The sequence below is a fragment of the Panthera onca genome, chromosome E2 (assembly GCF_046562875.1).
Source record: "Panthera onca isolate mPanOnc1 chromosome E2, mPanOnc1 haplotype 2, whole genome shotgun sequence".
Classification (NCBI taxonomy): Eukaryota; Metazoa; Chordata; class Mammalia; order Carnivora; family Felidae; genus Panthera; species Panthera onca.
In genome coordinates, this window is record NC_138353.1 from 24615088 (window position 1) to 24722902 (window position 107815).

At 39.4% G+C, this 107815-nt stretch overlaps 3 protein-coding genes and 1 non-coding gene across 5 annotated transcripts; 3 read left to right on the forward strand and 1 right to left on the reverse strand.

Annotated features, from left to right (window-relative positions):
• Positions 1-35519: 35519 nt before the first annotated feature.
• On the forward strand, positions 35520-42237 carry LOC132689887 (uncharacterized). Its single transcript, XM_081791379.1, has 3 exons — positions 35520-35537; positions 38011-38605; positions 41649-42237. The coding sequence occupies exons 1-3, from the start codon at positions 35520-35522 to the stop codon at positions 41819-41821; spliced, it is 786 nt and encodes a 261-aa protein (XP_081647505.1). The 3' UTR covers positions 41822-42237.
• Positions 42238-47017: 4780 nt separating this feature from the next.
• Positions 47018-75548, reverse strand: VPS35 (VPS35 retromer complex component). The gene is made up of 17 exons (XM_060650843.3): positions 75427-75548; positions 69498-69596; positions 68166-68262; positions 66725-66848; positions 65284-65466; positions 63432-63645; positions 62168-62251; positions 61656-61765; positions 58055-58151; positions 57808-57956; positions 55859-56066; positions 54951-55106; positions 52207-52329; positions 50175-50354; positions 49439-49678; positions 48197-48340; positions 47018-47551 (listed from the first exon to the last, which is right to left on the reverse strand). The coding sequence occupies exons 1-17, from the start codon at positions 75427-75429 to the stop codon at positions 47372-47374; spliced, it is 2391 nt and encodes a 796-aa protein (XP_060506826.1). The 5' UTR covers positions 75430-75548; the 3' UTR covers positions 47018-47371.
• Positions 64488-64560, forward strand: TRNAK-CUU (transfer RNA lysine (anticodon CUU)). Its single transcript has one exon. It is a non-coding gene; the product is annotated as a tRNA-Lys (tRNA).
• A 70-nt stretch (positions 75549-75618) lies between the features above and the next one.
• ORC6 (origin recognition complex subunit 6) lies at positions 75619-83012 on the forward strand. 2 transcript variants are annotated; one of them, XM_060650844.3, is made up of 7 exons: positions 75619-76058; positions 77867-77996; positions 79201-79364; positions 79584-79673; positions 81189-81301; positions 81767-81835; positions 82446-83012. In XM_060650844.3, the coding sequence occupies exons 1-7, from the start codon at positions 75994-75996 to the stop codon at positions 82571-82573; spliced, it is 759 nt and encodes a 252-aa protein (XP_060506827.3). In that variant the 5' UTR covers positions 75619-75993; the 3' UTR covers positions 82574-83012. The 2 variants fall into 2 exon arrangements, with proteins under 2 accessions (XP_060506827.3, XP_078294669.2); XM_078438543.2 differs by lacking the exon at positions 79584-79673.
• The last annotated feature ends 24803 nt before the right edge of the window (positions 83013-107815 follow it).

Below are 107815 nucleotides of genomic sequence, written 5' to 3' on the forward strand. Positions count from 1 at the left end.
GGTATGGATTTGCCTTCTTTGTATGCAATGCGCTCCTGCCAAAACTACTATCTATGGACTGATACAATGCCTTATCCACCATTATGGTATTCCACACAGCATTTTTTCTGATCAAGGAACTTACTTTATAGCAAAAGAAATGTGGCAATTGGCCATGCTCATGAAATTTTTACCATGTTCTCTACCATCCTAAAGCAACTGGTTTAGAGAGCAGAATGGCCTTTTGAAGACTCTGTTAAGCACCAGCTAGTGGCAATACATTGCAGAGTTGGGGCAAAGCTTTCCAAAAGTCTGTATATACTCTGAACTAGCATCCAATATAGTGTACTGTTTCTTCCATAGCCAGGATTCATAAGTCCAGGAATCAAGAGGTAGAAATGAGAGTGGTACCACTTACTCTTACCCTTAATGACCCATTAGCAAAACTTTTGCTTCCTGTACCAGAACATTATTGTCTGCTAGCCTAGGGGTATTAGTTCCAGTGGGGGGATGCTTCCACCAGGAGACACAACAATGATTCCATTGAACTATAAGTTAAGACTGCTACCAGGCCACCCTGGGTTCCTCATACCTCTGAATCAACAGGCAAAGAAGGGAGTTATTGTGCCATCTGGAGTGATTGATCCTGATCAACAAAGGGAAATTTGACCAGGGAGGTAAAGAAGAGTCTGAAATACTGGAGATCCTTTAGGATATCTCTTATATTACCATGCCCTGTGATTAAAGTCAATGGAAGACTACAATAACTCTCCAGGCAGTACTATTTTTTTTAATTTTATTTTTTTATTTTTTAAAATTTACATCCAAATTAGTTAGTATATAGTGAAACAATGATTTCAGAAGTAGATTCTTTAATGCCCCTTACCCATTTAGCACATCCCCCCTCCCACAACCCCTCCAGCAACCCTCAGTTTGTTCTCCATGTTTGAGTCTCTGCTGTTTTGTCCCCCTCCCTGTTTTTATATTATTTTTGTTTCCTTTCTCTTATGTTCATCTGATTTGTCTCTTAAAGTCCTCATATGAGTGAAGTCATATGATTTTTGTCTTTCTCTGACCAATTTCACTTAGCATAATACCCTCCAGTTCCATCCACATAGTTGCAAATGGCAAGATTTCATTCTTTTTGATTGCCGACTAATGCTCCATTGTGTGTGTGTATATATGTATACATATATGTATATATATGTGTGGTGTATATATATACATATATGTATACATATATGTATATATGTGTGTGTGTGTATATATATATATATACACACCACATTTTCTTTACCATTCATCCATCAATGGACATTTGGGCTCTTTCCATACTTTGGCTATTGTTGATAGTGCTGCTATAAACATTGGGGTGCATATGCCCCTTTGAAACAGTACGCTGTATCCCGTGGATAAATGCCTAGGAGTGCAATTTCTGGGTCATAGGGTAGTTCTATTTTTAGTTTTTTGAGGAACCTCCATACTGTTTTCCAGAGTGGCTGTACCAGCTTGCATTGCCACCAACAATGCAAAAGAGATCCTCTTTCTCTGCATCCTCGCCAACATCTGTTGTTGCCTGAGTTGTTAATGTTAGCCATTCTGACAGGTGTGAGGTGGTATCTCACTGTGGTTTTGGTTTGGATTTCCCTGATAATGAGTGATGTGGAGCATTTTTTCATGTGTCGGTTGGCCATCGGGAGGTCTTCCTTGGAGAAGTATCTATTCATGTCTTTTGCCCATTTCTTCACTGGATTATTTGTTTTTTGGGTGTTGAGTTTGATAAGTTTTTTATAGATTTTGGATACTAACCCTTTATCTGATATGTAGCTTGCAATTATCTTCTCCCATTCCATCGGTTGTCTTTTAGTTTTGTTGATTGTTTCCTTAACTGTGCAGAAGCTTTTTATTTTGATGAGGTCCCAGTAGTTCATTTTTGCTTTTGTTTACCTTGCCTCTGGAGATGTGTTGAGTAAGAAGTTTCTGCAGCCAAGATCAAAGAGGTTTTTGCCTGCTTTCTCCTCGAGGATTTTGATGGCTTCCTGTCTTACATTGAGGTCTTTCATCCATTTTGAGTTTATTTTAGTGTATGGTGTAAGCAAGTGTTCCAGGTTCATTTTTCTGCCTGTCGCTGTCCAGTTTTCCCAGCACCACTTGCTAAAGAGACTGTCTTTATTCCATTGGATATTCCTTCCTGCTTTGTCAAAGATTAGTTGGCCATACGTTTGTGGGTCCATTTCTGGGTTCTCTATTCTGTTCCATTGATCTGAGTGTCTGTTCTTGTGCCAACCAGGCAGGACTATTAATGACCCAGACTCTTCAGGGATGAAGATTTGGATCACCCACCAGGTAAAGAACAATGATGAGCTGAGGTGCTTGCTTAAAACAAAGGGAATCCAGAATGAAGAGTGAAAGAAAGTTGTTATAAATACCAGCCATGATCATGTGACCAGTTACAGAAACAAGAACTGTAATTGGCATGAGTCTTTCCTCCTTATTCTGTTATGAATGTATTGTGTACACTTACACACACACACACACACACACACACACACACACACATGTTTTCTTTCTTCTACCACTCCATATCATGTATTATAAGATATGTTCACTTTAGGGACACCTGGTGGCTCAGTCAGTTGAGCGGCTGACTCTTGATTTCTGCTCAGGTTATGATCCCAGGGTCACGGCACTGAGCATAGATCCTGCTTAAGATTCTCCCTTTTTCTCCCTTTGCCCCTCTCCCCCGCTTGCATGTGCACTCCTTCTCAAATTAAAAAAACAAAAAGCATGTTGATTTTAGGGGCGCCTGGGTGGCTCAGTCACTTAAGCATCTGACTTCGACTCAGGTCATGACCTCACAGCTCATGAGTTCCAGCCCCACATCAGGCTGTGTGCTGACAGCTCAGAGCCTGGAGCCAGCTTCAGATTTCTGTGTGTGTGTGTCTCTCCCCCCTCCCCCACTCATTCTCTGTCACTCTCTCTGTCTCAAAAATAAATAAACATTAAAAAAAAGTATGCTGATTTTAAATCATTGTATTTAAGTTACAGGATATCAAGAAGAGTAAGCATCACTCACAGACTTTACCTCCTCTTCTGGGAAAGGGGCTAGTGTGTTTTTGGTTTTACACAGGATAGTTGTGTCATGGTAGGTGGAACTACGATCTTGTTATTGTCTTAATTTGGTGATTAGGTGTGGTTTAAGGAGATATGTATGGGTGTCATATTAACAAAGAGTGCACTTATGATTAATTTTATGGGTCAATTTTATGTGTTCAGATTTCTGGTTAAACATTATTTTGGGGTTTGTCTGTGAGGATGTTTATAGAATTAGTATTTGAATCACTATACTGAGGAGAGAGGATTGCCTTCCCCATGTGGACAGCTTCATCCAACCCACTGAAGGCCATAAAGGTAAAGGAAGGGAGGATTTAGAGGGAAAAAAGGTGAAGAGGTGGAAGATAATGTGGCACCTTTCTCTGCCTGAGTGCTGGGATGGGACATTGATCTTTTCCTACCCTTCACACCAAGACTAAAATCTATTGAAATCTATACCATCAGCTCTCTGGCTCTCAGGCCTTTATACGTGTGTGTGTGTGTGTGTGTGTGTGTGTGTGTGTGTATGAAGTACATATATATGTGTGTCAAATATATTTGTGTGTGTCAAATACATATATATATGAGTTTCAAATATATATATATATATGCACACACATATATGTGTATACACACACACACACACACACACACACACACACACACAAACATACACAGTATGAATATATATTTCAAATGAAGACCAGTTGCCAGTCCTTGGATTCTCCCACTGACCCAAGACCACAGCATGCCTAGCCTGTATGCTTCTCCCTGCCCCCAAAGGTACCCCAAAGTACCTGGGGAGGAGGGTAATAGAGGTGCTCTCTCACCTTCATTTGGCTCAGCCCCAAGAAATCCCACTGCTCTGGGCCAACCCTAACATGGACAGAACTACCACAGCACCATATGAAATCTGAACACTCCAGAGCAGGGCAGACTCTCATGAATCATCTGATTTGGAGACAGACATATTTTTAACTGAATGTCTCTTCATTACTTCAAATGCTTGTAACTAAGGGGTATTGATAGTAAAATAAAGAAAGTAATTAAATGTTATAATTGACCCATGGCCCCAGTTAAAGTGACTCACATAATCCATATTTCTGTGTCCCATTCTGCAGAGCTCAGGGTCACCTTCTCTCTGACACCAGCCCTATTTCTTCCACTTGGTATTTATGAGCTATTCTCCATGTCTTTGCAAATCTTACCCAACTTTAAGGCACAGGGTGAGCCCACATCCTCCAGGGAGACTTCTTTGCTTGATTTCCTCTGAACTTTTTCTAGTCATTAATCCTACTTCTAAATCTCATTATTCGATGTGTTGAGAAAATAGCACATATATTGCTACATCAAAAATATTTTTAGGGGCGCCTGGGTGGCTCAGTCGGTTAAGCGTCCGACTTCAACTCAGGTCATGATCTCGCGGTTCGTGAGTTCAAGCCCCGCATCGGCCTGGAGCCTGTTTCAGATTCTGTGTCTCCCTCTCTCTCTCTGACCCTCCCCCATTCAAGCTCTGTCTCTCTCTGTCTCAAAAATAAATAAACGTTAAAAAAAATTTATAACAATTTCATAACTGCCTTTCATTATACTTGGTTTCCTTTGTAATCCTATATATTTTATTTTTGCACCTAAAAATATTCTGTAAAGAAGTCCAGAAGCTTCCCTCAGTAGGATCATGGCACAGAAAAGGTTAAGAATTTCTGCTTATGCTTTCATATTTCTGACTCTCCTATCGCCCAACTGAGGGAGGCCTGGGTCCTAGAGCAGCTAGAGGAGCAGCCATCAGGTGGCTCTGGAGAAAGTACCTTCCCCTCCTACCTGCCCACTGGAGAGTACTTCCAAGAAGGCCCCATGCTAATCAGACCAGCAAAGAGTCTTCTTTATGGCAGATGGAGGCTCTAGCACTTGTCAGGGACTGGGAATAGGAGTTGTCAGATGAAAAGAAAACTTTGGGCTTAGCCAGCTTGGGCCCCCCACCAAGACCAAATAGTTCTATCTATACTTAACAATGACACCAGGGCCACCAGGGCCATCACTGCTGCTTATTGGACTACAAGATGGGCTGAGAGAAGCTGCTACAAGACTTGCTTCTTGGTGGAAGCTTTAAGAAGAGACAGTGCAAAATTTGCCACTTTTTCCTTCTTCTCTTGGCTTCCATCAGCCTGATTCCGTCAGTGATGCCAATAAATAGATTAGACTATATTAGATTTTGTAATTTAAAAAGCTACACAACATGGTATGCCCTATCATGTCTTCAACATGTTTTTTCTTGACTGGTAGCCAAGTAACTGCTGTCACAGGGTAAATACCATATCTTTGTTCATTCAACTTGCTCAGCACTGGGGTTCTGTGTCCTTTTTTTTTTAATTTAAATTTAAGTTAGTCAATATACAGTGTAATCTTGGCTGCAGGAGTAGAACCCAGTGATTCATCTCTTACATATGACACCCAGTGATCATCCCAAAAAGTGTCCTCTTGTGGCCATCACCCATTTAACCCATCTTCCCACCCATCCCCCACTCCTGCAATCCTAACTTTGTTCTCTGTATTTAAGAGTCTCTTATGGTTTGCTGGGGCTCTATGTTTCCTTGGGGCCACAAGTATTACCACTCACTGCAACAGAAAACCCTACTAATCACAGTAGCAAGTAGAGGTGTCTAACCAAATTGTGCAGGCCAAACAACTGCCTCAGCACTGGAGACAATAATGTTGACTTGGGTCCCTAGGAGAGGAATCTCAGGTTTAGGATGGATCAGAGAGTGAGGAAGGGCAGGAGTTCTTGCTGAACATGATATCAGTTATATAGTGGCTGTATGTTCTTTCTCTGCATAGCATCTCTTAAGGGAACCACCTCTCACACTCGCTCAGTTCATCCACTTTAGAGATAGGGATAGGCATATCAACCAGGCCAGGCAAGTCAGGGAACCCCATTCCCCTGGCCATAGTGGTTGGCTCAGAGATGGGTGCATGACCAAAGCTGACCAGTCAGAATTCTCCCCAGGATTTTTGCTAGAACCAGAAAGAGGAGTTCCACCTTTCAGTAGGACCACCAGCTATGAGGATAATGTAACCTTAATACTGCCAGAGTCATCTTTGCCTGCCCATGGAAGAGTCTGCCTGAATAATATGTCACAGAATAAACCAGAGAAGAACTATGGAAAAAAGGAAGATTCCTGGGAACAATAATTCATTTTCTGGGTCCACCTGTGCCTAAGCCAGATTCACACAACACATGCACAAGCACACAGTGATCTTTCTAACTTTATGAGTCAGTGAGTTCCATTTTTCTATATTGTTTAAATTAATTGAATTGGCTTTCTGCCACTTGCAAACATAGGGGTCTGTCCTGATTCATGCCATGCTCCATCCTTTTGGAAGCTCCTTTGTAGTCCATGTGGTCCTCACACCATCACTATGGAGTGAATGCAACATAGATTCCTCCACCTATTTTACCAAAAGTGTTAATGAGGCCCAGAAAGAATCAATTTGCCCCAACCTTACAACACTTAGTGTTATTGCCAGGGCTGATGTCAGCATCTTGACTCCCTCATGCAACCACACTGCCCTTGGGTCCCTATTTACATTGTCTGCTGAGAGTCTCTTAGCTGCAGGTTGGTGGTGACAGGCAAGGGAACCACACTCTTCCAAGCTGGAAGTAGGACCAGTGCATCTTCCTCATATTAATCTCTCCATTCCAGAGACTTTGAGTTCACAGATACAATTAGGACAATCCCTCTCCTGGTAATTCAGTCTCTGCTGTTAATCATTAGGTCATTAACCTTCACTCTGATAACAAGCTCATGTTTAATTCAAACAGATCTGTTACCAAGGCAGTCTCCTTGGGAATCTCCATCCCCTTCTGGAAAGGTTTGAGGGTGAGAGTGGTACAAGGAAAGGGAGGGAGGTTCTGGACCTTTCTCTGGCTTTCAGTGAGTTTTGTCTAATCTCAAAAAAATAACACTGCAAGCCTGAGACAAATAATTCTGGTGAATTCCTGGACCTCAATTTCTCCAAATGAAAAATGAAGAGTTTAAACTAAACTCAGCTCCAAAATATCAGAGCAGTTTCAAGAGTGGGCAAGGGGTGCACAGCCCTGAACCCTCCCTGTTCCTCCTCAACCAGGGCAGTTATATTTTTATTTGCCTTTTAAATTTTATTTTTACTATAATTTAATCAGAAACATAATGAATACATTTCTATTGTAAGATATCCAACCAACAAGTGTAAGTTCCCTTGGCTACCTCTCCTAAATCCAGTTCCCTTCTTCCTACCCCCAGAGGTAACTTATTAGTTTGGAAGAGTTTTACCCTTCCAGGCATTAATATATATGGATAATATTCCTTTGTGTATGTGAGTTCTTTTAGTTTTATGAAATAAATATAATTTTGAAAACTTATTTTTTAACTTCTTATTTGAACAATATATCTTGAAGATAGCCCATCTTAGTTTCTACAATTCTTTTTTTTTTTTTTTTTTTTTTTAATTTTTTTTTTTCAACGTTTTTTTATTTATTATTTTTGGGACAGAGAGAGACAGAGCATGAACGGGGGAGGGGCAGAGAGAGAGGGAGACACAGAATCGGAAACAGGCTCCAGGCTCCGAGCCATCAGCCCAGAGCCTGACGCGGGGCTCGAACTCACAGACCGCGAGATCGTGACCTGGCTGAAGTCGGATGCTCAACCGACTGCGCCACCCAGGCGCCCCAGTTTCTACAATTCTACATTATTCTTTTTATAAGTCACTTTGTTGTTAAGGCTCTGAAAAAAATCAATAAAACACTTCCCACTTAGCTGTAGTTGGCCTGTTTTCTTTCATGGTTTTCCAAACCAGAAAACCACATAGAATCACATAATGGATTTAACAGATAATGAAAAGAATCATGTATTCAAGGTAAATGTCATTATTGCATACATTAGTCAGAATTGAAATTTCATCTTTTATGTGTGTCTCTCAAAAATACTGAAAAGAAAAAGGGAGGGTGTTTTAATGATCCCCAGAGGGCAATGTTGCCCTCAGTGGAGCAGACTCATTAGCTTCCCACCAGTTCTGTAAGGTCACTCTTGGGGAGACCTATGCTAATTGGCCCTTCATTTCCCTGGTGATGATACAACTTCTCCCCAGACTGGCAACTGCCTTGCCAGTTTACCTCTTAATATGGCCCTGACTCAAGTTTTCAGATAAAAAGACAGGAGGACAGATTACAGAACAAAGCTACTCACTGGCAATGTTATCACCCAAACTGCAACATTTTCCTAAATCTGGAAACAAGGCTACAGGACCTTTTTTGTTACTGGACATATTTCTGGCTTTCCATGGGTTTTGTCTGGTCTTTTTTTTTTTTTTTTTTTTTTTTTTTTTTTTTTTTTTATTTTGGGGACAGAGAGAGACAGAGCATGAACGGGGGAGGGGCAGAGAGAGAGGGAGACACAGAATCGGAAACAGGCTCCAGGCTCCGAGCCATCAGCCCAGAGCCTGACGCGGGGCTCGAACTCACGGACCGCGAGATCGTGACCTGGCTGAAGTCGGACGCTTAACCGACTGCGCCACCCAGGTGCCCCGGGTTTTGTCTGGTCTTAAGAAAATAACCCTGCAGGGGTGCCGTGGTGGCTTAGTCCGTTAAGCTTCTGACTCTTGATTCTGCTCAGGTCATGGTCTCACCGGTCCATAAGATCCAGCTCCACATCAGCGCAAAGCCCTCTTGGGATTCTATCTCTCCCTTTTTTTCTTTTTTTTTTTTAATTTTAATTTTTTAATTTACATTCAAGTTAGCACATGGTGCAACAATGATTTCAGGAGTAGATTCCTTAATGCCCCTTACCCATTTAGTCCATCCCCCTCCCACAACCCCTCCAGCAACCCTCTGTTCTCCAATTTTAGGAGTCACTTATGTTTTGTCCCCCTCCTTGTTTTTATATTATTTTTGCTTCCCTTCCCTTATGTTCATCTGTTCTGTGTCTTAAAGTCCTCATATGGGTGAAGTCATATGATATTTGCCTTTCTCTGACTGACAAATTTCGCTTGGCAAAATACCCTCTAGTTCCATCCACGTAGTTTCAAATGGCAAGATTTCATTCTTATTGACTGCCGAGTAATATTCCATTGTATATATATACCACATCTTCTTTATCTGTTCATCCATCAATGGACATTTGGGCTCTTTTCATACTTTGGCTATTGTTGATAGTGCGGCTATAAACATTGGGGTGCATATGCCCCTTTGAAACAGCATACCTGTATCCCTTGGATAAATACCTAGTGGCACAATTGCTGGGTCATAGGGTAGTTCTATTTTTAATTTTTTGAGGAACCTCCATACTGTTTTCCACAGTGGCTGCACCAGTTTGCATTCCCACCAGCAGTGCAAAAGACATCCTCTTTCTCCTCATCCTCACCAACATCTGTTGTTGCCTGAGTTGTTAATGTTAGCCATTCTGACAGGTGTGAGGTGGTATCTCATTGTGGTTTTGGTTTGGATTTCCCTGATAATGAGTGATGTGGAGCATTTTTTCACGTGTCGGTTGGCCATCTGGAGGTCTTCTTTGGAGAAGTGTCTATTCATGTCTTTTGCCCATTTCTTCACTGGATTATTTGTTTTTTGGGTGTTGAGTTTGATAAGTTCTTTATAGATCTTGGATACTAACCCTTTATCTGATATGTCGCTTGCAAATATCTTCTCCCATTCCATCGGTTGTCTTTTAGTTTTGCTGATTGTTTCCTTCACTGTGCAGAAGTTTTTATTTTGATGGGGTCCCAGTAGTTCCCTTTTGCTTTTGATTACCTTACCTTCAGAGATGTGTTGAGTAAGAAGTTTCTGCAGCCAAGATCAAAGACGTTTTTGCCTGCTTTCTCCTCGAGGATTTTGATGGCTTCCTGTCTTACATTGAGGTCTTTCATCCATTTTGAGTTTATTTTAGTGTATGGTGTAAGCAAGTGTTCCAGGTTCATTTTTCTGCCTGTCGCTGTCCAGTTTTCCCAGCACCACTTGCTAAAGAGACTGTCTTTATTCCATTGGATATTCCTTCCTGCTTTGTCAAAGATTAGTTGGCCATACGTTTGTGGGTCAATTTCTGGGTTCTCTATTCTGTTCCATTGATCTGAGTGTCTGTTTTTGTGCCAGGTTTTTGTTCTTTAAAAAGGAAATTGGGCACGTGCATTTTGATGTCAGCATTTGAGATGGACATCAAGTTTTTAGCGCCTATTCTTAGGCCATTTAGAGTAGCATTCTGAGCAGCTTCTGCACAATACAGTGAAATGAATGTGACTGCCTGATTGAGGATGCAGAAGAAAAGCAGCACAATACACAGCATAAAAATCAGAGCAGACTGTGGGAGGATGAGAAGATTGCAATTGAATGGGGCTCAATATTTGATTACAATAGACCCCTCAGTTGCCATAGAAACAAAACCACCTTTCTGAAAAATATACCACTGGGGCCAGGCAGGCATACATTAAAAAAAAAAAAAAAGACTAAATTAAAATGATGCACAGAATGGCAAGGAATGCTCCTGAAATTGCTCCAGCTGGATGGATAAATGAGGAAAGCATGAAGATAACAAGCGGGGTACAATGCAGGCACTTTATGCAGGCTGATTGAAACAGCCTCCAAACTGCAAAGAAATAATGGTATTTGAATCTGGGCCTCTTCTTCTGTGACCAGGACCCAGGTGCTGGTTTCCTCTGGGATTTTGGATGAGTGAGCCCCATCCTGAGGGCTAGGGTCAGGGCACCATCAAAACAGGATTCTGGATAACATTGTGGGAAAGAGAGAGAAAGATGGAGAGGGAGACAAGGACAGAGAGAGAAAGAGACAAAGAGAGGAGAGAGGCACACAAAGAGACACAGAGAGACAAACTCAGACCTTGTTGCCAATAATTGAAAGTTGGCTGGGTACTGGCTGACATTCTCAGAGGGCAGTCTGGCAAACTGTACTGAGAACCTAGAAAAAGTGCATTCCCAGGAATTCGAATTCTGGGAATCTGTGCTGAGATTTTCATTATAGAGCTATTTAAATTTGCAAAAATTTAAGGGGAGAAAAATTCCCTAATAATACCATGAAAAAACTAATAATACCAGTGAAAATGCTTACCTGGATATCCCTGTGCCAAGAGCTTTACCTGTGTCCTATTTAATCCTCCTGACAAACCAGGAGGGAGCGGTTATTTATTATCTCCATGTTACAGATGAAACTGACATCCCTGTAGGATGAGCAATATGCCTGGGTCACTAAGTAAATGGCATACCTGGGATTTCAACCCAGGTCTTTCTGAATAGATACTTGAAGATGTTAACCACTCACAATTAAATGAATTATAATGTCATTATAAAGTGCAGTATTTTATTGACACTAAAATTATGTTTATGAACAATTTTGTGACAGGAAAATGTGAGAAATTCAGGCCACAAAACTTGTATATTTTATAATTCCAACAATGTTGTGTGATTTTTATATCTTTGCAAACAAAAAACAAAGGAAGAACATTATGGCTTTTAAAATATTCTACTGCCTGCTTTCTCTATTTTTTAAAAACATGTTTATTTTTTTAGAGAGAGTTAGTGGAAGAAGAGCAGAATGAGGCGGAGACAGAGGCTCTGAAGGGGCCTCTGTGCTGATAGCAGAGAGCCTGATGTGGGGCTTGAACTCACAAAACGTGAGATCATGACCTAAGCTGAAGTTGGAAAGTTAGTTGACTGAGTCACCTGGGTGTTCCTATGTCTGCTTTTCTATACTTTCAAGTTTTTTTTTTAAAAAATAGATTGTCAGCTCTGTGTAGATCTGAGACTGTGGGTATGGGTAATATCAGAACATTTCAGTGTTATTTTTTTTAAGTTTATTTGTTTATTTTGAGAGGGAGAGTACGAGCAGGAGAGGAGCAGAGAGAAAGGGAGAGAGAGACTCTGGAGGCAAGGTAATCAAAAGCAAAAGGGAACTACTGGGACCCCATCAAAATAAAAACTTCTGCACAGTGAAGGAAACAATCAGCAAAACTAAAAGACAACCGATGGAATGGGAGAAGATATTTGCAAGCGACATATCAGATAAAGGGTTAGTATCCAAGATCTATAAAGAACTTATCAAACTCAACACCCAAAAAACAAATAATCCAGTGAAGAAATGGGCAAAAGACATGAATAGACACTTCTCCAAAGAAGACCTCCAGATGGCCAACCGACACGTGAAAAAATGCTCCACATCACTCATTATCAGGGAAATCCAAACCAAAACCACAATGAGATACCACCTCACACCTGTCAGAATGGCTAACATTAACAACTCAGGCAACAACAGATGTTGGTGAGGATGAGGAGAAAGAGGATGTCTTTTGCACTGCTGGTGGGAATGCAAACTGGTGCAGCCACTGTGGAAAACAGTATGGAGGTTCCTCAAAAAATTAAAAATAGAACTACCCTATGACCCAGCAATTGTGCCACTAGGTATTTATCCAAGGGATACAGGTATGCTGTTTCAAAGGGGCATATGCACCCCAATGTTTATAGCCGCACTATCAACAATAGCCAAAGTATGAAAAGAGCCCAAATGTCCATTGATGGATGAACAGATAAAGAAGATGTGGTATATATATACAATGGAATATTACTCGGCAGTCAATAAGAATGAAATCTTGCCATTTGAAACTACGTGGATGGAACTAGAGGGTATTTTGCCAAGCGAAATTTGTCAGTCAGAGAAAGGCAAATATCATATGACTTCACCCATATGAGGACTTTAAGACACAGAACAGATGAACATAAGGGAAGGGAAGCAAAAATAATATAAAAACAAGGAGGGGGACAAAACATAAGTGACTCCTAAAATTGGAGAACAGAGGGTTGCTGGAGGGGTTGTGGGAGGGGGATGGACTAAATGGGTAAGGGGCATTAAGGAATCTACTCCTGAAATCATTGTTGCACCATGTGCTAACTAACTTGGATGTAAATTTTAAAAATAATAATAAAATTTTGAAAAACCGCCAAGAATGTTTCCCTCAACAATGTTCTCATATCATAACTGCCATTGATTTACATATCTGACTCTAAATTGTACTAGGTCTTTTCAACCCAACAAAAACAGCAACAATAATAATAAGCTACCATTTATTGAATTCATACTGTGTGCCAGACACTGTGCTGTCTTTTTTGTTATTATTTATAATTTAATTTTTGAATAAACAATAAACTTGAAGTTTCCAAAATTTGGACGTGTGGTGCATTTTTATCAAAAATATGCCTGCCCCCACTGTTCTCACTCAGTTTCCCTCCCCATAAACAACTAATTTTGCATGCTGCCAGAGATTTACTATCCATGTGCAAGCAGATATATGTGTGTGTAACCTGCATCTGAAATCTCTTAGAAACCATTCCACATTAGTTCATAGAGAGCTTCCTTATTCTTTCCATGGCTATATGGAAATATATGTGATGGCTTCCATTACATGGAAGTACCATAGTTTATTTAAACATGTACATACTACTGAACATTTGGGTGGTTTTTAATCTTTTGAATAATCTTGTCCAGTTTTCATTTCATATGCGTGCAAGTATATACAGAGGAAAATTCTTAGCGATGTAATTCTTGGGTCAAAGGGTGAGTCCATTTTAAATTTAAGTAGATATTGCAAAATTATCCTCAAAGATATTTTACCAATCCATACTAGCACCAGGAACATAGAAGAGTGTGTATTTCCCCATACCTTTTTGTAGAAGACCAAGAGAGAAATTTGTTTTGTTGAGGTGAGGCCGAGAAAAGGGAGAGAAGTTTCCTGTGAGACCAAGGAAGGTGGCAGGTGTCAAAGGAAAAAAGAATTCATTCTAAGTTGTAAAGAAAAAATCATTCAATGACATCTGTTAAAGCACAGTAAGGAAGACTTCATTCAAGGTGGGGATGGACTATCATGTTAGGTGTAGAGACCACTGAGGTGGGAGTTTGCAGCAGTAAAGAGAGGTTGGTCTCAACTCTGATTTCAGCATGGGCATTGGGAATTTATATCCAAGGAGCAGGTGGAAGTCAGTGGACAGAAAAAGGAAACATCAGGGGTTGGGGGGATTCTGGTTAAACCTGTTACCAAAGTCAAACTTGCCCATGAACCTGTTGTGAAGTAAGCCAGTGGCTGGCACACAGGTTTTGAAGCAAAGAAAGCTTTATTTTCAAAAGGGCAGCCAACAAGAAGACAGAGGATTGTTCCTAAAGTTACCTTGCCTTGTTCATCCTAGGGGCAGTTTATACATGATTGGTCAGGGTTTATGGGATTCTTGAAAATTTAGTGGGAAGTCTTGAAACCATTTGAAGATATGCATTCTTCTGGACAGTGAGACACCATCTGGCACCTGGGACCTCTGATAGTTTTAAGACAAATGTCACCTTCTGTTTTCCATCAGATTCTTATAATCAATGTGCAAACAAGAGGTAGAATGAAAAGGGCAAAGCTAATAATTAACCATGCACAGAGCTTAAGGAAACCTAATTAAGTAAAGAACAGAACATGAGGCTAGATTAATAATAAAACTATAACACAGCTTATACCTTCAAAACAGGTCTAAGAACGAAGTGTTTGGCCTTAACCCCACCTAACAGGGTACTTGCTGAAGACAGAGCAAGGTGATCACACCTGATCAGGGATGGTGGGGGTGAGGAACCAGATTTGGAGGGTGATCAGACATTAAGGATGGTGGGGGAGGTGGGTTTCTGGTTAAACTGACTTAGCAGGGCTCTTGCTAAAATTGGACAATGCAGAGATGACTATAGAAATCCAAAATTCAGGCCTGGTTGAGGAAAGAGTTAAGGGAAGCCTGAGTGGATTTGGTCAATGGAAGAATCTTTGTAATAGGTTCCATGATGTGTCCCTACCTTGTGATCTTCAAATCTTCAGTAGAATGTATTAAATTCATAAAGTGCCTGGTGGAGATTATCCTGAAAGTTGATGGAAAGTTTCATTTTGTATCCAGCTGTTATGTGAAGCAGAGGCAGCCCTGGGGATCCAGGCATGAAAGCAGGAAGGACATAAGGACACACACAGAAATTGGACGGAGGGTTCTGGGCTTCCAGATACTGTTGTTTATGGAGCCCGGCAGAGCTGAGCTGCTCTCCAGGGACAGGGGGCTGCAGGGGACATTTAGGACACACACACATACAGCTATAGTTCCTTTGTAAATAAACCTGGCACTATCTGGAAAACATATTTGGGAGTGAAGAGACAGAGAGAAATCTGTCCCTCCCACTCACCCTCCCAAGTCCTCTCTAAAAAGATAACCCTGCCTTCTTCCTCGGAAATGCTCAGGCCAATGGCCTGATTGAGAAGCAGAAGAAAAGCAGCATAGCGCAATGTAAAAAGTCAGGGCAAGGAAAACTGTTGATCACTCCCTTTGGGAATCTTTAGGTCAAACATGACTTCATCTCTTTATTCCTAACAGCTGCCTTTGCTGGAGCTGCCATGCCATGCTAGCTGCTTTGCATGAGTTGTCACATATAATCCCCACAGCCAAACTCTATTACAGTGGTTCCCAAACTTTACTGCATGCCAGAATCACCTGGGGAGCTTTACAAACTCATACTTCATGCCAATTAAATCAGAATGTCTGGGGATGAAAATCAGTATTTTTTAAGACCCCTAGATGATTCATTGTGCAGCCAAATATGGGAACCATTGGTCTATTATTATCCTTCTTTATAGAAAAAGAAACTAAGACTCACTGTGGCTAAGGGCCCACAGCTGGTAGAAGATCCAGAGCTAAGCTTTCTAAACCCACACAGTAGCCACCAAGTGGAACTTCTTCAGAGCTTCTACAGGGTAGCATGAGAGATTCTTGGGCTAGACAAGACTTCTGAGTTCATCTTGCCATTTTACCTGTGACATTGTATTAGGGTTCTCCAGAGAAACAGAATCAATAGGATAATTATTTATTTATTTATTTATTTATTTATTTATTTATTATAAAGAATCAGCTCACGTGGTTATGGAGGCTGAAATGTCCCAAAATATTTAGTCAGCAAGCAGGAGGCCTGAGAACCAGGAGGGCAGATGGTGTGAGATACGGTCCAAGTCTGAGTCTGAAGGTAAGAGAAGACACATGTGCCACCTCAGTCAAGTAGAGAGAGAGAATTCTCTCTTATCTGCACTTTTGTTCTATTCATACCTCCAACAGACTGGATGAGACCCACCCACATAGAGGAGGGAAGTCTGTTTTAAGCAGTCTACAAGTCTAACTGTTAATCTGCTCCAGAAACACCTTCACAGACACACCCAGGATGATGTTTAACCAAATATCTGGGGACCCTGTGGCCCAGACAAGTTGAAACATAAAGTTAACCATAGGAAGACACATCCAGCCTTGGCTTACACACACTTCTATTGGAGACATTTCTGCCTCTAGGGAAGCCCATTCCATCACTGGAAAACACTATCAGAAATCTTATTCTTATATTCAGTGGAAATTTTCTCCCCACTAATCTCTGCTCATCAGTCCTATTTATTGAATTTTCTTCAAATTCAATTTTCTTCAAATTACACAAATGTTTATTATTTCCAGAATCTCCAGCACCAGAGACATGTGTTCCAGAAAATGATGCCTCACCTTAATCCTACAAAGAGCCATCACTCTTTACAAGGCATGGCCAAATTGGAGTTATTGCTAGTAGGTCCTGACATTCCTAATGAAGATCCTACAGAGTGAACACTTAATTTTTGGCTGTGCAGCATCTATTTGCCCCATTTTAACAGTGCCCTGATTTCCTATATGGAAATGATCTCTCCTCCATTATGGGGAGTCTTGGTGAAAGAGTAAATCTAGGGTCCTACCCTCCACTGAGGGAGGCCAGGCCTTTCCCCCTCTCTCCTGGCATAGCTAGGGGGTAGACATGTGGCTTATGCATGGCTTGGCCAACAGGTCCAGAAGTCCTACCAACAAATTACCTTTCATTTAGTTCATCTATATTTGGTTTATGTTGTTTGCAGACAAGAAAACTAAAGTAAGGACCTAGTTCTGGGGTAGAGGGTAAGACAGTTTGGAAGTAGGATATATACCTGTGAAGTAAGAGGGTTTGAAGGCAGATTGTAACAGTCTCCAGGATATGCCAAGGTCCACACTGGGCCTGAAGAAATAGATAGGAACCATTAGCTTCTAGATGTAAAATCCCATCTCCCAAATATTTACAAATCATATATCTGCCTGAAAGACTGAAATCCAGAATATAGAAAGAATACTTGCTACTTAATAAAACAATACAAATTTTTAAATGGGCAAAAGATTTGAATGTAAATTTCACCAGAGAAAGTGTACAATAACTAATAAGCACCTGACAAACTACTCAATATCATTAGTCATTAGAAAAATGCAAATTGGAACTATAGTGAGATAGCACATCACACCCACTAGAATGTCTACAATCAAAAAGACAGAAGGTAACAAGTGTTGGGGAGAATGTGGACAAAATAGAATCCTCATGTAATGTTGGTGCAGCCACTTTGGAAAATAGTTTGGCAGTTTCTTAAAAAGTTAAATATAAAACTTACCATACAGCTCAGAAATTCTCCTTCTAAGTATTCACATAAAAGAAATGAAAACATATGGTTACACAAAGACCTGTATCTAAATGTACTTAGAAGCTTTATTCATAACAACCAAAAAATGAAAGCAATCCGTGTAAATAACTTGTGAAATACTACAACATGGATGAAACTCAAAAACATTAAGTGAAAGAAGCCACAGACAAAAGACCACATACTGTGTTATTCAATTTATATTAAATGCCCAGAAAAAGCAGATCTATAGATAAATAGATTAATGGTTGCCTAGGGTTGAGACAGGGATTGACTGCAAATGAACACAAGAAATATTTTTGGTTTAATGGAAATGTTCTAATAGTAGATTTTACAACTCTAAATGTGCTAAAAATCTTTGAATTGTACACTTAAAATGGGTTACTTTTATGGTATATAAATTATACATCAATAGTTATTTTTTAAATCCCATCTTCCATTTCTGAGAAGGCATTAGAGGAATAGCTGCTTTCTAACCCCTGTATCAGCAGATATTAAATGCAATGTTTCTGGTGTGAAGGACCTGTAAATTCCTAAAACAACAGAACTAAAAATGCTCTTACTGGAAGTATTAGAATTCTCATTGTTTCAAATGACAAAAATACAACTCAAAATGGTGTAGTCAAAAAAAAAAAAAAAAAAGTACCAATCGTCTCATATAACTGAAAAGTTCAGGGGCATGTTGTTTTCAGGCAGAGCTGCATCCAGGGGCTCAGTACTTTCTCCATCTCATTATCTCTTTTTCTCTGAATTTAGCTTTCCTCCTATATCAGCTTTTGTATTCCTTTCAAGGGATGGCTCTAGAAAGTTCTCCCAATGTAATAATCCCGAAGGAAAAGGAGCTCCCCTTTGCCAATAGTTTCCACAAATATCCAAGGTTGACTTTTACTGACCCAACAAATCACATTTTTATCACTTACTCAATTATCCTAGGAGACATATTCACCCCAACTACATGAACTGAGGGTGAGGAAAATGCAGTTCCCAAAATAAAAGTCAAAGTGTGATTATCAGACGAGGACTGGATGTTTGGCACAGAAAAAAGGAGATGTTCAGTATAAAAATCATCCAGTTAGACCTAAGGCCAATAAAAAGAGAACTGCAAAAGGCAGCAGAGAGGCACAAAGTGTGAGGATCACATGCTTCCCAGTATCCAAGAGACAAAAGCCTGCTTCAGCCTCCAGTGGGCAATGTGGGTCAGCACCATGAAGAGCAGGCTCTCCTACTTAACCTTCTCCCTTCTTGGTGCCCTGGCCTGGGCCACACAGAGCTCGTTGCCAGAACAAAGCTAAATCTCATTCCAGATCCCTTTCTGCTACCTTTTGCAGATTCCTATTCACTCTTCATTTTGTTTCTCAACCATCCTCTGTTGTAAAATGAGTGTCCCCTGATGATTCTCAAAAATAAAGCACTAGGAGGCATGTTGCCAGTTTTCAGGCAAAGTACACTGGACTAGAATTGGTAGTGGCCATGAAATCTGAAAGGAAGTTTGGCCCCAGCCCAGAAGGAGCCCAGAGACCCAGAAAGCAAGAATGGAAGTCAGACATTCACTTCCTTTGGTATTGAAATCAGCCAAGGGACCAACTTTAAGCTCCAACACAGGGAGAGAGGCGTGGGAATGTGGTTCTACTCAGTATTACCACTTCCTCACCACCCACTGACTCAATCCACTAAAATATGACATCCTATCTGGTACTCCACCAAAGAAGTCTCACCAAGATTACCAAAGACCCCCATCTTGCTGAACCAATGAATCTGTGGTTTTCACATTACCTTTCACAGCAGCAGCATTTGACCTTTTGCCCCCTCCCATACACTTAGAGGACCCTCTTCACAGACTCCCATGACACCTTGCTCCCCAGACTTCCTTCTCTCAACTTGATGTCTCATGCTCAGTATGCTGGTAAACCTACTGTTCTCTACTGGACCATTAAATGATGGAATTCCTCAAGACTCAGTCCTAAAATCTTTCTTAAAACACAAATTTAGGGGCGTCTGGGTGGCTCAATTGATTAAGTGTCCGACTCTTGATTTTGGCTTAGGTTGTGATCTCAGTTTGTGGGTTTGAGCCCCATGTTAGGCTCTGTGCTGACAGTGCAGAGCCTACTTGGGATTCTCTCTCTCTCAAAATAAATAAGTAAAATTAAAAAAAAAACAAATTTATTAAGACATATAAAATCCATGAAACAAAATTTTACATTTTTTAGTATATGATTCAATAGCATTAATTACATTCACATTGTTTTACCATCATCACCACAATCTATTTCCAAAGCCTTTTCATCACTCCAAACAGGAACTCTGTAACCATTAAACAACACTTCCCCATTTCCTCCTTCCTCCAGCCTTTGGTAACTTCTCTCTTTTCTGTCTCTATGAAATTGCCTATTTCACCTCAGATAAGTGGAATTATACAAAATTTGTCCTTTTGTGTCTGCCTTATTTCACTTAGCATAATGTTTTCAAGGTTCATTCATGTTGTAACATGTATTGGAACATCTTTCCTTTTTATGACTGAAAGATATCCATTGTATATGTATGCCACATTTGGTTTATCCACTCAATCTCTTGATGGATACTTGAGTTGTTTTCACCTTTCAGCTATTGTAAATAGTGCTGCAATGAACTTTGGCATACAAATATCTGTTGGAGTCCCTACTTTCAATTCCTTTGAGCATACAGCTTATCTTTTTTTATTTTTTTAAATTTTTTAACGTTTATTTATTTTTGAGAGACAGAGAGATAGAACATGAGTATGGGAGGGACAGAGAGAGAGGGAGACACAGAATCCAAAGCAGGCTGGAGCCTGTTTCTGAGCTGGTTCTGAGCTGTCAGCACAGAGCCCAATGCGGGGCTCCAACCCACGAACCACGAGATCATGAGCTGAGCCAAAGTCAAACCCTTAACCGACTGAGCCACCCAGGTGCCCCAAGCGTATAGTTTATCTAAGAGCAGAATTGTGTCATACACTAAGTTTATGTTTAGCTTTTTGAGGAACTGCCATACTGTTTTCCACAGGGGCTGCACCATTTTATATTCCCACTAGCAATGCACAAGAGTTCCAACTTCTCACCAACACCTATGTTCCATGTTTTTCATTATAGCTATACCAATAGGTATGAAGTAGTATCTCATTGTGGTTTTGACCTGCATTTCCATAATGACTAATGATGTTGAACATCTTCTCGTGTGGTTATTGTCCATTTGTATTTCTTCTTTAGAGAAATGTCTATTGAAGTCCTTTGCCCTTTTTTGAAACTCCGTTGTTCTTTTTTGTTGTTGTTGAATTGTAGGAGTTCTTTATATCTTCTGGATATTTAACCTTTATCAAATATATTGTTACCAAAAATTTTCTCCCATCTTGTAGGTTGTCTTTTTACTTTGATAATGCCTTTTGATACACAAGTTTTAATTTTGATGAATTCCATTTTATCTATTTTTTCTTCTGTTGCTCATGTTCTTGATATCATATATAAGAATCCATTGCCACGTCCAAGGTCATAAAGATCCTAAAACCTTGTTTTCTCTAATTTTTTTCTCTTGCCCCAAGAAATCTCATTCATGCCTCTATATGTACAAATGGCACCAAAATGTCTATCTCCACCCTAGTCGTCTCCTCTGTTGATTGCTTAGACCTGGGCTCAGTTGCTTACTTATCTCCCTACTTGGCGATCTCAATGGCACCTCAAAATTCAGCATGTCCAAGATCAAACTCATGATCTCCCCACCCAGAAAGTTAATTGTCTTTCAGTGTACAGTACCTCATTAAACAGCACCTACATCCTCCATTCAAGGATATAAGCCAAAGTCGAGGAGTCATTCTTTTCATCCCCCTTTTCCTAAACCCCAGTATCCAATCCACCTCCTAATCTCCACTATCACTGTCACCTTCCTGGTCCAAGCTGCTGCCATTTCTCATCTGGACTATACAAATAGCCTTCTAACTAGTCTCCCTACATCCACTCCACACCCACCCCAAATCTATTCTTCACAATACAACCATATCATCTTTATAATGTGCAAGTGTGATATTATTACCTCTGCCTAAAATTCTTCAAAAAAAATTTTTTTATGATGCTTTTCAGATACAAACCCAAGTCATTTTGTATTTCTCTCCCCTGGTCCTCCTCCACCAACCTGCCCCTCACACATCAGGTCAATGCACAGACTATACTATCCTCTGTGCCTAGAGTACGGTATCAGTCAGAGTTCTGGTGGAAACAAGTTCAAAAGGGGTAAACTGTCTACGTCAGTTCAGGCTGCTATAACAGAGCCAGAGACTGGGTGTCCTAGAGGTAAGATAAATGCATTTCTCACAGTTCTAGAGGCTGGAAAGTCCAAGATCAAGGCACTGGCAGATTCTGTGTCCAGTCAGGCCCTGTCTCCTTGTTCATAGACTGCTGTCTTTTCTCTATTATCTCATTTGGCAAGAAGGATGAGGGATCATTTCTCTGGGGTCTCTTTTACAAAGGCACAAACTGCATTTTTGAGGGCTCTGCCATCATAACCTAATCATCCCAAAGGCTCCTTCTCCAGGTACCATCACATTGAGGATTAGGTTTCAACATATGAATTTTGGTGGGAAACAAACATTCAGTCTATAGCAGTAACTTCATAGAGTTTAATGGTGGGGTTTTTTGAAAAGTTGCAGGCAGGACTAGGGGAAATACCACACAGAGACTAGCAACAGTGAGAATCACAGCCAGGCCTAAAGTAGAAAGAGTAGCTCCTGGGAACCAGTGAGCTTGAGGTTACAGGCAAAGGGCCTCTCAACAAAAGCAAGATGTCCAGAAAGCAGAAGCCAAGTTGAGATTAAGCATGCAAAGATTTTATTAGGGAAAATTTTTATGAGAGAAAATGGGTAGGGAACACAGAAAGGCTGGGAGAGCCATCAGACATGATATAAATCTGACCCCAAATGAAGAATAGAGGGAAAGATGGATGGGTAGGAGCATCCTAAACTGTGCAGACTAAAGGAGTTTTGTAAACATTATCAGGGAGCCCTCAAGACAAAATCAGCCAGCAGAGAAGTCCTGTATCTCCCAGGAATGCTTTAATACCCCACTCCACAGCCACAGACTGGGAACAGCCCATGCAAAACATGGTCTTGGTGCAATGAGGGAGTGGGTTTCAGAGCATAGAAATTAGAGCCCACAGTTAATTATGCATTCTGCAGAGATCTGTCTTGTGGTTGCCACAGAAGCCACAAGTAGAGGAATGCCATCCCAGGCAGGGAGGGAGCCAGAGAAATAAACACCATGACCTCACTCTGCTTCTTCCCACTCATCTCTTCCTCTGGCCCAAACCTGCTGGAAGCAAGAGCCTGGTGAGGCAATCCCTGGAGGTCATCCACCTGAGCACAGAGCAGGATGGACAAAGATAGAAAGTGGATCCTGAGGGGCAAATACGTTACCTAATCATCTCCTACAAATCTCTCTGACTCCAGGTAATATAACACTTCTTCAGGAATTCTTGCCTGGACCCTTGGGCAGGACAAGTTCCACTGTTGATCCAATCTTTTCCTTAATTGCACTTCCTATAACTATAATTTCATATGTGTCCCTGTATGTGTCATATAATCCGATATATGTCCCTGTTTATTCTCTCACCATAAACTGCAAAGGTGCAGGGGCCACTTCTGATATTTCTCACCATTGTATTCTAAACTTTTCCTACTGTGTCTGGCACAAAGTAGATTCCCAATAAATAGTGTTTGAGTGAAATAATAAACAAATAAGGATTCAGAGCCAAAAGTTCCCCAAAACCTCCAAACATGCTCACCATTTATCCACATGTGGAGAAACTGAGATCTGGAAAAGGAAAGTGGTTGCCCAAGATCACCTAGACCAGTGCTTCTCCCACTACATAGGCAGAAGTACCATGGTTCATTTTTATTTCCAATCTGTTGCAGACTGATACTTTTGTAATACACACAAAAAATGAATTTCTATAAAAATGAAATAACAATGCAAAAACCTACAAAGTACAAACCCATTTCTTTATTATTAGACTTAACAGAAATAAAATTGCTATGTCAAATTTATAATGTTTCTGAAGGTTAACTTAAGTTCTATGCTTATCTCTTCTCGGACCAGTAACATCTGACAGACACTGACAGAAACCGTCAATGTGGGACCCTGGGTAACCCTTACCCTAGGCTGCATCCCTGGGCAGTAGTTGACCTCCCAGGCCTTCCATGTAGGTGCAGGAGGGACCATCAGCAAGCCAGTTCTTCTCAGCCCTGGTCTCCCTGGAACTGAGTTTGAAGGAACCCAGCAGTCCCAGATGCAGTGCTCCAGGAGCTGTGAGGCACAGAAATGGAATTACAGAGCTGCCATCTGTGTACTGCTGCCTGCCTCTTTCATGCAAATTGCAACCCTCTTTCCCAGATGCAAGTGAGCAAAGGGGCCTCTTCTTGGTCCTGCAGAGACTCTTCTCCAGCCTCCCTTGCCATAGAAATACTGATCTGTTCCCGAGAAAGCAGATGCAGTGATCCCAAACTGGGGTACGAGAGCCTGAGGTGGCCTGACTATACAGACCAAAGTGCTCCTTTCCAATGGGGAGGCCCAGGTCTAGAGAGGGGAAAGCTGCCCACATTTCATGGGAGAGATAGGAGCCAGTGGACCACTCTTGCTTCTCTCTTCTCAGTGGTCCCTTTAGCATCCCTGCTGCAACTGCCATGTACCTTCACCTCCAGAGGTTCCCATACTTTCTTTCTGGCTCTCTTCCAATCTATTCTCACAATGAAGCCAAAAGCATGGCCCCATCTGCTCAAACCCTTTTAAAGTCTTCTCATTGCTATTAAAATCAGGTACAATTGCCTCACCATAGCCAGCAAAGCTTGCAAACTTAGATTGATCCACTAAACCCACTAACAAAACCCCACTTAGATGTCTCAAATGGACTTCAAGCTCATTATATCATGTTGAACTTGAGCATCTTTATAGGCCTGTCCTCTCCGGAGTTCCTCATCTTACCAAGATCACCACCTTTCACATAGCTACAGAATCCAGAATCAAGGAGTTACTTCTGATACCTCCTTTTCCCTCACCCTCTGTAGCCAAATCAGTGCCAAATGGCTTTTCCTCCTACGTATATTTCAAGCCCATCCACCTCTCTCCATCCCTGCCCCACCAGTCTAGTCTCTGTACTGTCACCTATAGCTAATGACTGTGTTAACCTCCTATTCAGAACCACACATCCACTTGGGCTCTGCTCTATCCTTTTTCCTTGTGGCAGCCAAACTACAGGTCTAGTCATATTCCCTCTGCTCTAAGCCTTTCAGAGTTAGGTCTCACAAGCAGGTTCAGCATCCTCACCATGGCCAACCAGACCCTGTGCATGCTACTTCCTGCCTCCTCCAGCCTATTTCCACTCACTTTTTTCAGGTGCTCAAACATCACACTCTCCCCTATCTCAGAGCCTCTGTGCATGCTATTCCCTCTGCCCGATGTGCTACTTTCCCTGTCCTCTCCCTTCAGCCCCAGTAAATGCCTGCTCCATCTGTAGGTCTGGACTAGAATAAAACTTTGACAAGGTAAAATTCCTAGCATATGCATTCCTAACAAAGACAGATGGCCTTACTCTTGATTTCACTGCAGATAAGGAGCCACCTGCCCACACATTTCCCTCCCCGCCACCTCTCAGACACCCCCCACGCAGAAGCAAAACTCCTCAGTGCAAATACCCACCTCCAGGGGGCTCCTGGCAGGCCATGGCTCTGACCCTTGGCATAGCAGATGAGGGCAGAGCCTACGCCCATGTTATCAGCCTAGGGAGGTGACACAGGGATTGTGCTCCCAGCTGGCACACACTGCAGACCCAAGCTCTGAGAACAGGAGTTTAAAATCCCCACATCTCACTGTTCAGACACTACCTCAGAGATGATATCATCCACCTACCTCATCATGGTCAGATAGTATTTGGAGCCCAGCAGGAAGCACGGGCTCATCCAAGGTCATTTTGTCAATGGCAGAGCCCAAATAGGAAGCAAATCTCTCTGCTCCCACTTCAGTGATCTTCTCATATCAACAAGGAAGCACAACAATGAGAAGATATACCATCAAGAGGCTTCACAAGAAGTGCATACAACAAAGGAGATGAAGCAGAAAAACATGGGACTGGCTCTTGAACTCACTTGAGACAGCCCGTAGACTATGAGAAATAGCTGGATGAGACTTTGTGTTGGATAAAAGGGGGAGGGTGACTACAGAAGGTGCTTCCCCATGCTGGTAGGGACAAGAAATGGTGAAAAACTAATAATTATTACCATTCGTAGGACCTCTCCCAGTCCACAGTTGAGTAAGGCCTAGGAAAACCCAGTTTCCATTTTAATAACAGCAACTTGTATGCAGGACTCTCATAAAAAGAATATGCAGGACTCTGAGACAAAATTGGAAATGTCTTTTAAGATACTTTTGGCTATTTCAGGTTTGGCAAGGAACGCTCAACTACAAATGCCTGAAACAAAAAAGGACATTTATTCACCCATTTTCTGAAAAATCTGGAAGAAGTTCAAGAGTTGGTTCAGTGGCTCAACTAGGTCATTAAGGTCCAGGCTCTCTTCATCTTTTCATCCTGCTGTCCTCACCAAGATGATGATGTTCCCCCTCATGGTTGCAAAGACAGCCAAAATATCTTCAAGGAATCACATCACCACACAGAGAATTTCTCCTCCCTTACACCTCTATTATCTTGGATTGGATTAAGTTCTTTCCTAGGAGCATCCATTCTCCCAAGGAAACTTCCCTTGGGAAGTCATTGCCCAGATCAGGTCACATACCCATGTTGCAAAGGACATCTAGAAAGCAGCCTCTGGATGTTTCCATCTATAATAGTGGAAGTGAGCTCTGGTGAGTAAAAAAGAATGGGGAGTGGGCTCTTTGGATAATCAACTGACAAGTTCTGCACCACTGGACTAAAGCAAGAACAATCTCACTGCTACGTCATGCCTGGATTCAGAAATTTGCTAGAAAGAACTGATTATCCCCTGACAAGGACTTTCCCAAAGATCAGTGAGTTGAAGACAGCCTTGACCTTGTGGGTTGACTCACCCCATGAGCAACCAGACATCTGTTCAAGATTTTCATCCTCCTCTAGCCCTCCTGCTGTTCATGGGGCTGTTTATGTCAAGTTTGTTAAAAGCAGTCTGTCCAAGACTGCGCAAAAGGATGACTAAGCCTCCTTATGTAAAGGACCAACCAATCAGTCATCAGTTTTTCCTTAACACGCACATAGAAAAAAATCCTCACCTTCACCTTAAAGCATAGCATCAAGGAGGCACAATGACCACAGTGAACTGGATGTGATGACATATGAGTTCCAGGTCCACATCCACTAGGGATCAATTCTGTAACTTCAAGCAGATTCCTCCACCTCTCTAAGCCTCCTTTCCTTCACTTAGAAAATGAATTTCATAATCCATTCCCTTATTTTACTGAGATTATACAAATTCATGTATATGTAAAAGCTTTGTGAAGCAAAAAGTATTGATCAGTCATTCAACAAATATTAAGTACCTATTATGTGCCAGGTACAACACAGTGATGAATGTCCTTGTTCTGATGGAGCTCTCATTTTAGGTGGGGAAAACCACAATTAAACAACTGAACCAATAAAGAATGTACATCTGGGAAGATACTTGCAAATTATATGTCCAATAAATGGTTAATATCCAAAATTACAAAGAAATTATACAACTCAACACCCAGAAAACAAGTAATCCATTTAAAAATGGGCAGAAGACATGAAGAGACACTTTTCCAAAGAAGACACCCACATGGCCAACAGACACATGAAAAGATGCTCAACATAATTCATCATTTGCATTCAAAGAAATGCAAATCAAAACTACAATGAGATGTCACCTCACACCTGTCAGAATGGCTAAAATAAAAAAAAAAAAAAAAAAAAAAAAAACAAGAAACAAGTGTTGGGATGTGGAAAAAAAAAGAACCCTCTTGCACCGTTAGTAGGAATGCAAACTGGTGCAGCCACTGTGGAAAACAGGATGGAGGTTCCTCAAAAAATTTAAAATAGAACTACCCTATGATCCATTAATCACACTAGTGGGTATTTACCCAAAGAATACAAAAACACCAATTCAAAGGGGTATACGCACCCTGATGTTTATAGCAGCATTATCTACACTAGCCAAATTATCAAATGAGCCCAAGCATCCATCAACAGATGAATAAAGAAGATGTGAGATGTATAGATGTATATATAATTTGTATATATAATTTCCCATATATATATACATATATATATATAAATATATATATATATAATTTCCCATATATATATGGAAAATTATTTAGCCATAAAAAAGAATAAAATCTTGCCATTTGCAACAACATGGATGGAGCTAAAGAGTATAATGTTAAGTGAAATAAATCAGTCAGAGACAGGCAAATACCATATGATTTCACTCATGTGGAATTTAAGAAACAAAACAAACTAGCAAAGGGGAAAAAAAGAGAGAAATCAAGAAAGAGATCCTTAATTATAGAGAACAAACTGCTGGTTACCAGGAGCAGTTTGGAGAAGCGGGTGAGTGAAAGAGATGATGGGGATTAAGGAAGGCACTTGTCATGATGAGCACCAAGTGATGTATGAAATTATTGAATCACTATATTGTATACCTGAAACTAATATAACACTGTATAACTATATTGGAATTAAAAATTTTTAAATACCCTACTAACAATCAAAAAAAAAAAGAGAAAAGAATGTATATCCAGGTAGTTATAAAGACTATAAAAAATAAGTTCTGTGATGTTAGAAAGTGACTAGGTGACAGAGAAAGAGTTGGGCCTTCAACATTTGACTTAAGACCTAAAAGATTTGAAGAGCCAACCATGAACTGATGGGGCAGGGCAGGACAGTACTCCAGGGAGCAGGACAGCAGTTGTGCAAGTTGAGCAGGAGAGCAGTGAGCACAAGGCATAGAAAGAGGAGGTCAGAGGCAGGCAGGCCCAGGGTCATGCACGTTCTTTAAGGCCTAGCCTTCAAACTTTGGGTCACAATCAGTGGAATCATGAAGGGCTTTTCAGCTTCTTTATAGTTTTCTGTGCTTTCTCTTACTTATAATAAGCATATTTAACTTTTATAGTCATAAAAATAAGTTTAAACACTGGAAACTGATGCCCACAGAAACCTAGAGGAGCTGGGAAGTCATGAAGAAAAAGGAATTGTTCAGGAAAAGCCCTCTGCCTTTCCTCCAGCCTGGCCTGCTTAAGGCTCTGCAGGCACCATCAGCCCCTCCCCACTCCCCTGCCCTTGCTTCTTGCTCATCTCCCTCCCTCTCTCCCTTCCACATCTCCTTCTCTCCCTTCCCTTACTTTTCCTTTCTCTCTTCCCTTCTTTCTTCTGATCTTCCTTCCTTGCTTCCTTCCTTCCTTTCTTCCCTCCCTCCCTTCTTTCCTTTATCCATCAGTAGGATTGTCTTTTCCATCAAATGGAAAGCCGAAAGTCCTTCCTTTACAGATAAGAATTCATGAACCCTACCAACTTTAGCCAGTGGTTAGATGAAGGCATCCAATTCAGTTCCATCTGTGTTTACTAAGTATGGCCCTAATGTGTATCTTCTATCCACCTCCCAAAATAAGAAGTTATCTTTCATATTCCCAGAACCCTCATTTCCCGGTGAGAGAAGGAAAGGAATTGGCTAGAACCAGTGTTCAGGGAACAAGGCAGAGGTTGGACTGACAGCCCCTTTCTTCCTGACTCTAAATCTAATTATGGATCTCAAACTCACAGGCCTAAGTCCCTGGCAAATCTCTTCAGTCAGCAAAGGCCTGCATAAGTGGTGAGGACTGTGGAAATTCTCACTGTTTAGTGAGAATATTTATTAATTCATATCCCTTCTTCTGATAAGAGTCAAAGCAGAAAATGTATGGAAGATGGAAAGAAGTAGATCTTGATAGTGTGTTGGAACCCCTGGATCCATCCCTGCCTAGACCTAAAATCCCCATGGATATTTATGGATATTTCACTTATGCAAATACACAAATTCCTGTTTTGCTTTAGCTGTGTCAGGGTGGGTTTCTGCCTCCTGGAAGTGAGAGGGCCTGGGCTGATACCTACAGATGCAGTGCTCTGTCCTTCACAATACACTTTCACCTCCATTAATATATCTGAGCACTAGAATGCCCCTGTGATAGGGACACTATTACCACCCTCATTTTATGGACAAACTAAACAGCCTGAGGCACAGCCTGGTCCAGTGACTGGTATAACTCCCAACCCAGTGCTCCAAGTCCTTGTACCTCTCTGATAATAACTTCTCTACCAATGCCATGCTAGCCAAGAAGTGACTTACCCCCAAATCCAATTCTTTCACCAAGTTTGTCTAGGGCAGTATGTGAATTGGGTCTATTTTCTAAAACAGATCACCTTGCCCTGATATGTGGTACATTGGATAAATGGGTAATTATGTACCCACATAATGAATAATATTAATGGGGAAAACTAGAGGAATGTTTTTTTAAAGCAGAGACCATTCTCTTTTTACTTTTAATATAATGGGTTCCTGGCAACAAATTTGTAGAAATTGGGACAGCTGACACAGCACCACACACAAATGAGAAAGGCTTCCAGAAAAATGACAGATGGAAATGGTAGAATCCTTAGAGCCATATTCATTTGTCACAAGAACAAATAGGACAGTTTCTCAGAGTGTATCATTAATCTCTTGGGATATTAGGGCAAGGTAAAAAGGATTTTGATATCAAACAACAATGAGACAGCTGCATTCACAACCTCTTTTGAAAGGATTTACTGACAAATCCTGAAGTAAGAAAAATATTTCACATAGTGTTTTCCAAACTTATTTTACCAGGAACATCTATGAATAAAACCATCTGGCTACAAACAACAGAAATAAACAATAGCTAACTTGAGGGGAAAAAAAGGGAATTTATTGGAAGACTATAGGATAGCTTGTAGAATTACAAGGTCTTTGGTTTTTTCTTAATAATTTGTCTCAGCAAGCTTTCCATGTCAGTACACTATGACACATATATTCACCTCATTCTTTCAGATTGCTCCATGGTATTTCATTGTATGGATTAGTATCAGTATCTATTGCTACAAAACAAACCACCCCAAAACCTAGTAGTTTAAAAAGACCAGCTGCACAATTCTTCTGGTTTGATCCAGTTTTATTTCTGGTGAGTTTTCTCATGCATCTGTGGTTAGCAGGCAGATCTTTTACAGGCTGGATGGTCTAGGATGGCCTCATCCATATTCTGGAGGGAGGCAGCCAGTGTGCCTGGGTTCTCCACATGGCCTCTCACCCACCAGAAGTCTGGCTCAGGTTCATTCACACAGCAGTGTCAGGGTCCCAAGTGCAGCAAGAGAACAGGCTACAATATACAAGCACCTATCAAGCCTCTGAGTGCGTCATGTGTACAGTCCCATTGGCCAAGAGAAGTTACATTGCTAAACTAGATTCAAAGAATGGAGAAATAGATTCCCTCTTTTGTCAGGGCCATTGGCAACATTTAAGGGCATAGATGTATTATTTATTCACTTCTTTTTTTAATTTTTTTATGTTTATTTATTTTTGAGAGAGAGAGAGAGAGAGAGAACACGAGTAGGGGAGGAGCAGAGAAAGAGGGAGGGAGACAAAGCAGGCTCCAGGCTCCAGGCTCCAAGCTGTCAGCACAAAGCCCAACGCAGGGGTCAAACTCACAAACGGTGAGATCATGACTTGAGCCAAAGTCGGATACTTAACTGGCTGAGCCACCAGGCACCCCTATTTATTCATTTCTATATCGATGGACATTTAGGTCTCTTCCAACACTTGATCATTACAAGAAGTGTTGCAACAGACATCTTTTTGCATACATCTTTATACATGTGTGATTATTTTTGATAGACTCTAGAAGTGAAATTCCTGGGTTAAAAAGTACAAGAATTTTTCCCTTTGACACTAATTTATACTGCCACCCATAAGTGAGTGCCCATTTTCATGCATATTTGTCAATCACAGTTATTATCAACCATTTTAAATGATTCCAATCATCATGGGCTATAAAAGCTGTCTTGTTCTCATTTGCATTTAATTTGATTGCTAGTGATGGTGACATCATTTTGTATGTTTATAAGTCATGTGTAGGTCTCCTTTAAATAACTTACTCATATTCTTTGGACATTTGTGTTTCTTTCCTATTGATTTGTAAAAGTGCTCTATATATTCTAGATATTAATTCTTTGAAAAATATTTTTATGACTGTGATTAGCATCTGTCATTTTATAGAAGTTTTGAACTATACAGTTTTGACTAAGGTCAAATTTGTCCATTTGTTTCTTTATAGCTTCTGGATAGGTCTTCCCCATCTCAAGATGATTTTTTTTTTAAGTATTTTAAAGTTTTGTTCATTTTTACATTTAGTTTCTTAATTCATCTGGAATATTTTTCTCCCTTGTATAAGATTCAGGATTTCACATTATTTTTCCTAAATTTCAGCCCTTTGTTTAAAACAAATGTGTTGTATGATCCTTTTTCACTAAGAAATGTCATCTTGATCATAAACTACATTCCAGGGGCGCCTGGGTGGCTCAGTCAGTTAAGTGTCCGACTTTGGCTCAGGTCATGATCTCGCGGTCCGTGGGTTCGAGCCCCGCGTTGGGTTCTGTGCTGACAGCTCAGAGCCTGGAGCCTGTTTCAGATTCTGTGTCTCCGTCTCTCTGACCCTCCCCCGTTCATGCTCTGTCTCTCTCTGTCTCAAAAATAAATAAACGTTAAAAAAAAATTTAAAAAAAATAATAATAAATAAATAAACTACATTCCATATATACATGCTTCTGAATTCTGCATTTTTGCATTATATTCTTTTATTCTTGAACCATCTTTTCTTTTTTCTTAAAGTTTATTTATTTGGGGGGGGGAGGGTAGGAGCAGAGAGAGAAAGGGAGAGAGAGAATCCCAAGCAGGCTCCACACTGTCAGCGCAGAGTCCTACAGGGGGCTCAAACCCTCAAACTGTGAAATCATGACCTGAGCCAAAATCAGGTCAGTCGCTTAACTGACTGAGGCACCAAGGTGCCCCATGATTCCTGAACTATCTTAATCACTATAGGGTTATAATATTTTAATATGCACTAGGACAATTTTCTTCTATCTTTTTTTAAAAATGTCTTGGCTATTTTTGTGCATTTTTCTTCCCATGTAAACTTTGCTCAACTAACTTGTTGGGATTTAGTTGGGATTGAAATAAATTTATAGATTAATTGAAGAATATATATTTACACTGTTGGGTCTTAAAAATGAGGAAACATTTGTCTCTACCTTTATTTGGTGGTTTTTCTAAGTCTTTCAATAAAGTTAACATTTTTCTTCACACTATTGCACAATTACTTGTTAGGTTTATTCATAAGTATTTGTGGCTTGTGTTGCCATGGCAAATGGGATTTTTTTTGCAACAAATTTCTAAATGGTTATTGCTAGTGTATAACAGAGCTATTGATTTCCATTCATATAGTTGAATCCATCCACTCTACTGAGCTCATATTACTATTAATAGATTTTTAAATGAATCACTTGGATTTTCTGGGTCTACAAAAAGAATTTTGTGTTTTATCCTGTAATAAAATTTAAATAAGAAACAGTAATAATGCAGGAGAGGGGAGTATAAATTTCAGTTGCCCCTGGGGTAGGGATGGTTTTTGATCCATAAATGGCTTGATAATCTTTTTGAGCAAGAAGTATTGGCAGAAACCTAGAAAGTGGAAAGAGATAGCTAGTCTGATAATCATGAGAAAAGGGAAAATATATTTTGCTCCCAGAAAAGGGAGTATAGAGAGGGGAGCCAGGGAGACAGTGTGATGTTGGGACACTGTGGGAGCAAAGAAGTCCAAAAACATCCTGGTGGAGGTAGCTGACAGACATTTTCAGAACAGGAAGTCCTAATGTTCCATTTGAAGCTGCTAAGATTATATTTATGAGACATAAACTCCTCCTGGGTCTCCTCCCCAAATCTTGAGGGATGGGGCATTGGGGAAATCAAGAAAGGAGGTGAGTTTCATTTTGAGTTGATATGACCCATAAGAGAGATGGCACAGATGTGAGACAACCTCATCAAGAAAAAGGTGAGTTCCAAGCCAGATATGAGTGACCCTTGGAACAAAAGCCTTCTGTGGATTTGCAAGAACATTGGGGAAGTTTTAGACTCCTCCAGGTGTGCTAGGATTCAAGACATCTTATCTCTAACTCAAGAGGCCTAGAGACCTCAGCTAACATCTTGGCTATAAGAGCTACCTTTTTTTTTTTTTTTTTTTTTTTAAATTTTTTTTTTTTTCAACGTTTTTTATTTATTTTTGGGACAGAGAGAGACAGAGCATGAACGGGGGAGGGGCAGAGAGAGAGGGAGACACAGAATCGGAAACAGGCTCCAGGCTCCGAGCCGTCAGCCCAGAGCCTGACGCGGGGCTCGAACTCACGGACCGCGAGATCGTGACCTGGCTGAAGTCGGACGCTTAACCCACTGCGCCACCCAGGCGCCCCAAGAGCTACCTTTTATGTCATACTTGCTGTGTGCCATGCAATATGTGCCCATTGTCCAATAATCTTTATAACAATGCTACCAGTTACTATTATTGCCATTTGACAGCTGATCAAATGAGACTTAGGGGTTCTAAACTTTGCTTGGGGTCTTCTAACAAGTAAGCGGTAGAGCCATGATTTAAACTCAAGTCTGGTTACTAAAGCCATGATTTCACTCCACTCCCAAGAAGGCACATGTAAGTAGGAACTGGTTTGAAGGCTGAGATGGTGGACAGAGCTGTGCGGGAGCCCAGGGAATGAAGACAGCTCTGCCCCCATGTCAGGTTTCCTCCTCTGCTCTGATTCTACATGCAACAGCCCCACACAGCCTGGCAGGCAAGTAAAGTCAGCTCCTTTCACATCGCAAAGCCCAGATACCAAAATAACAATAGCAATAATAAAAATCATTTTACTTCCACTTCAAAAAAGAGCCAATGATTTCCTTTTCTTTTTTGTGCCAGATTTGGTTTCTTAGTTACACCTCTTCGGGGTGTGATTCATCCTGAGACAAAACTCCGGTCCAGTTGTAAGCCTGTGGAACCAGACAAATTAATTTGTGCTTCCAAATTACCATGGTGGGACAGGCATAGAATTGACTTTCCTATTCCAAAAGGGAGACATCAGAAAGAAAGGGGTGACAGATTCCAAGCAAGACCAGAGCCTAGCAAGGCAAATTCGTTGGATCTTAATGTTTGCTATGGACTGAATGTTCATGTGTCCTCCAACCCCCATGCCAAAGTGTATATGTTAAAACACTAATTCCCAGTGTAATAGCATTTAGAAGTGGGGCATTTGGGAGGGAACTATGGTTATATTAGGTCTTAAAGAATTAATGCCCTTATAAAAGAGGAAGAGACACAATATCTTTCTACTCGAAGATATGAGAAGATGGTCATCTGCAAACCAGGAAGTATGTCCTCACCAGATCTGCCAGCAGCTTGATGTTGTTCTTCCCAGCCTCTGGAACTGTCAGAAATATTTGTTGTTGAAGCCACCCAGTCTATGGTATTCTGTTTCGGCAGGCCAAACTGATGAATCCAAGGCTCAAGAACGATTCTCTGCCTGGATACCCTACCTTCCAGGACCACTGGGGCAGCAGTGTCAACCCTAAGGCTCTTTGCATGAGTCCCAGCCCCTGAGGCACTGTGAAGGTATAGCCTGGCCCTCTGAAACAAATGTAGCACACATACACAACAAACAGGGATTAACTCTTTAGCATGGTCCCCTAGCTACCCAATACCTGAAGGAGAGGGAGAAGTATATGCCTGCTAGACCCCATTCTCCTGTCTTCTTACAGACAGACAACAGTAGTACTACCTGCATCTTCTACATGACCTGCCATCACTTTTCCTATTTAAACTGGCCTAGATGGATTCTCAGCCCCTGGTTGGTGGGAGAGGGGCCCATCAATCTGCTCCAAGTGTCATTTCCACCAGGCCCAAAGTATCTTTTCAGCAAATGAAGAGGCAATTAGTAGACAAGAAAGGAGATAAATGCTGGCTTGTTTCTTCCTTCCTCAATCATCAGAGTTGTTTCCTGCCTCAAACATCATTGCCGCCACGAGAGGGACAGTCATCTCTCGGCTGGCCATGTCTGTCAACATCAGTCTGGAACCAGCTCTGCTCAACCATAACTCCCTGGATGGCCCCAACTAAGTATCTTCCCATTCTGGCCCATGGTCCCATGTGTAAAATGAGTGGATTCAACTAGATTAACCAGATGACTGTTTCTCAAATGCAGGCTGACAGCCAGTTGAGGATCACAAAATAAATGTAGTGGGTCAAGACCAGCATTTAAAAACTAATAATAAAACATAGGGTAGAACCAAAAATATCAGAATACATCATACTAAGGGCAGTCACTGTTTTTGTTTTACTTTTTCCTCACCAATATGTGTGTACATGCACATGTGTGCAGTATGTGTATACATTGGGTTATAATGTAAACAGTATATTCTAGGTGGGTTGTGGTTCAAAAAGCTTGAGAGTCATTGCACAAATAATCCCAAGGGCCCATCCCTGCTCTCTGGCCCAAGAATTTGTATCCGTGACATTGGGTCACTTTTCCCACCACCAGAACAAACTGGTCTGCAGGAGGCAAATAACAGGACAGATAAAGCAGCTGCCATCTGCATAATTTATACACATCCCCTCTTTACACATACCCCTCCCCATGCCCACACACCCCAAACCACAGGGAGGAGCTTCCTGACAGATTCTGCCCCAACCCCAGTGATAAAAGTGTTAAGGTACAGTCTTCCAACCTCTTCCCCCTCTCTAAGAGGCCATTACTCCCAGTCCTAGTAGTCCTGACAGGTAGTCCACTCTGAGCCAATTCGCCAGAGGGAAGGACTGTCTATGCTGGAGAAACAAAGGGGCTAAGGTGAGAGGGAGCTCTAGGAAGCCAAACTAAGACCCCACACAATCACTACCTACTGTCAACCTTGAAAATAAAAACAACCAGTTACTTTACCAGCAAAATGGGTTTATTCAGAAATGGCAGAGGAATTGCAATTTGGACATGCAAGCCAAAGCAAAATCATAGGCTAGTCCAGAGAACAAAGGAAAGGAACATTATAGGGGGAAGGGAAGTTGGGAGGGGCATCTTTGGATTAAAGTCCATTAGAGGAAACTGAGAAGGGTGATTACAGTTTCTCATTGGCTAAGTTGTGGCAGTTTCTCATTGGCTGGTCTGCTGTTGAGCAAGGAGCAAAATCTTCCTCCTGCTTGCTAGGGTAATAAAGTAGGTTTCTTCCTGTTGGAAAATGCAAGGTATGGATCTTTCTGTTGGGATCTGCAATTGTCCTAGAGTTGATAAGGGCTGAGATCTCCCCTTCTGGCCTCCTGCCTCAATTTTATTTTTTTAATTAATTAATTAATTAATTAAGAGAGAGACAGAGAGAGAGTGAGCAAGGGAGGGGGAGAGAGAGAGGGAGAGGGAATCCCAAGCAGGTACCACACTGTCAGCACAAAGCCTGATGTGGGGCTCACACAAACCTGAGCTGAAATCAAGATGCTTAACAGGTGTCCCTTGTCCTCCTGCCTCTATTGTAATTGAAGTTTCCTGTATTCAGTGTCACACCACTGTGAAAAAAAATTTTTTAATGGCTTTTTCAATGGTAAATTAGAACAACTTTTCTACCAACCTGGCAACCTGGCAACATGTTGTAAAATAGTATTTTATACTATTGCATTCCTTTTGTCCCAGCAATTCTGTTTCCATTAATTTCCCTTGGGGAAATTATGTAGATAAGTGAACAAAGATACACAAGCAAAATCAAACAAAACAGAAACAATTGATAGTTCTCTATCAACAAATTGAGGAAATATGCTCATCCATATAATGGAAAAATGATATCATTAAAGATAATAATGGTTACCTGTATTCCGTATGGATGTGGGGAAATGTCCAGATTTATTATTTCATGGGGAGAAAAAGCAGATTATAAATCAAAATAGCCAAACCCCATTCCACCCCCCACCCCAAATCTATGCGTTTTGGGTTTTTTGCATGTTTGTTTTGTCTGTCTAGTTCTGTGGAGGAGGGAAGAGTTGGGGGGTAAAAAAAAAGGGGGGGGGCATGAAGCCTGGAAGGATTTAAACCCAAATGTTCAAAGTGGGTATCTCAGGGAGGAGATAACGGTAAAAATTTTACTTCCACTTGATGCCCTTCTGTATTGCTTGTTTTCTAAGTGCACATACTACTTTTACGATAAAACATAATGAAACAAAACTATTCCTGTTCGGGAAAATAGTAGTAACAACTTGCTTGGAAGACTCAACCTCCCTGCATTCGCCGAGGGGAGCTAGAACGCGGCGCAGCGCGAACCCTCCACCTCCCCCCTCCCCCCGCCCCGCAGGGTCCCCTGCCCCCACTGCCAGCGGTCTCCGACTCCTCCCACCCCAGTCCCCTGGCAACTCCCCGCTCTCAGCTGCTCCCCAGCCAGCCGGCTGTCCCCAACCAGGCACCCCGACCCCGGCCCCGCCCCAGGTGTTCCGGACCCAGCCCACTGGTGGTCCCTACCCTACAGGCCAGGGGCCCGGTCCCCAGCGTCCCAGCCCTGTCCTGGCTGCAGGCAGCCGTCTCTCCGCCCCACTTCCTCCCGCTGCGCCCCCTAGATCCCCACCGGCCAGGCGCCGGCTCCAGCCGCGCGCCCCCTGCCCACGGGCTCCCTTCGCCAGCCGCCGGCATCCCTGCCACCTACAGCATGGAGCCGAACGCATCGGGCAACGCGTGCGTTACCGGGCTGGGGCTCCAGTCAGGGCTACACTCCGGACGGCACGCCGGCCACTTCTCGGCGCCGGTGGCCGCGCTGCTGGCGGCGCTCAGGGCGCTGCTGGCGCTGGCCACGGTGCTGGGCAACTCACTGATCGTGGTGGTCTTTGCCGTGGACCGCAGCCTGCGCTCCAGCGGCAACTTCCTCCTCAATTTGGCTGTCGCCGACCTCCTGGTGGGTGAGTGCGGTCTAGGGACCGGCGACATACAAGTAGCCCTGCAGAGGAGAACCCTGCGCTCGGAAGTCTCCCTCGAGAGTTGGGACGCCTTGGGGCACCCCAGACCAGGCTGGAGTTGGCAGCCCGGGGGCCAGGCCACCGCTCCCCTGTGTCCACAGGCGGCTTCTGCATCCCACTGTACATCCCCTACGTCCTGACCGGGGAGTGGAAGTTCGGAAGGAGCTGTGTAAATTGTGACTAGTGATGGATTACCTGGTGAGCACCTCCTCGGCCTTCAATATTGTCCTCATCAGCTATGACAGGTTCACCTCTGTCACCAGGGCGGAAAGAAGGCTAGAGGTTCTACACAAACCCGCTGGCGTGGAGGACTGCCAGGGACACAGTCGGGTTTGGAGTTGCTGGACTAGTGGCAGAGAGAAACCACCATACGATTTCCATATATTTTCAGAACCCCAGATATTCAAAGGGAAAAGAAAAGGAGATGCTAAAAGTAGGTTACAAATATTGATATCAGTTTTAAATACATTTAACAAATTAAAGAGTTAAAATGCAATATAAACTGTGCCTTTCACATGATTTATTTTTATCCTTATAAAGTGTACCCTAGGTGTTACGGTCATGAGTATGGTCAGGAAGGATGCAAACGTAAAGTCCTATTAAGGCATCTTTCTCTTTCCATCCATTGTTCTCACCCTGAGTCCACGCCTCTGCTCAACTGTCACCTCCTCAGAGAGACATCCTTGGTCATCTGTGTCAAGTAACAGCCCTCACCTTCTCCAGTTCTCCTTCCCTGCTATACTCATGCTTATCACGGCTGGACACTGTATTCGAGGTCTGTCTTCTTCACTAGAACCCAAGCTCTAAGGGGGCAGGGGTCTTGCTACCTGATGTTTTCCCAGTGCTTGCTTGTAACAGTGCTAGGCATAGGTACTGATTTAATGAAAGCATAACCTCATCTGGAGGCGTGATCCAAAGTCCACATTCAAGGCCTGATGTAAAGGTAATATGGGTGCCAAGTGGTTTTTTGTCCTCCCTGGTAAGTATTCATGGCTGCCTCCCCAAGAACAGTGCTGGGTGGGAAGGGAAAATACTTCAGTATTTCCAGAGCAGATAGCAAAGGGAAGGGTTTGCATGAGCAATCACAAGTACATTGCACTCACAGTGGTGCTTTTTAGGCTGGTCCAGGAGTCAGGAGGCCTAGGGTCCACTCTTGATTTAAGACACAACACATTGTGTGCCTTTGGCACATCACAGCACCTCTGTGCACTTGTTTTCCATTAGGAAAGTGAGCGGTTAAAAGCCCTTTGGCTCTAACCTCTATGATGGCTAATTCTTTTGGTCCTCACCTCCCTGTAAGGTAGAAACTAAAGATTTTTATCCCTATTTTGCACACAGGGATGATAAGACCCAAAGAAATTAATCATCTGGGGCAAAACTGAACCTTAAATGAGACAGAAGAGAAAAAAAAAAGCATTTTTACTGCATTTAAAGCATTTTCCTTTGGGTCTTTTATGAAAATTCCTTTTATCTTTTGTTCAAGTAATCTATGTTCACTATAGGAAAATTAGCAGCTTTGGCAGATAGAGCCATCCATTGTTAAGTCCACTCTGTGGCACTCAGGCAATTTGCTTTTTCCAGCTGCAATTTCCAACCCATTTGGGAAGCACTTTTTTTTTTTTTTATTACATATTTAGACTTAATGGGCTTAGAGGTGGGGGGCAAGCTTGGCATTTTTAAAAAGGCCATCAGGTGATTATAAGGTATTAGAAGGTACAACCAAGAATGAGACTCATTGCCTTTCGTCACTGCTCTAGTCCAGCTCATCCCTGTCTCTCATCTCTGTTACTGTTTATTACATTTTCACTGTATTTGACCAAAATAATTTCCTAAGTACCAACATCATTTAAAGTGGCGTTTTCTAAATGAGCCCAAAGTAAACATTACTTGGGCTCACTCTCCTGTAATCCATTGGTGATTAGGTTTCCTTTGCTATGAATGAAAGGCTTTGGGGTACACTGAGGGCATACAGAGTAAGATGGCCTAATTAGCAGTATTAAATGTTCTGCATTGAACCATGTAGAGGGCTGGGTCTTCTGCTTCAGTGACACACATTCCCAAAGGGTCTTCAATATGGCAGCCCAGTTGGGGGAAAATGCCCATCTCTCCAATCTTCAAAGAACCTTTCATTTTCACAGTTATCTCTCACCATCTCAGAACTTTTTCTGCACACCAAAGATACAGGGGAGAAAAAGCCAAGAACATTTATTTCATGCTTCTGCCCTTACAGATATTTTTATGCCCAGTAAGAATGATAGGTAATATTTGACAGCCTATTTTAAGTCAGATACTGTTTAAAGAACTTTATGTGGATTATACCCAAGAGCTGATATACATAGGGTCATGACAACCCTGTGGTCCAGGTAAAGGTGTCCCATCTTATACATGAAGAAACTGAGGCACACAGAGGTTAAGTTGCCTAGGACAAACAGCTAGCCAAGTGACAGTGGACATTTAAATTCAAGCCACCTGACTCCAGAGCCTCTACTCTTGGTCACTGAGACCTTGTGCCACCTACAGGAACAGTAGGTGGGACTGGACTGATCAAAAATAAAAATACAGAGTGAGCACATAAAGTTAACAGCAGGATGTACTTAAAGTTGGAAGAAGAAGCACGGTGCAACACAGTGCTATTCGATTTGTGGATGTTGAGCGAATTATGTATATAATGTATACATGTTCTGAGAGGTGTTGAAAATGTATGCTTTCATACGTGGAGGAATACCACTAACATCCAAATGGGCAGACTTTGAGTTGTGTCCGCAAGAGGGAGGCTTTTCACCCATTGCACGGAGGCTCCTTGGAGTGGCAGAGTAGAGCTAGGGAAGAGTTGGCTGATAGGGAAGTAGAACCTCTCCCAGCCCCCAGACACTGGCTAGCTCAACAACTAATATCCGACCTCACCATTGGCACCATGCTGTACCAGGCTGAGTGAGTGAAGGTGCCTCAACTTCCCCTCTTACCGGCCTCTGCTGTTTCCTTTTAGGTGACTTACAGAGCTCAGAAGGGCATGACCAGGAATATTGTTTTCGACTTGGTGGGTGGTGGCATTCCTCGTCTATGGACCTGCCATCATCGGTTGGGCATATGTGGCCAAAAGGAGCATCCTGCCTCGGGGGGAGTGCTATGCTGAGTTCTTCTACAACTGGTACTTCCTGATGACGACCTCCATCATCAAATTCTTCACTCCCTTTATCAGCGTCACTTACTTCAACTTGAGCATCTACATCAACATTCAGAAGCGCACCTCCCTGAGGAGGAACAACATTGCCCAGAGCCAAGACAACTCGGAGATGAACTTCCAGGGGAGAAAAAACAAATTATACTTTTTGTTAAACTAGCTGAGACAAGGAGCAGGAAGAAGAGAGACCAGGTACTCTCCCCCAGACACAAGGGTCTTTCCTTGGATGTCCCTGGGACTCAAGATTTACCACCTCTGCAGGTAGACATCCAAGCCAAAGCAGCACACTGGCAACAGAACAACTACAGGGCCAGCAAGAGTGTCTGCATTGCCCAGAGACAGCCAGACCTCGCCAGCTCACTGGCCAGCCGCCTGTAGCTCTTCTGGATTAACCAAGTGGCCAGGTGGCTAGCCATCATCATGTGTGTTTGGCCTGTTGCTGGGCACCCTACACATTGCTCATGATCATCCGAGCTGCCTGCCATGGGATATGCATCCAGCACTCCCTCCATGAGATGTCTTTCTGGCTCCTCTGGCTGAATTCGGCTATCAACCCTATTCTGTACCCTTTATGCCACATGAGTTTCAGAAGAGTTTCATCAAACTGCTATGCCCTGGAAAAGCCAAGATCCACCCTCATATGTACATAGGACAGAAATGCCTCCTGGAGCAGATTGCCTAAACCCCTTATACTGTCCAAAGGAAAGATGTTTACAAACACTTCCCTAGGCCACTGCCACACATTTCTCCTTAGTCTTTACCACAAGGAAATGTAAGAACCATCTTACATTATAAGAAACAAGTGAAACAATTTACTGCAAGTACTATTAAAAATGTGTCTATGGAATTGTTATCTAGGGCTTCTTACTCAAAAGTATGGTCCCTGGACCAACAGCATTATATGGGGGCATATTAGAAACATGGAATCTTTGGCCCCACCACAGACCTGCTGAATTCCAGAATCTGCATTTTAACAAGATCCCAGGTGATTTGTATGTTTAATAAAGCTTGAGAATCTGGTCCAAGGGATGTGTAAAAGGATAAAAGTAGTTGACAGGCATGGTTTTGTGATAGCCCATATCCTGAGAGACATCCTATTTAAGGCTTAAAATCATTGTCGTTCAAATTTATATTAATTTTACTGAATCTGCACACTATCCTGTCAACCCATTTTATTCTTTGATAAGGATCACCAGTTTAGATTTTAACTTTTCTTTTAGTAGGCTCCATACCCAACATGGAGTTTGAACTCACAACCCTGAGATCAAGAGTTGCATGCTCTACCAGCTGAGCCAGCCAGATGTCCCAATATTAACCCTTTTGATTGGAGTTTTGAGTACTCCATTGCCTTTGTATATAGACAGTAAGCTTGATAAAAAATGGTAGAACCCAGGGGCACATGGGTGGCTCACTTGGTGAAATGCAGGGCTCGATCTCAACAACCATGAGGTCATGACCTGAGCCAAAATCAAGAGTAGAATGCTTTACCAACTGAGCCACCCAGGCACCCCCAAATGTGCTCCTTTCTAACAGTATATCTAATGGTCATGAAGCCATTTGTATTTACACTTAGCTCTGCCTTGTAAAAATAGATTAAAGTCACAGCTTAAGATTTTACTTCGTCTTAGGAAGACATTTCTAACCTAAGGCTAATCACTGTGATGAGTGGTTAAAATATACAGTACATCTCCAGAGATTTTGGAGGCTTGGACCTAGTTTTGTTGGCACACTGCAGTGTGATGCAGAGGAGTGAACAGCAGTATGAGGTCCTTCCCTACCCATTCCCAACTGACTTATTTTGAATTACCACAAGCCAGAAAACCCAAGTCTTTAATCAAACCTAGGGCAGGTCACTCAAGTATACAACAAATGAGTAGATATTGGCTAGCTGACTCAGTGTCTGCTGTCCAACTCCAGGACACCCCCAATCATAGCAAACAGGAAGGCTCCTTGAGAGATTTCCTCACCCCATCACTTTTCATTTATAGTATGTAGTCTGGAATTCCCATCATCAAAGACAATGCCATTGAGAAATCCTTTCAATTCCATTCTGCTTGAACTTTTTTCTTTGAATTCTTATGAAAGCAATGTAATGGAAGAGCCCTCTGAAATCTAGACTTTGTATTTAAATCCCCTCTCAGTGTCTATGGTGGTATACTTATTCCTTGCGGTCTGTCCTATTTCTCAATGGCTCTGAGAGATGTACATGAACTGTACTACAACCATTCTTCCTGTTCTTCAAAGCACTCTATGATGCCTGATCAAGTCCAACACCTCCCTCTTTTTAGCTACACTAACAGATAAAACAGCCTGCAAACCAACCAGGACCCCTAGTGGACAAGGTAAAATCAGAGCTCCTTTATCTGATGGCTCCCAATGTCATGGCTAAAGGACCAGTCAGAAGCATGAGTTTCTAGGTGAAAAAGCAATCATCTGGACTCCAAGAATCACTTCAGACAAGTGGAGATAGGAAAGGGAGGGCAGAAATGTCCTAAAACAGCAAGCTTCTCAGAATGAGAAAGGGTCATTCACTCATATCACCTCTTAGATATGTCCTCCTAACTAACTGTCCCCTAGTCTTGGAATTCTCCATGCAACATTAGGCCTGACCTAGGCTCAGTGCTTCTCTCCACCTACGAAGGATTTTTTTCCCCCTGGTCTATCAAGAACCAGTACTTTTTTTGTAAGACACAATAAAAACTACTAGAAAAAAGGAGGCCAGGGAAGCAGGCATACAAAGCACAAGCCCTAATTCATTAGATTCAACAGACATAAAATCGCCAAACTGGTTTAAGTGTGTCAATTCTTAGTCCTTTTTTCTTTTTTAACTTTTTTTAAATTTCTCATTATAGACAGGTAAGAGTTTAACTTGCTTCAGTCCATGGATCACTCTTGGATAGCCTGGCTCCATCTATAAAATATGGGACTGCAGGTCAAGCATTAGCCTCACAAGGCTAAAAAGACAGACTTGAAGTCACATGAGGATTCATAAAACCTCCTCCAGGCTTTACTCCAACACCTTCAGCCCCCAAAAGCACTTCTATGCTCTCCTGGGCATACCCTTATCACATTACTGTTGGTCTTCACACCAGATGAAAATTCTCAAAGCTAGGGACCCTATCTTGTTCACCTTTATACCCAGTGCCTGTACTTGGCATATAGTAGGTACCCAATTTTTGTTCAGTAAAGGAATGTGTGAATTAAGATTAGCAGAGCTTTGGTTTATTTCCTAAATCTGTTCTCTTCACCTCACCAAAACAATGGGAAATACTTAATACCCTGTACTGACATTTTACCTCTGAACCTTCCTGAGCTCAAATTCAAGTATTCTCCTTGAGTCATGTCTTTATTTCTCCAGCTGTATTTCACAAAATATGTGAATAGAATGAACATGTTGACTTCTATTCCACAATCAAGTTTATACAGAGTAAAGTGGCACCTGCAAAGTACAGAAAGGATTTGCTAGACTAAAAGGGTCTACAGAGAAGCTTGGGATACTTGGTAGATTTTAATGGTACCAATTCTATAACTTTATTCTTTAAAACCTGATGTCTTAGTCCATTCACGCTGCTATAACAAAATACCATAGGCTGGGTAACTTATAAACAGAAGTTTATTTCTCATAGTTCTGGAAGGTGTTAAGTCCAAGATCAAGGCACCTGCATGGCTGAGTGAGGGCCCTTCTCCAGGTTGCATACTGCCAACCTGTGTTTTCACAAAGTGGAAAGGAGCAAGCAAGCTCTCTGGGCCTCTTTTATAAAGGCGCTAATGCCATTCGTGAGACTCCACCCTCACGACCTAAGCACATTCCAAAGGCCCCACCACTCAACATCTTTGGAGGCTAGGATTTCAACATATAAATTGCAGGGGTGGTGGGGAGAGGGGGATACAAACATTCAGACCATAGCACCTAAGAAGTGCTAGACGTCTATCAATGTGGGTGAAGGGGCAGATGGTAAGGTATTAAGTGAGGTGATCATTTGAAAATGTCCATACATTTGCAAAGTCTCCCTTCAAGAGGTGGAGCTTAATGTAATTCCTCTTACTCTTGAGTATGAGTTAGTCTTAGTGACTCCTTTCTAACAAACAGAAGAAGGCAAAAACAACAGTATGTCACTTCTAAGGTCAGGTCATAAAAAGGCATGTGGCTTCCTCTTTGCCCTCTCTCACATGGGTCACTTTGGGAAAGCCAGCTGCTGTCATGAAGACTTTCTAGCTGCCCTTGTAAAGGCCCACAAAGAAAGGAATAGAGGCCTTTAAGATAATGGTCATGTGAATAAGCTTGGAAGCCAGTCCCAACCAAACCTTTAGATGGTTGCAGCTCCAGGCAAAATCTCGAGACACCCTAAGGCAGAACCACTGGCTAAGCTGCTCCCAAATTCCTAAGCCAGAACACCATGAGATAAATGTCTGTTGTTTCAACACACTAAGTTTTGGAATAATTTGTTACATGACAGATAAAGGTGGTGAGCCTTCTGGGAATTAATGTGGAAGTACCATGCCTAAGGAGAAGAGAATAAGGCCAAGGAAAGCAAATGGGTATAAACAAAAGAATAGATGGTACCTTGCTCAAGAAGTGCTTAAAATGAAAGCTTAAAATGAACAAGCAAGTGCTGTACATAAGATTGTCTATTAACCACAGGCATTCTACTAGCTCCTTCTATAAATCTAGCATGAAAGGGTAAAAAGTCCCAAATTGTTAATAGCAACTTTATTGTTTCACTGGTGCAAAAAAAAAAAAAAAAAAAAAAAAAAAAAATCATGGTAATTGTACGATGCATTTCCCCTTAAATTTACAATGAAGGTTATACATAAATTATACTGATCACGAATTTTCTATTTTATGCTATTTAGAACAAAATTATTTTGATAAATATGCCCAGAGTAAAACATAGGTTCTTAATGAATGACGGAGTCCAAATATGCAAAATATAGCTTTTGGTTTTGACCATGGTGCTTTAAAATTCTAAAACATGCATTAATATATTCTAGTTTTAGGGAAAATATTACACATGGCCTTATCTTGCATTTAGGGAAAAACCCAAGCTGAATTTCACATACAGTATCCCTTTCCCCTAAATTAATCTCAAATTGGACTAGAGAACAAAGAGACAGACACTTTCAGGTTAGTACTCCCAAGTAACGAAAGAAATTACACAACCAACAAAACGAAATAAAGGAAGAAGGTCTTCATTAGTAGCTGAGATAAGTGGTGGTTTGCTGTTTTTTTTGTTGTTGGTGGGTTTTGTTTTTTTGTTTTGTTTTGTTTACAGATCACAGGAGTTTTAAATAGCAGATCAATCATGCTACCTGGGGTGATCAGACAGATTGAGCACTTATGAAGTGAATAGTTTTATTAAGGTCCTGAAGGTGAGTGTCCGGAGGTGCTGGGTAAAACACATCACAGGTAAGAAACGGGAAACCTACCTCAGCATTTCTGAAAGGCACAATCTATGGAGGGGAAACCTAGTATAATAAAACCCTTACTGGATGTACATGGAAAGAAGTATGGTGAGCCAGTTTCCTTTTTAAAGGATGAGACCTTCATAAATTGGCCCCTCAGATTCTGGTGACTCCCGCCTCAAACGCAAATGCTCCAGTGTGTTATGAAAATGTTTGTTAATCTGCTCTGTTTCTTCACTGGACTCAAGATTTGGGAGGTCTTCTCGTATCTTTTGGATAAGCTGGTTCAAAACCTGAATTGTGACCTACAAAAGAACACGCACAGTTTCATAACCAAGCATGTACAATAAAAAAGAAAAGATAATTCAATAAAAACGTTTTAAAGATTGTCTTACACCAATCACCAGAGTAATCAATCATAAAAAAAGACATATGAAAACATGATCCCTGCTTTGAGCAACAACTATTGGCAATTCACCAAAACAACCAACAAAACAAAATGAAAAAAAATCAATAAAAATTAGAGCATCACAAACCAATAAAAGAATAGCAAAATTTTACTTAACCTACAAATCTTCAACACTGTACTGCTAAAAGGATAATTCATTTAGGAATTATTCTAAACTTGTATGTGATAACCAATCAGTATGCTACATTTGTAAATTATTTTGTGTTTTTCAAACAGACAGGGACTATTTTTTTTATAAAATATTCATAACAAAAGAGATGAGAATTTCTTGTACATGATGAGTCCTTCTGTTAGAGAGATGCATCTATAGACAGAAAAGGATACTAGAGAATAAAAGAGACTACTAGGTGAATTCTCTAAACTGACCCTCTTAAACAAAAAAAAAGTTATCAAGATCATAAACTTTAATATGTATCAGATCTCTGAAGAGCAGGAAGGGAAGTATTAATTCACTAACAATATTTTATTATAGTTTACTTACCGCATCATTTTCCTTTTCATAAAAATAGATGTATCTGTTCAGAATTTCTATAAAAAGTTGCACTTGTAAAGAGGGGTCCATGCACTGATTTGCGATTTTCAGAGCTTTCTTTAAGCATTCCATTACCCTCTTGCCTCCATGAAGCTAGAATAAAAGTGAGGGGATTGGGGGTAAGGGGAGAGTATTAAAGAGATTAATGAATCACAAATGTCCCATTTCACACAAAGAAATCAACAGAACCCTACCCTACACTGGCTCTTTTTTAAGGTACACAACAAATTTAAAACCTCTTCATTTTTTTTTAAAGACACAGCTATATTTTAAAACATGTATTTGTTTTACACATTCACTTTTTTAAAGAGTATCCATTTCTTTAAATGTTTATTTAATTTGAAAGAGAAAATAAAGGAGAGAGAGAATCCCAAGCAGGCTTCACACTGTCAGTGCAAAGCTTGAAGTGGGGCTCAAACTCACAATGAGACCATGACCTGAGCCATAATCAACAGTGGGATGCTTAACCAACTGAGTCACCCAGATGTCCCTGTTTTACATATTTGTATCTTAAATGTTTTATATTTATTATGTATACCTTTCTTTTTTTTTTAGAGAAAATGTGAGCAGGAGAGAGGCAGATAATTTTCTTTTTTAATATTTTTGAGAGAGAGAGAGAGAGAGAGAGAGAGAGACTACGCGCAGGGGAGGGGCAGACAGAGGGGGACACAAAATCTGAAGTAGGCTCCAGGCTCTGAGCTGTCAGCACAGAGCCCAACGTGGGGCTCAAACTCACGAATTGCAGAGATCATGACCTGAGCTGAAGTCGGACACTTAGCCAATTGAGCCACCCAGGCGCCCCAGCAGAGAGAATCTTAAGCAGAATCCATGCCCCATGTGGAGCCTGACATAGGGCTTGATCTCACAACCATGAGATCATGACCTGAGATGAAATCAGGAGTAGGATGCTTAACCAACTGAGCCACCCAGTCATCCCTGTTATGTATACTTTTTAAAGGTAGTAGTATATACTTGCTGTGTTACAATATCCTTAAAGTGGGGCTTCACCACAGTATATAACTCTGTACAGTATACTTTACCATCCATTTCATTTATTTTAATAAACAAAGCAATTTTCTTTGTCAGGTTTCCAAGCACTCCAAATGCTTCACTTCCAGCACACAAGGACCTGGCAGCTACTTCCAGCAAACAATCCCCTCTTCTATGACCAGGAATGACCTCTCTCCTTACCTCTTCCCCATTTTTGTCTGTGTTTCTGCCAGACCAGAAGAGATGTGCACAGGTGCTCACAGCTCGGCCCTGATCTGGTTTCTTCAGAAGTTTGGATGCAGCAAGTGCACACTGAGTCCTCAAAGGTTCATGATTCTCTTCACTGAAGCACTTCATCCTCTCAAAAGTACCAATGATCAAGGTGATGGCAGCAAGCTGTGCTTTGGAATCACTGATTTCATCTTCATACAGAGAAAATGCCTGGTGAACAAGAAGCAGAAGAGACCTTTACTACTATCTACTCAAGCATTTTCTAAAGTACTTCCCACCAAACCCCATCGTGTGAGACACTCTGTAGCCCCTTCAGATCACAAGATGCTTACCCCTCCCTTGGAGAAGCACAAGACACAGCTGATATGGAAAGATACTGACAACTTCCAACAAAGAAACTTGTTTTAACTACTGTTTAACCCAGAGTTCCCAAGCTGAATAAAGGTACTTTTTACCCCATGAAACACTTTTACCTAGGCTTACCTAGAAATCTTAAATCTCATTAGCACCCAGTAACTGATCCATTTTCCTGTTCCAAATCAATCAATATGACTACAGTATTAAGGAGTTCCAAGATGGTGGGAAAGGGATAGTTACAAATTCAGTTAAGAGACAATCCATGTGCACTAACCGCCATAACTACAGACAGGTGGCTGAACACAGCAAAACTGTAACATTAAACACAGAAAGGAAAACAGACCATCACCTGGGACATAAATTCATATGCTACTGTTTCGTGATTTTCAAAACCAATTTCTCCAGCAGCTAGAGCCCCTTGAAGAAAAAGTCTTAAGGGTAATTCTGCCAGCTCTGCTTTGATCAAAGCACTGATAGTCTGGTGAGCAAATGAAAAAATCTTCTGGCATTTTTTTTCCCATTTGTCATCCTAAAAGGAAAAAAAAAAAAGTTTAAATTACCTTACTTTCAAGATTAACTTGCTCAAGAATATTCATTTTACGTGAAACGTCTTTAGAACAGGGAAAGCAGGAAAGCTGAGCTCAAGGTTCTCCTGGTATCCTTCTTCTGTTTCATTTATAAAGCACACAAATGAATCAAGCACAATGTCTTCTCAAAACATCAATTTGTAGTTACTGACTTGACCATTTTTGTATATTTGGCATTTGTTTTTTCTCATCAGAAAATCAACACATACCCCAATTGGACAGAATTAAGAAAATAAACCAAAGAATTTTAAAAATTGAAATCATCCCTAAATCTACCATCCAGCAATAATCACTAATAACATTCTGATGTTAAGGTCTTCTTTTTTGTCTATGCAAATCATAACTAACTAGGATCTCTGTTCTGGTTTTGTTTTCTACTTTAACTCACCAGAAGAGTTAAACTGGGTTCGTGCTGCATGTACTTGCACCCTTCACTTATTTTGTCATAACTTTTCCTCATGATACTAAGTTACTGGAAATCATTTTAATGACTAGAAAATATTTCACAAACTGGATGTAGGATATCTTACTTAACTACTCCCTTTGGAAATAATCTGCAATATGACAATGAATGCTCTGTATACATAAAGATTTATTGAATCCTTAATTATTTCCTTAGTATAAATTCTTAGAAGTGGACTTTATTAGCTCTTTTAAGGCTCTACTTAAATAATGCCAGAGTTTTCTAGAAAGACTGTACTATCTCACATACCCACCATTACTAGGTGAGAATTATCATCACACCATTGGCACTGCTGAACCTTATTTTTCTTTCCTTTTTACCAGTTTAATTTCTAAAACAGAGGTTCATTGTTGTAATTACTAGTGAGGTTAGATATTTTATCCATGTTTAACCATCAAAATTTCTTATTAAAGCAATCAATTCTTTTCATTTTTAAAATCAGATAATAGTCAAGGATTAAATGCAATAATCCAAGTATATACACAGTCCTCGGCATAGTATACGGCATGTAGTAAGTGCTGGCTGCTATTTCCATTGTTACTTTCACTAAAATCTATACATAGAATGCTGGAAAAGGGTCTAAATGAGTGGCTGGCATGATAAAAACTGGCCAAAAGCTGCTATGTCATGCTGGCATATCTACTAAATAAATCTGCTTCTCCACTATTAGAAAAGTAAGTTTACTGAGGCTTACTCCTTAACACTAACTGACTGTCCAACTATCAGGTATGCTATATTTAAGTATTTTCTATAAAACTGTATTATCGAAGACTTAAGTCATGATTCTACTTAAGGAATAAGTGCGTAAAAAAATGTACACAATTCATAAAATAATTCAATTTTAGGCTTTTGGAGAGAGGTTATTATGCAATGTCAGGCCCTTTCATTAGGCAAAGCTACCTTGAATCAGACCTTACCTGTTATGTACTTGCAACCTCTACATGAGATTACTGTATCACTTTAGAATTGGTAAAGACCCTAAGAAAGTAAAATCATTCCTAAACTAAAGCACTCTGAGCCAATTCTCTAATAAACTTATCAATGTCTCACAAGTAATCTTTAAATACAGGAAAAACTCCTAGCATAAATTTATACTGTTTTAATCTTTCATTTCTAAGTGTTTTTATGTGATCCCTCAGCTACTATGCAATCTACCAACACCACTGTTAGGAACACTTAATACAGGATGCATAATGAATTGACTTATTGAAACTGGAATTTTATTATACCATTGTCTATTTTTGTATATGTCTCAATTTCTATAATAAATAATACATACAGATGAAGAAAAAAAGAAAAAAAAGTAATGACATACTTAAAAGTCAACCCACCACTTTAGAATTCTCTTTGTAGCGAAACGCCAGCTGGTAAGCTGCAAATACCAAAGGTGGCAGTGTGAAGCGAATCCGTTGATTTCCACCAGCTCCAAAATGTTTTCGTGCCGTGTTTAAAATCTGACACCCCCCCAAAAAAAAACAAAACCCAAAACATTAATCTTTCCTGAACTATGATTAATCATTTATAAAATTAAATGAGGGCTCTAATCATTGTCATTGCTACCATTTTTGACTGTATCTAATATGCAGCAGGCTTTACAGTAGATGCTTTTACATTTCTTATCTCGCTGGGTCAATACAATCAACATCGCAACCAAGACAGATAGTAACCCCATTTCACAAATGAAGAAACCCGAGGTTCAAAGGTAATCTGCCCAAGGTTATACAAGTAGAGACAATGACAGATGTACACATATTTTCATATAGATATGTACATAGTATACTGTGTTTATAAAGACGGCAGGCTCTGGGGGAACCTGGGTGGCTCAGTCGATTAAGGGTCCAACTCTTGACTTCGGCTCAGGTCATAATCTCACAGTTCATGGGTTCAAGCCCCACATAGGGTTCTGTGCTGACAGTGGAGAGCCTGCTTGGGATTCTCTCCACCACCACAACCCCCCCAACACTCCTCCCCTGCTGGCGCACACACTCTGCCTCTCTCTTTCAAGATAAATAAATAAACTAAAAAAATAAATAAGACTAAAATTAGGGGCACCTGGGTGGCTCAGTCGGTTAAGTGTCCAATTTCAGCTCAGTCATGTATTCACTGCTCACGGCTCAGAGCCTAGAACCTGTTTTAGATTCTGTGTCTCCCTCTCTCTCTGTCCCTCCTCTGCTCCTGCTCTCTCTTTCTCTCTCTCTCTCAAAAATAAACATTAAAAAAAATTTTTTTAATAAATAGATAATTAAAAAATAAATTAAAAAATATAAAAAGACTGCAGGCTCTGAACACAGACTTACATTTAAAAGTAGTTTCTAGGGGTACCTGGGTGGCTCAGTCAGTTAAGCATCTGACTTCAGCTCAGGTCACGATCTTGCAGTTCGTGGGTCCGAGCCCCACATCAGGCTCTGTACTGAGAGCTCAGAGCCTGGAACCTGCTTCGGGTTCTGTGTCTCCTCTCTCTCTGCCCCTCCCTTGCTTATACTCTGCCCCCCTCTCTCTCAAAAATAAACATTAAAAAAAAATTTTAATAAAAAATAAAAAAATAAAAGTAGTTTCTAACACTTACTATCTGAGTGACCCTGAGTAAAGTATTTACCTTCTCTTAGCTATAAAAGTTTCATTTGAAAAATGGGGTAGCATATTTCTCCTAGGGTTGTTGGGAAGATCAAGTAATACATGTGAAGTGTTACCAGTTCCTGACACAAGGCAAGTGCTTAGAAAATGTTGGCTATTAGTAGGATGCAAAAACAGTTATATGCACATTGCTGGTATGTCATACCTCCTAATTCAGAAAAAAAAAAATACCATTAAAGTCAAAAGAAATGACAATATACTTTAAAAAGAGCCATTGTGAAACATCAGGTTTTTCAGAAAAAACACAAATATTCATGAAATATTTTTTAATATGTGTGACACACTGTGTGACATATTCAGATTCTGTATTCACAAAATATCCTCTGATATAATAGACAGATAAGAGAATGCATTCCCCCTTGGGGAAGTCAGAGCTAATAATCCTTGTCTTAATTCTCAGTACATAGGCAAAATCAATTGGCTAGATGTGGAAGGCATACTTCCTACCACTACATTTGGTATGCAACAAAAAGTGAAAACCAACGTAGCATAAAGGGATCACTTAAAATATTTGAACAATCAGCCAGTCATCGTACACAGATCACACACAGTGCACAGAATGTGACACTGGAGTGCCCAGAATGTTTATCAGTAAGCCAAGTCAAAGACTATCATCTTGCCAATAGAAACCAGCTTCTTTTTCACACTGCTTATGAAGGAGTACAAGAGTGTCAACTATAACAAAAGAAATCAATAGAAGGAGAAAGTCAGGACTCAACCTCAAATAAAAATATTCCTCATTTTAGCAGTCTAACTATAGAGTTTCATGTATCTAACAACAGTTAAACTACACCTTGCCCAAACAGTAATTAAACAGCCATCTGTGCTACCTTTCATTAAAACAAATCATCTGGGATCAGTCACCAATATTCCTACTCAGGCAACATGTTATTCATTTCACAAAGATTTACTGAGGACTAATGATAAACAAAGGGAGAACCTCAACTGATTGTTCTTTACCAAGAAAAAGAGGTTAAGAAAAAAAGACAATTTCAATTCTAAAGTGTTTTCATAAATTTTCAATGTGGCAAACACATACAACTTATATTTTCAAACCTTCGAAACATAAATACAACTGAATATGAGGACTGCTGTTTATACTTTAAATTTTATTATAATAAACAGTGGACAATTCTAAAAACAGCACAGTTGAAAAAGAAAATGAACATGAAATGAGTACTGAACACCCAACTAAAGGAGGATGGGCTTTCTGCAATTCTTAAGAAATCTTCAATGAAACTAGAGCAACCAACTTATTCCCAATAAGCTCACAATTGTGCATTTATATATAAAGTGAAAGTCCATGGATGTCACTTAATCTTATTCGGTTGCAATTTTTTTTAAACTTTCTAAGGCCACAGCTGCATCAGACCATTCAAGTCACATCTACATGTGATTTCACTAGGAGCTGATGAAGCTGTATAACTGAGTTAACTCATACCAAGTACTGCTGGTCAGGATCCTCAGACCGTAGAAGATGAATGAATCTGCCCACAAGGCTCTGCTCATCAGCAAAGTCTTCTGGATCAGGGTCTTCTATGGGCTGATCTGGCTGATCCTGAATCAATGTGGATACCAAATTCATTATGGAATCCACCTATAACACAAGAGACACAGAAACCCATTGAAGTGAAACTATCAGCATATAAAATCACTGTCAAAAGTGTTTCTAGTTGTATAAAGTTATCAAATAGTATTAACAATATAATTCCTTTTGTTATAAGAAAGTTTACATATGTTGATACAGATATAGACAAGAGTCTGGAAGAGATGCACCAAATTTTTTTTTGGCATTTTATTTTTTTAATAATTTATTTTTTAATTTACATCCAAGTTAGTTAGCATATAGTGTAACAATCATTTCAGGAGTAGATTCCTTAATGCCCCTTACCCATTTAGCCCATCCCCCTCCCACAACCCCTCCAGCAACCCTCTGTTTGTTCTCCATACTTAAGGGTCTGTTATGTTTTGTCCCCCTCTGTGTTTTTATACTATTTTTGCTTCCCTTCCCTTATGTTCACCTGTTCTGTGTCTTAAAGTCCTCATATGAGTGAAATCATATGATATTTGTCTTTCTCTAATTTCACTTAGCATAATACCGTTTAGTTCCATCCAAGAGATGCACCACATATTAATTAACAGTATTATTCTCTTACTGGTGAGATTACAGTTACTTTCTTCTTTATACATATATATATTTTTTTTCTAATTTCTGATTTATATAATGAGTAGCTAATTATAACCTTTTTTAGTATTACTCTCTCCTCCCATTTCATGTGTCTTTCTCAAGATCTAAAATCCTAACTACATTGTCTGTTTTCCTAATATAGCATGTTGGTATTCTCTTACCTGGTCTTGAGAGACAATTTCTGTGTTATAATCCAGAACATTACTAAGCACGTAACAACTCATGCTTTTTCTGGACTCATAGTCAAAATACTCAAAAAGTGGGTGAAAATGTTTTAATTTCAAGACGGTTAAAATATTGTTGTAAGTGTCAACAGGTATCTTCAAAAGTCTGGTGAGCTCCTTTGAAACTGCACTACTGGTAGCAATACTACAAAAAGAAAAACAACAGCCCTTTAATGAATAAAATTAGCTTTCTATATATATGAATAACTCATTGCATAAAAATTTTTCATTTATACATTAAAGGAAATAGGTCAAGTGAATCATGCCATCTCAAAATACTCCAATGACCTTCTTCAAGAAGATACAGATGTCTATCTAAACACAAACACGTACTCACCTCTTAATTTTCCATTAATACAAATAAGATGTAACACTCTCCAACTCATCAACCAGGTTGTACAGCTTGAGGTAAAATAACTATCTAGAATTTGACATTTCTAAGAAAAGTATTTTAAGTGGTAGTTAAGTTCCTGGGTAGCCAATAAATACTGTATATTCATGATGAAAATCAGTAGTAAGAAAAATCCATGCAAAACTAGCACTTCTACAAAACAGTTTCTTCTGCATCAGATGTTGGTGATTAAGGAAAAGCAGGCTAAATTCAAGGTAGTAGCTCATAGCAGCATTCTGTTGAGATGAGGCATATCCGGGCATTTATAAGACCTTTAGAGGTTGGGATTTCTAATTCCTTATTTTGTCTAATTTTACTTTAAAACTTACTTGGTGGGGGAATGTAGATACATAATTTAATTTTCTCTCATATTTAACATTCAAGATCTGGAATGTTTTTCAGTTCACAAAAAAATGGAAATAACCAAAAAAAGGGGGGTGGAGTGCCAAATAAAAGGAGGTAAAAGGAAAATGAGAAATCTTCCTGATGTAGCTAAACCACCAGAAAGGAGATGGAAAGGAAAAAGATGGTATGAAGTAAAATTATGAATAATTTTATTATTAAAAATATACTTTTTAATTATTAAAAAATAATTGACCCCATGTTCAGATGCGATGCAGGATGGGACAGTAGGAGGACTGCTGGTGAAAAGGTAAAGGGACCAGAACTGCCCACGGTGGCCACTAGAGGATGCCACAGACTAGGACAGCATAGTTGAGGAAGCTCCCAAGTAGGCAACAAAATCAACTTTCCTTGATGGTATCAAAATCAAAGCTCAAAATAGAAAAATATTTCAAACCAATTTAATTTTCACACCTTAAATATATATATGTTTCTAATTTTTCAAAACTTATTCACCTGCAGGAAATCACTTCTTATGGAAACACTGCTTAACATAAACAGTTGACCCATGAACCACACAGATTTGAATTGTGCAGGCCCACTTATACATGATGTTTTTCTACAAATACAGTACAGTACTATGAAATGTTATTTTCTCTTCCTGTAATATTCTTATAATTTTCTCTTTTCTCTGGCTTACTTGATTGTAAGAATACAGTATATAATACATAGAACGTAGAAAATACATGTTCATAGCTGTTTTTTGTTGTTAAGGCTTCTGGTCAACAGTAGGCTACCAGTAGTTAAGTTTTGGGGGAGTAAAAAGTTCTAAGCAATTTTTCAATTGTACACAAGGTCAGTGCTCCTAATCCCAATACTGTTCAAAGATGAACTGTTAATTTTCTTACCAGTTTGAAAACTCATTCAGATTCTGAAATGGAAAGACTGCTTATACTCCATGAGTGCCACTACTTTATCAATGTACATAATCAAGGAATTGGTTGGCACTTTCTGCCCTGATTAACACCAAGCAAGTCAATCTAACAAACGCTTCAGACAAATGCTAACATTTCCAAAAGCAATTAAGAATAACAAATCTGGGATTTAAAAAGTGTTTTATGAGGGTTTTTACAAAAATGTAACTTTGACTTACTGTTCAAGGTTGAGCTTATTAAATATCTCCACTGTAGTTTCTAGAACTTTATCAACATAGTCCACACGATCAGGGTAACACTTCATAGCAAGATTAATGAGAGAGACTTGTAAAGACACAACGTCCTCAGAAGGCATGTCTTGTCTAGACTGAAATGTTTAGAAAACCACAGAATTTAAACAATCACAAAAGGATATACCAGCTGAGAAGTTTCCAAGTTTTGGGAATTTAGAAAAGCCATTCAAACCTGTATTACTGTAGCCACCTGCTGTGAAAATATGTCAAAAAGTTTAATATCTGCTGGGATTCCAGGTCCATCTTCACGGTGAGCAAATAAAGCTAATCTGAAAAAGAAAACAATCTTTATTTTAACAAATACAGGGATTTGAATGGTGGGATCATGGGTGACATTTTATTCTTTATACCTTACTGTATTTTATACAAGGTATTTCTCCTAGAACATTAAAAAAGATTTTAAAAAAGAACGTGGAATTGAGCCATTCCCTCCATTCATTTTTTAATTAAGTTTTTATTCTAATTCTAGTATAACAGCATTATATCAGTTTCAGTGTACAGTATAGTGATTAAATTATTCCATACATCACCCCATCCTCATGACGAGTGCCCTCCTTAATCCCCATCACCTAGTTCACCTATTCCCCACCCCCCACCTCCTCTCTGGTAACCACCAGTTTATTCTTTACAGTTAAGAATCTGTTTCTTGGGATGTGTCTTTTCTTTCCTTTGCTCATTTGTTTTGTTTCTTAAATTCTACATGAGTGAAATCATATGGTATTTGTCTTTCTCTGACTTATTTCAGTTAGCATAACACTCTCTAGCAAATACATTGTCATTGCAAATGGCAAGATTTCATTCTTTTTTTATGACTAAACATATGTATATATGTAACGCATCTTCTTTATCCATTCATCTATCCATGGGCATGGGCACTTGGGCTGCTTACATAATTTGGCTATTGCAAATAATGCGCTAAACACAGGGGTGTATGTATCCCTTTGAATTAGTGTTTTTGTATTTTTGGGGTAGATACGCAGTAGTGCGATTATTGGATTGTAGGGTAGATTTGTTTTTAAGTTTTTGAGGAACCTCCATACTGTCTTCCACAGTAGCTATTCCAGTCTGACTTCCAATCAACAGTGCAAGAGGGTTCTTTTCTCTCCATATCCTCACCAACACTATTGTCTCTTAGATTTTTGATTTTAGCCATTCTGAGAGGTGTGAGGTATCATCTCATTGTAGTTTTGATTTGTATTTCCCTGATGATGAGTGATATTGAGCACCTTTTCACATGCCTGTTGGCCATCTGTAGGTCTTTGGAGAAATGTCTGTTCATGTCTTTGGCCCATTTTTTTAATTGGATTGTTTTTTGGGTGTTGAGTTGTATCAGTTCTTTATATATTTTGGAAACTAACCCTTTATTGGATACGTCATCTGCAAATACCTTTTCCCATTCAGTAGGCTACCTTTTAGTTTTGTTAACTGTTTCCTTCACTATGAAGAAACTTTTTTTTTTTTAATTTATTTATTTTGAGAAAAAGAGTAAGCAAGCAGAGAAGGGACAAAGAAAGAGGGAGAGAGAATACCAAGCAGGCTCTGCACTAGCACCAAGCCTGACATGGGGCTCAATCCTATGAACTTTGAGATCATGACATGAGCTGAAATCAAGAGTCAGACGAGTAACCAACTGAGCCATCCAGGTGCCCCAGAAACTTTTTATTTTGATATAGTCCCAATAGTTTATTTTTGCTTTTATTTCCCTTGCCTCAGGAGACATATCTAAAAAAAATGTTCCTATGGCCAATATCAGAGAAATTATTGCCTGTACACTCTCGTAGGATTTTTATGGCTTCCAGTCTCACATTTAGGTCTTTAATGCATTTTGAGTTTATTTTTGTGTAGTAAGAAAGTGGTCAATTCATTTTTAACTGAACAGTTTTGTCAATGATGTCTCATTTCACTGAATTCTTACTATATATACATATTTTATACTATACATAGATCTTCAATAGGCCAATTTTGCCATATGCTTTGAAGTCTAATCAAATAGATATGGATAAAAATGTAAAGTGACAAATGCATTCAACAACCATGATTTTAAAGAGCAATCTTTAAAAGATAAATTCCATGGGAATGCAAGCTGGTGCAGCCACTCTGGAAAACAGTATGAAGGTTCCTCAAAAAACTAAAAATAGAGCTACCCTACAACCCAGCAATTGCACTACTAGGCATTTATCCAAGGGATCAGGTACGCTGTTTCAAAGGGACACATGCATCCCCATGTTTATAGCAGCACTATCAAAATTGACAAAGTATGGAAAGAGCCCAAATGTCCATCGATGAATGAATGGATAAAGAAGATGTGGTATATATATACAATGGAGTATTACTCGGCAATCAAAAAGAATGAAATCTTGCCATTTGCAAGTATGTGGATGGAACTGGAGGTTATTATGCTAAGTGAAATTGGTCAGTCAGAGAAAGACAAAAATCATGACTTCACTCATATGAAGACTTTAAGAGACAAAACAGATGAACATAAGGGAAAGGAAACAAAAATAATATAAAAACAGGGAGAGGGACAAAACAGAAGAGACTCATAAATATGGAGAACAAACTGAGGGTTACTGGAGGGCTTGTGGGAGGGGGGAGGGGCGAAATGGGTAAGAGGCACTAAGGAATCTACTGTATGCTAACTAATTTGGATGTTAATTTTAAAAAATAAAAAATAAAATAAAATAAAAGATAAATTCCATTATCAGCTTCCCTTAAGAGTATGCCCAATTTGCATGTAATTCTTGCTGCCCAGGTTTGAAGAGATAATTTAGAGAATTTGCTATATAAATTCTCAGACTTTAATAACTTAGGTATTTAAAATATAACAAAAGGTATTTGCAGAAATAAATCTTCACTTGGGTTTCTGGTTTCATTATGTCAATGATGTGTAAGCTCACAAGCAGGACACCTATTATATCCTGGCACTCAGCATAGTTGCCAAGCAGGCACTCATTAAAACCATTATCAAAGGCAAAGTTTTATACTTTCACCCAAGACCACTGGTTAAAGAAGTAAAATTTAAACCTAAAAGGAATTTACTAAACATATTTAATATTTCAAAATTCTTCTTTAAAAAAATGTGATAGAGTGATTACCTAAACATTCTTAATCATCTCTATTTAATGAATACTTGATAAAAAAAAAAAAAAAAAAAAGACTCCCAAATCAAATCAGTTCCCACTAAAAGGTAACTTTCATTATTGTAAAAAACAAATTTTGTTCTTTGGATTTGTAAGATTTAAGTAATGAATCTGTATAACATTGCCAATTTAAATGCCAATTAAATGTCTAGATTAAGAGTATTCATGGGGCACCTGGGTGACTCAGTCGAGCATCCAACTTCAGCTGAGGTCATGATCTCACGGCTCATGAGTTCGAGCCCCACAATGGGCTCTGTGCTGACAGAGGCAGCTTCAGGCAGCTGAGAGCCTGAAGCCTGCTTTGGATTCTGTGTCTCACTCTCTCTCTGCCTGCCCCTCCCGTGCTTGCACACATGCTCTCTCTCCCAAAACAAATAAACATTAAAAAATTTTTTTTAAAACAAAACAAAAGAACAAGAGTATTCATTATCTCCATGCCTGCTGCTAAGCCTCTTCTCACGCCTAAGCTAGGCAAGCACCTGGTAGGTACTCATACTTACAGAACTAAATGTTCATAATGTAATTACATTAAAATCATTAATAAAGATGTAACAGAAATAGTAATTCACAGAAATGTTTTAAGTTCATTAGTTCCAAGTCAAAACACTGCCCTGCAGTGTTGGAAATGCTTACCTATCAATTAAAGCAATGATTATGTTTTTCACATTTACATTTTGGTGTAACTCAGCACAGGCCCGGAGAAAAGGATTCAAAGTTTGAAGGTGGAATTCATCAGGGAAAACCTGAAAATCAAATAACAATTGAGTGATACAAGTAAAAGTATTTCACATTATATTCTGGATTTACGGCAAAGGTCGTATTTGTGGAAACAATCATTTAATCTTACACAACTAAATTCAAATACGTTACTTTTGAGCCTCTTTAAACATAAGGCCAGACAGAAATATTCCAAAAACCAAAGTACATCTACAATTAAACTAAAACAAATGAGAACTAGAAAACATGAAAACTACTCTTTCCTACATTTTGGGGAGAAAAAACACAGCAATACAAAGACGAAGTTATCATTAAGAGAAAATTCTTTACTGAGGCCAGCTGATATTCTATCAAGATTTTTTTCAAAACAATGAAAATTAATGAAAGACAAAATGAGTCCTTTTAAAAAGTGAAATGTTCTCACTTACCTGAATAATACACTCCATGAGATATTCTTGAGCCAAAGCATCCCTACAATTCACAACTTGTTCCAATATCCCAGTCAAAACAATCTAAAAGAGTTAAAAAAAAATTATTTTTAAATCCTAAACCACTCCTCTAATAACATAAACTATTAATTTGAAAATCTTACTTTAGATTTTTCTTACCCCTATTTCATTTTTAAACTTTAACATTTTACAGAAGAATTTTTAAGTAAAAATTTAAGTAAAAAATTCTGGGTTTCTATTTAGAAAGTCATTTAGGATGAAGTTCATTTTACCAATTTTTTTTTATAATTTGTGCCTTTTGTGCCCTAAGAAATCTTTGTCTAATTCAATATTATAAAGATTTCCTTTGTGTTTTCTTCTAAAAGTTTTATAGGTGCCTGAGTGCTCAGTCGGTTAAGTGTTCGACTTTGGCTCAGGTTATGATCTGGCGGTTTGTGAGTTTGAGCCCCATGTTGGGCTCTGAGCTGACAGCTCAGAGCCTGGAGCCTGCTTCTATGTTTCTGCTGTCTCTGCCCCTCCCCCACTCTCTCACATGCTCCCTCTCAAAAATAAACATTAAAAAAAAAACCTTAAAAGTTTTATGGTTTTAGGTTTTATATTTACAACCCTGATCCATTTTTGACTTTTTCTACATGGTATGAGAATGGGTCACAGTTCAAGGGTTTTGTTTGCACACAGATGTCCAATTGTTCCAGAACCATTTGTTGAAAAGGTTACCATTACACTTTTATCAAAAGTAATTTATCATATATGACTGGGCCCATTCTGGATTCTCTTTTCCAGGGCTCAGCAAATCTAGCTCAATTATCTGTTTTTGTACATTACTTCTATATTGTCCGTGGTTGTTTTTCACTATACCTGCAGAGTTTAGTGTTGTAGACAACATGGCTTGTAAAATAAAAAAATATATTACTATTTTTCCTTTCTAGAAAAAGCTTGTCAATCTCTGCTTTATTCCTCCCACTGATTTATGTGTTTATCCCTTCCACCAATATCACATTATCTTACTGTAGTTTTAGAGTAAATCTACAGTAATATGTAGTTAATCTCAATTTCAGAAAAATTGGTATCTTAATATTGAGTCTTCCAATCCACAAACAAACTGAAAATCAATTTACTTAAATCTTCTTTAGTTTTAAAATGGTTTTCAATGTAGTATTATTTAATAAAAATATTTGTAAAAATTAGACCTCAATTTATACCTCATGATGTAAGAAAAAGTGACAAGTAAAAGGATATAAACCTGTTTGTAACGTTCCACATTTACACCTTCCAACTGACTGAGGCGCACCAAATTTGTTCCCACTAAAATTCTGAGTTCTTGTCTTTCTCGTTCTCTTTTTTCCCTATCTCGGCTATGTCCCTGATGTTGCATTCGCACCCAGAGCTTGTTCATCTCTGCAAAGTTGAGTAGTACAAAATCCATGGAATCACTGATATCACCAGTTGTTTCTTCACTGCAAAGAGACAGTTGAAAAATTCTTTATATACACTGTTTATGCCATAGGACCAGCTTTACTGTTATCCCTCTCCTTTGTGCATTTCCTTATTGCATTAATACGTCAATGTTTTCTATTAGAAACTTTAACTTCATTGGCTTAGTGTTCAATTTCAAGGAAAACAGACTCAAGAGAAAAAAAATACCAGGGAGAGAACATAGTACAAGTACAAAGGGACATAAAACTTTCCCCCACTCTCTATCCGGGGCCAACCTGTTCTTACAGCAACTCCATTAATTCAAAAAGCCTAAAAAACTTGATACTAATAACATACTAACTACATCATTTTATCAAAATTTTTATGGTTCCAATTGGAATATAAGCTTTGAGAGGGAAGAGACTATGTTATTTCCTGCTTATTTTTCATCTTCTAGGATAGGAAACAGTTTTCAAAATTTTTTAACAACTGCCTAATTAAATGCTCAAAACTGGGGTGCCTGGGTGGCTCAATCACTTACGCGTCCGACTCTTGACTATGGCTGAGATCATGATCTCACAGTTCATGAGTTCAAGCCCTACATTGATTCTCTTGGGATTCTCTCACTCAAAAAATACATAAATACACTTTAAAAAAATAAAAAATAAATGCTCAAAAGTGACAGTCAAATCATAATAAAACAAATAACCTCACCATCTCCTCAGCACTGTTAAGTTTTTATCTCCTCTATACTGTTTAACTTTGTCACATGCATGGTAAATTTTTATTATATTCTTTTTCCCTTAAAAAGGAACTGATGTAGATATACTAAAAACTATCGAATTGTGCACCTTAGAAATAAATGAATAAATAAATAAGGGGTGCCTGGCTGGCTCAGTTGGTAGAGCATGTGACTCTTGATCTCAGGGTCACGGGTTCAAGCCCCATGTTGGGTGTAGAGATTACCTAAAAAATAATAATAATAAAAAAATAATAAAAATAAATGAATAAATAAAATTAAACAAAAAGATATTAAGTTCCTCAATCTACAGAATCTTCACATAAATAGTTCATCTAGTTGGTTGAAGACCACAGCTGGCTGACTATCTACACTTGTAGAATAAAAGTGCAATGGATGTGGGTACTAGAATACTGGTCACACAAGAGATGGGGCTCTCACTGAAAGGCTTTTGTTTTTTCAGTTTTGGAGTTAATATGTAATTTGTGTACACAGATAACTTAAGTCTCTTATATCCAGGTTATCCAGTCCATAAATTATAAAACTGATAAGATACTCAAGAAACAATATGAAAATTAGCCTCACTTGTGGAAAAAGTTCATCATACCTCATGAATTCATCATAAATGTAATTTAAAAGGTCACAGTTTCAAAGAATACTTAACATAATGGAAAAATGCTCTCAATTGTGTTAAATGAAAAAAGCAGGTTCTAATAATCCACAGACATAAATTTCATAATAGTACATTTTACATCACACCACACATGCTCAAGAGTTCTGTATCACAGGGGAAATACATACATGAAATGCTACAAGTCGCTAGTTGGGTGTGGGGAGGAGAATTACTGAGATTTATTTTCTTCCAAACACTTTTCTATACTTCTTGCATATTCTACAACAAAAAAATCTTACAACTAAATCAAGAAAGAAAATCACTTACTCTGTTGGCTCTCCCTCATCAGGTAAGATATTTCTGGTACACTGAAGAAGATAGTTCCGAAGAAATAAACCTCTCAAGGGATGTTGCACACCACGACACATTTCTACCAAATCTTTCAAAATATCTTTCCTGGACTGAGGAAACGATTTGACGTATACAACTCCAACTGTGATCAATAGATAACTAGGGGAATTATGAGAAAATATTTGATTAAAAATAAAATATTCAAAAATAAATAAATAAGTAAAATATTCAAGTCAAGAATTTGATTATGTCGAAACATACTGACTACAAACCTATTAAGCAAGACAGGAACCATGTTTTTCTTCTGCACAATGAAAAAATATCTAATTTATAATATAACCACAGTGCCTGAGTGGGTCAGTCAGTTAAACATCTGACTTCAGCTCAGGTCATGATCTCGCGGTTTGTGGGTTCAAGCCCCACATCGTACTTTCTGCTGTTAGCACAGAGCCCACTTCAGATCCTCTGTCTCCCTCTCTCTACCCCTTCCCTGCTCACTTGAATGCTCTGTCTCAAAAATAAACTTAAAAAGAGAGAACTTATAAAGAGAGAAAACCACTCATTGACCCTCTCCCCAACTTACATATATATTTACATACAGGTTATGTATATTTACATACATATACAAATATATATATATATATACACACATGAGTATCATAATCACCTTTACACATTAGGAAGAGAATAAACATCATTAATTTTTCTAGTAGTCACGACATTAAACAAAACAGTAAGTCCACTTTTCTATTTCAAAAATTCCTCAACTATCTATATAAAAAGTAAAATTAATCATACCCTAAAACCTTAAAAGAAAACACAGAGTATTGGGGTGCCTGGGTATCTCAGTTGTTTAAGTGTCCAACTTTGACTCAGGTCATGATCTCACAGTTCATGAGTTCGAGCCCTACATCAGGCTCTGCGCTGACAGATCAGAGCCTGCTTCAGATTCTGTCTCCCTCTCTCTCTGCCCTTGCCCACATTTGTGTGTGTGCATGTGTGTGCACTCTCTCTCTCAAAAATAAATATTAAAAAAATAAAAGTGGGGGGACACCTGGGTGGCTCAGTCGGGTAAGCATCCGACTTCAGCTAAGGTCATGATCTTGCAGTCTGTGAGTTCGAGCCCCGCGTCAGGCTCTGTGCTGACAGCTCAGAGCCTGGAGCCTGCATCGGATTCTGTGTCTCCCTCCCTCTCTGCACATCCCCAACTCGTATTCTGTAATTCTGTACTTAAAAATAAGTAAAAACATTAAAAAAAAAAGAAAAAAGAAAACCTAGACTTTCTACCAAAATGTTAATCTCAATTTGTTAAGAAATTAAGTAACCTTAAAAATGATTTTTAAAAATCAAAGTTTAAAGGCTATAACATAAAGTGGAAAATGCAGTTATAAAAGCCCTCAAATTCTCAATTACTTACAGTCTTGGGATAATGTTTCCAGCATACTGTACAAGTTCATAGAGATCTGCCACTTTTCTTCCTTTAGCAAATTCATCTGTCAGGTAGACCTCCAAATAGTGTAGTTCATCAGAAATAGCCATATCTTTTCATTACGATTAAGGACTCAAATAAAGCTAAGCCAGCCTAAGCAATACAACACTTGATCTTAGCCAAAAGGCCGAGAAGCAATGCCAGCCTAAGCAATACAATGAACTTGTTGGAGTCATTAAACTACTGGGCAGATATTTTAAACATTAGTCCTTCAAAAAAGTATGTGTTTAAGTGAAGACGATTTCAGTGGGTTTTCCTTATTTTAAAATAAAGGTTTTATGGGGTGCCTGGGTGGCTCAGTTGGTTAAGCATCCAACTTCAGCTCAGGTCATGACCTCACAGTTCATGAGTTCGAGCCCACATCAGGCTCTGTGCTAAGAGCTCAGAGCCTGTGTTTCCCTTTCTCTCTGTCCCTCCCTTGCTCGTGCTCCGTCTCTCCCTTTCTCAAAAATAAATACACATTTTAAAAAAAAAATTTTTTTTTAAATTTTTTTTTCAACGTTTTTTATTTATTTTTGGGACAGAGAGAGACAGAGCATGAACGGGGGAGGGGCAGAGAGAGAGGGAGACACAGAATCGGAAACAGGCTCCAGGCTCTGAGCCATCAGCCCAGAGCCTGACGCGGGGCTCGAACTCACGGATCGCGAGATCGTGACCTGGCTGAAGTCGGACGCTTAACCGACTGCACCACCCAGGCGCCCCTAAAAAAATTTTTTAATAAAGTTTCTGTTTACTCATATGTGGAATTTAAGAAACAAATGAACAAAGAGAAAAAAAAAGAGAGACAAACCAATAAAGAGACCCTTAACTATAGAGAACAAACTGATGGTTACCAGAGGGGACAGGAGTTGGAGGATGGGTGAAACAGGTGATGAGGATTAAGGAGGGTACTTGTCACAATGAGCACCAGGTGATTAAAAACTTAAAAAATAAATGGAATAAAATGCTAAAGAAAAAAAATAAAATAAGGGTTTTTAAAGATAGTCTGGTAAAGCAAAGGAGTATAAACAAGGATTGCCTAACATACTACTAGAGGATTTTAAAATGGCAAATCATTGAATTCATTTCCACTTCAGAATACTGCATAACAAAATCTAAGCATTAAAGAACCAACTGCCTAATAGCTTCAATATCCTTCATGAAGGGACTGGAAACTGCAACAACCTATTTAAAGAAGCTAAGGCATAGAAAAAGGGTTTCTGATATTCAGTTTTTCTTTTTCTCACAAAATTTCCATGGAGTACTATTTGGTTAAGACAATGAAAAATAATGTAAAACCAGAAAAACATAATAAGGAACAAACAAAATATGGCCTTATCAAGAAAAAAAGTATGATGAAAATGTTCAATCTTCAACATTCAAAAGATACAAAGTTCATAGTAGCTCTTTGGTGATAACATAGAAGTCCGGAGTTCACCAAGCATATTAGAAGCATGTTTCAGAGCATCCATAAGCTTGTTTTTGTCCTACAGAAATACCAAGAGAACTGATGAGAAAGCTTTCATTTAACTTGGATTTGTTATACAGTATGTAGTACTTAAATTATTTTAATCACATGCAAATCAGGTTAGTTTCACTTTACATTCTCTCTACTGAAAGAAAAAGATTCATGGTTCATCAGGACTGCAAAGCTTATTAGCAAGTCATCTGTAACTAGGACTGCAAACTTCCTGGCATAACTCTAATCTTTTCAACCCCTAGTGACTATGAAACTAGCTCCATTAATTCACATTTCCTACAATCAAGAGGGCTGGCATACTAATTCTTTTAAAGCAAGATATTATCCTGATAATGGCTTTGCCACAAGTAAAGACTCTTCAGATATGTATGAAATGACTATCCTTTTAAGTATGTTTTCCTCCTCACAATGCCCATGTGTCCACTGAACACATAAATACAAAAAATGCCTGCAGATACAGAAAGCAATATTCAGACTCAGAAAAAACAGAAACAAGCAATACCAAGTTCCATACCCACCCGTCTTCTCCATTCCAACACACTTTTTTGTAAGAAAAAAATACAGTAGGTATAATTGGTTAAAATGGCATACTGCTAAGCTTTAGAAACTATAAGACACTTTACAAAGATAAGGTATTATCATCATCATCATCATCATCAGAGCAACTTATAACTTGAAGTACCGGCCTCTTTGGTTCCATTTCATAAATTTTAATGCAGAGAATCCATAGTTTCTATACAGATTACCTCCTACCCTGTCTTTTAGAATATGAAAACACAGAAACCGGTGTAAGGATAATTTTCAAGTTGGTTGCTGCAAAAAATATGTATCTACTCAGGATAGAAACAAAAAGTCTTCAAGATAGAAAAAAAGCTGAATAATCCAAACTGAAAGCTTTTAAATATATTTGCTCAACAAATATTTATTAAGCACCCATTATATGTCAAGTACTCCTCAGATTTGAGATATAGAATCAATGAGGCTAGTAACTAAGGGCAGATATTGGTATGTAGATCAACACTATGTGTAAATAGATGATAGGGTTTCTTGTCCTCCTGGAGCTTACATTCTGGTAGAGAAGAGACAATCCCAAATCATAAATGCAAATGCAAGTAAACAGGGCTCTCTGTTGGAATTGCTCCACACAGTGCTTGAGGGACGTGGGATAAAGACAGAAGAAGTGATGCTATAGGACTTAAGAAAACCCAGGCTGAAATTCTGCTTTCATATTGACATTCTTACCAGGCATCTCTTCATCTGGAATGACTGGACCTTCACAGCCTGGATGGCTTCATCCAAGAGCTTTTCCTGCTCATCCTGAGGTGACTGCTGTGTTGTAGGCTGAAAAATAAAAAATATTTCCATTAATGTCCCATTAGCACTCTCCTCTAAAAAATCTGTTATTTCTGGGGTGCCTGGGTGGCTCAGTGGGTTAAGCGTCCGACACTTGATTTCCACTCAGGTCATGATCTTGCAGTTCATGGGATCCAGCCCCCAGATGGGTAGAGCCTGCACAGGATTCATATTCATTCTCTTTTTCCCTCTCTCTCTCTCTCTCTCTCTCTCTCTCTCTCCCCCCCCCACCCGCCTTCCCCTCCTCCCCCCCCCACACCCATGTGCTTGCGCACTTCTCTCCCTCTCTCTAAATAAACTTTTAAAAATAAATAAAATTAAAATAAAAAAATAAAAATCTGTTATTTCCATAGCTCTAGCCATAGCCCTTTTCCAAAGCTTTCATAAGCTCATTCCAGTTCTAGATCTCAAGCCCATTTATCTATTTTTGACAACTATTGAACCCAGTCATCTAACTTAACAGCAAAATAATGCCAAAGGGGAACAGTAATGTATACAGAATTTCTTCTCTCTCAGAAACTGATTCAACATACTTGTTAGCAGGTTGGCCTCAAAAAACATGTGGTGTTAGTTTAAATCCAACCCGAACACAGCCATCCAATCAATCTAGTCTTTGTGATAGGTATAGTGTAACCCAAATCTCTAAAAGCCTCTTTTTTTCTCCATACTACTTTTCATCTGCATTTTAGTCTATTCTTAGATCAAGAAGCCAGTTTATGGAACACTGACATTTTCAGGCAATATAGAACAAGAAACTAAAAAACTTAGAAATAAAATAACTGAAACTAATATTAGTGACTGATGTAGAAGGCCATAGGAGTACTCTCAAGTACCTACCTTACCATTTCAAATAGAAAAATCTATAGTTATAATGGACAAAATATTATGTACTCTTCAGTTTGTTACCAGCAAAACCTTATTTGCAAAATTAATTAGATTTACCTGTTAAGCAGAAATAACTACACCCTCCTTTATGCTATATAAACGTGTTTACACCTCTACACTCTATAAATGCACTGTACTGCAATTATAAATGATGATCATTTTTATATTAGGTTCTGTGATATTCACAAATGTTCACTGTAGGAAAGAATGAGTTGGTTTTAGAATGTTCAGGTTACGTGTTTAATTAAAAAAATGACTAAAGAATCAATAGATGAATAGTTAAGTTCTGGTATACACATATACATAAACACATAAACTGGAATATTATTCAGTCATGAAAAGGAACAAAGTAGTGATATATGTGACACGAATGAAACTAAAAAACATCTTGCTAAGTGAAAGAAGCCAGACAAAAAAGAGACCACATATTGTATGAGTCCATTCATATAAAATATCCAGAATAGGCAAATCATCCATAGAAACGGAAAGTAGAGGGGCGCCTGGGAGGCTCAGTTGGTTAAGCTTCCGACTTTGGCTCAGGTCATTATCTCATGGTTCTTGAGTTCAAGCCCTGCGTAGGGCTCCCTGCACCACTTCCGAGCCTCTGTCTGCCTCCCTCTGTCCCTCTCCCACTCAGGCGCACACACATGCGCATCTGTGCTCTATTGGTAAAAAATAAACATTAAAAAAAAAAAAAAAGTACACTGGTGGTTACCAGAAGAGAGACTCATGGAATAACTGCTTAATGAGTATAGGGTTTCCTTTGGGAGTGATAAAAATGTTTTGGAACTGGACAGAAATAGTTGCACAATACTGCGAATGTACTAAATGTCACTAACTTGTTCACTTTAAAATGGCTAATCTTATGTTATATAAATTTCACCTTAATAAAAAAAATAACCAAAGATAAAATCCCTCTTACACAATAAGATGGAAAGGAAGGCCGCAAAGACTTACACATAAACGTGAAAGTTTAATCTGGTCTGTTCCAATATCTGACAATCAAAACAACAATGAATTTGAGAGTAACAAAAACCACATAAAACCCATTTCTGAATTATAATCACTTATAAAAGTGGAAAGTTTTCTCTTGGTCTAATTTTGTAAAGAGGGGAAAGCTAATAACAAGAAATGCTAAGCGTCTCTATCTTTTTCCCATGGCAAACTCTAGTATCCTGTGCTTCCCTATGACCACACTTCTTCACAAGCATACACAAATTTCAAAGAAAAAGTTATGTCTTTTAAGCTAAACTTAAAGGGAACATTAATTTACACAGCAGAACTATTAGTGTTAAATGTTGGTCTCAGAGGCAAAGACAACACCAGCATCTGAGGATTCTGACTTAATAAAATTTGCTATTCATCCTGGGCTAGTCCTCTGAGAACTTCAGTGACATCAAACTATAGTTTGGAATTTTTTTTGGCTCTTTATCTCTAGATGGAATAGATTTAACAATTATTAGAATCAACAGATTTCATTACATTCAGATGATCAACTTAGAGATAAATATTTATACATCAAGAAATTTTTATAATTATTTTTTATTGTGGTAAAATACTTACAAAATTTGCCATGTTAACCATTTTTAAGTGTACAGTTCAGTGGCATTAAGTACATTCACACTGTTGCACAGTCATCACCAACCATCCATCTCCAGCAGCCTTTTATCTTTCCCAAGGGAAACTCTCTACCCATAAAATAATCCCCCATTCTCCACTCCATGCCAGGAAACCACCATTTTACTTTCTCTTGAGTCTGACTTCTCTAGGTACCTCATATAAGTAGAATCATACACTTTTGTATCTGGCCATTTCAACTTAGCATGTTTTCAAGGTTCAACCTTGTTGTAGCATGTGTCAGAATTTCCTTTCCTTTAAGGCTGAATAATATTCCATCATTATGTATATACCACATTTTGTTTATCTATTCATCTATCGATGGGACACTTGGGTTGCTTCCACCTTTTGGCTATTCTGTATTAAAATTACTTTAATATAGCAAATATAACTGGTTACAAAGAGACTACAATTGTAAAAATATTTGTATAGAACTAAATAGATTCAGTGATTTATAAATAAAACTTTAGCAAAATTCTTCTATTTTGTATCAACTGGGTTTAAAATAGAAACATAAATACAAAATGTAGAAAACTACACCCTTATTACAAAGTAGGCTACAAATGAAAAACTAAAGCTATAATAAAGAAATGTATTTTTAGATATTACTCCCAGAACAATGTAGTTATTATACAAATGTAGCCATAATATGGCTATTCTAAGGGAGTGTCTTGATGCCCTCCCTGGGAAGTGTCACATACAGCAAGAACAGTAAGAACTGTTACGAACATGCTCTCATTAAACATGAGCCAGGTAATCAATGTCTCCTCACTTACAGAAGTGGTTCCTCATTTACAAATGACTCTATACTTAGCAGTTACATGGGTCAGAGAAAAATGGAAACACTAAAGAATCAAGATCAAATTAACATTTGTGACTAGGCTCACTTTAGCTTGAGACCCAGGCCAAACAGTCCTAAGTCTATACAATTACACGGTTCAGAGAAAGGCAGAGAAAGTGATCCATTATGAACGGATCACTTATAAAATTACTCTCCATTCAAACAATGCGCATTCATTTCCTCTTCCATCAAACAGGAACAGTAAGAGTACTTATACTATTATGACGAATAAATGAAATGACACAGAGCTCAGAACATGCCTAGCACTTAGTAATAAGCACTTTTTAAGTGTTATTATTATTATACCCCCCTCAGATACAAGCAATTATCTCCACCCATCCTAGCCACTTATTTACTGGTCCATTTTTTCACTGATATGCTGTAGATGTAATCCTAACACAATGCAAATCAACTGTAAAGTGAAAATAACCACTCTCACAAAGATACAGAATTTCATCATATTTAGTGAAAGTACTATTTTATTTTTCTCAAAATCAGAAATTTTGTATTTTCTTTTGTTTTCCTTTGCTTTCTTTCCTTCCCTTCCCTTTCTTTTCCTTTCACAACATTACAACTGAAGTACAGAGCATTAAGGATGATGAGGGCTTGGGAACTTCAAAATACAATTTGAACACTAAACTGGCTCCAACTTCATTTACCAATAAATTTCTCCAGGAATTCTATGTTGGTACACACCATGAGCATTCACTTCTCTCAGCTTCACCTATTGGCAATGCTCTTTCTCCTCCACCTGGAGAATTTCTGCTTACCTTCCTCACTGTCTCAGTTCACATGTCACTTTCCATAGTCTTTTTCAGGCTCCTGAAGCAGAACTCTCTCCCTCTACGATCCCACAACACTGAGCTGACAGTGCTAATAAAGACTGTAAAGACTATATTACATTAAGTTCCATAAGCATATCTTCCCTGTTAGACACTCTTAAGCTCTTGGACAGTAAGGACCGTGTTTGTTTCCAGTGCCTAGCACTGACATTAGAAGGCATACAATATGCTTGAATTGAATTGTATCCCAGAATTTTAGGACGGGGAAGAGCCAAAGAAGCCAACAGTTGTTTTCAGTGAGACTCAAAGAAGAATGAATGACTCGCCCAATTCATAGAAACACTGACTGTGACAAGACTGACAGCCAAGTTTCCTTTCCCAAAAATGTCCATGAGGACAGGACCGTGTGTCCAGCTCACTGCTTCAAACTGGTTCACCCAGTACAGAACTAAGGTGTACAGCAGATCCTTAATTAAGTGCTTTCCATTACAAAACACTGTACATATCAATCCATAAATGTTGAGAAACTGACACATCCTCGCTAAATTTTTACATCGTCCTTACATCAGTTCTCTATTGTAAAAATTCTGAGAAATAAACAAAATCTTGTACGGCAATATATTATATGAAAGTAGTATGTCAAACATTTAATCCTGCTTTCTGGCATTAACACATTTAAAGTGAAGTCTGTTTCCAGGCTTAGAGGTTTATAAAAGCCTGTCTACATGAACTGAATAATGAGATCATTAAAATTACATAGAATACACCAACACCCCAAAACATGGTTTATACACTGCAGATTATGTCAAAAGCTAATAAAATGCAAGTGACAACTTGCCTTTGTGGAAACTAGGCACATGGATTTACATTTTGAGGAAGTTCAAGTTTACAGGCCAACAGCCACATCACGATTTGCTGCCACCACGAAGAGGAGCTAACAAGAATGAATGCCTACTTCCAGCAAATAAAATACTTAGATTTCATCAATGAGAATACACGTAATATAGCCAAGGTACCCGATAAACAAACATTAAAGGAAACAAGAAGTCTCCTTTCTGTCCTACTTAATGGATATCAGATAGCAAGAGTCCTTCCAGGAAATTCACGTGAGTCCCTAGAAATCGCTGACAAACACAGCAGTGGAAGGGGGCTATGAGGCCGAAAAAGGCCAAGACACCACTTGGCCCCTCCGGTAGGTATTTCTTGTACAAGAAAAGGGCGTGGGGACAACAGAGCACTACCAGGCACAGAGGTGGAAACGCACGCCAGCGACAGATCAATCTCTGGGCGGATCCCTACGCCACCTCGGAGTCTCAGGCCCACTGCACGCCCCCGACCCAGCCTGACGCTTAGACCCGGTATTCCCCTCAAGGCGCGGCGGTGGCCGACTCCACTCAAGAGGTGGCAGCAGGCCTTCATGGACCTCAGAGCCTACAGGCCGAGACACCCCCTCGAAAAGGCTACCCCATTCCAGAGCAACCGTTGCGATCAGGAGCCGCCGCCCACCCCGATCTCGGATCTGCCCGCCTGCGGCCTTCCCCGGCCTGTCCTCATCCCGCAGGCCAAGCCGAGCTGGTCTTAGCCCCGATCAGGCTGCAGAGCCCCAACTCCGCCCGCAAGGCTCCAGGGCGGTGGGAGAGCGCAGAGGTTGAAAGAAGGGTCCGCCCGGGGCCCGCCGCCCCTCAACACTTACCATGGCGACTCCCCAAAGCCTGCAGCAAGCAGCACCCACCCCGCGCGAAGCCTCCTGTGGTCAGGTGACGCTGCGGCCTCTCCAAACCCCGCCCTCCTTAGCCCCGCCCCCGGACCCTGCAGGCGGCTCCTCGATTGGCCCGCTTCTAGGAACTCAAGTCTCGCGTGTTTATTGGCTCCTGCCACTTATCCATGGACTGACGGACCTGGGTTCTAGCCTGTCCCTCCACAGTGTGTGAGAGAGGGCGGGGAGGTGCACTGTAGCGGGGAATCTCTCGGCGGCAGGAAGGAGACAGCAGGAAGTAAAGGTGTCGTTTGAGTAGTTTGTCAAGACGGAAGGAACGGAAGAAGTGGGAGCTGCCGGCCCAAGTTCACCTGTCCAGGGGCGTGCAGTCACGTTGCGCATGCGCAAAAGGAAGACTAGGCTTGATTTGTGGAACGGTCTCAACTTCTTGTCCCAGCCAATCCAGATGCAGTTAGAGAGGTGGGGCCTGGCCGTCACTGGCTGGCGCGGCGTTTGCGCGCGGGTTTCATCGTGTAGCAGCTGTTCGCGAGATTAGTTCGCGCCATGGAATCGGGGCTGATCCGGCGTTTAGCACCGCGCTTGGGTATCGCCGAGCCAGATGTGCTAAGGTGGGTTTGGCGGTGCACGCCTCAGCGGGCCTTAGACTTCCCTCAGGCGAGGCCCGAGTCATTCCCGCGCGTCGGGCAGTGCTGGAGTGAGGGGGGAACGCCGGAAGTGGGTGGGATTAGGCCCTGTCTCAGGAAAAACTTGCCAGCAGAGTGGGCCTTTATGAGCCGGCGAGAAGGGACAATTGCAGATGTCTTTAGGAACAGCTGTTTCGGTGGGAAGGGAAAAGTCGGAGAACTTAGGTCGTCCCACAGATGTTTATTGAGGGTCTCTTTACAGTGGTGAGCCACACAGACCTCCATTGAGGTTACTGTCTATGACAGAACTAGGGAGAAAACTAAACTGGGTGATGTGCCGGAAGCGGGGGAGGGAGGAGCACAGAGCGCGCCCTGGCGTTTGCTTTTCATTAAAAAAACAAATCCTATCGGAGCCTGGAGCCTGCTTCCGATTCTGTGTCTCCCTCTCTCTCTGCCCCTCCCCCGTTCATGCTCTGTCTCTCTCTGTCCCAAAAATAAATAAAAAACGTTGAAAAAAAAAAAAAAAAAAAAAAAAGGGGCGCCTGGGTGGCGCAGTCGGTTAAGCGTCCGACTTCAGCCAGGTCACGATCTCGCGGTCCGTGAGTTCGAGCCCCGCGTCAGGCTCTGGGCTGATGGCTCGGAGCCTGGAGCCTGTTTCCGATTCTGTGTCTCCCTCTCTCTCTGCCCCTCCCCCGTTCATGCTCTGTCTCTCTCTGTCCCAAAAATAAATAAAAAACGTTGAAAAAAAAAAAAAAAAAAAAAACAAATCCTAGGGGCGCTTGGGTGGCTCAGTCGGTTAAGCGGCCGACTTCAGCTCAGGTCACGATTTCGCGGTCCGTGAGTTCGAGCCACGCGTCAGGCTCTGGGCTGACGGCTCAGAGCCTGGAGCCTGCTTCCGATTCTGTGTCTCCCTCTCTCTCTGCCCCTCCCCCGTTCATGCTCTGTCTCTCTCTGTCTCAAAAATAAATAAAAAACGTTAAAAAAATAGAAAAACAAATCCTAGAAAGGCCTTGGAGGGGCTGCCACTTTTGCTGAGACCAGATTGATAGAAGGTGCCAGCTATCGGAAGACGTGGGAAGAGCGGCACAAAAAATCACTTTGCATAATCCAGGGTTAGAAATAAAGCTGTTGTGGCTGAAGCGTGGAGAGCAAGACAAGGCCCGATGCTTTGGCGCTCAATTGAGGGAGAGAAAGGAAAGCACTTCTTAAGAGTTGAAGTAAGACCTCTTGAATTCAGTAATCGTTTAGAACAGCCATTCTCAAAGTGTGGTTCCTGGACCAGCAACATCAGTATCATCTTGGCACTCCTTAGAAATGTAAATTCTCGGGTCCCATTTCAGGCCTACTGATCAGAAACCCCGAGGATGGGACCCAGCAATCTGTTTTCACAAGCTCAAGGTGATTGTCTTGTACATTAAAATTTGAGAATCACTGATTTAGAGGAAGGGGTAAAAAGAAGGAACCCTGGTATAACTGCCAGCCTCTGCGATAGTTCATGTTTGTCCCAGTAATGGAAGGATGAAAGAAGTTGGGGTTTTTTGTATGTTTGTCTGTTTGTTTGTTTGTTTGTTTTTAAGAAATTGAAGAACTTACTTTTGCTTAGAAGTACTTAAGCACAGTGGTGTCTGAGGTCAGGGCTGATTCTGTCTTACAGAACCTTGTCTCCCACCCCCACATAAACTTGCATAGGAGTTAGGCCCAGAACGAAGTCCACCAAGCTGTATTTATTGTTTACCAAAGTGTTGGGCAAACTTCTGGAAGAGTCTTAATGAGCATGTTGCCTTTGTAACCAGGAAAGCAGAGGAGTACTTGCGACTGTCCCAGGTGAACTGTAATGGCCTGTCTGCACATACCACAGAAACCAGCAATGCAGTCATGTGCCTGGATCTTGCAGCTTCCTATATGAAGTGCCCCTTGGACAGGGTAAGTAGGTCCCACTGAATGTCTAAATAATCCTCTGCAACACTGAAACTTAATCATATGTTTTAATTTCTGATTGGAAAGAGTAGACTCTAACTAAACTCTTGTTTTTTAGAATTTTCCTGGCTATTAGATAAGATTATTCTAGGTAAACTTCAAGACCATTTTTGTCAAGTTGAAGAAAATTCCCTTTACTCTTTACTATCTAGTTTCCTTGGCTGCCTCTTTCTTTACTCAAGACCATCTTTCATGCAGCTGCTAGCATCCTCCTAAAGCGCATGCTTTAAAACCCATATGTATTTTTCTTCCAGTATCACAGTGGTTGAGAGCACAAGCTAGGAGTCAGGAAGAGTTAGATGTTGAGACCAAATATCAGTACCACCAGTTACTAGCTCTGTGAGCTTCCAGTTTCCTCATTCATGAAGTAGGGATAAGAATATCCATTTCACTGGATTATTGTGAGGATTAAACCATATACTGTATGTAACACACTTAACACAGTATATATCACATAATGATATACTCATCAAATGGTGACATTGGCTCCCCATTACTGTCAAACTCTCCAGCCTGTCTTAAATACTAACCTCAAGCTACACTATTTACTTAACAGACTATGCACTTTAATGACTTACATCTTTGTAAAGCAACAACCTTTTTTTTTTTTTTTTAACATGCATTTCTTTTCTGGCAAGGTCTTCCATGACCCTGCCTTGCTGTTACATCCTTCATGAAACTTTCCTTGACTTTCCCAGGTGTAGTTGGTTTCCCTCAGTTGTTGATCCTCCTGTTTCCCAGTTAGCCTCTCCTCTCCCTCCTCCACACAATCATCCTTCCCACCCCCACTCCCACTACTTCCCTCCATCCTTTTCCCACTAAATTGCACATTGTCACTTTTGTTGAAAAACAGGTGTCTCCTGTGTTTTTTTATTCACAGCGTGGCTGTAGTAACACTATGTTGTTTTTTAAAATTATCTGTGCTTATGCATGGCTGTCTTTCTAAAGTGTGAGCTCCTTGAAAGCAGTACTCAATTCTGCCTGACATGATTACTGACTTTTGACTAAATGAAGCTAAATGTTTAGATAGAGTCAGTTGTCACAGAATTAATTAATTTTGAAAAGGTGACCTACTAAACAAACGTTTAAGGCCACCAATATAGAATGATTATGATAATTTTTATGATTCATGCATTTTTTTCTTTTAAAGGTTTATTTAATTAAACTTTCTGGTTTGAACAAGAAGATGTATCAGAGCTGTCTTAAATCTTTTGAGTGTTTACTGGGCCTGAATTCAAATATTGGAATAAGAGACCTAGCTGTACAATTTAGCTGTACAGAAGCAGTGAACATGGCTTCAAAGATATTGCAAAGGTAAGAAGCATAAAGAGTCTTAACTGAAAATTTATACTGATACAAAAGGCAGAATTATCTAATGTCCTATTTTCAGTCTTAAAAAATAACTAATATGGTAAGGTGATATGATGTATAGCTCATGCATTTAAATGGCTTAGTAAGTTCTCATATGCATTTTCAGTCCCTTTGAAATAATATTTTTTAACAAATAATTCTGCAAACACTGCTTTCCCTTAGCTATGAGTCCAGTCTTCCACAAACACAGCAGTTGGATCTCGACTTATCTAGGCCACTTTTCACCACTGCTGCACTACTTTCAGCATGCAAGTAAGTGTGCCTTTTAATATTGAGAAAAGTCCACAGTTCACAAAAGAGATTTCTCATTCCCAAAGAAGACTTCTAATTCAGTTTATTTCAACACAGAGCATGTTTTCCCATATAAATAATTTAGGAATAGTGGCCAAGTGACCAGATTCTGTTTAGCCTACAATATATCTGACAATTTGGATCACTGTTGCCAGTAGTCTGCTTGCCAAGGGTCCATGTTTTGTTTTTTAAGTTTTTTATTTTCTTTTGTAATCTGTACACCTGACGTGGGGCTCAAACTCACAACCCCAAGATCAAGAGTCATATGTTCTTCTGACTTAGCCAGCCAGGCACCTCCAGGGTCTACCTTTAAGAGTGATAAAATCTGTCGTTAAAACTGGTTTATGATTATTCCAGTCCTATCTTTTTTAAGTACCAATTGCAGCTGTTTTTTAAATAATTTAGAAAACACCAGTGATGAATTTTTACATCTGAATTTTAAAATTTGGGGTTATTTTTGTGCATACTGAAATGGTACCTTGGAAATACTCCTGTTATCTTTGTCTAAAGTTGTCTTATTTGATCTTGCTGGGAAACTCCTTATAAAACAAAATATAGTTGTCCTGTAAAGACTGGGTTTCTTACTACCCAGCCTCTAATTTTGGTTGTTTAGCTCTATTAGCTACACACCTAGAATGATTAATTGGCATTCATAGAAAATGTCCTTTTATTTCAACAAAGATATGTGTATGTGGAGAAAGAGTATGGCGGCTGTTACAAAAAACAATATTAACAACTAACCCTACTTTTGAAACCAAATTACACTGAGCAAACAGAGGTTTGACTAGATTTATCCTAAACAAGAAGTCTCTTGTATATTTCATTAGTAGTTGTTGTGGACTGGTAATTAGGAAGGTGATTGGTAATTGGGGAGGTGAAAGTGATTTATCTTCCTATAGTATAAACATAAGTATCATGGGTTAAAGTGAGTTGAACACTTAAAAATGCTATGATTGTCATTCAGCAAATTAGTAACATCTGAGATTCACTGAGAGTTCTTCAAGGCATGAACCACTATACAGATGTCTTCTGTGTGCCCCCTTTTTTAAAATTTTTTTAAATTTATTTTTGAGAGAGAGAGGGGGGAGGGGCAGAGAGAAACTGTGACAGAATCCGAAGAAGGTTCCAGGCTCTGAGCTGTCAGCACAGAGCCTGATGCAGGGCTTGAACCCATGAGCTGTGAGATCACGACCTGAGCCAAAGTCGTATGCCCAACCAACTGAGCCACCCAGGTGCCCCTGTGTGCCCCTTTTGTTACATGACAGATCCCATTATATTTTAACTGTCAGTCCAACAAACAACTAAATAAGTAGTTTTAAAAGGCAAATTTACATGATTATAGCTAATAATATATGTTTGGAATAAAAGGAAAACTAAACATAAAGCATGAGTGGAAAGGAAATAAGTTGATAATATGGTTGGCCAGAGATAGCTATACTGGTCTTAAAAATAGTAATTTATTAAACTCTTTTATAGGGTTTTAAAGCTAAAGGTGGATAAAAATAAAATGGTAGCCACATCTGGTGTGAAAAAAGCCATATTTGATCGACTATGTAAACAATTAGAGAAGATTGGATGGCAGGCTGACAGTGAGTATTCATTCTATATTTCAAGAATGTGTTATTTGAAAATGTAAACTTACTGGTAAAAGCCTAATATTTTCAAACTTGCAAAATGGCTGCTTTCTGAATTCTGTATTTAATGTGGACCAAGTAAGTTTTTAGTGAGAAATTACTTGGTTTTTCAAATAAAGTAGCATAATGACCTTTAAAACACCTGTGATTATATGACTCCATGCCTGAAAAATAGATTTTCTGTTAACATGCTCCAATGTTAAATGCTAGCCTCCATATACATAAGCTAGAATAGAAAAGATTCTCAAGTCTGACAAGAGAAACTAAAGAAAAGAGAAGGGCAAGATCATTTGCCTTCTCCTTATCCTAGTATTTGGTCAAAGTATCTAATTTTTATTTGTAATCCAAAATGTGCCCAACTAATAAAATTAAGAATAGGAGAAAATTTAGTTAGTAGGTAACACGTTTTTTCCCTTAAAGGAGAGGCTGGAGATTCAGCTACTCCACCACAGAAGAAAAAGAAGACAATGGTTGAACCTCCAGCAAAAGGTAAGTTGTATTAACACTGGACAAGCTTTGAAATTAGTGCAGTGGGATTAGTGTACAGTGAGTTTAATGCAGTGAATAGTCCTGTGCTGCTTTAGCTGCTTGCCTGATAAGAGTCAGGTTTTAAATAAATTCTAACAATCATTTATTTGATAAGACACTTTTCCAAGTAGTCATTTAAAGAAGTTAATAGAAATATTATGTAAGAACCTATCTGAAGCCAAACGGCTTAGGTTCAAATCCTGCTTTAATACCCACTGACTCTAGAACTTTAGGAAAGTCACTTATTTCTGTAAGCCTGAATTTTCTAATCTTTTGCGGTTAATATTAGCACCCACTTCATAGAATTATGGTGAGGGTTGAATGAGATAATGCCATTGAAGTTCTTGGTTCAGTGTCTTGAAGCACAAGATAGGTGCTTGATAAATGTTAACTATTTTAAGGATGTTGTGAGGTGCATGGAGTAAAAGAGCAAAAAACTAATGTGTTAGCTACTGTTTCCAGTTTTCAGCATTATATTCCATATTTTTTAATTAATAAGATCTTTGAAACAAGGTTACTTTTTTTTTACTTGTAAGAATTTTGAAACACTTTTGAAAATTTTCTTTCATAGAAACAGAGAAGGTAGTAGACAGACCACATAAACTGCAGAAAGATGAAGATCTGACACAGGATTATGAAGAATGGAAAAGGAAAATTTTGGAAAATGCTGCCAAAGCACAAAAGGTTATAGCAGAGTGATTTCAGCTTCCAGACTGCCATTGGCTGCAAACTAATAGTACATCTGCCACCTCAATGAAGATGTGAGAGCTTTGGAATTTTATTTGAACTCTTATAACAAGGATCCGAAGACTATTGCCTTAAAAGCAAAGAAGTCAGTGCTGGGGCTGAGTTCTTGGAAGCAAACTGGCTGGTGACATGGGCGACAAATTCATTAGGTCAGGCCCAGTGCCTGGTTGGCATGGCTTTGGCTCCCCACAGGTCTGCATTCCTACAAAATGGAATTGGAGCCATTTTGCTCTTTTGTTTTAAGCAAAAGACATTCTCCTGTCCTATCAATATAAAATTCAGGTCTGAATGGAATACTATGGATTTTACTTAGGTTTTTGTGTAAATTTCTTGTTTGACTAAATCAGTATATGGTACAGCTTGAGTTAATAAATATTTCTTTTTATATGCATTCAGGTTGCCCTTGTCATCAGTTTGGGGGAGTCATTGCTATGCTAAAAGCTGTCTACTCTAGAAGAAAAAGGCCATATGCTGAACCATAATAATGCTCACTAGACAACAAACTCTTGAATCAGACTCCCTGAGTTTACAGCCACTTAACTACCTATGGAACCTTGAGAAAACTAATTAACTTCTTCATGCCTCATCTATAAGCAGGACTAAAAATGGTGTCTACTTCATAGAATAATTTGGAGGTGTATCTGAGCTGATACATATAAAACATTTAGCACAGTACCTGGTATAAGTAAGTATTTAGCAAATGTTAGAATATAGAGAGAACTTCACATATAAAGGTCTCATGTAATGAATTACACATTAACAGCATATTAAAAAGTCAGATGGACTGAGGGCTATTTTCTTTCACACCCACATAGTGAAGAATGTAACCTTACTAAAAATACTCCTTATTTTATAACTATAAGAAAGGACCTTTATGGAAGATACATTGCTAGGGGCTCAGAGGCATTGTGCCAGGTATGATTTTAATTAAATCAAGTATAGCCATGAAGAATATCCAAATTTTAAAATCTATTCAGAATAGTGTCAATAGGGGTTGTATTTTATTTGCTATAAGTAAGATGTAATACCTGCTGTATAGACCTGGAGTGCTAAAACAGGGATTTCTTGGGATGCCTGGGTGGCTCAGTCAGTTAAATGTCTGACTGACTCTTGGTTTCAGCTCAGGTCATGATCTCCTGGTTCATAAGATTGAGCCCAGCCTCCAGCTCTGTGCTAACAGTGCGGAGCCTGCTTGGGATTCTCTGTCTCTCCCTCTGCTCCTCCCCAACTAGCATGCACGTGCTCTCTCCTTTCTGTCTGTGTGTCTGTCTGTCTGTCTCTCTCTCTCTCTCTCTCTCTGTCAAAATAAATACATAAACATTAAAGAAGAAAAAAAAAGCAGACTAACATTTAAAAGAGTAATTTCTTCCCCTGCCCTTTTTAATTCCAGATCCTTCCAAGATCTGGAAATCTAAAAGAAAAGCCACGGTCAAATGATCCTAACTCAGGCATAATGTCTAGCAAGCCCTGTGATAGAGGGAAATGAACATGAGCCTTTGGAAGCACATACATTGGTATTTAAATTGTGACTCTGCCACTTCCACCGTAAGGAAATTTCAGAACCTTAAAAGAGCTTCAGTTTCCTCATTTATAAAGTAGAGATATTCTCTGCCTTGTGAGAACTGAAGGTAATATTTCTATAAAGTGCATAGTACTTAGAAGGCATTTCTTAAATAGTAGCTCATTGCTTTCATCTAAAATGAATAAGTTAGTCTTTTCCTAGTTTATTTTAAGAAAGTATATAATTTGTTTTTATTTGATGCCAAGATTTAGATTTCTGGCTTTGAGTGAAAAGCAGTCTGTCTATTCATCACCAAGTAAAATTAAGCATATTCACTTTTTTTTTTTAATTGTAAAATGTACCTAACATAAAACATAGCTTCTTAATCATTTTTTAAATACAGAGTTCAGTAGTGTTACATTCACACTGTTAGCAACCAATCTCCAGAGCTCTTTTCATCTTGTGTAGCTGATTACACCCATTAAACAACTTATTCGTCCCTCTCCTAATTGCCTCCCTGGCAATTACCATATGTTTATATCTGAATTTGGCTATTCTAGGTCGGTACAAGAGTGTCTTTTTGTGAGCGGCTTATTTCACTTAAAATTATGTCCTTAAGGTTCATTCTCATGGCATGTGTCAGAATTTCTTTTCATTTTAAGGTATTCTAGTAGTCCATGGTATAGATATACCACATTTTGTTTTATCCATTCATCTATAAATGGACACTTGGGTTGCTTCCACCGTTTGGCTGTTGTATATAATGCTGCTATGAACATGGGGTACAATATCTCTTTGAGACCCTGTTTTCAGTTCTTTTTGGATATATACACAGAAATGGGATTGCTAGATCATGTGAATGCTATTTTTAAAATTTTGAGGAACTGTTTAGTAGCTGCACTATATGACGTTCCCACCAACAGTACACAAGGGTTCAATTACTCTACATCCTTGCCAACACTTTTTTTTTTTTCACTTTTTAAAAATTTAAATCCAAGTTAGTTAATATATAGTGTAATAATTTCAGGAATAGATTTAGTGATTCATCACTTACATGTAACACCCAGTGCTCATTCCCAACAAGTGTCCTTAATGCCCCTCTCCCATTTAGCCCATTCCCCCACCTAACAACCAGCTAGCGACCCTCAATTTTTGTTCATTGTATTTAATAGTCTTTTATGGTTTGTCTCCCTCTCTGATTTTATATTATCTTTACTTCCCTTATATTCATCTTATGTTGTTTATTAAATTCTATATGTAAGGGAAATGTATTTGTTTTTCTCTGACTGACTTATTTCGCTTAGCATAATACAGTCTAGTTCCATCCATGTTGTTGCAAATGGCAAGATTTCATTCTTTTTTATTACTGAGTAATATTCCATTACATATAAATACCACATCTTCTTTATCCATTCATCAGTTGATGGACATTTGAGCTCTTTCCTTACTTTGGCTATTGTCAATAGTGCTGCTATAAACATGGGGGTGCATGTGCCCCTTCAAAACAGCACTCCTGTATCCTTTGGACAAATACCTAACAGTACAATTCCTGGGTCATAGGTAATTCTATTTTTAATTTTTTGAGGAATCTCTGTGCTGTTTTCCAGAGTGGCTGCACCAATTTGCATTCCCACTACCAGTGCAAAAGGATTCCTCTTTCTCCGCATCCTGACCAACATCTGTTGTTGCCTGGGTTGTTAATTTTAGCCATTCTGACAGGCGTGAGGTGGTATCTCATTGTGGTTTTGATTTGTATTTCCCTGATGATGAGTGATGTTGAGCATCTTTTCATGTGGTTATTAGCCATCTGGGTGTCTTCTTTGGAAAACTGTTCATGATTTTTGCCCATTTCTTCACTGGATTATTTATTTTTTGGGTGTTGAGTTTGTTAAGTTCTTTATAGATTTTGGATACTAATGCTTTATCTGATACGTCATTTGCAAATATCTTCTCCCATTCTGTCGGTTGCCTTTTAGTTTTGCTGATTGTTTCCTTTGCTGTGCAGGAGATTTTTATCTTGATGGGTCCCAATAGTTCATTTTTGCCTTTGTTTCCCTTGCCTCTAGAGACATATCAAGTAAGAAGTTGCTGCAGCCATGGTCAAAGAGGTTGTTGCCTGTTTTCTCTTCCAGGATTTTGATGGCTTCCTGTCTTACGTTTAGGTCTTTCATCCATGTTGAGTTTTTTTGTGTACGGTGTAAGAAAGTGGTCCAGGTTCATCCTTCTGCATGTCCCTGTCCAGTTTTCCCAACACCATTTGCTGAAGACACCATCTTTTTTCCACTGGATTTTCTTTCCTGCCTTGTTAAAGATTGGTTGGCCATACGTTTGTGAGTCTATTTCTGGGTTCTCTATTTTGTTCCATTGATGTATGTGTCTGTTTTTTGTGCCAGTACCAAACTGCTTTGTAATACATCTGGAAATCCAGAATTGTGACGCCTCCAGCTTTGGTTTTCTTTTTGAGGATTAGGCTCAAATCCTAGCTTTGGCTATTCACGGTCTTTTCTGGTTCCATACAAATTTTAGGATTGTTTATCCTAGCTCTGTAAAGAATGCTGGTGTTATTTTGATAGGTATTGCATTTAATACATAGGTTGCTTTGGGTAGTACTGACATTTTAACAATATTTGTTCTTTTTTTTAATTAAATTTTTTTTTTTAATGTTCATTTTTGGAGAGAGGGAGAGTGAGAGTGGGGAGGGGCAGATAGAGAAGCAGACACAGAATCCGAAGCAGGCTCCAGGCTCTGAGCTATCAGCGCAGCCTGACACATGGCTCAGACCCACGAACTGTGAGATCTTGACCTGAGCTGAAGTTGGACGCTTTGACTGAGACCACCCGAACACCCCAATATTTGTTCTTCCAACCTGTAAGCATGGAATGTTTTTCCTTTTTGTGTATGTGTCTTCAATTTCTTTCATAAGCTTTCTATAGTTTTCAGTACGTAGATTTTTCACCTCTTTGGTTAGATTTATTCCTAGGTATTTTATGGGTTTTGGTGCAATTGTAAATAGGATTCCTTGATTTCTGTTTCTGCTACTTCATTATTGATGTATAAAAATGCAACTGATGTCTGTACATTGATTTTATATCCTGTGACTTTGCTGAATTCATAGATCAGTTCTAGCAGTTTTTTTGGTGGAGTTTTTTGGGTTTTCCACATAGAGTATAATGTCATCTGCAAAGTGAAAGTTTGACTTCCTTCTTGCCAATTTGCATACCTTTTATTTCTTTGTATTGTCTGATTGCTGAGTCCCAGACTTCCAATACTGTGTTGAACAGCAGTGGTGAGAGTGGACATCCTTGTGTTCCTGAACTTAGGGGGAAAGCTCTCAGTTTTTCCCCATTAAGAATGATATTAGCAGTGAGTCTTTCATATATGGCCTTTATGATCTTGAGGTATGATCCTTCTGTCCCTACTTTCTTGAGGGCTTTAAGAAAGGATGCTGTATTTTGTCAGATGCTTTTTCTGTGTCTATTGAGAGGATTATGAGTTATTAATCCTATCTTTTATTAATTTGATTTATCATATTGATCAATTTGCAGATATTGAACCAGCCGTGCAGCTCAGGAATAAATCCCACTTGATTGTGGTGAATAGTTCTTTTAATGTATTGTTGGATCCGGTTGGCTAGTATCTTGCTGAGAATTTTTGCATCCATCTTCATTAGGGAAATTGGTCTGGAGGTCTTCTTTTCAGGGGGTCTTTGTATGGTTTTGGGAATCAAGGCAATGCTGGCCTTGTAGAATAAGTTTGGAAGTTTTCCTACCATTTCTATTTTTTGGAACAACTTCAAAAGAATAGGTGGTGGGGTGCCTGGGTGGCTCAGTCGGTTGAGCGTCCGACTTCGGCTAAGGTCACAATCTCACGGTCGGTGAGTTCGAGCCCCGCGTCAGGCTCTGGGCTGATGGCTCAGAGCCTGGAGCCTGCTTCCGATTCTCTGTCTCCCTCTCTCTCTGACCCTCCCCCGTTCATGCTCTGTCTCTGTCTCAAAAATAAACGTTTAAAAAAAAAAAAAAAAAAGAATAGGTGTTAACTCTTCTTTAAATGTTAGTAGAATTCCAGCCCTGGACTCTTGTTGGGAGATTTTTGGTTACCGATTCAATTTCTTTACTGGTTATGGGTCTGTTCAAATTTTCTGTTTCTTCCTGTTTCAGTTTTGGTAGTTTATGTTTCTTGGAATTTATCCATTTCTTTCATATTACCTAATTTGTTGACATATAAATGCTCATAATATTCTCTTATTATTGTTTGTATTTCTGTTGTGTTGGTTGTGATCTCTCCCCTTTATTTGGGTCCTTTCCTTTTGCTTTGTGATCAGCCTGGCTAGGGATTTTATCAACTTTGTTAATTCTTTCCAAGAACCAGCTCCTGGTTTCGTTGATCTGTTCTGTTTGTTTGTTTTCGATATCATTAATTTCTTCTCTAATCTTTATTATTTACCTGCTGGTTTTGGACCTTATTTGCTATTCTTTTTTCCAGCTCTTTTAGGTGTAAGGTTAGGTGGTGTATATGAGACCTTTCTTCCTTCTTTAGGAAGGCCTGGTTGCTATATACTTCCCTCTTATGACAGCCTTTGCTGCATCCCAGAGGTTTTGGGCTGTCGTGTTTTCATTTTCATTGATTTCCATGGACTTTTTAAATTTCCTCTTTAATTTCTTTGTTAACCCATTCATTCTTTAGTAGGATGTTCTTTAGTGTCCAAGTATTTGTTACCTTTCCAAATTTTTTCTTGTGGTTGATTTCAAGTTTTGTAGCATTGTGGTCTGAAAATATGCAAGATATCATCTCAACCTTTTTGTACTTGTTGAGGGCTGATTTGTGATCTCTTCTGGAGAATGTTACATGCGCACTCATAAAGAATGTGTATTCTGCTTTTGGATGAAATGTTCTGAATATATCTGTTAAGTCCATCTGGTCCAGTGTGTCATTCAAAGCCATTGTTTCCTTGTTGATTTTCTGCTTACATGATCTGTCCATTGTTGTAAGTGTGGTGTTCAAATCCCCTACTATTATGGTATTATTATCAACAAGCTTTTTTATGTTTGTGGTTAATTGATTTATATATTTGGGTGCTGCCACATTGGGGGCATAAATATTTACAGTTGTTAGATCCTTTTAGTAGATATACCCCTTAATTATGATATAATCCTTTCATCTCTTGTTATAGTCTTTATTTTTAAATGTAGTTCATATATTATAAGTATGGCTACTCCAGCTACTTAGCATGATTGATTGTTCTCCATTCCCTTACTTCCAATCTGTGGGTGTCTTTAGGTCGAAAATGAGTCTTGTAAGCAGCATATAGATGGGTCTTCTTTTCTAATCCATTCTGATACCCTGAATCTTTAGATGGGAACATTTAGTCCATTGACATTTAGAGTGAGTACTGAAAGATATGAATTTAGTACAATTGTGTTTTCTATAGAGTTAGTATTTCTGGTGATGTCCTCTGGGCCTTTTTAGTCTTTGTTGCTTTTGGTCTTTTTTGTTTTATCTTTTCTACATTCAAAACCCCCCCTTAAAATTTCTTCCAGGGCTGGTTTAGTGGTCATGAACTCCTTTAGTTTTTGTTTGGGAAACTCTTTATCTCTCTTTCTATTTTGAATGACAGCCTTGCTGGACAAAGAATTCTTGGCTGCTTATTTTACCCATTCATCACATTGACTATATCCTGTCACTCCTTTCTGGCCTCCAAGTTTCTGTGGATATGTCTGCTGTGAACCTGATCTGTCTTCCATAGGTTAAGAACTTTTTTCCCTTGCTGCTTTCATAAATCTTTTCTTGTCTGTGTATTTTGTGAATTTGACTATGATATGCCTTGGTGGTGGTCGGTTTTTGTTGAATCTAATGGGAATTCTCTGTACTTCTTGAATTTTGATGTCTGTGTCCTTCCCCAGATTAGGAAAGTTTTCCACTATAATTTGCTACCATAAATCTTCTGCCCCTTTTTCTCTCTCTTCATCTTCTGAGACTCCTATGATTCAGATGTTATTCCTTTTCAATATATCACTGAGTTCTGTAAGTCTTGTATCGTGATCTTTTTGCCTTTGTTTCTCTCCTTTTTCCTGCTTCATTATTCTCCATAATTTTATCTTCTGTATCACTGATTTACTGCTCTGTTTTGTCCATCCTTGCCATCGTGGCATCCATTTGAGATTGCATCTCAGTTAAAGCATTTTTAACTTTGTCCTGATTAGATTTTATTTCTTTTATCTCTGCAGGAAGGGGTTCTGTGCTTTTTTCAACCCCACCTAGTATTCATATTATTATGGTTCTAAATTCTAGTTCAGACATATTGCTTATATCTGTGTTGATTAAGCCCCTGGCTGTCATTTCTTCCTGTTCTTTTGAGGTGTATTCCTTTGTTTTGTCATTTTGGAGGAAGAAAAAATAATAAAATTAAAAGTTAAAATTAAAAACAAAACACAAAATCAAATAATGAAAGCCAGACCATAGTTGTGTTTTGATCTGCTTGTTGTGAGAAGCTTGATAGGATAGAGAAAAAAGGGAAAGAAAAGAAAAGGTAAGAAAACTTTAATAATTATATATATATATATATATATATATATATATATATATAGTATAAAATAAAATGAAATAGAATAAGAAATCTTTAAAAATTAAAAAGTAAAAAATAATAATAATAATAATAATTTTTTCTCTTTCTGCTGAGTTCTGTGGCTCAAGTTATACAAATTGTTGTGTTAATCCTCAGGTTAATTTCCCAGGTGTTCAAAATGGTTTGGTGCTGATCTAGCTGCGTTTCAGGGAAGAAACAAGCTCAGTGTCTCTGTGCTGCTCCATCATCTTAACTCTTTTGCCAACACTTATTTTCTGAACACTTGTTACTCTGTTGTTTTTGTTTTTGTTTTTCTATTCTAATGGGTATGAGGTGGTATCTCATTGTCCTTATTTGCATTTCTGTAATGATTAATGAGCATTTTTTTCATGTGCTACTGGCCATTTGTTTATCATCTATGAAACACATCTGTCCAAGTCTTTTGCCCATTTTTGAATCATTATTTTTTGTTGCTGAGTTTTAGGAATTCTTTTCATAGTCTAGATATTAACCTCTTAGCAGATAAATGATTTGCAAATATTTCCTCCCACTTCTGAGATTGCCTTTTCACTGTTGATTCCATGAAAGTAAATAGAAGTTCTGTTGGTGACATTTTTCCCCTTTATGCCTTAAAGCAGGTGATGGTAATTTATTTTGACTATCTGGAACGTTATTTCTTACTTGGTTATTTCCTTAATTGGGGTGGGGAGGTGAGGATTGCCTTAAGGCAATATATCCAAATGCCCTCCTAGGGCACAAATTCTTTCTACAATGTGTTTCCCACACATTCACATTCCCAGTGATAGATGCTTACTACCTAGTGAGTCTCTTTCAGAACTGTTGTAAAGATTTTATGGAAGCTCAGTTCTTTTCTTTTTATTCTTTATTTTCTATTTTTCTTTTCATATTTTCATTTAAATTCCAGTTAGTTAACATAGAGTACAATATAGGTTTCAGAAGTAGAATTCAGTGATTCATCACTTACATACAACACCCCAGTGCTCATCACAAGTACCCTCCTTAATATGCATCACCCATCTAGCCCCATTCCCCACCCTTTTCCCTCCATCAACCCTCAGTCTGTTCCCTATTGTCAAAGAGCCTCTTGTGATTTCTTTCCCTTTCACTTTTTTCTTTTTTTTACCCCCTCTTGATGTGTTTGTATGTTTTGTTTCTTAAATCCCACATATGAGTGAAATCGTATGGTATTTGTCTTTTTCTGAATGACTTATTTCACTTAGCATAATCCACTCTAGCTCCAGCCATGCCATTGCAAATGGCAAAATTTCATTCTTTTTGATTGCTGAGTAATATTCCATTATGTATATAAACCACATCTTTCCCCCACCACACCTTTTTTTTTTTTTTTTTTTTTTAATTTAAATTTTAGTTGGTTAACATACAAGTGCAATGTTGGTTTCAGGAGTAGAATTCAGTGATTCATCACTTACATACAACACCTAGGGCTCATCACAAGTTCCCTCCTTAGTACCCATCACCCTCCTAGGCCATCTCCTACCCATCAACCCATGTTTGTCATTAAGAGTTTCTTGGGATACCTGGGTGGCTCAGTCAGTTAAGCAGCTGACTTTGGCTCAGGTCATGATCTCATGGCTCTTGAGTTCAAGTCCCACATCAGGCTCTGTGCTGTCAACACAAAGCCAGTTTCAGATCCTCTGTCACCGCCTCTCTCTGTCCCTCTCTGGCTTATGCTCATACTGTCTCAAAAATAAATATTAAAAAAAAAATTTTTTTTTAAGTTTCTTTTGGTTTGTTTCCCTCTATTCTCTTTTTACCCCTTCCCATATGTTCATCTGTTTTCTTTATTAAATTCCACATATAAGTGAAATCATATGGTATGTCTTTCTCTGATTGACTTAATTTTGCTTAGCATAATACATCTTAGCTCCATTCACATTGCAAATGGCAAGATTTCATTCTTTTTGATGACTAACACTCCATTGTGTGGGGGGGGGGCAGGGGTATACACTACCTCTTCATCTCTTTTTTTTTTTTTTGTAATATTTATTTACTTTTGGGAGAGAAAGAGAACACAAGTGGGGGACGGGCAGAGAGAGAGAGGGAGACACAGAATCTAAAGCAGGCTCCAGGCTCCAAACTCAGCACAAAGTCCAACACAGGGCCCGAACCCACGAACTGTGAGACCCTGACCTGAGTCAAAGTTGGATGCTTAACTGACTGAGCAACCCAGGCACCCCCACCACCTCTTCTTTATCCATGCATCAGTCTATGGACATTTGGGCTCTCTCCATAGTTTGGCTATTGTTGATAATGTTACTGTGAACATTGGGGAGCACGTACCCCTTCAAATCTGTATTTTTGTATCCTTTGGATAAATATCTCATAATGCAATTGCTGGGTTGTAGGGTAGTTCAATTTTTAACTTTTCGAGGAATCTTTAACTTTTTGAGGAACCTCCATACTGTTCTTAAGAGTGGCTGCACCAGTTTGCATTCCCACCAACAGTGCAAGAGGGTTCCCCTTTCTCTGAATCAACACCAACACCTGTTGTTTCTTGTGTTGCTAATTTTAGCCATTCTGAAAGGTGTGAGGGGGTATCTCATCATGGTTTTTATTTGTATTTCCTTGGTGATGAGTGACATTAACCATCTTTTCATGTCTGTTAGCCATCTGGATGTCTTCTTTGGAAAACTATTTCTCTCTTCTGCTTATTTCTTAAATATTTATAATATTTATTTTGATAACTCTTTATCAGATGTGTCATTTACAAATCTCTTCTGCCATTCCATAGGCTGCCTTACAGTTTTGTTGATTGATTCCTTTGCTGTGCAGAAGATTTTTACTTTGATGAAGTCCCAGTAGTTCATGTTTGTCTTTGTTTCCCTTGATTCTGGTGATGTGTCTAGTAAGAAGTTAGGGCTAAAGTTAAAGGGGTTGCTGTCTGTGTTCTCCTCTAAGATTTTGATGTCTCAAAATGTAGGTCTTATCACCCATTTTTAATTTATTTTTGTGTATGGTGTAAGAAATAGGTCCAGCTTCGTTCTTCTGCATGTTGCTGTCCAGGTTTGCTAACACCATTTGTTAAAGAGACTGTCTTTTTTCCATTGGATATTCTTTCCTGCTTTGTTGAAGTTGAATTGATCATATAGTTGTGGGTCCATTGTGTGTATAAACCACAATTTCTTTATCCATTCATCAGTTGATGGACATTTAGGCTCTTTCCATAATTTGGCTATTGTTGAGAGTGCTGCTATAAACATTGGGGTACAAGTGCCCCTATGCATCAGTACTCCTGTATCCCTTGGGTAAATTCCTAGCAGTGCTATTGCTGGGTCATAGGGTAGGTCTATTTTTAATTTTTTGAGGAACCTCCACACTGTTTTCCAGAGTGGCTGCACCAGTTTGCATTCCCACCAACAGTGCAAGAGGGTTCCTGTTTCTTCACATCCTCTCCAGCATCTATAGTCTCCTGATTTGTTCATTTTGGCCACTCTGACTGGCGTGAGGTGATATCTGAGTGTGGTTTTGATTTGTATTTCCCTGGTGAGGAGCGACATTGAGCATCTTTTCATGTGCCTGTTGGCCATCTGGATGTCTTCTTTTGAGAAGTGTCTATTCATGTTTTCTGCCCATTTCTTCACTGGGTTATTTGTTTTTTGGGTGTGGAGTTTGGTGAGCTCTTTATAGATTTTGGATACTAGCCCTTTGTCTGATATGTCATTTGCAAATATCTTTTCCCATTCTGTTGGTTGCCTTTTAGTTTTGTTGGTTCTTTCCTTTGCTGTGCAGAAACTTTTTATCTTCATATGGTCCCAATAGTTCATTTTTGCTTTTAATTCCCTTGCCTTTGGGGATGTGTCGAGTAAGAAATTGCTGCGGCTGAGGTCAGAGAGGTCTTTTCCTGCTTTCTCCCCTAGGGTTTTGATGGTTTCCTGTCTCACATTCAGGTCCTTTATCCATTTTGAGTTTATTTTTGTGAATAGTGTGAGAAAGTGGTCTAGTTTCAATCTTCTGCATGTTGCTGTCCAGTTCTCCCAGCACCATTTGTTAAAGAGACTGTCTTTTTTCCATTGGATGTTCTTTCCTGCTTTGTCAAAGATGAGTTGGCCATACGTTTGTGGGTCTAGTTCTGGGGTTTCTATTCTATTCCATTGGTCTATGTGTCTGTTTTTGTGCCAATACCATGCTGTCTTGATGATGACAGCTTTGTAGTAGAGGCTAAAGTCTGGGATTGTGATGCCTCCTGCTTTGGTCTTCTTCTTCAAAATTACTTTGGCTATTCGGGGCCTTTTGTGGTTCCATATGAATTTTAGGATTGCTTGTTCTAGTTTCGAGAAGAATGCTGGTGCAATTTTGATTGGGATTGCATTGAATGTGTAGATAGCTTTGGGTAGTATTGACATTTTGACAATATTTATTCTTCCAATCCATGAGCACGGAATGTTTTTCCATTTCTTTATATCTTCTTCAATTTCCTTCATAAGCTTTCTATAGTTTTCAGCATACAGATCTTTTACATCTTTGGTTAGGTTTATTCCTAGGTATTTTATGCTTCTTGGTGCAATTGTGAATGGGATCCGTTTCTTTATTTGTCTTTCTATTGCTTCATTATTAGTGTATAAGAATGCAACTGATTTCTGTACATTGATTTTGTATCCTGCAACTTTGCTAAATTCATATATCAGTTCTAGCAGACTTTTGGTGGAGTCTATCAGATTTTCCATGTATAATATCATGTCATCTGCAAAAAGTGAAAGCCTAACTTCATCTTTGCCAATTTTGATGCCTTTCATTTCCTTTTGTTGTCTAATTGCTGATGCTAGAACTTCCAACACTATGTTAAACAACAGCAGTGAGAGTGGACATCCCTGTCGTGTTCCTGATCTCAGGGAAAGAGCTCTCAGTTTTTCCCATTGAGGATGATGTTAGCTGTGGGCTGTTCATAAATGGCTTTTATGATGTTTAAGTATGTTCCTTCTATCCCGACTTTCTCGAGGGTTTTTATTAAGAAAGGGTGCTGGATTTTGTCAAATGGCTTTTCTGCATCGATTGACAGGATCATATGGTTCTTATGTTTTCTTTTATTAATGTGATGTATCACATTGATTGATTTGCGAATGTTGAACCAGCCCTGCATCCCAGGAATGAATCCCACTTGATCATGGTGGATAATTCTTTTTATATGCTGTTGAATTCGATTTACTAGTATCTCATTGAGAATTTTTGCATCCATATTCATCAGGGACATTGGCCTGTAGTTCGCTTTTTTTACTGGGTCTCTGTCTGGTTTAGGAATCAAAGTAATACTGGCTTCATAGAATGAGTCTGGAACTTTTCCTTCACTTTCTATTTTTTGGAATAGCTTGAGAAGGATAGGTATTATCTCTGCTTTAAATGTCTGGTAGAACTCCCCTGGGAAGCCATCTGGTCCTGGACTCTTATTTATTGGGAGATTTTTGATGACTGATTCAATTTCTTCACTGGTTATGGGTCTGTTCAAGCTTTCTATTTCCTCCTGATTGAGTTTTGGAAGAGTGTGGGTGTTTAGGAATTTGTCCATTTCTTCCAGGTTGTCCAGTTTGTTGGCATATAATTTTTCATAGTATTCCCTGATATCTGCTTGTATTTCTGAGGGATTGGTTGTAATAATTCCATTTTCATTCATGATTTTATCAATTTGGGTCATCTCCCTTTTCTTTTTGAGAAGCCTGGCTAGAGGTTTATCAATTTTGTTTATTTTTTTCAAAAAACCAACTCTTGGTTTCATATATCTGCTCTACAGTTTTTTTAGATTCTATATTGTTTATTGCTGCTCTGATCTTTATTATTTCTCTTCTTCTGCTGGGTTTGGGTGTCTTTGCTGTTCTGCTTCTATTTCCTTTAGGTGCGCTGTTAGATTTTGTATTTGGGATTTTTCTTGTTTCTTGAGATAGGCCTGGATTGCAATGTATTTTCCTCTCAGGACTGCCTTCGCTGCATCCCAAAGCGTTTGGATTGTTGTATTTTCATTTTCATTTGTATATTTTTAAATTTCTTCTCTAATTGCCTGGTTGACCCATTCGTTCTTTAGTAGGGTGTTCTTTAACCTCCATGCTTTTGGAGGTTTTCCAGACTTTTTCCTGTGGTTGATTTCAAGCTTCATAGCATTGTGGTCTGAAAGTATGCAAGGTATGATTTCAATTCTTGTATACTTATGAGGGCTGTTTTGTGACCCAGTATATGATCTATCTTGGAGAATGTTCCATGTGCACTCGAGAAGAAAGTATATTCTGTTGCTTTCGGATGCAGAGTTCTAAATATATCTGTCAAGTCCATCTGATCCAATGTATCATTCAGGGCCCTTGTTTCTTTATTGACCGTGTGTCTAGATGATCTATCCATTTTTGTAAGTGGGGTGTTAAAGTCCCCTGCAATTACCACATTCTTATCAATAAGGTTGCTTATGTTTGTGAGTAATCATTTTATATATTTGGGGGCTCCCGTATTCGGCACATAGACATTTATAATTGTTAGCTCTTCCTGATGGATAGACCCTGTGATTATTATATAATGTCCTTCTTCATCTCTTGTTACAGCCTTTAATTTAAAGTCTAGTTTGTCTGATATAAGTATGGCTACTCCAGCTTTCTTTTGACTTCCAGTGGCATGATAAATAGTTCTCTATCCCCTCACTCTCAATCTGAAGGTGTCCTCAGGTCTAAAATGAGTCTCTTGTAGACACCAAATAGATGGGTCTTGTTTTTTTATCCATTCTGATACCCTATGTCTTTTCGTTGGCACATTTAGTTCATTTACATTCAGTGTTATTATAGAAAGATATGGGTTTAGAGTCATTGTGATGTCCGTAGGTTTCATGCTTGGAGCGATATCTCTGGTACTTTGTCTCCCAGGATCCCCCTTAGGATCTCTTGTAGGGCTGGTTTAGTGGTGATGAATTCCTTCAGTTTTTGTTTGTTTGGGAAGACCTTTATCTCTCCTTCTATTCTAAATGACAGACTTGCTGGATAAAGTATTCTAGGCTGCATATTTTTTTCTGTTCATCACATTGAAGATTTCCTGCCATTCCTTTCTGGCCTGCCAAGTTTCAGTAGAGAGATCAGTCACGAGTCTTATAGGTCTCCCTTTATATGTTAGAGTACGTTTATCTCTAGCTGCTTTCAGAATTTTCTCTTTATCCTTGTATTTTGCCAGTTTCACTATGATATGTCGTGCAGAAGATCGATTCAAGTTATGTCTGAAGGGAGTTCTCTGTGCCTCTTGGATTTCAATGCCTTTTTCCTTCCCCAGATCAGGGAAGTTCTTAGCTATTATTTCTTCAAGTACACCTTCAGCACCTTTCCCTCTCTCTTCCTCCTCTGGAATACCAATTAAGCATAGATTATTTCTCTTTAGTGCATCACTTAGTTCTCTAATTTTCCCCTTATACTCCTGGTTTTTTTTTTATCTCTTTTTCTCAGCTTCTTCTTTTTCCATAATTTTATCTTCTAGTTCCCCTATTCTCTCCTCTGCCTCTTCAATCCGAGCCGTGGTTGTCTCCATTTTATTTTGCAGCTCATTGATAGCATTTTTTAGTTCCTCCTGGCTGTTCCTTAGTCCCTTGATCTCTGTAGCAAGAGATTCTCTGCTGTCCTTTATACTGTTTTCAAGCCCAGCGATTAATTTTATGAGTATTATTCTAAATTCACTTTCTGTTATATTGTTTAAATCGTTTTTGATCAGTTCGTTAGCTGTTGTTATTTCCTGGACTTTTTTTGAGGGGAATTCTTCCGTTTCGTCATTTTGGATAGTCCCTGGAGTGGTGCGGAACTGCGCGGCACTTCCCCTGTGCTGTCTTGAATAATTTGCGTCGGGTGGGCGGGACCGCAGTCAGACCTGATGTCTGTCCCCAGCCCACCGCTGGGGCCACAGTCAGACTGGTGTGTGCCTTCTCTTTCCCTCTCCTAGGAGCAGGATTCACTGTGGGGTGGCATGGCCCATCTGGGCTACTTGCACACTGCCAGGCTTGTGGTGTTGGGGATCTGGCATATTAGCTGGGGTGGATCGGCAAGGTGCACGTGGGCGGGAGGGGCAGGCTCAGCTCGCTTTTCCTTCGGAGATCCGCTTCGGGAGGGGCCCTGCGGCACCAGGAGGGAGTCAGACCCGCCAAGGGATGGATGGGATGGATGGATGGATCCACAGAAGCACAGCGTTGGGTGTTTGCGCAGTGCAAGCAAGTTCCCTGGCAGGAACCGGTTCCCTTTGGGATTTTGGCTGGGGGATGGGCGAGGGAGATGGCGCTGGTGAGCCCCTTTGTTCCCCGCTAAGCAGCGCTCTGTTGTCCAGGGCTCAACAACTCTCCCTCCCATTGTCCTCCAGCCCTCCCGTTCTCCGTGCAGAGCTGTTAGTTTATAACCTTCCAGATGTCAAGTCCCGCTTGCTGTCAGAACACACTCCATCTGGCCCCTCCGCTTTTGCAAGCCAAACTCGGGGGCTCTGCTTGGCCACTGGGCCACCCCTCCGCCCCAGCTCCCTCCCGCCAGTCCGTGCAGTGCGCACCGCCTTGCCGCCCTTCCTACCCTCTTCCATGGGCCTCTCGTCTGCGCTTGGCTCTGGAGACTCCATTCTGCTAGTCTTCTGGCGGTTTTCTGGGTTATTTAGGCAGGTGTAGGTGGAATCTAAGTGATCAGCAGGACACAAGGTGAGCCCAGCATCCTCCTATGCCGCCATCTTCCCAGGATCCTTCAATTTCTTTCATAAGTGTTCTATAGTTTTCGGAGTACAAGTTTTGTTTTTTGTTTTGTTTTGTTTTGTTTTATCTCTTTGGTTAGGTTTATTGTTAGGTATCTAATTGTTTTTGGTGCAATTGTTAATGGAATCGATTCTTTGATTTCTTTTTCTACTGCTTCATTATCGGTGTATAGAAATGCAACAGATTTCTGTATTCCTTACATTGATTTTATATCCTGCAACTTTGCTGAATTCATGTATTCTAGGAATGTTTTGGTGGAGTCGTTTGGGTTTTCTACATAAAGTATCATGTCAACTGCAAATAGTGGAAGTTTGACTTCTTTCTTGCTGACTTGGATGCCTTTTGTTTCTTTTTGTTGTCTGACTGCTGAGGCTATGTTGACATATGTCAATACTATGTTGAACAACAGCGGTGAGAATGGACATCCTTGTCTTGCTCCTGACTATAGAGGAAAAGCTGTGGGTCTTTCATATATGTCCTTTATGATATTGAGGTATGTTCATCTATCCCTACTTTGTTGAGTGTTTTTATCAAGAATGGATGTGTATTTTGTCAAATGCTTTTTCTGCAACTATTGAGAGGATCATATGGTTCTTATCCTTTCTTTTATGAACGTGGTGTACTGATTTGCAAATATTGAACTACCCCTGCAGCCCAGGAATAAATCTCACTTGATGATGGTGACCAATTATTTTAATGTACTGTTGGATTCAATTTCCTAGTATCTTGTTGAGAATTTTTGCATCCATGTTCATTAGGGATATTGGCCTGTAATTCTCCTTTTTAGGGGTGGGTCTTTGGTTTTAGAATCAAGATAATGTTGGCCTCGTAGAAGGAGTTTGGAAGTTTTCCTTCTATTTCTATTTTTGGAACAATTTGAGAAGAATAGGTATCAACTCTTCTTTATGTGTCTAGTGGAATTCCTCTGGGAATCCATCTGGCCCAAGACACTTGTTTGTTGGAGACTTTTTATTACTGATTCAATTTCTTTGCTGGTTATGAGTTTGTTCAAATTTTATATTTCTTCCTGTTTCAGTTTTGGTAATGTGTATTATTTTTATGAATTTATCCATTTCTTCTAGATTGCCCAGTTTGTTGGCATATAATTTTTCAAAATATTCTCATGATTATTTGTATTTCTGTGGTAGCAGTTTTGATCTCTCCTTTTTCATTCATGATTTTATTTATTTGGGTCCTTTCTCTTTTTGACATGTCTGCCAAGTGGTTTATCAATTTTATTAATTCTTTCCAAGAAAGAGCTCTTAGTTTCATTGATCTGTTCTACTATTTTGTTTGTTTGTTTGTTTCTGTATCAGTTATTTCTGTTGTATCTTTATTATTTCCACTCTTCTGGCTTTATGCTTTATTTGCTATTACTTTTCTAGCCCCTTTAGATGTAAGATCAGATTGTGTATTTGAGACTTTTCTTGCTTCTTGAGCTAGGCTTGTATCGCAATATTCTTCACTCGTAGAACTGTCTTTGCTGCATCCCAAACGTTTGGACTGTCATGTTTTCATTTTCATTTGTTTCCATGTACTTTTTAGTTTCTTCTTTAATTCCCTGGTTAACCCATTCGTTTTTTAGTAGGGTATTCTTTAAGTTCCATGTATTTGTGGCCTTTTCAAATTTTTTCTTGTGGTTGACTTCAAGTTTGATAGCATTGTGATTGGAAAATATGCATGGTGTGATTTCAGTTTTTTTGTGCTTAGTGTTGATTTGTGAACCAGTATGTCATCTATCCTGGAGAATGTTCCATGTGCACTCAAAAAGAATGTGTATTCTGCTGCTTTTGGACAAAATGTTCTGAATATATCTGTTAAGTCCATCTGATCCAGGGTATCATTCAAAGCCATTGTTTTCCTGGTGATTTTCTGCTTACATGATCTGTCCATTTCTATAAATGTGGTGTTCAAGTCCCCTACTATTATTATATTATTAATGAGTTTATTTATGTTTGTGATTAATTGATTTATATATTTGTGTGCCATCAAGTTGGGGGCATAAATATTTACAATTGCTAGATCTTCTTGATGGATAGATCCCTTAATTATGATATAATGCCTTTCTTCATCTCTCGTTACAGTCTTTATTTTAAAATCTAGTTTGTCTGATATAAGTGTGGCTACTCTAGCTTTCTTTTGATGACCATTAGCATGATAGATGGTTCTCCATCCCCTTACTTTCAATCTGCAGGTGTCCTCAGGTCTAAAATGAGTCTCTTTTAGTCCAAATGTCCATTGATAGATGAATGGATAAAGAAGAAGTGGTATATACATACAATGGAGTATTACTTGGCAATCAAAAAGAATGAAATCTTGCCATTTGCATCTAAGTGGATGAGACTAGAGGGTATCATGCTAAGCGAAATTAGAGAAAGACAAATATCCTATGACTTTACTCATATGAGCACTTTAAGATACAAAATGGATGAATATAAGGGAAGGGAAGCAAAAATAATATAAGAACAGGGAGGAGAACAAAACATAAGAGATTCTTAAATATGGAGAACAAACAGGGGTGCCTAGGTGGCCCAGTCAGTTGAACATCTGACTTTGGCTCAGGTCATAATCTCACAGTTCATGAGTTTGAGCCCCACATCGGGCTCTGTGCTGACAGCTCAGAGCCTGGAGCCTGCTTCGGATTCTGTGTCTCCATCTCTCTCTGCCTCTCTCCTGCTCACACTGTCTCTGTCTGTCTCTCAAAAAAATAAACCTTTAAAAAAATTTTTTTAAATATGGAGAATGAACACAGGGTTCCCAGAGGGGTTGTGGGAGTGGGGATGGGCTAAATGGGTAAGGATCATTAAGAAATCTCCAGAAGTCATTGTTGCACTATATGCTAAGTTGGATATAAATTTAAAAATAAATTAATAAAAAAATTAAATTAAAACAAAATAAAGAGTCTCTTGTAAGCAGTATATATATGGGTCTTGGTTTTTTTATCCATTCTGATACCCTATGTCTTTTGATTGAAACATTAAGCCCATTTATATTCAGAGCAATTTATTGAAAGATATGAATTTAGTGCCATGTGTTTGGCTCTGTAATGCTTGTGTTTCTGGTGATGTTCTCTATTCCTTTCTAGTCTTTGTTCCTTTTGGTCTTTTTGCCCCCACTCAAATAATCCCCTTTGGGGCAACCAGGTGGCCCAGTTAAGTTTACAACTTTAGCTCAGTTTATGATCTCACAGTTCATGATACCAAGCCCTACATCAGGCTCTCTGCTGCCAGCACAGAGCCCACATCAGATTCTCTGTCCCCTTCTCTCTCTGCCCCTTCCACTCTCTCTTTCTCTCAAAAATAAACAAACATTTAAAAAAAAGTCCCCTTTAGTATTTCTTGCAGGGCTGGTTTAGTGAACTCCTTTCATTTTTCTCTCTCTTTCCATCCTGAATGACAGCCTTGCTGGGTAAAGTATTCTTGGCTGCATATTTTCCCCATTCATCACATTGAATATATCCTGCCATTCCCTTCTGGTCAAGTTTCTATGGACAGATCTGCAAATCTGATCTGTCTTCCCTTGTAGGTTAAGGACTTTTTTTCCCTGCTGCTTTCAGGATTTTTTCCTTGTCTGTGTATTTTGTGAATTTGACTGTGATATGTCTAGGTGATGGCCGGTTTTTGTTGAATTTAACTGGAGTTTTCTGTGCTTTTTGGATTTAGATGTCTGTAACCTCCCCGGATTAAGGAAATTTTCAGCTAAAATTTGCTCAAATAAACCTGCCCCTTTTCCCCGCTCTTCCTCTTTTGGGAATCGTATGATATGAATTTTATTACATTTTAGGGTTTGCTGGGGTTGGGGGGATAGGCTGGGTGATGGGAATTAAGTAGGGCACTTATTGTGATGACCACTGGGTGTTATATATAAAGTAATGAATTACTAAATTCTACTGAAACCAATAAATAAAACAATAATAAAGTAATACTAATTATGAAAAAAAGTCTCAGAGTTCCTTAAGTCTACGCTTGTGATCCATTACCATTGTTTCCCTTTTATTTTCAGCTTCATTATTTTCCATAATTTTATCTTCTATATCACTGATTATTCCTCTGCTTCATCCACCCTTGTTGTTTTGGCATCTATTTAGGCTTGCATCTCGGTTATAGGATTTTTAATTTTGGCATGACTAGATTTTAGTTCTTTTATCTCTGCAGTAATGGATTCTCTAGTGTCTTCTATGCCTTTTTTCAAGCCCAGCTAGTATCCTTATAATTGTTGTTTTAAGTTTAAGATGTTTAGTTCAATACATCTGTATTGATTAAATCCCTGGTTGTAATTTCTACTTCCTATTCTTTTGCGGTGAATTCCTCCATCTTGTCATTTTTGTCCAGAAAAAAAAAAAAAAAAAAGATCGTATATGTATTTTGGTCTGCTTGTCAAAGGAAGCTAGATCCAAAAAATAGCAGTAAAACATATATATTTGAATGAATAAAAATTTTTAAAATTTAAAAATATATTAAAGAATAACTTTAAAAGTAAAAATAAATAAAAAGGAAGCTATCCTATTTCCTCTAAAGCTAAAGCTTTGCAGGACTCTATGATCAGTAGACTTCGTTTGCCTTAGAGGTTTGTGCTGATCTCCTGAGTGAAGAGCCTATTGCACTGATTCTCAGGGCAACTTGCCCTAGTGGAGATGAACCTGCTGAGCTCAGAGGGGCAGGGCTTGGTTTAGCCACTCTGGTCTCCACTTGGTGGCACTGTTTAGCTCACTGAGGTCTGTCAGTGCTGGTGGGCAAGGGGTGAAAATGTCTTTGCTCCGCTCTCATTTCTGGAGTGGGGAGATTGTACCCACCACTCCTCAGGAAGCTCTCAGACAAGCAATCAGCCATCCTGTGTCACAGACTTCCCTTAGATCCGTCTTCACCCTGTGTCCAAGCTGTCTGCCTGCCAGGGAGCACAGCCCTCCTGTGTTTTATCTCAAACATGGCTGTGTTTCAAACTCTAAACTTCAAAGACCCCCATGGCCCAGACCTGCTCTGATCCTCTGGAGGAGGGTGTCACTGCTCTGTGGCCGGTGCCGGCTTGTCCCAGAAAATGGTCGCGTGACCACGCAGCAGTTAGGAATAATCACAGCACAAAGCTAGCACTAGAGTTTACTGCCCTCAGCCTGCGTCTTTGTTCCTATGCTAAGGAATGGGGTATCTCAAAGCCCTGCAGGATCTTTTGCCACTGGAGAAGCTGTAATGTATCACCTCTCCCAAAAGGCACTCCAAGCAAGGGAACTTTCTCCCCGTGCAACCAAGGGGATCTTCAGACCATGCTGCTGGCTGGTTGTCCTTCCTGCTCCCCAACGGGAACACTGCCAGGTATGAATGACCCTGGCCATGGCACTAACCTCTGAAACTTCAGACTCTGTGCTCCACTGTTTGTTTTATTTTTAAATTTTTTTTAATGTTTATTCATTTTTGAGAGACAGAGTGCGAGTGGGGGAGAGGCAGAGAGAGAGAGGGAGACACAGAATCTGAAGCAGGCTCCAGGCTCCGAGCTGTCAGCACAGAGCCCGATATGGGGCTCGAACTCACAAATTGTGAGATCATGACCTGAGCCGAAGTCGGTTGCCCAGCCACGGAGCCACCCAGGTGCCCCCGTGCTCCACTGTTTATAAAAAAAACTTAATATTTAAATCATCCCTTTCCTCCCCCCTCCCCCCCCCCCCCCCCGTCTTTGGCTTTGAGGAAGACTTTTTCCTGTGTAATCCCCTGCACATATTTTCTTTCTTTATTTCTTTCCTTCTTCTTTCTTTCTTTCTTTTACTCTCGCTGTTCTCTCCACAGTCAGGGTTCCCTCCCATCGACAAGGCCCATAGCTCTTTTCACTCCCAAATCAACTCTCACAGTTCCTACCTTCCACAAGGTGGTTGTTTTTCTGCTCATCGATGTGCAGCTTTGTTGTCTCAGTCTTCAGATTGATTTCTTGTGTGTTCAGAATGATTTGATATTTATATAGCTGTGTTCGAGGGAGGAGGCAAGCTTAGGGTCATTCTACTCCTCTGCCATCCTAACCAAGCCCCTGAAGCTCCGTTCTTTAACACCTCTTTATGGTGTTTATTTAACTGATTTAAAAACTTTATATCAAATGTATAGAATAGTAAAGAGAATAGTATAATGAAAATTTTCGTATGTATAGAACAATAAAGAGAACAGTATAATGAAACTCCATATAGATCACTCAGACCCAATTGTTAACAAAGATTTTACCACACTTACTTAACTGTATCCACTTTTTTCCTGAAATCATTTAACCTACATTATAGCCACATTACCATTATCATACCTCACAAAATTAATAGAAATTAGAAATTCTATGTATTATTAAATATGCAATTTAGAATTTTATTTCTCTGGATGTCTCAGAAATATCTTTTATTGTTTGCTCAAATCAGTGTCAAAGCAAGGTCCACACTTGACATTGCATTGCTAATTTTTAATTATAAAAGCAATACATGTTCATTGTAAAAATAAAAATTCAAATTATTCAGAAAGTTGTGAAGTGAAAAGTGGAATTCCCCCTAGAAAATTTTAGGGGCACCTGAGTGGCTCAGTCAGTTAAGCGTCTGACTTAGGTTTGGGTCATGATTTTGCAATTCAGCCCTGAGTCAGGCTCTGTGCTTACAGCTTGGAGCCTGGAGCCTGCTTCAGATTCTGTGTCTCCCTCTCTCTCTGCCTCTCCCCCACTTACACTTTCTCTCTCTCTCAAAAATAAATGAACATTTAAAAAAATTTAATGCATGTATAAGCATATGTCTCTCCACAAATAGGATGATGCCATATACACATATATATATATGTGTGTGTGTGTGTGTGTGTGTGTGTAATAATTTTCCTGTAATGGAAAGATGGCTGTCAGTACATCTAGATCTATGTTTAACAGCTACAAGTAATTTCCCTATATGGATGTGGCAAAATTTATTTAACTAAATCCATACTGATAGGCAAATGAGATTGTTTTCATTCAGCCATTAGCAATAGTGCTACAGTAAATGTTTTGCATAGATCTCTGTTCAAGTGTTCTAGAAATGAAATTGCTGAGTGAAAGTGTGGGCATGACCACCATGGATACATATGCATCAAAAATGGAAGAATGCCTTTTACCCCACAAGCACACCAACCTGACAGTTATAAAAGTGGGTCCTATTTTTTACAGTTTCTCTGCCCAGCAATTTCCAATCACTCTTTATTCATTCAAATGGAAAGTCCATTAGAAATAGTCCATAGCAGCACAGTTGCAATCTAAAAATTTTTTGAGCTAAGTACATATCAGCAAAATAGAGGACCAAAAATATCCAAAAAATTAAAGCTTTAAAAGCTCCCTCAAATTTCAGATAAGGTAGGCTAAAATCACCTTAACTTACATTTGTGTGGGCTTCACCTAAACAAAGCCCTGAAGGAGACTCTAGGTAAAGAATAACAGCATACAGGGAGAAAAAATTAAAATTTGATAGGTAAAGGATTCTATATCTACCCCATCCGATATAGAAGCCACTAACAACATGTGGCTATTAAGCACTTAAAATATGGCTAATGCAACTATAGGACTGAATTTCTATCTTTATTTAATTTAAATTAAATGTAAAAGTGGATATCTACCAGAAAACATTTAAGGTGTTTCGAACAACTTGAGTATCTGATTATATTTTTCCATAGTAAGTTTCATGAAATCTAAATCCAAACTAAGCACATCTGATGAAAACCTAGTATCTGAATTGAAATGTATTTTAAGTGTAAAATACACTCCAGATTTTGGGGATTCTGTGTGAGAAAAAGCATAGAAAATACCTCATTAATAGTTTTTAATGTTGATTATAAATTGAAATAACATTTTTGACTTACTGTGTTAAATTATTAAAATTAATTTCACCAGGTTTTTTTAGAGGAGCTATTCAAAATTTTAAAATTATGTATATGGCTCATATATTTCTGACAGTGCTACTCTAGACCAAGGTAACTACATTTATCTGGGAAGAAGATTCATAGCACCAAGAGTCTGAAGTCCCAAAGAACTTAAGACTCACCGTACCTGACAGAACTGTAAGATAACCTCTGTGGCTCCTTCTGGAGGCTGCCCTCATAAAACCTTTCCACAGAATAACTCTTGATTTAAAATAAGGTATTTTACCAAATCACTGTATTCTCCTACAAAAGGGAGGTTTCCAGCAGCCATCTCTTCTGATGTTCATTCACTAGGCCAGCTTGGCAGGCCTAGATATGCTGGTACTGAAAATCTTAGTTCCTGACAAGAGTTAGCCTTCCAAGGAAAGTTACAATTTGAGAACTGCAGCAGCAGGTTTCACCTCACCTCTTTCTGCCTCCCTCCCCACACCCGTTTCCTCTGCCAAAAACTGGTAAAGGGGGGTTCTTCATTTGGACAAAAATCCTGAAAGCATGTGAAACTGTTGCATGGCTAATTAAAAACTAAAGTAAG

What these genes read in the sequence shown, in the direction of transcription:
- LOC132689887 (XM_081791379.1), top strand. An exon ending in TGTCGCCGACCTCCTGGTGG is followed by an intron (nt 38,606 to 41,648) that starts GTGAGTGCGGTC and finishes GTTTCCTTTTAG; the next exon opens with GTGACTTACAGAGCTCAGAA.
- VPS35 (XM_060650843.3), bottom strand. An exon ending in ATCCTGACCAGCAGTACTTG is followed by an intron (nt 52,330 to 54,950) that starts GTATGAGTTAAC and finishes GGGGGGTGTCAG; the next exon opens with ATTTTAAACACGGCACGAAA. An exon ending in CAGACAAAAATGGGGAAGAG is followed by an intron (nt 48,341 to 49,438) that starts GTAAGGAGAGAG and finishes CTTTTATTCTAG; the next exon opens with CTTCATGGAGGCAAGAGGGT.
- ORC6 (XM_060650844.3), top strand. Translation starts at nt 75,994, where the DNA reads ATGGAATCGGGGCTGATCCGGCGTTTAGCACCGCGCTTGGGTATCGCC. An exon ending in GCTTCAAAGATATTGCAAAG is followed by an intron (nt 79,365 to 79,583) that starts GTAAGAAGCATA and finishes GCTTTCCCTTAG; the next exon opens with CTATGAGTCCAGTCTTCCAC. An exon ending in GATTGGATGGCAGGCTGACA is followed by an intron (nt 81,302 to 81,766) that starts GTGAGTATTCAT and finishes TTTCCCTTAAAG; the next exon opens with GAGAGGCTGGAGATTCAGCT.